Here is a 142,985-nt window from a genome sequence, read left to right as displayed (position 1 = left end):
TCCCTGCCCAGAGGCGCCTGCTTCACAGGAGGGACCGAGACGATGTTTGCCAGCGTGATGCACAAATGCCGCCTTGCAGGGACCACAGATACTTTCGTGGGAGCCTGGAGGTGTGGTTCTGGTCAGGGGTGGATGGACTTCGGGGTCTGAGTAGCATCGGGGGGTGCTGCCAGGGTGTAGCGGCCATTGGCCTGGAAAGCAGGGCCAGGGTGGAGGAGCCACGGCTGAACTCTATCACCAGCAGAGGGTCTGGGCTCATTTTAGGCCTCCAAACGCCCGCTCCTGGTCTCCCTGTCACCGGGAGGCAGGTGTGGATGGTGCAGAGCCCTGGTGTACCTTTGGAGGCCAAACCCCATGGAACAGCTGTTGGTGAAATTCCTGGAGCCCTAACAACCGGCATTTGGTAGGGTAACGAGACTGGTCATTGACTGATGTGCAGTTTCCAACCAGCCTGGTGTGACAGGTGGTGCCGGGAGGGGCCCAGGGTTTTCATTGCTACGCCTTGCACACCTGAGCGTGTGCAGTCTGATTTGCCACTGGCTGGGTGCTCTTCACCCCCCCCCCTTTTTTTTTTTTTTTTGTCTCCCTCTTTCAAACTAGTGTCTTGGCGGCATTGACAGTGATGGCTTCTGCCTTGAGCAGTCTGGCTCTGGCCTATTCATGAGTCCTCGTGGGAGCTTACTTTCCCTGAGAACAGGGGTCAAGGGTCCCCAAGGTGGCCTCCCCAGGGCCACATGGATGGGCCTGCGGGAAGATTCTCTTGCTCCTCCAGAATCCCTCCCCCGATGCTCCCATTCACGCCTCACCAGCTCAGTTCTGGGCAGTGGTTAGTAATTTATCTTGTTCATGCCTCTCTTGGTGACAGTCTTTAATGAAGAGACATTCCAAGCATCTTCGCAACTTGTGAGTTTTGAGACAAGAATCACGGCTTTACAAAGTCACTTGCAGAAACAAATGCTGAAGTGCAATTTACTTTGCTTAATGAAAAGAACCAGAAAGCGTGGCCTCGCTGCTTGGCTGCCCGCTTTCCGCAGACACGTGCCAGCCCGCACACATCGCTAAGCCCAGAGCTTTCTAACCACGCCAGTCGGTGGATGACCGTGTCTGGAGAGGAGTCGACAGGCTGGTGTTGGAATTCCAGAGCCGGGAGTCCCAACTTCGCACCGAGTGGCTCACGGTCCCAGGTCAAATGCCTGTGTCCCTCGAGACCCACCACAGCGGTGCTCCTGGGCCTTCTGACCTGAATTAGAATTTCCCACAGAACCTACGGTGGTGTGGGATGTGAAACCCAGAGCCCAGCGAGTCGTCTGGCTTCTGGGTGACTCATCTAGATAGAGGACGCCTGGGCTGCGCCTGTTTCTGTCTGGTGACGTGACGCTGAGCCGGCCGGGGCATGTAACTGAGGGACACAGTGTCAGTTTAGCAGGGATCAGGGTCTAACCTCTGGGTGAGAAGGGGTGCCGAGTCCTGGATGTCCTGCTGTCCATCTGCTCGGGGGCCTCCCTGAATCCAGTCCCTCCCGAGGACGAAGGCTTTGCCTTGTAACTTGATGGTTCAGTGGTTGCATTTGGTCTCCCGGCCGGCGGCTCTCTTCAGTATCGACTTCATTTTCTCAAGTTTCCGTCCTGATTTTCCACAGACACGGTGTAGTGGGCTGCATCTGGGTGATGAGCTATTAGTTCTGGCTGCATCGGTCCCGTCCTCGTGGGCGGGAGGCCCAGTGCAGGGAAGGCCTCTGATTGGATTTCCATCCGTTGGGCATCCGCGTGAGGCCATTTTGGAAATGGAAACGCAGGACCCTCACGTCGGGCCTGCGGGATCCCGTCACGTTTCCCTTCCAGCTGCCTCGCAGGTACAAGCAGATGACGGCTCGGGTTCCATCTTTAGTTCACGTGGGTGCAGGCAGCATCTTGAGGTGGGTGAGCATGCGGGATTACCTGGGCGGCCCAAGGGTACCGCCATCCCTGGAAGACAGAACACAGCCCTCCGGCTTAAAAGGATGCTTTGCGGTCTGTGTTCCTGCATTCTTTTCACTGCATGTCCCTTATCTGTGGGTGGTGTGTTGCCTTTGTTTCGATTAATTAGATGTGAACAAGTTTTTCAGGACGTGTTCAGAGAGAGTGTGCAGGCCAGTGAGTCAGGGGGCTGAGTGGCGTCCGGCCTGGCCACCGCGCAGCCGTGACCCGTGTCAGTCACTTCCCTGCCTGTGTCCTGCCTCCTCTTCTGTGAAGTGAGGGCTCCGATGAGATCGGCGCCGGGCACACTCCCCTCTGAGTCCTGACGCATCAGGTCTGTCAGGTCAAGAATTCCAACCCCAAAGCCTTGAAGAGCTTTGCTGACCTTCCAGATTTTTTCTCTTGAGAAGAGAAAAAACACATAAAACACCTCCAACAAACCAAACCAAACACACACATTTCTAACGTGTTAATAAGCTCCCAAAGACGGCCATTCGTCACTCTGATGGAAACCTTTTAAACGGCGTAACTGGGCTCCGCTTCTCTCGGCGCCTTAATGAAGTAGCGTGTGGGGCAGCCGTGATTAACGGCAGGCCCGCCGGGCCGGGACGCATCCGTCTTCAGGTGTCTGCCTGCGCTTTTGGCTGTAAATCTGCCTCGACCCTCTCTGCGGAGCGAGTTGGATAGGATGGTGGTGCTGCCACAGGACCGGCAGTGACTGCCTCCCCATTTCATCCCAAATTAGCGGACGGTGAGAAGGCTCCCATCTTGCCTTACATAAAGCTCACTGCAGGGTTCCCTTTGCTGAGCTGGCTTCCGGATGAAGTCTACAACCCTACAAATACATACTTAAACAACCTTAATGTACGGTTTCTTTAAAGACTCATGAGGTTCCGCACCTAGATTCTGTATAAACAAAGCGCAGACTCTAAATGTTATGTTTTAATGAGATGAGAGGCACGGACTCACTCGCTTTTTGGGGCTTTATAGAAAGTCTATAAATACCGTCCCCTGAGTCCCACTTGGGAGACTTGGTGTTTGAGTCTCCCTTCAAGCTGCGGTGTTTATTTCAGGGTAAGAGTTCCTGTTGAAATGATTCAGAATGCATCCCTCCATCACCTGGGCTGAGCGTCCTCGGACTACCCGCCCCCCTTCCCCCCCCCCCCGCCCCGCCCTCTCGGATGTGAACAATACGTAACCCCTGTTTGAATTCCCAGCCCGAGAATATTGTTTCCAACGCCACGGGTCAAAGAGTTGTTTTCAGTCCCTTAACAGGAAGCCGTAAAGGGAAAGATATAGACATAATTGCGTGGCTTTGAGAAGAGTCCATGAAACGGCGCTGGTCCCCATGATATGCGCAGGTTATGAGATGTAAGAATTATCCGCGCCAATAAACACGAAGGGGCCGTCACTCACCACTGAGGTCGCATCCAGCCCCGAGTGCAGAATACAGTGAGCCGACGTGGGTGGCAATAAAAAGAGGGCTTTTTTTTTCTTCCATAAAAGTGACAAGGTGCCCAAAGGCATGACCTCCATGCCAGCCAGTCACCCCTGTTGCTTTTACCTTGCTCAGATGGATGTGTGTTTAGGAAAGGGGGAGGGTGTGGGGTGGGGCAGGAAACAGGGGACACAGAACATCTCTGCTGCTGGCACCACCGGGGACTGGATGTAGGGTCCCGTACACGGTGCCCCGGGGCCCGCAGCAGTCTCCAGCTGCCTTGGAGATGCGGGTGTAGTGCCCACGGTGTCACACCCACTGAGGACCGGGGTGGCCCCTGAGCCTGGAGCCCCGATCGCCTCACAGTGTGGCCAGATGCAGGGTGAGGACTGGACAGACAGTGCCACTGGTGATCTTTTTAAATAAGCCTTCTTTTTAAACGTTTTTCTTTTTTTCACAAAAATCATAGAAGTAGTTCAAGTTCTCTGTGGAATTCAAGATAAGAATATATAGATAGTTAAAAAATGAATAAAGATCACCCTTATATCTAGCACCTCGGGCCAACATTAATGTTTTAATGTATATTCTTCCAGACTTTAAATATATGTGTATACTATACTTTTAAGATAACAGATTGCACTTTATATCATTTTTTCCCTTTTAAATAGAACTATCATATACATAAAGTGCACTGATCTGAGCATACAGCTTGATACATTTTTGCACAGGAATGTACTCATGTACCTCCTCCCCGCCCCCTCCCTCAAGGCTCACGTTACCCAGGGAGGCACCCCTAAAACCCTTCCTGGAGAGTAGCCAGACCTTTGTGCCGACTCATTCATCAGCTTTCCTAGGCCAGAGATCATACCTCTGGGCCTACACGTGATACACCCTTTCGTGAGATATGTTTTTGTGGGTAAACATCGCTCCTTCTTTTCTACGTATCCATTGTATGAATGAGCCACAACTTGTGACAGGTCCTTCTGCTTATGGATGGTGGGTGCTTGCAGCTCTTGGTCACTGTGAACAGAGGCGCTGTGTCCTTCCTTGCATTTTGGACACACAACCTTGGCGTACCGGGCAGATGCTCTAACCAACTGAGCTACCCGGCCAGGGCTGCACATGTATTTTGGGAAATGTGTACACTCATTTCTATTGGCCTCACTCTGATACTTTTAGAAAAACATGGCTTGGTCTTCAAGCGCACGCATGGTTAGCTTTAACAGATGCCACTACATTTTCTCACTCTTCCATATCCTCACAAATCCCTGTCTTTTACATTTTAGTCACCCTGGTGGGTGTGTAAAGGTTTTAAATTACGAATATAATGTGCATTTTTGCTGGTAAAGATCTCCGTTGGGCACCTTTTCACATGCTTATTAGCTACTTAAATATCCTCTTTTGTGATTTGCCTGTTCAAGACTTTGACCATTTTTTTAAAAATCAGGTAGATTTTTTCATTACTGATTTGTGAAGACTTTTTCATATATTCCAGATGTGGGTTCATTTTTGGATGGTTGGTTTGCAAATTTTCACTCAGTGGTGATGTTTTTATGAACAGGAGTTCATAATGTTAATGTGTCCAATTTATCAAACTTTTTCTTTTCCGTTAATGCATTTTGTTACGTTAAGCAATATTTTCCGACTCAAGATGATGAAAATATGTCCCTGTGTTTTCTTTTTTAAATCTTATGGTTTACCTTTTGCATTTAGATTAATGATAAATCTTGAACTAATTTTTGGATATAGTTTGAGGTAGGATAAAAGCTTAGTTTGTGTGTTGTTGTTTTTTTCTCCATTTGGATATTTGGTTGCTTCATTTTCATGTCCTGAAGAGCTTGCCCGATCCCTGCTGAATCTAGGAGACTTTTTACATAAAGCAAGTGACTATGTATATGCACATCTATTTCTGTATTTGCTGTTCTATATCATTGGCCTGTTTACCCATCATTTCAGAAATATCAAATTGCCCTGATTATTATGGCTTTAGAGCAAGCCTTTGTATCTGATCGTTTAAGTCGCCCAACTCTACTGTTCTTCCTAAAGACTGCCTTGCCTATTTTAGGTTCTTTGCATTTCCATGTAAAAATTTTAGACTTGACTCATCAATTTCCACAAAAACACCTGCTGGGCTTTTGATTGGGTTTGCATTCAACCAGGAGATCAATTTGAGAAGAACTGACATTTTCTAGATAAATGATTTTTCTAATTCATTAACTAAGGGATATTTCTCCCTCTTCTTTATTTCAGTCATGTTTTATAGTTGTTCATGTAGAGGTCTTACACTTAAAAAATGCAATTTTGCTTAAAGATATTTGATATTTTTGATGCTATGTTAAACAGCATTTGACTTTTTTTTTCTAATTTTTGTTGCTAGTATGTAGAAACAAACTGGACTCTTTCTATTGATAATGTTTCTAGTGACCTTCTAGATTCTCCTATTAATCCCAAGAGTTTACTTTGGATTTTCTATATATATATGCATTTATGTCATGGCAAGTCATGACATTTTTATTTATTTTGCATCTGTCTACCTACTTTCTTATCCCTTAATCCATCCACTCACCCATCCACCCATCCATCTGGTCTCTTTACCTCAATGCTCTGACAGAAGACATTCAGCACAATATCTAATGATGATATTGAAGTGATGATAATGGGCAGCCAGAACCCCGAGGGAAAATGTTCACTATTTCAATATCAACAACGCTACTAATAGTAGGGTTTTCTTTTCTGTCTTTCTTCTTCTTCCTTTTTTTGTTAATCCTCACCAAGGATATCTTTTTCCATTGATTTTTAGAGAGAGTGGAAAGGAGGCAAGGAGGAAAGGAGAGGGAGAGAGACAGAGAGAGAGAAACACCAAGGTAAGAGAGGCACATTGATTGGTTGCCTCCCACATGCACCCTGACAGGGACCAGGGATCGAACCTGCAACCCAGGTACGTGTCCTTAACTGAGAATCGAACCCACGACCCTTTTGTGCACGGGCCGGCACTCTAACCACTGAGCAACACTGTCCAGGGCTGTAGGGTGTTCTTTTCCCCAATCAATACTCTTTATCATATGTAGGAGATCCTTTTTATTCCCAGTTTTTTGAGCATTTTAATCATGAATGGGTACTGGATGTTATCAAATGTTTTCCTTTATGTATTGAGCTAGTCCTATGGCTTTGTCCTTTCCCCTGTTAATGTAATGAATAACATTTATTGGTACTGAAATATTAACTCACCCCTTGAATTCCTGGAGTAAACCCTCTCTGGTCATGATATCCGTTTACTCTCCCTGGATTTGAATCACTCATGTTTTGATTAGGATTTTTCATGTCTATGTTCAGGAAAGATGTTGGACTATAATGTATCTTTTTTATTGTGTTTTTGTCATTTTTTGGTGTTAGGGTCATCTTGCACTCAGAAAATTAACTGGCAAGTATTCTCCTTTGTTCTCAGCTCTGAGCATTTTTTTTTCAGATGGATGTTATTATTATTACTATTTTAAATATGTTTTTATTGATTTTTAGAGAGAGGGGCAAGGAGAGGGATAGAGAGATAGAAACATCAATGAGAGAGAAACATCATCGATTCACTGCCTCCTGCACACCCCCAGCTGGGGATCGAGCCCGCAGCCTAGGACTGTGCCCTGATTGGGAATTGAACCAGCAACCTCCTGGTGCGTAGGCCAGCACTCAGCCACTGATACACATTGGCCGGGCAATTTAAAAATATATATATATTTTATTGATTTTTTTACAGAGAGGAAGGGAGAAGGAGAGAGAGTTAGAAACATTGATGAGAGAGAAACATTGATCAGCTGCCTCCTGCACAACCCCCACTGGGGATGTGCCCGCAACCAAGGTACATGCCCTTGACCGGAATCAAACCTGGGACCTTTCAGTCACAGGCCGACGCTCTATCCACTGAGCCAAACTGGTTTCGGCTGGCCAGGCAATTTTTAAAGGTCTGGAAAAACTAAGCAGTGAATCTACCTGGGACCTAGTTTTCTTTATGAGAAGGTTTCTCACTGTTGATTCATTTTTTAAACAGATACAGCACTATTTAACTTTTCTATATTTTTCATGCTAGTTTTTTAGGTTGTGTTCTTTAAAGAGTTTGTTCTTTTTATCTAAAGTTACAAATTCTGTGATATCAAATATTCCATGAGAGCCTTTATTCTCTTCTTCAAGTCTATAGGGACTTAGTAACACTTCCCTTTTCATTCATGATATTGCTAACTTTTCTTCTTCTTTTGCCTTACATGACTGGTATGGGATTTTATTTTATTTTTTAATTTTTTCATTTTTTTATTAAGGTATTATTGGTATGGGATTTTAAATTTTATTAACATTTTTAAATAACCTGATTTGACTTTGATTCCCTATATGGTAAATCTGCTTTCTATTTCACTGCTTTCTGCTCTTGTCTTTGTTATTTGTTTTCTTCAACTTCAATTGGCTAGTCTTCTAGATTCTTGAGATGAGAGTTTAGATAATGATGTCAATCATTTCTTTCTGTGTTCTTTCAATATATCATACATTTAGGGCTGTACATTCCCCTCTAAACACTATTTTAATGTCATCCCCTAATTTTTAATATTCACATTTTCATCATCGTCCAGTTCAAAATATTTTCCTTTGTAAATTAATCTTTTTTTAAAAATATATTTTATTGATTTTTTACAGAGAGGAAGAGAGAGGGATAGAGAGTTAGAAACATCGATGAGAGAGAAACATCGATCAGCTGCCTCTTGCACCACCCCTACTGGGGATGTGCCCGCAGCCAAGGTACATGCCCTTGACCGGAATCGAACCTGGGACCCTTGAGTCTGCAGGCCGATGCTCTATCCACTGAGCCAAACCGGTTTTGGCTGTAAATTAATCTTTACCCATGGCTTATTGTTGCTTAATTTCTAAACATTTATGTGCTTTCCTATTAATTTTCCGTTATTTATTTTTACTTTCGTTTCGTTATTAGAGAAGAAGCTCTGTATGCTTTTTATTATTGAAATTTGCTGAGACTTGTTTTATGGCCCCGAAGATTGATTTTTTGGGGCAAAAGTTCCATGTACACCTGTAGAGACTGTGTATTCTGTCACAGTGTGTGCAGTGGTCTGTATATGCCATTAGGCACAATTCATAAATCATCTTACTGAGTTTTGCTTGTTTAATTAGCGTTCTTTCATTTCAGTTGGAAGACCACCTTTCAGCACTTCTTGTAATGCAGGTGATAAGTTCCCTCAGCTTTTGTTAGTCTGGGAAAGCTTATCTTTCCTGTACAGTCAAACCTTGGTTCTCCAATGTCTCCATCCCGAACAATTCGGTTCTTGACCATGTTGTTCACAGAAAAAACATCTTGGTTGTTGAACCAAACTTCGGTTTTTGACCTGACAACCCTCTGGTGCTGATACCTCAGCATGATAAAATCGGCAGCAAACAAGAGAGAATGCTTTTGTTGCTGAAGAAATCCATGATTAGCACAATTTTAAAACATAAAGAGGCCATCAAGGGTGCTAATGTTGCTGAGGATGTGAAAGTGCTCACAAAACAACAATCACAGAAGACTGAATAGGTAAAAAAACTGTTGGAGATTGGATAAGCCAAAAGAAGTTAGCTGGTGATAGCATTTTGGAGGCGATCATTGTGAAAAAGCGAAGATACTGCCCCCCCTGCAATGAGTGCTGAAAGTGATTCATTTAAGGCTAGTAGAGGGTGGTTCCATAAATTTGAGAAAAGAGGTGTTTGTTTATAGATTAAACAGTACATTAAACATGCACTGCAAATAAGAAAGGTTAAAACACAATCATTCATGGGTCTGGAATGGATTAATTCAATTCACATTATTCCTAATGGGGATAAAATGATTCGGGTTTCAAATCTCTTCTTGAACAGCCTCCTGGAACAATTTAGGTTTGAGAATCAAGGTGCTACTGTATCCCTGAATATTAACTTCACTATGCAACGTATTCTTGGCTGGCATTCCCTCCCCAGCAATTTGAATATACCACCCCACCCTGTCTTGGCCTGTAAGATTTCTTCTGAGAAATCTGCTAAGAGCCTTACTGGCATGGGCATGGGAGGTCCCTGTGTGTAATTTTTTTCTCTTGTAGCTTTAAAATTCTCTTTCTGTTTTCATTGCAGTTTTATTAGAATGTGGTTGGAGAAGGTGTTTTTTGAGTTGAAATTTTTGGGGAACCTATGAGATTTATGAACTTGGATGTTTAAATCTCTCTCCAGATTTAGGGAGGTTTCAGCCATTATTTTCGTTTAAATAAGCGTTCTGTCCCTTTCTCCCTCTTTCTCCTCCTGGGACTCCAAATGCACAGATGTTTCTTCTTAACGGTATCCTGAAGTTCACATGGGCTTTCTTTACTCCTTTATTCTTTTTTTTTTTCTTCTTCTCTGACTGGATAGTTTAAAATGATCTGTCTTAGAGGTCACAGATGCTTTCTTCTGTTTGATCCATTCTGAAGCCAATGCTCTCTCCTGAACTTTTCACTTCAGTCATTATATTTCTTCGCTCTGTAATTTGTTTGGTTATTTTTTAATGATTTTTATCTCTTAAATTTCTCATTTCAATCACTTGTTTTTCTGATTTTGTTGAATTGTCTTTCTGCGTTTTCTTGTAGCCTCCCAAGCTTCCTTAAAACAACCATTTTGAATTATTTATTGGGCAAATCACGGGTCTCCATTTCTTGGGGTTGGTGACTGGGAAGTTGTGCTCCTTGGGTGGTGACGTGTTTCCCGAATCTTCATTTCCTTGACGTCTTGTGCGCCCGTCTTTTAATATGAAGAGGCAGCCGCCTCCTCTGTTCTTCAGTGACTGGCTGAGGGAGAGAAATGCCTTCTGCCAGCCCTGCGAGGGCTTCCGAGACCTTTCCCATGGTGTGAATGACGCACACTCACGTTCCCTCTTGGCTGGTAATTCTTAAACGTGCATGACTTCTCTCGATCCTGCAAAGCCAGGCTGACGGCCTCCGGTTGGCTTTTCTGAGGTTGGCGCTAAATGTTCACGTCTGCACTGTGGCCTTGTTGTCACTGGCCTCAGCCTTGACGCTGCTCAGCCCTGAGCCTCCCCAGAACATCCTCTTTGGTCCCTTCCTCTGGCAGCGTGAGTGCCCTCCTCGGCTGGACAAGAGCCCTTGGTGCTCCCCATGTACACGGTTGGCGGCCCCCAGATCCATGGCACGTTGATCCCTGCGCACCTTCCCGGATGTACTGCAGCTGCATGCGCTTTCATCCGTGCACACCTTCCCGGATCGATGGCAGGTGGTCAGGGTGGTGGAGGCCACGTGTCCCGTGCTGTGGACCTGCCACACCCCCTGCAGAGAGCAGTTCCCTCGCTGTGTGTACCAGAGCGGTCTGCTCCTCAGAGGGCCACTGTGATGGGGTGCCCGAGCCCGTCTGCCCATCACAGGCCGGCCAGCACAACCATAGCCTGTAACCCTCTGCTTCAGCAGCCTCTCCAGGCTCTGGGCTCCATCTGCTTGGATTTTATTAGGTGTCTGTGTACTGCAAAGGGGACTCATTCGAATGAGTTATGTTTGCAAGGCTGACTCTAGAATCTGCAGTGCGGGCTGCCTCAGGGCCCGGCGTGGGGGAGAGGGGTGTCCTGTCATTTTGTAGGGGAGCCCCTCTGCTTCCTCTCATACTCTACTGGCCACTCACAGGCTTCCCCCCGCTTCCTGGAGCTCTGCATCCAGGGCCTTCATCATCAGAACCGGTCGACCAGAGGGAGCTCCAGGCCTCAGGGCTGGTCCCCGAACGGGGAGGGCCGTGCCTCCTCTTGGCAGGCAGTTTGCCTCCGCCCGAGGCTGTGGAAGGATTCCCAGAGCCCAGGTCCCCAGGCAGCCAGGGTTGGCTCTCGCTCTGTGACGAGGCGGCAGCCAAACCTACTTGGACTTTTAAATTTAATTTAATTTTTCTCTTGCTTTGAAGCAGCTGCATTGGGTTCACCCCCAGCTGGAAGCTGTGTGTGCCGCGTGGGGCCTCGGGGTGTGCCGGCGAGCGGGGCTGGGACCCGGCAGGCTGCCAGGCCTTTGTTCTGATTCGTGGGGAGCCAGGCTGCGCGGTCTCTAACCACCAGGGGCTGTCACTGGCCCTTGTGATGCCTCCACTTCAAAAGGCAGTGGGGTTTGTGGGAATCCACATGAAATGTGCTCCAAGTCAGGGCCTTGTTCTCTGAGAGCAAGGCTCCCCTTTCCGGGGAGAGCAGGGCATCCCTGCCCCTGGGGAAGCCCTGAGAGCTGCTCTCGGATCCCCTGAGAGTGCCCTGACGCCATTACCGCTGCTCTGGTCCATTAGCGCCGGTGCTCGGCTGGCGCCCTGTCCCGTGGCCGCTAAGGTTGCTTCCCGCAGAGAGTCCGTCGGGCACCGTCGCGTCTTTGAAATCACCTCCCTAGTGGGTTCGCCAGAGCTGAAGGGCCGGGTGGGGGCTCTGGGCTCTGTGCAGGGGGCGTGGAGGGTCCTCAGCTTCAGGGGGCGCTCCCGAGCTGACTCAGCCTGCAGGACGGATGACCTTGGACTAGACCTCCTCCAGGGGACGCAGAGCCAGGCTGTGCAGCTGACTGCTGCTCAGGCTCCGCATTCAAATGGACGGGCGTGGTCTTCCCAGCGCCGGGCCCTGTGCTGCTCTGTAGTATGTTCTCTGTGCCTTGTTTGCCGAGGGTCGGGAACTCAGGTCAATAAAGCCACAGCCAATGGATCAATGGACAGTTGCCGTGGGGACACCCCTGGTGCCTACAACCCCCAACTCCCCTCTGATTTCAGCCCCAGCTGCTGCGGGCGGCCCTGGGACAGCTCGGCCCGCTGTGCTGGCCGCGTTTCACCTGGAGCAGGCGCTGCCCCTGGGGCCCCGCTGCAGCCTAGAGTGTGGGGCAGGCGACTCCCAGCGCGGAGGGCACCTGCTGTCACCTGCCGCACACCGGCCCTCCAGGAGCGCAGCTTCGGGAAGGTGTGGGGACTCTCCCTGCTGGTGGGTCCCCTTCCCTGTCCTCCTCCCCAGCGGAGGATCCGTTTCCCGAGTGCCCGTCTGCGTTTCCGCCTTCGGGGAGCCCAGCCTGAGACACTGGGTCAGGTAAACACCCAAGTGGGGGCTCCTGGGCGGCCTTGGAAACTCGGGCGCTGGAGGGAGCTTTCTGGGGCCACCGGGGGGAGCTCCAGGTTCAGCAGTGGTGGGGTGTCTGCACTGGAGGGGCAGGGCCCAGCTGACATGGTTGGTGTCAAGGTTCTGTTCCTGCAGCAGCACCCACCTCCCTGCAGCCCCACCCTGAGCCGAGACGCGTGGCTCCTACCTCTTTCTGGAGAGAGGCCCTGGCAGGGGGCTGGGGGGAGATCACAGAGGGGGAGCCGGTCCCAGTGCCTGTGGTTTCCTGAGCCGCCCCACCGCGGCCTCCTCTATGCCGTGGCCTGCAGCCCAGAGCACAGTTGCTGGGCTTCCCCTGCCCTGACCGTGGGTGGAAACAGAGGTCTGTTCCCAGGGTCTAAGTAATGAAAACTATCAAAGACGGCGACTCTTAAGAAGTCATCTTTGCACACCTCTGCCCGGGGCCCATCCTGGGCACCTCGTTACGGCCGGGTTTCCAGCCAGGCCATGCGGCGTGACTGCAGCTGCGATTCCCACGGGGCCCTGGCTCCGTGCAGCTTTCAGTTTTCGCTGCCTCGCGAAGCCCTGGTTTCCCCCTGAGCAGCTAATCCCGGAGCCCTGTGAGCTCCACACTCCCCTCTGCACGGGCCGCGCATGTGCCACGCGGCATTTTTGTGCAGTGGCAGGAGACAGAGCCGTGGTAAATGCCAAAATGTGTGCAGAAATGCCATCGGGTTTGTTATGTTGCTGTTGCCTTAAATTTTGCAGTTTGAGTGTGCCCGCGTACAGTACTGTGAGCCCACGTGGCGGGAAAAGACAAAAACAGTTCGTATCTCGGATCGAATGAAAGCAAAGCAAAGCAAAGCAAACGACGCCTCTCGGTCGCGGTCGCTGCTCTGTCCCCACCCCCTGGGCTGGGCGGCCCCGTTGTTTTCCCGGAGAGCATGTGTGGTGGCTTCGCACACTCGACCGAAGACCGACTTTCTCGCTGTCGCCTCTGGGACCGCTCCTGGTGCCCGACGCTGAATCGGCCGGGAGTAATGCCTACGGGGAGCAGGGGAGCTCATGTGAGCATCGATGATGTTCGAGACCCTCGCCCCGGGAAATACACGTACTCTGTACACAGCCTGTTGGGAATGATGGCAGGGGGTCGGGTGCCAACCGAAACCCACCGTGTTATCCCAGCTGAAAAGCAAATTCCCGGCCCGCGAGAAAGAAGCCTGCTGGGTGAGATCCACGGATTGTTCTGGGAAAAGCAGGGCAGTGGACTCCAGGCCACGCGCCAACCTGCAGGGACACGAAGTCAAGGCTGTTCGCAGGGCTCTGTGTGAGACAATGGGAGAAAGAGCGACGTGTCCACCACGGCAGCGCCGAGAAATAAATGGGCGCACTACGGGATTAGTAGGTGCTTTCCCGTCAAGTTGCTTTCCAGGATTTTCTATGCAAAGTCAGGGTGTTCTATACCGTTCAGAGCTGCAAGTTAAAAAAAAAAAAAAAAGATGAGAGAAGAAGACCCAGCCACAACTCTAAAGGAGGGAGGCAGGCTTGCTGAGCCTTGAGAAGCACGATGGTATTTGACATCCGAAGAATTTCCCGTGACGGGGAAGCTGCTTTGCATAAGCGCCGCACGGTCCTTGATGCGAGCCCCCCGCGGGAGAGCGCCGCGTGCAGGAAGCGCGCTCCTCTGGGCTGTTGAGACCCTGGTTTGCGAGTGGGTGGAGCTGGTGTCACCCCAGCCGCCTCTCCCTCCAGCCCTGATCAGGGACGGCGGCGCTCTGGGAAGGGAACGCATCCTCATGCTCTATGCGGCCCTATTCTCTGTCGGGAACTTGATCTAACTTGGTGTGTGTGTGTGAGAGAGAGTGTGTGAGTGTGTGTGTGAGAATGTGAGCATGTGTGTGTGTGAGACCATGTATATGAGCACATGTATGAGCATGAGAGCATGTGTTCATGCATGCGAGAACACGTAAAATTATGTGAACACATGTGGGTGCAAACACGTACATGTGTGAGCATGTGCATGGGTATGTGAGCACATGCATGAGTGTGTGAGCATGCATGTGAGAACATGTACAATTATGTGGACACGTGGGTGCGAACACATGTACATGTGTGATCATGTATATGGGTATGTGAACGCATGCACGAGTGTGTGAGCATGCATGTGAGCACACATATAATTGTGTGAACACATGTGTGGGTGTGTGAGCACATGCATGAGTGTGGGAGTCCTGGTCCCGTAGGAATGACGGGTGGAGGATGAAGATGATGTGCAGGAACGGGGAAGAAGTGGGTGATCTGTAGATAAGCTGGGTTTGCGGCACCTGCGGGACATCCAGTCCGAGGTTGGGAGCACGGGTCTGGACTGTGGAGAGCCCAGGAATAAACGTGACTCTAAGCATCGGCCGAGGGGAGGGGAGATGAGGTCGTTTGGGCACAGCTGGTAGAGGGCGCAGGTCAGGGCTCCTGCAATGCCAGCGGCGTGGAGAGGAGCCTCAGAGGCTGAGCCACACACTCAGGTCCTCCCCTCCGTGGGGGTGGGGGGGAGCTGGGAGTAGTGCCAGGGTCCCCCAACTCCCCTGGGGATGGCTCCATACTAGCGACTCAAGATTTAGGAGGGACCTCGGACGTCACCTTCTCAGAGCTCTGGCTCCGATGGGTTCCTGTCTCAGCGTCCTTATCTATGAAGATGACAAAGGTGCTCTCCTCCCAGCGGGGCGAGGTGTCCACGAGATGACAGGTGGCAAGTGCCAAGAGCAGTGAGCGCTGTAGGCAGCACCGAGAGCCGTGTCGGCTCTGCTGCATCAGGATGGTCCCAGCGGCGTCCGGAGCTTCGGGACAGATGGACGTGGCTTAGGGAACCTCTCTGCCCGGCTCCTCGCCCCGCAGTGGGCTCCCCACAGCGGCTGAGCCCCGGGAGTGGCTAAGACCTCCTTGCCGCCTGCCTGCTCCCGGAGCCCCGCTGTCCCCTGAGTCCGGGCTGCCCTGGAAAGCGATGCCACCCGCTCACCTTTCCTCTGCAGGATGGAAGGGCAGGGAGAGAGAAAAGGCGGAAGGATTTGCATTCCTGGGAGGGGAACGTTCCATCTGCCGTCCACCTGTGTGGGTCACCCACACCACGTGGGCCTGGGCACTGACACCCCGAGTTCACAGGGCCACCTGCCCAGCCATTAACGACCTTCTTTCTGGATGTGGAGTTCTCAGAAGAAAACAGGTGGAGGGCAGAGTTGAACTCTCAGGAAAACCTGGAGGAGTTACTGTTAGGTCCTGACATATGAAGGATACTGACACACTCCCGTGCAGGGAACCATTCATCTCATATGCGCATCAGCACCAGGACAAGACCGTTCAGGGGACATGTCCGGGACACCTGCTGCTACCCAGTACTATCCAGTGTGTGTCCAGGTCATCAGGACCCTTTGGAACCTCAGACCCATGCGTCTCTGTTTGGTTTTGCTGTTAATCTTCCCCTGAGGGTATTTTTTCCATTGATTTTTTAGAGAGAGCAGAAGGGAGGGGAGGGTGGGGGAGAGAGTCACTGGTGGCATCACGTAGGAGGCTGTGACAGTGTCGGGAGATAGACCACGAGGGCTTGGCCCAGAGCAGGACTCGAGTATAGAGAGCGGGGGACAGATTCAGGCAGTTTGGGGGCATCTTTAGCTGAATATGGGGGGTCAAGGAGATGGAAAGGTCCACCGGGGATTTGCATTTTGGGGCGTGGACAGATGGATGGATGGATGGATGGATGGATGGTGGGGGGCGGGGGGCACATAGGACGAGCCAGTGAGGAGGGGGTGCTGAGTGCACGCCACAGCTTGGGTTTGGGGCCTGGGTGAGCTATGGGCTCAGTGCAGCGAGCCGGTGGGGCTGCAGGCATGGTTTTGGGTCTCGAAGGCTTTGGGTCTGGAGGTGCAGGGAGCGTGGAGGGATGGAGCGGCCATCTCCCTCCCAGCGCTTCCCTGTTTGCAGCGCCTGTTATTTTGTAATTTTCATTCTTTTCTTGCGTTCAGCTCTCTGTCTCCAGGTGGTAGGAGTTTTGTCTGGTGTATTTTGAAGCTGGGATGTTTGGATTGTGACTTGTTTCGCATTCCTGGTGAATTATGCATCGCTCCCTCTGTCCCTGAGAGCACTCCTTGTTCTGCCGTCTACTTTGTCTGATATGAATGCAGCCAGCCAGCTGGCTTTCTTCCCATTAGTGTTTACACATTGTATCTTTTCCATCCTTTTGCTTTTCTTTCAAATCTAACCCATATTAGACATGTACAAGTATAGATATGTCTTTATACTTACAATGTGTTTCTTGTGGGCATGCTTCTTTATTCAATCTGGTCATCACTGTCTTTTCATCGTGTGTGTGTGTGTGTGTGTGTGTGTGTGTGTGTTTTCCAAAGACCACTGGCATTGAATGTAATTATCCATAATGTTCCATTTAAAACCATATTGTTGTTTCTTTTTTCTCCTCCAATTACCTCAGTGTCCTATTTTCTTAACGGCTCTCCGGCCCTTCCCGCTCAAGTTCCTTCGTTTCTGCCCTGCTGCATGCTTTTCTCTCGGAATAACTGATTCTGAGCGTGCCCCCGAATATGCGCCAAGCTCCGGGTATGAGTGTGCTTCATGTGAGCGAGTCTCATCTCCAGTTATCTTCTGTGTTCCGCACAGCACCTGGCACCCCGAAGACCAGGGTCGTCTTGCCTGTTTAATGCTCACTTTCCAGGGTGCTGACTCCTCCTCGGAGCCAAGTGCCTTGCATGTGCCTAGCAGCTGATTTGAGGGCCAGAAAAGAGCCCGGTCGTGTGGCATTAGCAGCCAGGGACATTTCAGCCGGGCCGCTCCGCGCTGCTGCGGTGCTGACCCTCGGGCCGAAGCTGGCCCTCGGGCCGAGTGCTCTGGTGTCCCCGTTCTGCCACTCCTCACGCTTCCGTCATCGGTGCCCTGACGTCTGTGTCTGGGGATGAGCAGCCCTGGAAGGCACAGACTGTGGGTCCGTGGCTGCACTGGAGGCAGCATTTGTGATCCTAGCTGCTGACAATCCCCAGGGGCCAAGCTGTATCAGAAAATCCATTAAGTACTTAACAGATTAATTTTCCTTATGGCTGCTAGTTAGTAACTATTATCTTTTCTATCAGCCTGAACCGTGATATGACTAATGGGAACTATTTAACTTATTTGGCTTAACTTAACAACTTTAATTGTGGCAATCCTTTGCATTGTTATTAGCATTATAAGAGGATTGAGGCAAAATATTTTTGGTGGTTGATTTGTGCAAAGAGTTTTAAGTGGATCAGGGGAAGCGCACCTCCTGGGCACAGGCGTGGAGATGGGGACATTGCGTCTCACGGGAGAGAGTTGCTGGGATCCTGACCTGGTTCAGGCAGCATCTCCCAGGGTTAGAACTGTCCCGAAGGACTCAGTGTTCCGTCTGTCCGTTCATTCAATGAGGCTGATGCGCTCTCTTCTTTTGGTGATATTAATTTTTAAAACATTTTATTTCTGTAAGCACTGTGTGTATATATATCTAAGGTGTACAATGAGTTGATATACGCATACATACGTATACATAGTGAAGTGATGACTACAGTCAAGCTGATTAACAGATCTTCTCACAATTACCATTTTTGTTGTGTGATGAAATTACCCGCTTAGCACATTTCCAGGACTGAGTAGAGCATTGCTAACAGTCATCATCCTGTGCATTAGATCTCTAGACTATGTGTCCTACATAACTGCAGCTCTGTACCCTGTGGCCAACATCCCCCCAGGCCCCCGCCTCCCTTGGTAACCACCCGTCTGCTCTCGGGCCTAAGGAAATCGACGCGTTTAGAATCCACATGTGAGTGAGATCATGCAGTATTTTTCTTTCTGTGTCTGGCTTATCTCACTTGGCATAAGCTCCAGGTCCATCCATGTTATCGTAAACGGCAGGGTGTCCGCCTGCAAGGCTGAATAATAGCCCCACTGTGTGCGCGTGCTTGTGCGCGTGCATACACGTGTGTGCACCACAACTGTATCCACGCATCTGTCCGTGGACACTCGGTGCTGCCATACCCTGGCTATTGTGAGTGACGCTGCGGTGAAGAGGGGGTGCGGCTGTCCCTCTGGGGAGCTGATGCCATTCCTTTGGGTAAATACCCAGGAGACAGATGGCTGGGTCCTGTGGGAATTCTACTTTCAGTCTTTGGAGGAACCTCCGTGCTGTTTTCCAAGTGATGCTCCTTTAAGTGCTGGCCGGTGTCGGACAGGGAGTGGTCTCGGTCCCCTGGACCCACCTGCAGGCTCTCGTTGCCCGAGGACACTTCCAGCCCCAGAGCCTGGACGTGGAGAGAACGCGTGCTGGTCTGGTTCAAACAAACTGAGTCCTCCATCCGGGAGGGAGCAAATGTGAGGGTGCTCTGGGCGAGGGGCACCCACACTCTCAGGCTTGGTGGGCGGTTAATTAAGACACTTTCACCCTGATCCCCTCCAAGTCTCGTTCGGAAGCCTCTACCGGATGGAAGCACGCCCCGTGGGGAGATCCAGGAGGAACAGCAGGCGGTGGTAGCGCTGTCCACAGTGTTTCTCTCTCCCTGACGCCGAATTTTGGTGAAACTTTGTGTTGGCCGATTTCCTGTAACTCTGTACACGCTCACTGTCTGTCCATTGCACGTCCTCTGAGCAGGATCCCAGCCATACTTGTAGTCAATCAAAGTGATAATCGTAAGAGTAACTCCACGTGCACTTAACGTGATGAGAAGTGCGAGGGCTTGGCCTGGACTTCAGTCCTGGTGCTGGTGCTTCCTGGCTGGGTGCTCTGAGCCACTCAGACCCTCGGAATCCTCATCTACACAGCGGCAGGGAGCAGGCGGTCCCCCTCAGGGGAAGGCGTTGAGGAGGGGATGATGGGGGCTGCCCGTGGGTAGTCAGTGCTGGCCCTCAGCCAGTGCTCCGTGCGGGGTTGGCCGTCAAGAGCTCAGGTTCTGGGGAGATAGTCCTCTCTGGGTGGCAGCTGTGAGGCAGCACCCGGGACCGCCGGCTGCACATCTCCGCCGAAGGCGAGGCCGACACCTGTCCGTTTTCCTAGCGCCGTGGCCTGAATTCCCCTCGGGCTGAGCGCCCTGAACCGCCCAGTCCTTGGGCCTCACGCTGCCTTTGTGCTGTTGGAGGCCAGGCAGGACGAGTGACTCGCCCAGTGTGACCTTGGCCTCCTCCCGCCTGGCTCCCCAGCCTGGCACCGGAAATGCTTTCTGGCCTTTGCCCCGGGTCACCGCAGAGCTTTGCTGCCCTGTCCCACTGCGTCCCTGTGGGTGTGACCCCGACAGTGAGGAAGGCAGACACGTCACCGGTGACATTATTTCTGCTTCAAGAACAACTGCACATGCCCGCCAGAACGCGGCGTTGGTCTTTCAGAAATAGGACTGAAGTGGGAAACAAACCCTGTCTTGGGAGAAGAGAGAATAGGCTTGGAAGCACCCTGCCAGCCCAGGCCCCGTGGTGACGGCAGATGTGTCCTCGAGAAGGGGGTTTATTGGCACCATGGGCCGCACTCCGGGCGGGTGCCAGGCTGGCGGCCAAGGCTCCTCCCGTGCCGGGTTCTGGGAGAATCGCCTCTCCAACGCGCCAGATGTGCCGCCTCCAGACTCACTCCGTCTGCTCCTCCCCGTCAGGGCTGCTGGAGGGAGCACGGCTGTTTGAAATGCTGCCCCGATCACACGGGGCCCCTCTGGTTTCCGAGGGCTGCCGAGTCAGCGGGCCGAACCACCTCACAGCCTCTCCCCAGGCCCTCGGGCTGTGCCGAGCTCGGAGAACCTGCCAGCTGGCGCGGGGAGAGGCTGTGAGGTGATGCACGGTGTCTTGGACAAAATGAACGTCACTTTCCATTTCCGGCCAGGCCGGGACAGGTGACTGCTGGCCCCCCTCCGCTGGAAGACTGGGTCCCGTCCGCTGGAGGCTGCTCGCGCCCCCGAGCGTGTGTGCGCTCTGAACAGGCTGCTTTGCTCGGGGCGTCCTGTCTGTGGGTGAGTCATCCGTAGTGGCTGTGGGAGTTCACCCTGAAAACAGCAAACGGGGGTCCAGCCCCGGATGGAGCTCGGTCCGCATGGAGGCCCCAGCACCTGCCGGTGAAGGCCGTCCCCGCCTGGGTCCTGCTCCTCTGCGTGCCTGCACACCCCCCGCCTCTGGTTGCGTGTGCGGCCTGTAAAGGCAGCGAGCATGGTGCGCTGCCGCCCGCCGCCTGCTACTCAGCAGGGAACGGAGCTCAGCTCGTGTGCAGGGAGGCAGGATGGCTCCTCAGGAGGAAAGATGAGGAGGCGTGCACGGCCGGACTCCCCGCTTCCCGCACCTGCAGCTCTTCTCAGTGCGATTCTACCATCATCCACGCTGCCGGCACACACGTGCTTTCTGGAGCTCTGGGTCCCACACGTGTTTAGTCCCAGGTCTGTGTTTAGTGGGCTTGCCACTCACCGCCAGCCTGGTTACCGGGGCCTGGCCTGGATCTCGCTGAGGCAGCCCCTGCCCCCCAGGCCTGGCACCTGGCGCAGGAGGCCCTTGCTCTGCGCCACGTCTCCTGAGCCTCCAAGCAGCGATTCATCTGGAGAAAGGCATCTTCTCCCACGTTAGCGCGCTGCATTTCCTGGCGTTTGCAAAGCCACCGGAGCCCTTGCTGTGAGACCACGCTGCGAGTTGCTCATTCCTCACTAATTCCCACATGGAAATGGCGTTTCTTGTTTACTTTCCTAAAAATTTCACGTTTGGCCCGAGGCTCTGCTGAAGGAATTTTAAACAGCCTCTGAAAGCTGGAAAGATGGGTTGGGAATAAAATGACCACCCGGCGTTAGCTAGCGCCGTCGCTTTATAAAGCGTGTCATTGAGTGGAGGGGCAGGGTCCCGACCCAGAGGTGATCCCGGGCCCGGGGAGAAGGCCGATTTCATCGGACACGCCGCTCCAGATGAGCTTGTGCTGAAGGGGCAAGCTGAGGGCCAGGCAGGGCCCCATTATGAGGTCAGCATGTGATTCCAAGCCCCCGGTGTTGGCTGGGAGTTTCAGTTGCCGGGGATCGTGCCACCTGCCGGGCACTGTTTCACCCGGAAGGCATGGTGGGAGCAGATAGTTGGAGAGGCAGGGCGGGGTGGACCCCTTGGGAAGCCACTTTCTAAGAGTAACAAATCCAGGACAACAGTGTCCTCCCACCCAGAGAACACGCCACGTGGTGACAGGTGTGAGCTCGGAGGAGGAGGGCAGGAGAGGCGTGGAGCGAACCACTGCCTGCTGAGCTTAGATGTCACCTGTGAGACAGGGCCCGTGTCTGGGGTGTGGGACATGAGGGCGTGGGACACGGGAGGCATGGGACATGAGGGCATGGGACACGGGAGGCATGGGACATGAGGGCGTGGGACACGGGAGGGATGGGACATGAGGGCGTGGGATACGGGAGGGATGGGACATGAGGATGTGGGACACGGGAGGGATGGGACATGAGGGTGTGGGACACGGGAGGGATGGGACATGAGGGTGTGGGACACGGGAGGGATGGGACTTGAGGGTGTGGGACACGGGAGGGATGGGACATGAGGGCGTGGGACACGGGAGGGATGGGACATGAGGGCGTGGGATACGGGAGGGATGGGACATGAGGGCGTGGGACACGGGAGGGATGGGACATGAGGGCGTGGGACACGGGAGGGATGGGACATGAGGGCGTGGGACACGGGAGGCGTGGGACATGAGGGCGTGGGACACGGGAGGGGTGGGACATGAGGGCGTGGGAGACGGGAGGGATGGGACATGAGGGCGTGGGACACGGGAGGGATGGGACATGAGGGCGTGGGACACGGGAGGGATGAGACATGAGGGCGTGGGATACGGGAGGGATGGGACATGAGGGCGTGGGACACGGGAGGGATGGGACATGAGGGCGTGGGACACGGGAGGGATGGGACATGAGGGCGTGGGACACGGGAGGGGTGGGACATGAGGGCGTGGGACACGGGAGGGATGGGACATGAGGGTGTGGGACTCAGGAGGGGTGGGACACGGGAGAGGTGGGGCATGCAAGGGGTGGGACATCAGGGTTCTGACTTGCCTGCTGTTGGTGATGGTCAGTGCGCTCTCTAGAGCACAAGTTCTGATGGTCAAAGGGGAGGCCACTGTCTGCTCCACCACCAGCCTCCTGGGGGCTGGGAGGGCTCCAGGGTGCGGTACCCTGTGCAGTGCCCGTGCGGGTCTCTGAGGACCTCCCTCCTCCATTGCTGACTCGGCTGGTCTGCGAGGGCAGCTCCGAGGGCCTGAGCACAGGAGGACGTCTCAGATCTGTTAGAATGGGACGGGAGCTGGACAGAGCGGACGCCAGGTGACACTTAGGAGCGTCCTAGCGTGTGGCCTTTTGTGACTCCCGTGTTTGAAGCCCGGCCGCCTTTGCTCTGCGCTGCGTCCAGAGGCCCTGAGTCAGGTGCAGGAATGCACGGGAGGCGAGCGCACACGCCCGCAAGCCAGGCGAGGGGCCGCCTGGGCCGCAGGGGCGCGCTCCGGGGCCCTGAGACCCGAAGTGCTTCCCTGGGAGTTAAAAGCAGAATTAAAAACAGTCCGACGACCAGGACTCCCTGTGTTCAGGGAAGGGCTTCTCAGACATGTGCTTGCTGAACCCAAGACATGGGGCCTCAAGAATGTGTCTCTTGGAGTTGAAACACAGACGACTGTGTTTCTCAGCTTCCACTGAAGCCCAGGGGCATGAGTCCCCAGGGCAGAAGACGGCGGCATCGCCCGGTGTGCAGGGCCGGGGCCAGCGGGGCGAGGGGCAGAGGCTGGGCCACCACCTTGGGCCAGCTCCTTCCCCTGGAATGTGCAGATAAAATACAGTTATTAATTATAATGACCGGTAACTGTTTATGAGGTGCCAGGGTCAGGAACTCTGCATGTCCCTCCCTCCACCCCTGGCCTGATAATGGAGAAGATAAGAGTGTGTGGCGGTGGGTGGGGAGGCCTGGGCGTGGCCAGATGCTGAGGGCTGGGTCCTCAGGGATCAATAGATGGGTTCCTCTCCTTTCGGTCCTGTTTGACCATTTCTGTAAGAAGCAGAGTTGAGGCCTATTCCTTTACCATGTAGCTGAAGGAGTAAAAACCAGCCCAGAGATAAACAAGAAACATTTTCCAGTTTGATTCCAACCTGGGGAGCCAGTCCTCTCTGGGGAGTAGAGGGACGGGCTCAGGGTGGGCACACGCATTCACACTGGTCCTCCTTAGAGATTTATATTCTTAGACTTGGGGTACCAGACCCCACCTGGCCCAGTGCAGCTGTGTGACACCCACAGTCCTGGGTGGGGGTGAGGGGTCTGTTTTTCAGAGTCTTCCCTTCCCTCCCCCACGGGTCAGACGAGAGGCCCGTGGAGGGAGTTCTGGGTTCTGAGTGTGGCCAGCACTCTGACCAGAAAATGCTGGAACGTTGTCAACGAAACCGTGGCCCCTTCCCTTAGCACGCTGTGTGCGGCAGCGGGTGGGTCTGCTGCGGCCTGGAGCAATCAGTGGGCATTCCGAACCTGACAGCTTTGTGGTAAATGTGGAACTATCACTGACTGCTTGTCTCCTCCAATAGCAACCATTTCCGAGACACTCGGCGGTGGCCGTGCGGGTCAGACGCGCCGGGAGCGGCTCCCCGGTGTGCGGCCCGCCAGGTGTGGGGCAGTGGGCCCCTTCTCCCGCACTTGGAGGGGGCCTCGGGCTTTGGCTCACGATGGGCCTCAGGGCCTTGCTAACGACCTTGTTGCTGGCAGGGCACACGCTTGCCACCTGCACACACTCGGGCCTGGAGCCCCCCCCCCCCCTCCAAGTGGCTCAATAGTGCCAGGCCAGCCTGTGGACAGCCCCCCTCCACAATCAATCTGTGGTCGAAGGAGGGAAAGATGGAGGGAAGTGTCTCCTGCAGATTCATTTAGAAAATGACTTTTTGAATTAGGGCTTCGTTAGTACCCAGAGGAGAGAAGGGTTTTCAAAATCGATTGGCAACGTTTTAGCCCCTGAGCCCTTTCCGCGGGAATCTAGACTCCATCCGAGTTTCCGTGGCCGCGGGTGTCGGGATGAAGGCAGACCCGCCGTGTTACACAATACCTTTCATGTGTTATGGATGTGTCTGGTAAAAGTAAATTGCACGGCTCACAGTCACGCCATGCAAGGGTGTCAGTCCATTAACATCCCATTGCTGGCGGGGACGGCTTGCTGGCTGTGGGAACCACGTGCCGGATCCCCAAGGCCAGAGGAGTGTGCTGAAAATGCAGAAAACGCAGCTTCCAATAAACATATTACATCGTTACAGTTTGTTTATGATCGCGGCTCACTCGAACTATAAAGTTATTTTGTTTTTCATTTTGCAGAGCACTTCCACGTCTCCCAAGGATTTCGCAGCAGCTGCACAGACACCCGACACAGTGAGTGGAGAAACCCATTTAAAGCGCCTGCTTTCCTGGGTCAGCAGTATGGAATGTTCTCTCGGAGTGTGTGTGACTCTTGGGAGGCAAGTGCAGCTGGGGTGGGGCCGTGGGTGTGCAGCCGGAGCTCTGCTCCCCCGCGGCCTGAGCCTGCCCGGCTGCTCGGCGAGGCGAGGAGCAGGTGCTGGACACGCAGGCGGCTGGTGGGCTGTGTGAGGCCGAGCTGCCAGCCCCTGCCTGGGGCTTCCCTGGCCGTCCTGAGCTGGGGTGGGTGTGGGCAGGGGCTCAGGATGTGTGGAAGGGAGCTGGGCTCACGGGTGGACCCGCAGCTGGTGAGAACTCTCGTGGATCTAGTCTTGGGGTGATTTCCTGGTGTCTGGGTTTTCTCAGTAGAAACAATCAGAACACCCAGGGGTATAGCAGAGGTGTGGCCTCTGATTGGTCAGAGGATGACGTGTGACAGACATACCTGGAGGAGGTGGGAGTCTTTGTCTTCAGGACCTTGGTCAAGGTAGAGCTATAGAGATTCCGGGAGGGTCACTGATGTCCCGGCATTGGCCATGTGAGGCCCCATCCTGGTGGGCGGTGTGTGCCCTAGCCACGTGGGGTCTTTTGGCCCAATCTGTCTCACGAACAGCGAGGCCTGTTCAAAGCTCTGGAGACTCCTAACCGAGAGGGATGAGTCGCTCTCTTGAGAAGGACCAGTGTCATAAGGCGTTGAAGCGACAGGTAGGTAGAACACGTCGAGATGGTCCAGGGACTGGCTGTGTGTCCAGCTCTCAGGGGATTGCGTGTCTTGGAGGAGTTACCAATGTGTGCGTGAGCCATGATGGGGTACTTCCCACGGGGGGTGATCCAGGGAAGGACCCAGAACGAGGTGCTAGCCTTGGGCTGGATCCAGGAAGATGCTGCGATGTCTCCGGTCATGACACAGATCCAGGAGGGGAGACACCGCGCCCGCTTGGTGTTGGGGTTTCAGGGGCACGGGTGCCCGGCTGGCTCTGGGTGCAACCTCCCTCCAGTCGCTGTGGGCGCTTGGAGGCCAAGGACCCCAGGCGTGGCAGGAGGTCAGGCTGGAATATTTTAGGGTGTCAGCAACCCGGGCCTGCGAGTGATCAGGACACATGGCCCCAGTCTCAGCTGTGGCTCTGCCGCCTCGAGCAGCTGCTCCACCTGGCCCTGCCTCAGTTTCCCCTACTGTAAAGCGGGAACGCCAGTGCCTATGGGCTTTTCATGAGGATGAATTGAGGTGGGTTTTGCAAAGCACGGTGAGCGCGCGCCTGCCGCAGGGTGAGCGCTGGGTGAATGGCTGCTATTGCTCTGATGCTCTCTCTAAACTCTTTTACCGAGAAAATCATCATCTTTGCTACAGACATACTCTCTGGGGACGTAATCTTCATATTTATAAGCAGCGTGTCTCTCTCCCGCTATTCTTTTCCCTAAGTAGGTCAGGATCAGAAGATGCAGCGAGTTTAACCACCCAACTTAACCAAACGGGGCCGCGCTCACCTCGCCCCGGATAACGAGGCTCCGGGACCCCCTCACCCGGCTCAGCCGTGGGCATTGATCGTCGCTGAAACTCCGGTATTAGTGAGAGTTTGTTGTCAAATACCAGCAACACCTAGAACTCAGACACGAGGTCCGTGCCGATTCAATGACAGGCCCCCGAGGGGCCGGCGGGTCTTGTTTACTCCGGAAAGAGGAGGAGCGGGTCCGACTGCCCCTGCTTCCTGGGAAGCGTTTCCTTTCATGGAATGAAGTCGTGGCCACGGGAGCTCTTTCCTCTGAGATCGGACGCACCGTCCGCCCTCTGTGACCCGGCAGTGACTCCGGAGCCAGGAAATGTGCCTCCGACCTCGGCAGAAAAGGTCGATTCCGGGCCTGGCCGTGTTCCCAATGGGAACCCGTTCATGCCAGTTTCAGGGAGAAGTCTGCTCTGTGGGGGCAGATGGACGCCCGGCGGGGCAGCGGTGAGACCTGGGATTGGCCTCTGGTCTTTCCTAAGACAGTGGACAAGGAGGCTGCTGGTGTGTGTGTGTGTGTGTGTGTGTGTGTGGTCAATGTCAATGACACAAGGCAGAAAGACAATCCTTTACTGTCATTCCCTCCCCAAACACCCAGACCCCAAAGCCGAAGGTCCTCATTTTCAGTGTCTGCTGGGCCACCTGCGTGGGGGCCAAGGTGATCCCCACGGACCCTGCACCCGCTTTGTGAGGCAGAGGGTAGAGGGCGGAGCCCGCGGGCAGCTGGAGGGCCCGGGACAGAAGCCCTCTGTGCTGACCCAGAGGCAGTGCTGTCCGCGGCGCCCTGAACTGGCTGCAGATTCTTTGGCCACGGGGCACACAGCCTGTGGGCAGCAGGTTGGAAGTGTGACCGTCTCCCCGCTAGTCCTGGTACCTGTGCGTGGGCTGCCCAAGTGGCAGGCACAGGGGTGAGCAGATGGGACATTCCCAGCGGGGACCTGGAGGCGGGCACAGGAGCCTGCAGGGTGGCGTTAGGAGCGCTGGGGAGAGGGGGCGGGGGGCACCTGTGATTCACGGTGCATTTACCCTGGGCCTCATACACCCTGGGGACCGGCCATGAAAATAGCAGGCTTGCTCTTAGAAGGTTCCAGAAGCTCTGTAAGGGCCACTGGTTGGCAAGATTTGTGAGTAAGCAGCTGCCAGACAAGGTGGAGACCTGGCTCCAGCAGCCGTTGTTGCCCAGGCAGCATCTGGTTAGGACAGGGCAGCCAGGCTGTGAGGCCACGCGAACCGGGATGGCAGCCAAGCCCAGGCAGGTGTCGGGATGGGGACCGCCACGGCTGGCGGGTGAACCCGGCATCCTGGGAGAGGAGCCAGATGCAGGAGCAGGCGGGCAAGCACGTCGCAGGCTGAGCGCACGCGTTGGCAATTGAAGGCAGTCTGGCGGGCAGGGCAGCCCAGTGGTCCGGCTGCCTTTGAGGCAGTGTTGCCCTCGTGGGGTTTTTCATTCATTCATTCATTCACCCCAGAGATTGGGGGTTTATGGATATGCGGGGAGGGGGGGGGGGTCGCCCAGTGCTCGGGTAAAGCTTCCCCTGCGGCTGGTGATGAGAACGGCACATCTGGGCGTTAAATGTTGAGGGCTCATCCCTGCGCAAAGACGAGGCATTGCAGTGCTCACAACATCACAAGACACACTGCTGGGGAGGGGTGGCCAGGAGGACCATGTTTCCAGTCCCTCCAAGTAGGCTGGGCCATGTGACCAGGTCTGACCAATGGTATGGCATAAGTGCCACCACCTCCCAGTGGGGTCACGCAGGTGTGGGCGACCCTGCTGCTCGGCGACCCCACTGGCCGGCAGCAGCAGCAGCGAGAGAGGCGTCTGGCCCGCAGTTGCCGAGGCGCTGAGCTGGTCTGTGTCCGGGTCAGACCCTGGCCCGTCCTGACAGACGCACCTGCTCGTACGAAGCAGCCCTGACACTAACCACTGCTCTGCATCTGGGGGCTCCCCGTTACCTTCATGGAGCCCGTCAGCTGTGCTTTCTCTCTGGAGCCTCTCCCCTGTTTGGTTTCTAACGTGTCGCCGGTGACAGAGGAAGCAGCCTTTCGATGCCAACACGTCTCCCGCTGCCTCGCCAAGGCCGGGCGCTGGGAAGTGTGCACGGGCCAGGGCCCGGTTCTTTCGTTTGTCCCTAGGAAATGAGCGTTACGTCGGGCAAAACGTCCAGAAAGGTTCGAGCAAACGGGGTCCTTTCTCACGGAGAGAAATGCCTCTCAGAAACGGGTTGATCCTCACGTGGTTTCTCGCTGCAGCTCTCTCCTCTGGACGTGCACCAGGGAGACCTCGCGTTCGGGGGAAGGAGGGAAACACCTCTTCCTATCAAAGGCGTGCTTTGCCCAGGGAAGATTTAGCAGCGGTGACAGGCCCGCTGCTTTTTGTCAGAGTTCCTTTCAGTGTGTAACACATTGGGCTTCCTGTGAGCTCCCTGCCGGGCGAGAGCGCCCATTAAGCGGGTGATGGTTCTGACTTTATTTAATTCTCGACGAGACTGCGGCCTAAGCTCAGGGAAGGCAGCGGAGACGGTTAGGATAATAGAAGGAATTTATTGAGTTCAGGTGTCCTGACATTTGCATTTTGTGAAATTTCTGTTCATGCTTCAGGGAGAAATCATTTTAAAAATCTAGTCGGAGGAAGCGGCCCTCACAGATACTCGATACATATTTTATATATACTTTTCCTGGCTCAGAACGGCTAGGCAGAGGTGAATTACTGTATGGCTCTTTTCCGAAAGCCACAATTCACCTGATAAGGGGCATTAGATGTTCTCTGAATGCTCTGTGTGAAGGCAAGAAGCATGTAGTCACCCAAACCTCTGCGAGTGCGGGAGGAGAATGCCGAGAGCGCCTCGCTCCTTAGCGGCAGTGCGGGGAGCGCCCGGGGTAGGCCGCCACATATCCTGGAGGTGCCGTCCCCCCCACCTCTCCCACCCCCCCTGCCTGCCCCTTGGCCTTGCCTGTTACCTGCCCCGCCCAGCAGGGGCCTCACCCCTGGGGGAAGCTCAGAAAGCAGAGAGCCCATTTCTGGTCAGATCCTGGGGTGATGTTCACAAGGGCACCCCATGGGCAGGGGAGGGGGTATGATTTGTGGGGTCAGCGCTGCTGTGAGGACGCGCTCCCACGTTCATGGGACTGTCCTCCCTGGCGCAGGCTAGAGCGGTGCAGACTAGACCCACCAGGGCCCCTGGGAGCTGTGCCCGGCTGCTTCCCTCTCTTCCTCCCGGGTTCTGGGTCTTTCCTGAAGGTGGCTCGTTTGTATGGTCAGCAGTTGGCCGTGCGAGGGGCGGGGGGGGGGGGGGGTCCAGGACTTGGTGGGGCTCCTTTCCGAGTTCTCCAGACCCGGAGCCTCCACGCACACCGCTGACCCGGGAGCTGGGGTAGCCCAGTGCGGTCAAGGCAATCGGCTGCCTGGGCTTTGTGTACGTGAAAACTTTATACAACTCATCGCCCAATTGTTCATTTTGGCAAAAACGTTGGACTTGACTTAATCTCAGTGGATACCATTTTGGGGGGATGTGAAAGGGTATTTTCGAGGTGACGGGGATGGTTTCCTAGCTGATGTCCTGTTCTCCAGTCTCTGCTCTTCCTTCTTCTCGGCACCTGCGTGGTTTCCGTCGTGTCCTGGACGGGAGGCGGGGGAGCAGGCGTCGAGGGCGCTGTCACGGTTCCTGCTGGCACGGCTCACGCTCCTCGGCGCTGAGGTTTGTGTTCCGGGGGGGAGGAGGGGACGGTCCAGACCTGCCACCAGGAGGCCAGCTGCTGCAGGGGAGTTGGAGGAAGGAGGTGGCAGACACCTGTCAGGTGGCAGAGGTGACCCCTCGCTGGCCGAGGAGGGGCAGCCGCACCAGCTGTCCTGCGGGCTGTGTCCGCCCCCTCCTCCTGCGGGTTCTCCTCTCTCCTTGGTTAATGGATGAAAGGAGCAGTCTGCTCACCCTGGCCCCCAAAGGCATGCCGCTTTGCAACCAGAAGGGCTTGTGTCTCCCCCTGGGAGAATATTGGATTTAAACCAGACAAATGCGGTTTTATTACTCCTAGCAGGATAGCTATTGAACTCTTCAGTGGTGTTTCTGAAATTCAGAGTTTCAGTATGTTTAGCAAAGGATCCTTCTTCTTAATGTGAGTTTTTACTGTTCTGGTTAGAGGCTGCTCAGCAAACACTTTCTCTCCCCGGTTCTGGTTCTTTTTCTCTGTCAAGTTCATAGTTCAAGTTCGTTAACCACGTGCTACCATCTACCTTATTGCTCTAGGGTCCATGGTTTTCCAAAAACGTGTGCATTTCCCAGTCAACCAATACAGCGTCCCTGTGGGGTCCTTGTGGGATCGGGCCTAAACCTTCAGTCGGACATCCCCTGAGGGGTCCCAGATTGGAGAGGGTGCAGGCCGGGCTGAGAAACCCCCCCCCTCCATGCACAAATTTCGTGCACCGGGCCTCTAGTATAATAAAAGGGTAATATGCAAATTGTCCCCTCGACTGGGAGTTCTACCAGGGGCGGGCCGGCCCATGAACTGCCTGGGGCCCCTCCCCCTGGTCGGCCCCACCCCCAATTGGCCTCCCCCACCCTGATCAGGGGCAAGGCCGGCTGGCTGGACCCCACCCGTGCACGAATTTGTGCACCAGGCCTCTAGTCCTAAATAAAATACTAGCAAACAGAGTCTAGGAATGCATAAAAGTAGGTGTATGTTTTGAAATACAAGATTGAGTTAATATGTGAAAGTTAAGCAATGTACTTCAGCATATTATCAGAGCAAAAGAGAAAACTTGTGATATTTTAATAGATGGGTCAAAACCATTTGATTAAAAGTCTTAGAAAAAAGGAAGTAACAGTACACAATTTAATCTATAAAAGGGGTTTAAAAAAAAACCTCACATACACCATCATATCAAAGGTGAAATATTTAAATGTTCCCATATGACTGGACAAGTTTTAGAAATTAGGTTGTTAAAATGAAGAACCTCTGCTCATCGGAGAAGACGGTCAAGAGAGTAAAAGGCAAGCCGGCTGGGAGAAGATTTTTGTAACACAATAATGCAGAGCTGGCTTCTCTACTGAGTATCTTTCATCTGTCGGAGGGGAGGGGAGAGGGGACTGGCTGAAAGAAGGTGAAGGGATTAGCCAAAGGCCATATGTGCATAACCCATGGACACAGACAGCAGTGAGGTAACAGCCAGAGGGAAGGGGGTAGGGCCTGGGTGGAGCAGGGCAAAGGGTGGAGGAAATGGGGGACATCTGTAATAGTGTCAGCAATGAAAGTAAAGTTAAAAACAATCAAGAGCATAAATGGACACCTCCCCCCCCCCCACAAAAAAAAGAAAAGAAGATAAATTAGAGTTGAACTCAGGGAAGGAAAGAGACAAAATCCTATCAGCAATGAAGCTCAAATGACAAGACATCCAAGAGGAACAGATTAGAATGAACATATAATAAGATGCATTGAAAACATAGGAACACAAAGCACTGACAAAGAAAAAGAAGTAAAAGACATCAAAGAGAAAGCAGTTGAAACGGAACACAGGCAAAGACAATTCAATTTACATATAATTTACATATAAACAAAATAATGAGACAGAGCCAATAGTTAAAACCATAATCTAAGAAAACACTTCCAGTAATTAAAGAATACTTGACTGTACATATTGAAAAGGCCCCTGGGTACCAGAGGAGTCTGACTTACAAGAATTAACTCCAATCCATGCCCTAGTAGAACTGCTAGATAAACAGCTTACAAGGACAAACAATTACTCAACTTCTCAAAATCGTGCAAAGCAGAGGAACAATGGAGCAGAGTTTTCAAAGGGCTCAGAAAGAAAATGTGAGCCAGAGGTTTCACACCTGGTCAGGCTGTGTTTCAGGCATCATAGTTCTTTTATAAACAGCTTTAAATATGCAGGAGCCTTTGTTGAGGAATCTATTAGAACATAGACTTTATCCCCCTGAGAGAGATGACTGGAAGGGTTCAGAACAGACTGTTGGTAAATATTTAATATGGTTAATATCTGTATTTAATAGTTGTGGATCTAAGAGTGAAACAATGTCCCCCTCTCTCCCTCTCTGTGCACGTGTGTGTGTGTGTGTGTGTGTGTGTGTGTGTGTGTGTGTGTAAAGTAAATAAGTTGGAAGGATAAAGGAGAAAAAAAAGTAAAATAAGCTCATTGATTGTTGTATGGGCAATAAGTGGAAAGTAAGATACCTTAAAAACAAACAAATTGTGAAAATGTGTATGTACAAATATTAGAATAAGATCACTTAAACAGGTATGAGTAGAAACGTAATCTTTGGCACAAGAATATAAACTGTCATAAATACCAAAATAAATTAAAAAAAACAATGAAAACACATCAGTTAAACAACAAAACAACAAATATAATATACACAATAATTATGATTTCAAATAATGAGCTACTTCAACAGGTGGTGCTGGGACAATTAATTGGATCTTCACAGGCACGAAGACACATTTGACCCCTTCGTCACCCCCTTCACCAAAATCAGCTCAGAATGGATCACAGATCTGAATGTCAGAACTGAAACTATAGAATTCTAAAAGAAAACTTTAAGCAAAAGGTCTTTACGAACTTGGATTAAGTAAAGATTTCTTAGATAAAACACCACACGCATGACCCATGGAAGAAACAAAAAGATACATTGGACTTTATTAAAATTAAAACCTTTAGTACTTCAAAACATACCATTAAGAAAATTAAAAGATAATCCACAAAATAGAAGAAATGATTGGCAAGTTATACGTTTGAGAAAAGTTTTGCCTCTGGAGGAGATAAAGAATTCTTACAACTCAAAAATAACAAAAATCTCATCAATTAAAATGGGCAAAAGGCTTGAATAATTTCTCCAAATTAGATATACGAATGGTCAACAAGAACATACAAAGGTGATGAATGCCACTGGCCATCAGTGAAAGGCAAACTCAAACCACTCACACACCGCCGAGGGTGCGGGGGCCCGGGAAACCCCATGCGGGGGATGCCAGAGCTTTGGAAAATGGTTCAAGCAAAGCCCTAACCAGTTTGGCTCGGTGGATAGAACGTCAGCCTGTGGACTGAAGGGTCCCAGGTTCGATTCTGGTCAAGGGCATGTACCTTGGTTGCGGGCACACATGCAATGCATTTGAAATAGTAACAAAAATTGACCACTTATGAGGTCACGAAGATAACAATATTAAGTTCCACAGAGTCTGAATGTTATAAAGAACACTCTTTGATCACAATGTAATAAAAGTTGAAAGTATTAATAAAATAAAAAAGGCCTGTCCTGGCCGGGTGGCTCAGTTGGCTGGAGCATCATCCTGGACACCAAAAGGCCACAGGTTCAATTCCTGGTCAGGGCACATGTCCACGTTGTGCGTTTGATCCCCAGTCGGGGTGAGTACAGGAGGCAAATGATTGATGTTTCTCTCACATTGATAGTTCCCCCTCTCCCCTTTCCTCTCTAAAATCAATAAAAAGCATACTCTCGGTTGAGGACTTTAAAAAAAGGCTCTAAAAATAAATAAATAAAGGCCTTCCCATTAAAACTTTAAAACCCTCCTAACTCTTGAAGGAGGGGAGACTATAAGCCAGAATTACGGAATTCATAAAAAGTACTGACAATGAAAACACAGCATATCAGAATCGGTGGTGTGTACTTAAAACCACAATCACAGGAAAACCTAAACCTTAAATATCTCTATAAGTAAAAATCTATAATAATAAAAGCACACTGTGCTAATTAGACCAGGCGTCCTTCCAGACGACCTTCCGGATGAAGCCTGGGTCCTGGGTGCCAGAGGGAAGCCGGTGCCGGTAGCTGGGGGAAGGAAGGCCTACTCTTGCACGAATTGAGTGCATTGGGCCTGTAGTAAAATAATGGAAAGAAATGAATTAATTTTCTTTCTCAAAAAGAACGGAACCACAAACCCACCCCAAAGAAGCCACAAGTGAGGAGATAACAAAGGCAGAAATAAGCGGAGTCTCGGGCCATCTTCAGGAAATGATACTCCACATTAAGTGGGAGTTTTCTCTGTGCTCGTAAATGCTTTTTTGCTTTACTCTTAGAGAAGCCATGAATACAGTACAACGTATGTTAATAGGTCTGAGGGGAACACACGGCGTTCTCCTTAGGTAATGAAGAAGTCTCTTACAAAACCTAACATCCGTCCAACATCCGTCCTGTTACAAACACTGAAGAAAACAGCTCTTGGCAGACACTCCATTAACATGACAAAGGACATATGTTTTAGTGCTACCAGCTGTGACCTGCCTGAGCGGGAGAGATTTTGCAGTCAAAGACCCAATCGCCGCAACTAGTCAACGCTAAGCCACAGGTGGAGGACTCATTGTCGCCTCAGAACATGAAAAGATTTCATCCTTTCGATAAAACAAATTCAAATTAAAATGACACCGAGACTGAAACATTAAGCTACACTTAACTGATCGACAAACATGGTAACAAAAATGAACTCCTCACTCTGTTGTCCAGGTGGTGGGGGCACAGGCACCCCAGTCCATTGCTGGTGGGAAGGCGACGATGCAGACGTTCTGCATTGCCCCAGCCCCTCCGGGCCTCTGGGCAGCGTGGGAAGGTGGAAAGGTAGCTCCAGAGGGGAGCACCGAAGCAAAAGTGGTGCCGGCAGCCAGGGGAAGGAAGGCCCATTCTGCAGGAATCTTCGTGCATCAGGCCTCTAGTTTATATATAAAAGATTGCGTTAACCTTTTTTTTTTTTTTTTTTTAAATCAGTGCTTTACTTATTCAAGTGTGTGAGTTACTGGGTGCAAAGCCAGCTTTGGGACGGTGGAAATGGTTTGGTTTCCTTTATAAACGGGTACCCGTGGGAACCTAACGGGGCCCTTCCCAGGACTCTCGGGAAACTCAGCCGAGATGTGTGCAGAAGTCTGAAATCATGCCTCACCGTGATGGTGTGTTTGGGCATCGATCTCTCAAAATGCTCAGTGAGAAGGCGACTGAGACCACGGGCCTGGGGACAGCCCAGCCCCAGACGTGTCCTTCACGCAGCCGGCAGGATCCCACATCCTGCAGGGCAGGCCTGGGGCCCTCTGTGTGGCTGCTGTGTTTTGGGGTTCACTCCCATCCCATTCCCCTGCCTGGTGGGCACGCCGAGGGCACGGCTCCTAACACGGGGCTTTCTTCTGCTGCTGGAGACCTGACGGGTGGTCTCGGGGACAGAGGGACACCCTCTCAGGTGTGAGCCACCCACATCTCAGACAGGCACACTGCCCGCACCTGTCTCGGGGGGAGAGGTGGCCACTAAAGTCGCTTGTCTTTCTAATGTTTGAACGCGGAAGGTGGCATGTCTGGTCGACACTCATGTCACTTCTTAATGTGCCATTGACATTCTCCTTTTGAGAAATGCTTGCCTCATAAGTAACATGAATGATAAAAATGATGCCCACGTGTTGGCAGCCTCCCGTGAACTGGGCTTGGCAGCCAGAATCTCTCAATTGTTCTCTCCGCCGCCCTCTGGGGTGGGACCCAGGGCTCCTGCCGGATGCTCCGGGGCCCCCGAAGCCTGTGGTCTTTTCACTAAATGCCTCCTTGGTTCTATGGTAGAAGTAGGTGTGGGCTGTTCTTTTTTTCCATTTTTGGGTTCCCATGGTTACTTAAAGGGAATGAAGAAATTTTGTTTTCCATATTGGCTCAGATAATCTTCCCATGGATTTTTATTTTATTTTTTAAATATATTTTTATTGATTTCAGGGAGGAAGGGAGGAGAGAGAGATAGAAACATCAATGATGAGAGAGAATCATTGATCGGCTGCCTCCTGCACGCCCCACACTGGGGATGGAGCCCGTAACCCAGGTATGTGCCCTGACCAGGAATCAAACCATGACCTCCTGGTTCATAGGTCGACACTCAGCCACTGAGCCATGCCGGCCGGGCTTCACATGGGTTTTTAAAACATCAGAATGAACTTAATGCTGTTCAAGGGTGTTTTCTTAGCATCTGGAGATGGAGACCCTCTTGCATGTGTCTGTGTCGGGCCGGGGGGGTGGGGGCAGCTGCTGTCAAAGTCAATGGGCTTTTGCTGAAATTAATGACAGCCGCAGGATAGAGGCTGGCGGTGATAACGTTGTCATTCTCTCACCTTTACGGCTCTGAATGGGTGTGGAGAGATGCCAGTTAGCGCTTCGGGAGCGGAGGGGCATGTGTCTGTTAAAATTAAGGCTGCCGGGGACCGGACAAGCATCTGTTAACTTGTGATTAGCCAAATTCCCCCAATTTCATGTGACTGGTGCTAAATTGGCACATTTGCCAAATAATGAGCAAGACAGATGCTCCAATTACAGGATCGTATTTGCAAAAACAGTTTACTGAAGTCAGCATGTCATTAGGTAACATGACAGCTAAGTGACACGTGGCCCATTAGTCACCTCAGCAGGCCGTGGAGAACACACGGTACTTCCTGCAGAATGCAGGGCTCTCTCATTTCTAATCACATTTTTTCACCAGAAACTCCCAATAACCGCGGAGCTGATCTGTAATGTGAAATAAATGCATGGAAGCAGCTTGTCTCCACAGCATTTAAACTAGGAGGGGGCGCCTAGGTCCCCCGAAATGGGCACAGAGGCCGGCAGCTGGTGTCGCCAGCATTTCCGCTCAAAACTGTAAGCGTGGTGTGGTCGGCGTGCGTACCAACACTGGGACTTCCTCCATAGCGACACTCGCCGTGGGATCGGAAAGGAACGGTTACACGGGGGTGGGTGGACTTGAAGCCATTTGTTTCTCGTCCCACTCTCTGGGGGTCCTCAGTGAGGTCACGAGTGGGTTCCTGGCCTGGCTCTGGCACCTGGGCCACTGGGGGGCGGGGGGTCTGGGGGTCTCGGGAGCCTTCTGTCCCTGAAGGCAGTGAGCCCCGAGCTGGGGCTTTATTTGGGGGGGAGGGTGTGAGAGTGGGGACGGCCTACCTGCAGGCCTTTGCTGTCATCGCTCGCCTCGCCCACTCGCTGGAACCTTCCTCCAACAGGAAGAGGAGGTAGCCTGTGGGGACGCATGGATGCTGCTGAGTCACAGGCTGATGCAGAAATAGAAGCTGGTGGGCTTTCCTTTCCACGAATCCCAGCTGCCCACTGCCCCTCCTTGGGTACCAGTGCCCTCCGGATTCACTGCGGACTCCAGCCACGGGTGGAGTGTGGCACCCAGGGGGTGGGGGAGAGGGGAGATGGGGGGGCCGCCGTGGGAGTCTGAAAAGCTTCTTTACGGCGGAGGCTGCGCCTTCCGTGTGCACACAGAGCAGCTACCGCATATTCATGTAGTTTTGTTGGTAAATTGTGGCTAATAGAGCTACTAATTAAGTTTAAGAGAAGTCACTAGTCTTGTGCCTAATGAATGAATTTTAAAAATTATGTTGTTTCATGATTATAAAAGTAATGTATGCTTTCTGCGGGAAAGAGCATAAAATTTAATTTTAAAAATAGCATGAAGAGCAGTAAATATTCATAAGCACCCCCTTGCACCTGGCACTGTGCCCCGGCGTACAGCACCAGGGGCGTCTGTCTTATTCTTCACTGTAAATGGAGCCCATGTGATGGTGACAGATGCCTCCTGTGGGCACTGCTCACAGCCGTGGCTGCCCAGAGCAGGAAGGACCCCAGGGGTGGTCTCCCCCCGACACACACACACGCACACGGGGTGGGGACAGTGACTTGCCCAGGGTGACTTGCTGGTGCAGGTGGGGACCAGTGTCCAGGCCTCCCCACTGCCACGCTGGCTTCTCTCCTCTGTCCTGACCCACGAGGCTCCTTTGAAGGCAGCGGGGCCCCACCCCAGGCCCCGTTCTCTGTCTTTAAGCCGAAGAGGTGAGTCTGTGCTTCCAGAAGAGGTGGCTTAGGGAAGGGCATGTGGCTCGCTTTCTGGCCTCGGGCAGGACCCTAAAGACAGGGCCCAGCCTGACCTCACGGTGGCGCTCTCTCCCCACCCGCTGCGGCCTTCTGCCTCGCCAGCCTTGCCCCGACTGTGGGACAGTCCCTGCAGAGGAGGGACCAGCCCACTTCCCACCGTGCCAGCCAGCCGTGACTGAGCACTACGGTTCTACTTGGCAGGTTTCTTCTTCTTGACCAATGCCTCTTATTCCCCCGCCACATGGCCAGGTGCTAACAGGCTGAGAAGACGGAGGGTCGTGGGTCACAGCACGGATCGCCAGGGAGCGTGGCAGTGACTGGGGAGGCACTGGAAGGCTTCCTGGAAGCAGGGCCCTCTGACATTGGTCTGAACGGCGTGTCCGGCCTTCTCCAGGGGGCTCGGGGGTCATGCTTTTTGCGTCTCTCTGAGATATCAGATTTAGATTCTGACCCGTTTTTGTTTTTTGTTTTTTAAAAATATCAGTTATTTTTGCAAACAATTCCAGGGGATGTGTTTAATTAGACACTTGACAAGTTTTCAGAAAATGAGAATTCGTTTCCACTCTGAGCTCACTTGGCTGAGCTAACCAATTCTGCTTTCATGCACTATTTGCACAAATGCTTCAATTACGCGTCCGCTCCACTCCGCGGGCCCAGAGCTCCTGTTAATGGGAATGGAGTCCCCGGCCGTGCGGGAGGTAATTGAGAGAGAAACTACCCAGGTAGTGTGGTGTTGGCCAGATATGTTGAACGTGTTAACGTGATAATCGACTTTATCATCAGCTTCCGCCGTAAGTTAGCGGGCGGTTCGCATAAATGTTGCTGCGTGGAGGACTGTGCGGGGAGGAGTCACCGCGGGGCTGGAGGCCCGTGTTGGTCACTGTTACCTCGCGGCTCTCTGCCCTGAGCTGCGTCTCCTGGGAGTCCTGCCCTTCCCTCACCCCCACCCCAGCCGAAGCTGGTACCTCGCCTCTCCCCGCCCCCTCTGCAGCCATGTTCCTGGAACCCCCCAAAAGCCATTCCTTTGGGGGCTCCTAGAAAAATGCAGCCGATTCTCTGCACAGTCAGGTGGATCCCCTGGCCCACCTGCCCAGAAAACCTGTCCATTTCACCGTCGGCAGGGCGACCTGGGCCGCCCAAGCCCGTTCAGGGTGAGGACCCAGTGCAGTTAGGGAGGTGCCCGTGGACACGCACGCTCACGGAACCACGCCACCCACATGGGCTTCTGGAACCTGCCACTCCTGATGGAGAAGGCTTAGGGCACATCTCTGCCCCCAGCGGGCCCTCTTTCCCTTAGGCCCCCATTTAGGGCCTCCCCTGTCCTGCGGAGGATGGAGCTCCTTCAACAGGAAGTCACAGGAGGGACCCAGGATGCCCGTCTTCCCTGTCTACGGTGCTCGCGGGTGTGTGGAGTCCGTGGCTGCGGCTGGACCGACCCACCAGGCTAGACTTTCTCCTGTGCAAACCCTCCTGGCCGATCCCCGTTGTGCCCAGAACCTCAGAGACACAACCTGGCCACCAGCACGTTCACGGTGTGTGTCGGCCTCCCTCGCTACACGTGACCTTGTGACCCAGGGTTTGGTCTGCTCGGCTCACTCGCAGCGCTGGGGACTCCAGGCCCTTTCCTGACACGCAGAGATGAGCCGATGGAAATGGTAAGACATTATTTTATAAGATGGAGCCCATGGTTTCCTTTCTGCCACCGGTGGTCCGCGGACTCTGTCCGGCCTCACGCGAGCATAACCAGCTCAGGCGGCTGGGAGGGCGGATTTTCACTGGCCAGGGGGTGGGGGCCAAGGGGTGGGGGACGGGGGGTGGCGGTGGGGAGTCCTTTCTCCCTGTGGACCGCCCCGCTGGGCCTTACTTGGTGCGGATCCCCGGCCTCCTCCGCCCCAGCTGGCCCAGGGACGTGCCCCGTGAACTGCTGGGCGCCTGTGAGCGCGTACCTGCCCGGCTGTCCTCGCCCTCCTCTCCCCAGGGCCCCGCACGTCCAGAGGCTGCTGCTCAGGAACTCATTCCCACGCGACACGCCACGAGGGCCGTGCAGAGGACGGTGAGAGCTGGAACAAGGACACTGAGGCCTCCAGATCTCCTGCCGTCTGCACAGGAGCCCGCTGCAGTCCCCTGCCCCCCACTTAGTGATGAGATAAAAATCCTCCTGCATCGGGTGACCAAGCTCCTGTGCTCCCACTTCCACGAAAACAAGGACACATTTGTAACATCCCAGCCTTTCTCTCCCCAGCGCCTGCCTGACCTGCCCGCTTTCTCCGCCCCCGCCCCCTCCCTTCCGGGTGGGACCCTTCCCGCGGACCCTTTGTGAATCGCGCCCCCTGGGGTTGTGCGAGGAAGTGGTGTTGGCTCCAGTCTGCGCTCCAGAGGAAAGGAGGGTGGGCACGAGGTTCATTTGTCACTGGCCGCTTGACCCGAACGGACCCCTGCTAGAGGCCACCGCTGTGTCCTGCAGCTGCAGGGACAGGGCGAGCGTCTCCAGGTGACCAGGAGCAGTTGCCCCGCGTGGGGGGCCCCAGGAGAGGGAAGAGTGGGTTAGAGGAAGCATGTCCCTCAGGGTCCTCGAGACACACACGCAGGCGCTCCCCTACTTTAAGTCCCTTCAGTCTCCTGGGCTGTGTTCCCATGAGCCCGTCCCTCTCTGAAGGGCGCCTGAGCCTGTCCCTCTCTGAAGGGCGCCTGAGCCTGTCCCTGTCTGCATGCTCAAAGCTCTTCCAGGTGTGACCAGGGTGACCATGGACATCTCCCGGACACAGCAAAGCTGACCCACGTCAGGTGTCCTCCTCCTGTTGTCATGGAGACACAGTGGACCGCCTGGCCGCTTCCCCCGCCTTCCGCCCGCCTGGGGCTCTCTGGCGGGGTGGGGGGCTCACAATTACGGGCCATTCTGGGTAGAAAGTCTTGATGGGCCAATGCCTGCCCCCTCCTCCCTCACCCCCAATTACGGACTGACTCAGAGCAGGGTGTGCTGCCGATTAATTCATAATGGAATATATTTGGTATGCAAATCCAATTTCTTAACTGTCAGCTTTTATTTGCCAACATGGCAAGCCTTTATTTATTTCTATTATAAAACCAAATCCCTAAAACTCTAGGTTCTTCATATTTTGAAATTTCAATTATGCGCCGTGATTGTATCTGCGTTCGCAGACACATTTGCATGCCGTGGGCGCTGGCCGTGAGCGGGAGCCTTCGCAGGGAGGAGCTGTTTGCACCGCCAGCGAGGGCTGGGGACGGGCTTTGCTGGAGAAAAATTGGTTTCCGGAGCAGCCGGAGCAGCGCCCATGCACACAGAGAGGCGCTGGGAGCCTGAGGGTGGTTGTGGGGCCTGTGACCGGGCCCTGTGGGCAGGCCACCTCGGTGAGCCTTGCCGTGTGTTGGCATGGTGCCTCAGCCGGGGCCAATCAATGTCTCCCTAGACTCTCAGAACGTGCAGTTTGCTGTGGTCCAGATGCACATAGGTGTCTTGAAATGCTAGGAAGTGTCCAAGGAGGTGGACGCTGCTGTGAGGACAGTGTGAGGCCCCTTGGTTACGGCCAGTGGAACAGACATCACACCTGCCTGTTCTGTGGGCACCGGGCTGCGGGTGGAGGACAGGGCAGCGGGGGCTCAACTGCTCTGTCCCCTTCACTCAACCAACATTTACTGAGCACTGTCTGGGGGTCCATGAGGAGCCCACAGAGCCTGGCGGACGTGGACACATGCCCCAGCTGTCAGCATGTCCTTGCAGAGGGTGCTGAGGGTCCGAGGTAGAAGGGCAGGCATGGAGGTGCCGGGGTCTTTTCCCATCTACAAGGGTTCAAGGAATCTGGAGAAGAGGCTGTGCGTAAATGAATGAGAGACTGGAGAAGAAATATGAATGTGGAAGGCCTATTGGGGTGCCAGATGGAAACTTAGTTCTAGTGACTAAGCTCCTCGAATCTCCAAATCTCCGCACCCAGGGCTTTTTATTCACACATTTTTCCCTCTAGCAAAGCAGATATACATATCAAAGGTAAGGTTTGGTAAGCAGCAGAGGCCCATCAGGTCGGGGGAATTGCCTTCGGCTGTTCCAGCAGCAAGTAATAACATGCAGACTTGCAGCCCTGCTGAAAGAGTCCATTCAACCTTTCGAGGACTTCTCGCATCTGTTATGACCCGCTGGACTTCGCCTCCAGCACGGAGGCCTCCTGGTCCGTGACCCTGGAGCACACATTTGAACTGATGTTGACAAATTTTAATGGCTGCGTGTTGGCCACATATATGCACTGTCCACCCGCCGGGGCTCAAGCTGCGAGCACACCTAGCTCTTGTTTCCAGGAGGACTGAGCGCCTCCTTGCAGCCGTGGCTTTCCTTCCTCCAGCTCCGTCCAGGGAGGGGCACAGGGTCAGAACCCCCTCGTTGGGGAGAGGCTGGTGCGGGCTGCATGTGGGCGCAGCTCAGGCCCCGCCGGGCGGGGCACTGCCCCTGAGGGTGGTTTTGTGTGGAAAAGGGGAGCCCCAGCCCGGGTCAGCACCCTCTGGGGACCCAAAGCTGTGCAGCCACCTGTGCCCTCCCACCTCCATGCCACAGACACCGGTGCTGCCCGAGCAGGTCCAGCAGGTGTGGCAGCCAGGCTGACGGGTCCGAGAACAAGGTGCCCTGCGGGAGGAGCCTGGGAGCCCAGGACCGTCCGTCTCCGGGCCGCCTCCCAGTGGATGCAGGGCCGGGACCGCTGCAGGCCGGCGACCTGGAGAGTCAGGCGGTGACCGGCTGCTGCCAGAGGCGGGGAGAACGGGAGACGCCAGGTCCCCCTCTTTTCTTCCAGGGTCTAGACTGATGGTTGGCAAAGGGCAGGACTCTCCTCTGCTGGGCCCTTTCCCGCCAGCCCGAGCGGAGGGGCGGGGGCCAGCATCCTCCCCGGAGACGGTCTTTTTATTCTATTGACGGAGCGAGCCAGTACCACGGTCCCTTTTCCGTGTTTGTTTGCTTCATTGTTTGAAATTCTCTTAAACAATTTTCCAGGCCTGGTATAATTCTTTGTTTTGCTGGTTTTCCTCAGTGCATAGATTACATGTTTTTAGCAGCAGCTGCTGTGAATTTTAATTACGATGCTCGACTCTGGGGGGAACCTCGGGAAGCAGCCAGCGTCGTTAGCAGTCAGACCCACGTTTAGGGCACAGGCAGAGGCTGCAAAGTGTCAGGAGACGCGGGCGCAGGACATCGGAGGTATCGCCCAACAATCCCCCTTGGGTGTCCCTCCAGCCTGATGTTGTTAAGAGACCCCCATAGCAAGGGACCATCTGCATACATTGCTTTTTGTTTTTGGTCAGTAATTGTCCTTCGGCTCTTGAAGGCAATATTACAAAGCCGCAGTAGCTTTCAAAGTAGCCGTTACGGCATTTGTAGCTCAACTAAAACGGGAAGTGCAATTCTGTGCTCGGTTTCCTCAAACGGATGGAAGGAAAATGGGCGCGTGCCCCTGGTCAGCCTGGAGAGACCTCCCAGGCTCCTGGGGATGTAGGAGCGCGAGGCCCGGAGGCTGGGTCCGTCCTGACGCGTGCTGGTCTGCGGCCTGCAATCCGTGGCCCCGAGGTTCCTGCTCCCTGGAGCAGGGCCAGCTGCGTGGGTGCCCCGGGCCTGTGACGGGCGGCCTCTGGCTGGATGTGGGCTGGGCGCTCCGCCCTCAGGGGACCCACTCCTAGAAGTGAGATTGTGTCCTTCCTCCTGCATAGGAACCAGCCCACGGCTACATTTTATTTCAGAAACAAAGCTACTCATGGTAAACGATAATTACGTGGTCATTATCCTTATCCCGCTGTCGTCCTAAGTACAGGGGAGCTGAGGGCTCGGGGGTGGAGCACCTCCCCGCAGCCCTCCGTCCCGGGCCAGCTGGATTTCTGGGCGTCCACGCAGGCAGCCTCGGCTCTGCCAGCAAGTCTCCTTTGCTGTGCCCTGGGGGAGCAGGAACGGGCGGTGGCACCTCGGGGGCCTGGGCACCACATCCTCTCAGGGTGCGGCCACCTGCTGCCCTGCCTCCAGGGTCTGCAGAAGGTGTTGGGTCTTCCCTGGGGACAGGGCTGTGGCTGAGTCCTTGATGTGACCTGGCCCAGAGCGGGCGTCAGGCTGTCGGTCAGATACGTTTGACATTCTGCGGCGCCCTTGGCCAGGTCACCTGGATGACCCGCTGCCCCTCTCGTTGAGACAGGGATCTGTGGAGGGGCTGTGTCCACGTCCACGGGATTTCATACTTAAGGAGAGTCCCAGGGCCCTACCGCGATCCTCGCTCTCGGACTGTGACACTGCGCTAGGAGAGGTTAAATTATTTGCCTCCAGCGAGTGTCATCGGCCCCAGAGCCCAGGTTGGTCACAACTCTGCTGCTCTGCCCAGGACCCCGGGAGCCAGCCTCACCCCGTCCACGAGGCCCCTCCGTGTTCCCTCGCCTGTGCATTTGGTGAGATGCTGTGCCCTTCTCCCTCCCCGCAAGGCAAAGGCGGGCCATAGCAGGACGCCTGCCCTCCTGGGTCGGACCCGGCCGCACACCTGGGGATGAAGACCAGCAGCCAGTCGGGAGCCAGAGAGGTGGCGGACGTGTTGGGAAAACAAATGTGCTAAGGGGTGAGCTGCATTTTTTTTGCAAGTGAAATGGTTCCAATGACTGGGTTTCCAGGCAAAACAGAATGAAGACCTAGTCTAGTTGTTCATTTGAGATTTCAACTCATTTAAATGAGAGCTTGCTATGTGTATGTGCTTTTTCCTCTCTTTAACAAGCAAAAGCTTATTTAGCTTTCGCAGAGGGAGAAGAAGTGAGCCAGAGAAGAAAACAAGTTACAGATGCACAGGAAGGGCCCTGAGAGCTTAGGAGCAAGAGGGAAGGAAAAGGCACTTGGGAGAAGGGGATGGGGAAATGCATGGGGGTGCGCCAGAGAGAGAGAGAGAGAAAGAGAGAGCCAAAGGAGGGAGGGAGAGAGAGAGAGAGAGAGCCGAAGGATGCGGGGGGGGGGGAGAGAGAGAGAGAGAGAGAGAGAGAGAGAGAGAGAGAGAGAGGGAGAGAGAGAGAGAGAGAGAGAGAGAGAGAGAGAGAGAGAGAGAGCGCTTGCTATGTAATTTTTATCCTGTATCTTGGAAGAAGTCCAAAGCTTTGAGTAATACAGCTATACCAAAACTCCATTCTCATCTACACATTTTAGGTGAGCGAGTTTTCTCAGTTCATACATCTATAAAAGTAAATGGAAATAGAATCAGTCTTTGACCCCAAACCCAATCTAGCAATCAGTACTAGAGTCATCCGAAAACTCATGGACTATTTGGAAAAATCAGCCCCATTTCATTCAATAGTGCACTTTAATAAAGTATCATTTTTTTGTTTGATATGTATCTATCAAAACATAGATTACATTTATGCTGTTTTGATTGTGCACTTGTAATAATGTGGAAAAATTCAATCCAGACAGAAATTATTTTTATCACTTAGCATCTTATGGTCACTAGAAGTCAAAGTACACACACACACACACACATACACACACACACACATATCCAATATTCTTGAGCAGAGAAGGATGATAGGATGATGAATGGCACAATTTTCTGCATAAACATTGATTCCATTGGGATGAAGTTCGTGGGAGGAGAATGGAAATACAAGTTTAAGAGGGAAAAAACCAGAAATAGGTAAGATTTCCAGCTGGCCTGTCCTCGAATTTTTTAAATGGGTGATGGTGGGTCCAGAATGCCTTGCTCTTTAGGTTGTACATGCTGCACTGGGTCACGATGCGACAATTTCACTTTAAATGATCCTATTTATAACAGGCATGCATGTCCTTCCTCTTCCGCTGTTGGAACCTGCAATGACCCCTTTAGGGGTCAGCTTGCAAATTCCAAGGGAACAAACGGAGAATGGGTCCCCGTGCTCCGGCCAGACTGAGGAGGGGGAGGACGTGGGTCCAAACACACCCACAGCAAACGAATATCTTCAGTTTTTATTAACTTTTAATGTTAAAGCAGTTTTAGATTTACTGGAAAGTTGCAGCAGTAGACAGAGTGCCCCGTCATATTCCACACCCCCGTTTCCCGTTATTAACACCTCACTCTTCTACGGTGCCTGCGCTGTAACTAACGCACGGTACAGACACGTGGTTATAGATGCCCATGCTTTATTCTTTCCTTCTTGGTTTTTACCTGACGCCCTGTTTCTGTCCCTGGACGCGACCTCGGGCATCACATTTCATTTCGTCTCCTGTCTCCGTAGGCTCTTTGTGGCTGTGGCAGTCTCTCAGTCGTCTTTCTTTTTGGTGACCTTGACAGTTGGAGGCGTATGGAGCAGCTATTTGTGGATGCACCCCGTTGGGAATTGCCTGATGTTTTCTCAGGACTAGATCGGGGTTATGTGGTTTTAGAAGGAAAACCACAGAGGAAGTGCCATTTTTATCACATCATATCAAGGATACGGGCCGTCAACATGACTTCCTGCTGTGGATGCTGACCTTGACCACCTGGCCAAGGTCATGTTTGTCAGGTGTGTCCACTGTCAAGTTACGCTTACCCGCCCCCGTCCACCTTGTCCTCCCCGGGGAGGAAGTCACCATGCACAGCCCACGTGTACACTCCTGGGATGGGGAGCTTGATGCAACTTCAACATTGTGCTTTTAGATTTGAGTTTGCTCGGGCTCCCCAAACAGGGTCCAGTGTGTGTGTGTAGGAGTTGTGAGTCTTTATATGTTGTATGCATGTGTCATGTGTACTGCATGCAAGTCATGCACACATATGTGTTTATATGTGTGTCGTGTGTCTATGCTGTGTTGTGTATATTGTGTTGTACGTGTATAGGTGTATGTTATGTCATGTGTGTTGTGCATGCTGTGTTGTGTTTGGGTGTTGTGTGTTGCGTGCATGCTGTGTTGTGTGTACATTGTGTTGTATATGCTGTGTTGTGTGTGTTTTTTTTTGTGTTGCGTGTATATGTGTGTGTTGTGGGTATATCTTGTGTATGTTGTGTTGCATGTGTGTTGGGTTGTGTATTTGTGTGTTGTGCATGTTGTGTGTGTGGTGGGTGGTGCGTGTGTGTAAGCTGTGTGTGGTGTGCATGTGCAAAGAAAGCACACACCTGACCATTTCCTCTGGACCCTGTACACAGCAGGACTGTTCCCTCAAATGCACCGCGCCCTTGCGGCTGAGAGCATTTTGAATTTGGAACGAGGCCCTTCTTCTGCGAATGTCTTTCTGGACGCGCTGTGGAGGGATTTGCGTGCCACATGCCCTGTGGGGAGGGGCGGCCCGGGCTCCAGTGCAGTTAGGAGACTGCCGTTGGGTACGGGCCCAGATGGGTCATCATGTCCCCCCTCTGCCGCCCCCCGCGAGGATGACTGAGGACGGGGTCTGTCCAGGCTGTGGACTCTGCTCTGGGATGAGTCTGGCGCTCACCGTCACGGGGTCTGTTGGGGTCAGTTAGCTCTGGGATCCAAACACATCGAGGTTGTAAGAGGAATCCATGTAACCTTATTCCAACACGGATTACTACATCAGAGAGAAAGTGCCCCACCTCCGTTCTCTCTGATGATGCCACCGACTTCCCCAAAGAGAAAATAGAACATTGATTGATTGATTAATTGATTGATTCATTCATTCATCAGCTGATTGATCGATTCCTTCACCACTGCTCACTGCATGTCCTCCATGTCTGGCACGGCATTCCTGCTGGGATAATGGGATTAAGGAGACAGGTTCCTGCCATAACAACCTTCACCTGGCGGGGAAGATGGGCACTCAACACGAATAGAAACAAACAAGAGAAAATGGGCATTCCTCAGGTAATCACGTGTCACAGTTTAGTTACAATTGGGAGAAGTGTGATGGAGGAAATACCACAGAGGTGTGATGGGAACCGGGCGTCACTCTGACTTACCTGCAAATGGAGAGCCTGTTCTTGGTTCCCACGTCCAGCAAGAGGCGCTGGTCCAGGTACCGGCCCCCTGACAGCAGGCCCGCCCAGGGTGCTGGGTGCTGGGTGCTGGGTGCTGCTTCTACCTGGTCGCTGTGCACCGCAGCGAAGATGCGGGGGCTGCAGGGGCTGCTGCGGGGCGGGGTGGAGCGGGGCGGCGGCTCCCTGGATGTTGGCACCTGCAACTGTGTGGTTTGCACGCTTGCAGACATTGCGCTTGGGGACTCCCTCTTGAGGGGCACATTGAGTTCAGTTGAATTTCCAATCAGACTGATTAGGAGAGGGGGCTCTTAGTTACCGCACGTCATCACCACATCGGAGTGGAGTGTGTCTCCTCAGAGGGTACGGAGTTCCTCAGAAATAACATCGGGTCCAAGCTGAGCTCCCAGAATAAATACAAACTGATTGCCACCTGCTTCCAAATCAAGGTTGATAACATTCCAGCAGAGAGAGCATCTATTTCCATACTGATTCCTGTCAGAAAGGAATCCAGGAAGGTCCTGATCCTGCGAATCCTTATAAAAACGGAGACCCTGAATTTGTCAGACAGACAGATAAATGGGACCCCGCTGCTGGTCCCCAGAGCCCCGGGGCCTGGGACCTGCTGGTTTGCCCCCACGGGAGGTGAACATCAGCCGGGCGCTCGGGGCGGAGGCCGCTCACCCCTCGCCTGATGGGGGAGCAAAGCTTTGTGTGAAGAGAGGGTGGGTGGCCCTTGAGTTCCACACCCCTCCCCCCAAGACACCAAGAGTTACTGTTTCTGGATAGAAACGCAGTGCCTTTCAAACCGCACTTTCAGTCACAAATGAATCGTGTTTTCATTTTCGAGAGTAACATGGTTCACTGGGAATCTTTAAAAGCTGGAGGGTCCCGGACACCTCCCCTCTCACGCGTCTCGGCTGAGCGACGGGGAGGAAAAGCTGTGAGTGGCCGAGGCGGCAATTCAGGCCCCGCCGCTTTCCTCTCCTCCCGCTGTGCTCCCGTGTCCTTGGCCGCGTCCTTCTAAAACGCTTTTCTGTTTTTTTAGGTAGAGTTTAATCTGAAATTCCCACAGGGCCAAGCAGAGCATCTCCTGTATGGACCTGGTGGCTCTATAAGGAAGCCCTGCACCCCTCTCCCCCGCCGTCCGTCCCCCCCTGCCCCTTCCCCCCCCCCCCGCCCCCCGTGTGGCACTCACCTGCTACCCCCTGGCTCTGCACCAGGATGCAGGCCCCTGGCCCTTGGTGGCCACCGTGTCGGCTGACCAGAGAGAGGTTTCTCCGCTGAGCTGTGCGGGCGGATAGCAAGATTTCTGTCTGTCAGTGTCACCCGGGTGCGGTGCCTCGGGCCCATGGTAAGGACCCCAGGCTGCTCCCTGCTTCTGTGAGGGGCGCATCCCGGGCAGGAGGAGTCCTTGTCCCGAGTCCCCACTTCCGCCGCTGGGCCTGTTGGAGTGGGTTTGGATGGGCTGGGTCGCCACGTGGATGCAGCAGGACCATCCCTTGAAACTCTGTATGTGAAAAAAGCTTTGGAAAGAGCGACTCTCCTGAGTCCCCATCCTCCGACTCCACCGGTGACCCTGACCTCAGAATCTTGGTAGGGGTCCCCCCTTCTCTAAGACCGTCCACAGCGAACAGACAGGGGCCGCCTGTGGACACCCATTTGTAGCCAGGCTCTGCCAAGCACCTCCTCCTCAGGGCTCTATGCCCCGTGGGCGCTGGGGCCGGGTGTCCGCCGCAGCTCACCCGTGGGATCCACGAGCACTAAGCTGCCTGCAGAATCAGATGGTCGCATCAGAGTCGTCCGCTCTTTGTCGTTAAACACGTGTTAGCAGATGAGGTGGGTGGGAAACCTGGGCAGGTGCGCGAGCCTTTCCAGTTCAGGGGGGCCTTGTGAGCGCGTTGCCCGGGACCCACGTGGGACCTGTGAGCAGAGGGAGTCCCGCCAAGGGCCAGAGGGTCGGAAGCGGTCCTCGGCCAGGAGAGGGCTCTGAAGTCGCTGGCCAGTGGGCTCCAGCAACCGGACTCCTCAGGAGTCAGGTACCGGATGGCCTGGAGGCTGGGCCTTCTCATAAGAGCCTGTGAGCTATGGGACGGCGGGCATTGAGGTGACGCATCCATCCGTCCAGCCAACAGAGTTTAACAATCTACTCATCTGTTTATCCATCCAACTTGCATCAAGTGTTTCTATGCCCCACTCCTTCCTCTCGTGTGAATGGCGGAGCCCTGTGCGCGGGGGCTCTGGGTTCACCACGCCCCTTGGCGTCTGCGGGGGGTGGGGTTGCAGCTGAAGTGTCACTGTCTAAGGCTGTGTTCGGTGTCCCTGGCGTCGTTTACACAGAATTGGCTTGGTGTCGAAGCGGCTTTCTAGCACCATGAGAGGGAGCAGTCTGGTGTGTGTGTGTATGTGTCCCCGCCCTCCCTCACCCGCTGGTTGGAAACTTGCATGACGTCGTGGGAGCTCGTGTTGTCCTGTGTCCGACCCCAAGTCCCGGGCTGTGCTGGGCGTGGAGCCAGGCAACGGGAGGTGGGACGAGCCGAAGGACATCAGCCCCCCTGCACCGCCTCCCCCACCCCCCCCGCCGCAGCACCCTGCCCACGCCGTCGCATACCGGCTGTGCGGGGACCAGGACCATGTCCTGCTTCCGGGGGGCTGTCCACCCCTCACCGCTCCCCAGCTGGCCAGGATCCCCGTGTCCATGGGAGAGTCACGGCGAGGTGTGTGGTGCCTCCGATGTGCCCATGACCTCCACGCAGCCTCCAGGGTTCGGGGGGGCCCGCGCCCTGCGATCACACGTCCTCACATTCGCACAGACGCCCCTTTCCTCCCGTGAGCCTCAGAGGGCGGTTGCTCTTTCTATAAAGTGCGCGGCCTCAGCGCCTCCCGCACGGTGCCTGGGCCCAGCAGCTGTCCCTCCTCGCGGCGGTGGATCGGAAATGAAGCTGAGCCCGGGCTTAATGAAAATTGTCCCTTGAAAGGTTTGAATTTGGAACATTTATTCCCCATTAATTTCAAGTAGACTCTCAATTGAGCAAAACGTGCCGTCTTTCCTCTCGGCTGCAGGTTCTCGCTGACGAACGGGCGCCAGGGCTGCCTGGCTCGGGCGCGGGCGTTGTCACAGGCAGGTTTCCTGGACCCCGCGTCACTCCCGGGGCTCTGGGCCCTGCTGAGCGCGGTCAGTGCGGGGCTGTGGAGCGTGTTAGGGTGCCCTGTCCAGATGAGGGCCCGGCACACTTTCATGGCTTCCGCAGAGACGGACGTGGGGGAGAGGGCAAAGGATTCTGCCCTGACTGGGGAGGGAGGTGGCCGAGCCCCCCTCCCCTACCTCACCCCTTTCCTCGCAGGGGAAACTCCTGCCTGTCAGCTGACTTTGGGGCCGGGGGACCCCGGGATCTCTCCACCGCACCATCTGGGTGGTAGGGCTCCAGGTAGCACGCAGTCGGGGCTGAGGCTGTGTGGGCGTGACGCTTCATAGGAGGCCGAGAACGCGCCAGCGCGTGGTTCCGGGGTCGGAGTGCTCAGTGTGCAGAGGATGCGGCGTTTGTTTCCCGCTGCGGTCCTTCCTTCCGCCCTCTGGCCCGCCCTCCTTCCTGGGCGCTGTTGGGTGCCCCGTCTGGACTGGGACCTTGTCCTCCGGGCACCCTTGTTGCCCACGAGCTGCCCGACTACTCATCCCTCCGTCTTTCCTCTCGGCTGCTTTTACGATCCCGGACTTCAGCGCCCCACCGCTTCTCCTCTGATAGGATTCTAACGGGTACTTGTTGTTGTTCATTCTTTGGGACTCATTGTTTTCGTGATTTGGATGACACATCTTTCCTGTGTATGGAAGCATCGTGGACAGTATATCTTCAAATAGTGCCTCTCCCCATCTCTTCATTCCCTCCTGAAACTTCCGTTAGACGTATGCTAGCCTCCCTCACCTCACTCGTCATTTCTCTCGTATTTTCCATTCCTCTCTCTCTCCACTCTGTACTCTCGGTCTTCCTCCAGGCCTATGCCCCGCCCACCAGGTCTCTCCGCATCGGCTGTAACCCCATGCGTTTTAATGTCACTGTATCTTTTTTATTTTGTTAAGGGTTTTTCTGTGTTGTTGTTTTTTTAAAATCTGTGTAATCATTCATCTCTCGTGCTTTGTCAATATTTTGTGTCTCTCTTTTGTTTGCTCATAACACAATGAAATACGATTATTTTGCATTTTGAATCTGCTATTTTTACTGAGTCCGATGCTGTTTATTTTTTCTAGTTGTTGCTCATGCGCCTTGTTAATGTTTTGGTTTGTTCGTTCCTTATGTTGGGGACTCTTTTGGGGAGTATTTGGATTTGCCTCTGGCAGGAAGCCAAGGGACTTACCCCCCGAGGCCACTTTAATCTTCCCGCTCAGCTTGTGTGGTTGGGGTCCTGCAGACAGTGAGGTGTGGTTCCCCAACCTGGTGAGGCGGGGCCCCCCTGTCAGAACCTGAGTCGGGGCCATGAAGCCAAGTTCTTCGTTTGCAGGTTAGAACTTACGTCCACTTTCCGTGCAGGTCCCTTGGGGCTCCTGCCTGTCTGTGCCGTCACTCTGCAGGGACGGACCGTGGGAGCCCTGGGTCACGGAGGTCACCCTGTGACCTGGCAGCCACCAGATGTGCGCCCCCCTAATGTCCTACACTGGCGTTATTTGTAGCCTCCGAGTACTTTCGTAATTTCTTTTAGGTTCATTCATGTCCTTGAAATAGTGTCTTGTCTTTTGTGTTTTCCCAGCACTTTTAGACTCGGGGCAGTAGAACTATGGCATGGGAGGTTTGCTGGGTGTTAAATTGGCCATGTGGAGTCGGGAGTATTCCCAGAATCCCCTTCTTTGTATGGCTCCTGAGTAGAATCAGCTGAAGGATGTCAGAAGGTGGAGGCAGAGTGTCAGCCCTGCTCCTTGGAGGCCGCCGTGGTCAGGGGCAGTGACAGATGTGGGGTTCTGGGGGCTGTGAGCGTTCTCGGCCCCTGACCCTAACTCTGTGTCTGACTCACTCCTCATTGCAGGCCCTGCAGCCTCCCCACCCCACACCCCACCCCCCCTCCCCCTGGCAGAGGCACAGCCTTCCCGGCACTTTGCCATCTGCTCCTCGTGTCCTACTTGGACAGAGGCTGTGTGTGGGCTCCGATTTCCCTGCGAGCCTCGGTGCTGTCGTGGGGCAGGCATTGCGGCTGCGTGAGGCACACACTGTGGGGCCGGCTCCTGGAGGGCACCCGTTGTCCGCAGCGCTCACAGGTGAGCAGGCTTCTGAGCTCTGTGCTGTGCTGTCGCCCCATCAGCCGTCCCATTGCAGGGGTGGGCACAGCTGCACACCTGGGGAGTCATGGACTTCTTTGCAAATTGGGTGAAACTTAGGGGTCTCCACCTTAGAAAAGGAAGCAAAAATATATAAAAACATTTTTTCTTAAATATTAGGGAGTTTCCAATCTTAGGTAAAGAATCTATGATCTGTTAATAGAGGCAAATACTTTTTTGACTATTGTTGTATAAAATCATAGGAAACAAGTTAATTGTTTGGCATGAAACATCCTATATAATAAAAGGGTAATATGCAAATTGACCCTAATTGCTGAACTACCAGGGAATGACTGGTCGCTATGACGTGCACTGACCACCAGAGGGCAGACGCTCAATGCAGGAGCTGCCCCCTGGTGGTCAATGAGCTTCCACAGGGGGAGCACGGCTCAGGCCAGAAGCCAGCTCATGGCTGGCCAGTGCAGTGACAGGCAGTAGCGCTAAGGATGTTCGACTAAAGGTTTAGGCCTGCTCCCCCGGGGGCTCCCAAGCTGCCAGAGGGATGTCTGACTGCCAACTTGGGCCCAATCCCCTGGGGAGCAGGCCTAAGCCGGCAGGTGGACTCCCCAGAGGGCTCCCGGGCTGCCAGAGGGATGTCTGACTGCCAGCTTAGGCCTGATCCCTCGGGGAGTGGGCCTAAGCCAGCAGGTGGACATCCCAAGAGGTCCTGGACTGCGAGAGGGCACAGGCCAGGCTGAGGGACCCCCTGAGTGCATGAATTTTCATGCACCGGGCCTCTAGTTAAATATATTTGAGTTTTTCTAATAACATGTTTGCCTCTTTGAAAATGTAAACTCTCACATGAATGATTTTATACATCTTCCTAATGTAGATTCGATATTTTTATTCCTCCGTTGACCCATACTCGGCATAATCTTTACTTAATGTTCTGGGATTTTGATAAGCATGAAATGACAGGACGTACGTGGGAGAAGAAACAGCGGCCACGCTTGATCACAGTCTCAGCGCTGGTCACCTGACACCACTCTTTCCAGCTGCCTGATCTCCGGTTCCTTCGGTGACTTCACGTCTGACCGGGCGTCTGTCTGTGGAGCTCACGCTGTTCGGACGTTAGAAAGTGTCTCCCTGTGACTTCCTGGGTCAGCCTGAGCACTTACACTGTGGAATGGAGCTTCTCTTTCAGAGGAGGGAGCCCTGGGCCCCGAGTGAGTTCCAGCACACACTGGTCCTTCCCGTCAGGGTCCCTCCCAGCCTGCCCGCCCCGCACAGCTCCATCGTCCAGGCCGGCTTCCCACCGTGCGAGCCGCATCCAAGCTCCACTACCTCCTACTTAACCTTCACCAAAACCTGAGAGGGTGCCATGGACGGTGGTTGGATTTCCGACATATGAAAGGGATGGTCCCTCCCGGGTGACGGAATGAGAGGCGATGTCAGCGTGAGTGACAACCGAGCAGACGTGTCTGCTGCCTGGTCCAGCACATCGTGTACAACTGGCCGTGGTTCAAAGGCAGCCAAGACCAAAGTCCAAATAGTGATGGTTTCAGGAAGGTTTTGGAGGAAGGATCACATTAGGGCGTGATTAAGGGAAGATTTTAAGAGGAAGCAGTGATTCTCCTAGAAATCTAAGCAAGGAATTGTTGGGGAGGCAGTCCCCGTCATTTAAGCTCGGGCAACCCTTGATGTTGCAAAACATCCTGTCTTTGACCCACGCACTGTATGTGCACTGGAGCGAGACACTTTTTCCCAACCAGAATGGCATGGACATCACCTGCTCTTAAACTCCGTGTTGGAGGTCACTCGCCTCCAGCTGGCAGATGGCTCTAGTTTTCAGGCAGCGAAGGGACTTCAGTCACCTGCTGAATGCAGTTTGGCACAGAACATCAGCCCTGTCATATTTCCGACTTGTCACAGCGACAGGATGTGCTGGGACAGGAGACAGACTTCTGCTGCATCAGGGAAGTGTGACTCAGACGCTGTGCCAACATTGTCAAGTGTCAGAGCCAAGAAGGCGGCTGCGAGTCGGAGGCACTGCCCTCACTGGGCTCTGATTCTGCCTGCCCCGGGGGTTTGTTATTTGGGGCGAGATGTTGAGGAAGCGAGGAGAGTCTTTTGTCTACTCTGGGGCCTGAGCTTTTGAAATGGGCCTCGATTAACCTCAGATTTTTACACCCGGTACGTGTTCCACCGAAAGGTATCATATTTAGTAGCCCTGTTACTTCAGGCCTGTCGTGCTCACGTATCTGATCCGTCCTTCAAACAACTATAGGAGTTATCTCCCTAAAATACAGTTTTGATCAGAAATCCTCGAAAAACTTTGGGGACACACTTAGTACATTTTTGAACCACTCCTTTGGCTTGTTTTAACCTATCTTGATCGTCATATTTTGCATAGCAGATATGTCACCCTTTTAAGTATGCTTCTTAAATGTAAATTTGTTTTTTAAATTTAAAGCGAATTGACCAAGTTGTGCAACCATCACCATTAATCAGCTTTAGAATCTCTTCTTCACCTCAGGGTGATGGCTGGGCAACCACACATCTGCTTTTCTGTGTAGCTTTGCCTTTTCTGGGTATTTCTCGTAAATCAAACCATACACTGTGTGGGTTCTTGGGTCCGGTTTCTTCCACTCACATAATGTTTGTGAGGTTCACCCATGTTGTAGAGCGTACCTCCACTCTTTCCCTTTTACTACAGAATGGTTTTCCATTGTCTATCTAGCAATTGATGGGTACTTAAGCTGTTGCCAATATGGGGATATTATCAGTAAATGTTCATAATATACATCAAAGAAATAACCAAATGCTTTTGAGTGAATGCGTATTTTCACTCTGTTGGGTGTATACCTAAGAGTGGAATCGCTAGATCATATGGCCAATTTATGTTTAACTTTCTGAGACACACATTTTTCTCAAGCAGATGCACCATTGTACATTCCAACCAGCGATGCGTGAGGGTGCCAGTTTTTCTACATTCTCCCCAGCATTTGTCATGGTCTTTTAAAAATTACTAAAGCCAACCTAATAAATGTGAAATGGTACCTCATTGCTGCTTTAACTGCTAGTTTCTTAATGTATTAAGCAACTTTTCATGTGTTTATTAGTTAGTTGCATACCTTCTACGGGGAAATGTTTATTTAAATTTTGTGATAATGTTTTGATTGGGTTGCTTGTTTTTTATTACTGAGTTGCAAGAGTGCTTTTGTATACTCTGGACTCAAGTCCTTTATTAGGTGTATGATTTGCAAATGTTTTTTCTCCAGTATTTTTTCATTCTCTTAAAGTGCCCTTCGAAGAGGAGAAATCTATAGTTTTTTAATGAGCACCAATTTAAAAATTTTTTCTTTTGTGGATCCAAGAACTTTTTACCTAAATTAAAGTCACAGATATGTTCCTCCGTCTCTATTTTCTTCTGGAAGTTTTATAGCTTAGGTTTCCCTTTAAGGTCTATGAAACACTTTGCGTTAAATTCTGCATGTGGAATGGATATATACCATGGGTATGGTATATAGGGTGTCCCAAAAATGTGTACACACACTTTGAATAATTATAAAGACAGTGTTTATTAAAATACATTTCATTTTCAAAAGCGAGCTATCAGCTGTTACAGTGTGTATACATTTTTGGGGGGACTCCCTGTATTTGTGTGAGGCAACTTGCAAAGTTGTTTTTTTCCCCCATGTAGAAAGTTGGTTTTCCCAGCACCATTTGCTCTAAACCCTATCCCTTCCCACTAACCTGCCTTCTTACCTCAGTGCTTGTGTTTGTGCGTCTATTGGCTGGAATCTCTATGTTGTTCTTTCAACCTAGGTATCTGTTTTGAAGACGATAAGGCACTATTTTGATTGCTAACTTACTGGCAAGCCTTCCAGGGAGGTGGTGTTATTCTCCCAATGTTCTTTTCCCCACCCCTTTTCGCCATTGTAGGTCCTTGTGCAATTCCATGTGAATTTTAGAGTCGGTTTGTAAAGTTTAACAAAAACTTTGATGGGATTCTGTTTGGGATAGCTGTGCATTTCTAAATAAATTTTGGGAAGATTGATATCGTAACACTATTGTGTCTTCTGACCTCTGAACAAAGTGTATTTCTCCATTTACTTGTCTGTAATTTCTCCTAGCAATATTGTGTACATTTTATTTCACACACATATTTTGTTGGACTTGTTTATTTTCCATATTTTAAATGTAAATGAGATAGTTTAAATATTTAAATTTCTGATTGATTTCTGGTATAGCAGGAAAATTGATTTGCGGGCGCTGGTGTTATTTCTACCCTGCAGTCTTGTTAAGCTCACTTATTTGTCCAAGTAGCATTGATAGATTTCATTGAATTATTGTCATTGACGACTCATCTCAGAATGGACACTGCGTCACTTCTCCCTGGTGGATCGGCATGCTTTTCATTTCTCTTTCTGGCCTGAGCGCACTGGACAGAACCTTCAATACAATATTGATGGAGGGGTGAGGTTAGACACCCCTGTCTTGTTCCTGATCTTACAGGAAAACATTCACCACAAGGTACCACGGCAGCTTCGCACAGGTGGTCCTTATCAGCTTGAGGAAGTTCACTTTCATTTCTCATTTCCCAAGAGCTTTTAAGGGGGATCAGAAGTTGGATTTTGCAAAATGCCTTTTCTATTCATTTGAGATGATCATGTAGCTTTTATTTTTGTAGTTTGGTAATATGGTGAATTACAATGATTAATTTTCAAATGTTAGACAACCTTTGCATTTCTGGAATAAAGCTTGCTTTGCTGTGATATATTATTATTCATTTAATATATTGGTGCATAATTTGCTGAAATGACATTCTATTTAGATTTTTTTTAAAAATCTGTGTTTATGAGGGATATTGGTCTCTAGTCTTCCTTTCTGACAACGTCTTGTTCTGATTGTGGAGTCTGAATCAGGAAGCATTCCTTTCTCTTCAATTAAAAAACAACAACATTTTTGTTGATACCAGAGAGGAAGGGAGAGGAAGAGAGAAATAGAAACATCAATGATGAGAGGGAATCTTCGATCAACTGCCTCCTTCACGCCCCCTACTGGGGATTGAGCCTCAACCTGGGCATGTGCCCTGACCGGGAATCGAACCAGTGACCTCTTGGTCCATAGGTCAATGCTCAAACACTGAGCCACACTGGCCGGGGTATGCTTTCCTTTGTTCATGGTTTGAGGTGGGCCAGCAACTCCCACCCGGGGTGGTGGTGGTGGAAGTTTTATCTCCCGCTTCAGCCTGACCTTCAAGGCCTCAACCTGCCTTCCCGAGGGGATTTCTCATCTCCGCCTCTCTTTTGAAAGGGCCGAGGGAGGACCTGTGCTTTCTGCTTCCCAGCCTTAGTGCCTTGCTGTGGTCTGAATGTTGGCATCCCCTCCCAAGTTCATATGTTGAAATCTAGGTCTCATGTGATGGTTTTAGTAGGCGGTGCTTTTAGGAGATGCTTAAGTCATGAGTGTGAGGCCCTCAAGAATGGGTTAGTCCCTTATCAGGAGGCTCCCGAGAGCTCCCCGCCCCTTCCAGCATGCGAGGACACAGCGAGAAGGGGTGGCTGCAACCCAGGAGGCAGAACGCTGCCACCAGAGGTGACCGTGCTGGCCCCTCGATCCTGGATTTGCCAGCCTCCAGAGCTGTGCACCATATAGTTCTGCTGTTATGGCAGCCTGAATGGACTGAGGCACGTGCTGCTGAGTGCGCATTCCCAGTGTCTTCCGGTTGTCAGTTATCAATGCTTCACAACTCGGGTGAATGTAAAGACTTTCCCTTCTTCATTTACCTCCTCTCTCTCTCCCCCCCACTTCCGTCATCTATCAAATCTACCTATCATCTATATTTATCTATCTATCTATCTATCTATCTATCTATCTATCTATCTATCTATCTCTACCACCTACTAAGCACCTACTAGGGGTCAGGCACTATGCCAGGTGGCTGATGATGGGACAGGAAGCCACGCGACGAGATCTGAGGTCACTGAGGAAGTGATCTCCATGGTGATACATGAAGTGCATGCTGTGGGATGGAATGGAATCGGGTTGGGTAAGGCAGAGGCTCCTAGCTTAGAGTCTAGCAGGACACATGCAGGGAGCTGACATAGTAAAGATTTGGACGTGAGCAGCGAGAGAAGGGACCTTAAGAGCCTCTTTTTTTTTTTTTTTAATATATTGATTTTTTACGGAGATGAAGGGAGAGGGATAGAGAGTCAGAAACATCGATGGGAGAGAAACATCGATCAGCTGCCTCCTGCACACCTCCTTCTGGGGATGTGCCTGCAACCAAGGTACATGCCCTTGACCGGAATCGAACCTGGGACCCTTCAGTCCGCAGGCCGATGCTCTATCCACTGAGCCACACCAGTTAGGGCTTAAGAGCCTCTTAAGCATGGCTTTGGACTTCATCTTGAGGGCAGCGTGGAGCCCCTGAATGGCTTTAGTCCAGATACTGACATTTCCTCAAAGGTTGGTGTGGTTGGGGAGGAAGGCTGGAGGCGGGGCCAGTCCAGGTGGGAGACGTGGAAGCCAGAGTTCATGAGTGGCGATTGGACAGGCAGGTGGTACCTGGTGACCTGCACATGAGGCCGGGAGAGGGTGTCCAGGAAGCTGACGGGGCTCCGGCCGGGCCGTGGTGGACACCACACCTGTGTTCGGGCAGTATTAGAAGAAGAGCTTTCGAAGATGCTCTCCCTCTGCCCAGGTCTTCCTTTATGGTTCCTAGTTAATGGCTGCGTCTCCTTGGCGTCCGTAATGTTGACTTACTCCTTCAGTTAGTTACTTGCACTGGGTTTCAGTGGAGCGGAATGGTCCAGCTTCTCCTGCAGGCCTGTGGTTGCCATGGGAGACGGAGCGTGCCTTCCCTCCCTTTGTATTCCAGCTGCAATTATGGTCCCCAGAACAATGCCTCGCGCACAATGAGTGATTAATAAATTTTGATGACTCAAATTAACAAAGCAGCTCACTTTTATGTGGCATAATGTATGCATGATTGAGTGTTTTTCTGCCACGGAATGCGGCACTGTGGCGTCCTTCGCTGTGTTCTGGAGGACTTTGTAAGCTGTAATTTTAATTTTGAGATCTAAACAGATGTGTCAACAACGTGGGGTCACACAGGAAGTTCTCAGTCTATTTTTTTTTTACTGTCACAACATTTACAGTCCGTTGGAACCACAGTGGTGTCCTCGGTAGAGAAGGGAAGAGGTGGGCAGTAGCACAGGGTGCGGCGATGCGTTGCCCGAGGCCCGGGGGCCAGGAGGTCCTCGTCAGTTCCCATGCTCGTAGGCAGCAGGCGGCCCTGCAACCTGCCGTGGAGACGTCTTCCACAGACGCGCCGCCGAAAGGATTCTGGGGTCGTGATCTGGGCAGACCCACGCGGCTGCTGGACCAGTGCCGGTGCCCTCCTGCTCTGGCTGTGCCTCGGGACCCGGCCACGGTGGGGCGAGCCGCCCCTCTCCCTCCCACCAGACGGCCCCGCCTACAGTCTCTAGGGGGCTGGTCCCCGATGGAGCCTTGCTCTTTCTTAGGGAGCAGGTTCCCTGTGTGCCAGACGATGGCAGGGGCGGGGCGGGGCAGCCATTCCGGTGGGGAGTTACCAATGCCCCCTCCCTCCCGCGACTTGGTCACATTTCCTAATAGCGCTCGACACGCGTCCCTGGGAGGTAGCTGGGACCTTCCTTCCGCAGCCGGCATCCTGTGGTTAACGGGAGCTTGGAGACAGCTCAGTCGGAGCTGATGATCTCCAGGAAGGGAAATGTGGAGAAGTGGTCACATCGGACCTGCCCAGGGGCTGTCACCCAGCACAGGATGAGAAAAGAGCACTTTATTGCCAGCGACACTGACCTGAGAGGCAGATCGGATGGCGTTTCCCGGGCTCTGCCCCACGGACAGACCCGAGTCACATCTCCTTTCGCTCCTGGAGGGACGCGGCCAGCTGCTTGTCTCCATGCTCTCCAGAGAGGCAGCCAGTTGTTGTCGTCGTTGTTTTGGGGAGCACAGCTTTGCCAGGGCCTTAGCAGTAGGGGTGACAGTGTGGCCTGGCAAGGATGAGGGACCCCACCACAATCCCCTCTCCCCACCATGAGGTCAGAAGGGCCGTGTGGCTCTTGCCTTGAGGCTGGAATAAAATCGTGTCGTGGCTGTTCTTTGAGGGACCCTCTGAGGGTCAGGGAGCCCCAGCACGAAGCCATGCTCTGCGGTGGCGGGGAGGGGGGATTGGCTGGGGGCAGGCTCTTTCGGGGAGTGATGGTTCCTCAGAAGCTGCTCTGTCCCCTGGGGGCCTGTGCCTAGGCATTCATTGTGGGTTCATTCATTCATTCATTCAGCACCGGCCAAGTGCCAGCGCTGCGGTTCCAAAGAGGAGCGACCCTTCAGCCCCACTCCCAGGAGCCACCGCGATCTCTGTGTAAATGTGAAGAACTGGAGATGCAGTCACAGCCGCAAGTGGGGGCCACGCTGAGCAGCGGCTCCTTAAAATGCTGCCCCTCTGTTTCATTCCTGCGCACCACGCCCGGAGATCCAAGCTGAGTACAGGCAATTACCTTGTCCTCTCACCACCTGTGTCCTTCCGTTGTGAGGCAGTCCTGCTCGCTGTCACCGGGCACCAATTTCCACCCGTCACCCAGGTGTCAGCCGACGGTGGGCTGCGGCTTGGGGCGCGCTCCGACCTGGCTCATTTGCTGTGATTGCTGTCACCCAGGCGGGCTCGGGCCTCATTGGTAACTTCTGTTTTCCGTCTGGGCTCGACTTTCTGATGGCAGTGCGGAAACTGGAGATGCCTAAATAAGATCTCTCTTTTCCAGGTTTCAACTTACACATTTATTCACAATGCATTTGGGGGGCTGACCTGTGGCTCTGAACCCACGTCAACCCTGCCTTTTGGCCCATGTCGTCATGGATGTTTGTATTATTTTAGGGAAAAAATCATTGTTTAGGGCAGCGGTTGCCAACCTTTTGGACCTCACAGACTGCCAGTTGGTGACCGCTGATTTAGTGGGTATGTTCTTCCTAATTTCTTTCCTGGTGAAATCATGAAGCTATAAAAGCATGTTGCCCACCTCCGCTCATCCTCATGCACGCATGCACGTACACACACACACACACACACACACACACACACACAGTGTTGAGTAGAGTGTAGAGTCTACACTGTAGACAGACCATCAAGATCTGTTGGCAAACTCAATGCAGCATGATGATAAACCAAATCCTTCAATTACAAGTTTTGCTCTTACTCCCTCTGACTGAGACTCAGCACTCTTGCTGGAGTGGCAGAGGTGACGTCTCTGCATTCATCGGCAAATGGGGACCTATGTGGGAACCACCCTTTGTCCAGCGGGTCCCCAGGCTCTGCAGTCCTCTTCCTGACCCCCTCCCCAGCTCCCTCAGCCTGGGCCCCACTGGGCATCCATGGTAGTGTTTGCATCCACACAGCCAGCATGGAGTTCCACGCATGTCACCTGGATGTGATCTTGTGCAGGAGCTCAGCCTCTCTGCATCTCCAGTTCTTCACATTTACACAGGGATATAAAGTACCTACAGGTGTGTCATGACATGACGTATGGTGACCTTGCTAAGAAATCTTGGACCACAGCTGATGCAAAGATTTCTCCTGTGTTTCCTTCAGAAATTGTGTAATGTTCGCTTTCGGTCTGAGAACTGTCCTGCTAGCTCAGGTGTCCCGTGTGGGTTCCTCCACATTGATGTCGTTGTTCCAGTGCTGTTTGTTACAAATGCGGTCCCTTCTCCACTGGGTTACCTTGGCACTTTGTCAGAAGTCATTAGAAGCTGCAGCATGGGTCATCACTGGGCTCCCTGTGCTGTTCCTGGGTCTATGTACCTGTCCTTCCGCCAACACTGCTGTCCTGATCACTGTAGCCTTACAGGAATCGAGTAAGTGTTTCGGTCACAGGGATGGCTCAGAGGCCTCCAGCTGCAGGGAGAGGGATGGACCGAAGCCCAGCTGTGTTTACGGGAGGCCACTACCCACCAGCGCTGACTGCAGCAGGCCCTGTCTCAGGATTTTGAGATTTGGCTCAAGGACGCCTCTGGTCTGGTACAGTTTCCTTAGACTTCCTGGCAGCCAGGGTATTTCTCCTCCCGCCGGCTCACTCCTGCTTCCCTGTCCACCTGCCACAGGCCTCTCCAGCTTTCCCGCTCCCTCCCTATCTCCTGTCGCTCAGGCATTTCCTTCATCACATCCTTGCATTTGCTTCTCAGGGGACTTGGACACACACAGTAAACTGTCCAATTAGTTTTCCTTTTTATAAAAGGTATTTGGCTCTTTGCATTTTTATGCACATTTTAAAAATTCATCTTAAAGTTTTTTATAGTAAAAACTTGCTGGAATTTTTATTGGGCTTGTGTTGAAGGAAAAAAAAACCACAACCAATTGAGGACAATTGGCATCTTGCCTAGAGGTTGCTTTCCAGTCATCTAATATGTGCTATACCTTGGTTTCTTCGGTTCTTCATTTCTTTATGCGATGTTTCGCAGTTTTCTGTGCGTAGGTCTTGTATTATATTTTGTTTAATTCATCCCTAAGTATTTCATAATTGTGCATGCTATTATAAATTAAATTTTTTACTTCGTTTCCAATTGTTGCCAATGTGTAGACATGCAACTGATTTTCTATATTGACCTTGCTTTTAGGGACATAAAGATTCAATTATTAGATCCAGTAGCTTTTAGGGACCTTCCTTAGTATTTTCCACTTATATAGCCAAATATCTGCAGGGAAAAAAGACAATTAACCTGTGCACGCTTTTATTCTTCGTTTCCAATCTGTACACCTTTTACTTTGTTTCCTGGACTCATTGCATCAGTTCTGACCTTCAGTCAAGTCGAGGAGAAGGGGTGAGAGCGGCCTTCTTGCCTTACTTCATAGCATCCGGCCTTCCAAGTGTGACGTCGGCTGTGGGTTTGGCATCCATGTCCTTGTTGTGTTTAGCTTGCTGAGTTCGTGGCCATTCTTGGGTCTGCAAGTTAGTGTTTTCCACCACCTTTGGAACGTGTTTGTGAATTTCCTCAAGAGGTGTGCTTTTCCCGTCCTGTTTTCTCTCTCTCTACCATGTAGGACTCTAATAGTGTGTAATGAGGATGGCTTAAGATTGAGGCCCTCAGTATTGGTTCTCGCTATTCTTTAGGATCGTTCATTTCTATTTATCTACATACAACGTAACTGTTGTTGTTTTTTTCTGTGTCATTGGACCTGTCTGCCCTTAGAGTGAATTTAAAAAGTTTTGGTTACTGCGTTTTTCAGCCGTAGAATTTCCATGTTTATCATTTCCATTTCTCAGTGGAGAGTTCCCGTCTCTCCAGTTATTAGGACCATCTTTCCTTTTATCTTTGAATTCCATTTGTGAGAGCTTCTGGGAAAGCTCTGCTTGCTGAACCCCGCGTCTAGGTCACCACTTTCTACCGACTGCCTTCTGCCCGGAGACCGGTTACCCTTTTCTGTCGATCTGCACGTCTGGTGACTGGGGTTCAATCTCGAAGATGGTGTGGTGTGTGGTTCTGGAGTCCGTGGCGTTCTGAGTGGTTTTTTTTTCTGTCCAAACCACAGTCGCCTTGCCAGGCTCCCAGTTACAAACTGCTTGTTGTTTTGTTTTGTGCAGCTGCAGGAATCTCTACTCTGTATCTGTGTGTTTTGGCTGCTACTAGGCAGCCTGCTTTTGTCAATTTCATTGTAATCTTTTAAAATCAATTTTCACAGCTCCTTATGTGTTTGGACAATTAACCCGTGCACGCACGATTTAGCAGTCCATCAGAGATTTCGGTTGATCATCTTACGTTTGGGGGCCCAGCCTCCCTGTGGCATCCTTGTTCTGAGACACGCCCCCCCGCCACCCCCCCCCCCCCCCCGCCGCCGCCCCCCGGTTTCCAGCAGCTCTGCTAGTCTGCGGCTCTGTCCCCTGAAATGCCGAGCCCAGGGGGTGTTTGCTTTCTGCCTCCTGAGCCTCGTGTTTGGGGACCGTGCTCAGTGAGCAAAGCAGCAAAGGGACAGGTCTCCCTCTGCAGCTCTCATTTCAGGAAGTGTGCCCCCCCCCCCCCCCCCAGCTCTGCGGCTTTATCATTAATCTACTCTGGTGCCGCCACCTGTGCATGGTTTGCCGTCGGCCAGTGATGTGGGTGGGTTTACGTTTAATTCTTAAAAATCTCACTCTTGCAGCACTCTTACTCCCAGCGCCCCCCCCCGCGCCCCCCCCCCGCCACACACCACCACCGCCCGGACATTTCCAGCTTCTATTCCAGCCCTGCCCGACAACTTCTGCCCCTCGAAGTGGCCAGGCTGCTGCCATCTCTGCTGCCGTCGCTGGGCTGGAGCAAAGCTCCCTCAGGCCCCAAATGCCACACGTTCAGATTCTTACTCCTCTCCGTTTTTTGTTTCTAAAAAACATGAACGCTTCCTCTGGCTTTTGTTCATTGCTTCCTGTTTTCTAAGTGTCTCTACGTAGCTATTTTTATTTTTTTATTGATTTCAGAAAGAGGAAGGGAGAGGGAGAGAGAGATAGAAACATCAACGGTGAGAATCATTGATCAGTTGCCTCCTGCACGCCCCCTACTGGGGATTGAGTCAAAAACTGGAGCATGTGCCCTGACTGGGAATGGAACTGTGACCCCCTGGTTCATGGGTCAATGCTCAACCACGGAGCCACGCCAGCCGGGCTCTAAGAAGCCGTTTTTAACATTTCGCCTAGGCTTTATAATTCTCTCTGTGGGAGAGTTTGCACTGCAATTTGCTGCGACATTTGCCTCCCTCTGTGATTTTAGGGCACCTCCCTTTAAAGTTAATGTACGCCCCCTGCACCCCAAGAGTTAGCACGTTGGCCACACTACTGTCAGACTGTGAGTGATTATGGTGAGAGTGATGTGCTGGTGGTTTTTATTTTTCTAGAATTTTTATAGTCTTTCATCAAATGATGATTCCACCTGTGGTAGAAGTGTGTGAGTATGCCTACTTTTCAAAAGGTTTTCTTTTTGTAAGTCAGGAACGGGTTTGCTGGTATCAAATGCAGTATAAGCATTGATTTTTATTTCCATCTGGTTTCCCATGGTCCTAACATCATTTATTGAATAAGTCATCTTTCTGCCATTCTTGGAAATTCCATTTATAGCTGCGATTTCATTAAAATTGCATTAAATCTGCGGAGTGAGCTGGGGAAACGTGACATCCTTCAAGGATTGAAATGTCTGCTCTGCCTACAGGGCACAGACACATTTGCTCAGGTCATTGCCAACGGGCCTTTGTATTGCCACATTATGCCTGGTTGGCATTGGCTACACTGCAGTCACTACTGGAGTTAGGAGCATTAAAACAGTTTGTTCTAATACATTTCAATCTGATTCTCCTGGATAAAAAGTCATAGCACATAAAAATTATAATATAGTTTCTTTATATTACGCTCTATCATGTTTTCAAAATTTGCATTGACTTCAGAAATAGTAGTACTAATGAGGATTTTTGCTTTAATAGGAAGGGCTAATAGTTTGACATAAATCTTTTTTTAAGTATCATTTAAACATATTCTGAGTAATATTTTTCTATGCTTATTTTACAAATAATTTATAAAAATCAGGAATGAATGTTGAATTTGGCCAAATGCTTTTTGACATTTATAAAAAGAACCATATACATTTTTGTTTTTGTTTTTTACTTAGAACTACTATGGTAAGTTATGTTAATAAATTACTGTTTTTTTTCTAGAATTAAACATTTTTGATCATTTTAGATATATTGACAGATTATATTTGCAAACACTCATTTCGAATTTTCAAGTATTTATTCATAACTAAGATTATTGTATAGTTTTATTTTTATACTTTAAAAATTATTTTAGTGTCAGGGTTATATACAGCGAACTGGGAAGTTTTCCAAAGTTCTCTGTGCTGAAATAATTTAAATAGCATAAGAAATGATCTCTTTTTGAGTTTTGAAATAACTTGCTCATAAAAATGCTTGGACCTGGCATATTTTATGAGGTTATTTCTTGGGCAACTTTAAACATTTCAATTTTTTAAATTAATTTTTAACTATCAGCCAAGTAGGAATAAACTTGTGCTATGTAAATGTGGATAACATAAAATAGCAGATAAGCAGAAGTCTCGCTTGCCAATCTCCACACTCTCTCTCCCGTTCCCTCAGCAGGAGCAAACACATTGTCTGGGCACAGACTCTTCCAGACTTTCTTCTATGTATCTCAAAGACTGATAAGTATGTATAGAAATATAACGTTTTCCTCTCCGCTTGGTTTTTACAGGAATTCAAGAACTCTGAATGCATATTCAGAGACAAGGTGAAACTCACCTTTTTCTTTTAATAACAAATCTTAGAAATCTTGCCATGCGAATATGTGTGGCTCTATCTTAATTCTGTATTTTACTATTGAATAAGGTGTTATATGATGGAAGTAACTTTATTAATTAGCTTAATTAGCCATTGGTATTATTTCTTTTATGGTTATTGGTTTGTTTATAGTTTGTAGTTCTTCCTTAAACACACTTGGAAACATTTGTATTCCTAAAATATCTTCAATTTCATCTAGATTTTGTTCCTTCTTTTCTCCATTCACTCAACTCATTCATCCATTCAACAAGTATTTTTTGAACACTCGCTGCATACCAGGCACTGTTATCTAGAACTTAACACGCGTCTCGAAAAACATACACCAAAATCCCTGTCCTCCATCTGCTAACAGCACGATATATTTTAAAGTAATAGGTTTGGATTTACTAAAATTATGAACATTAAGAGAATTCGTCTGCATTTTATAGGGCGTTTTCTTGTGACTGCCCACCTTTGTGAAATTTACTCCCTGTCTGCGGTTATCTGTTTCCATTGCTACTGTTCTGTATTTCTATTTCCCGTTTCCCAGCTTGATTAGGATGCATGTGTTTTCCTAATCCATTTATTTACTTTTATCCCCACTTTTTGCCATAATGAAAAACCCTCAAAGAAAATGTATGGGTTCTGCTTTAAAGGGATTTATTTCTTCACTTCTCCTTTTTAGCTGTATTGCTTTCTCTTCCTCTTTAACTTCGTTTTACTGTTCTTTCCCTAAACTCTTAGAGGAGAGCCTTGGCTAGTTAACCTGGTTCCTTTATCGTTGCTTTGGCTTCTGCCATTTGTTCGCTTGCTCGGTGAGCATGGTGAGCAGAAATTCTCTCCTTCCCTCCAGGAAGCTCAGACGAGGCGTTTGACAAAATGCAACACCTGTGTATGGTCCAAGGTCCCAGCAAACTCAGGGTAGGAAGAAACGTCCTCAGCCTGATGCCAGGCATCGATAGAAGCCACTGCAGCCAGCATCACACCTAACTGACGACGGCTAAGTAAGCGCTTCCCCTGCGGTCAGGGGCAGGGCAGGCGTCTGTGCCCCACGTGCCAGGCCTGCCCAGGCCACGAGGCAGGTAAAGAGTAATACGGGTACAGAGGTGAAGGCAAGCTCGATTCCTCTGCAGGAGACATGATGTCTACACAGGAAATCCTGAGGAATCCTCACAATTAACTAGAAGTATCAGACACAAAGTAAAAAATTACTGTATGTGTTTGTTCAGGGAGACAAAAGGCAAAAAATGGAGCAGAGAGCTGGAAAGGATAAAAAGTAAGTCCATTTACCCTCGCTGGTTTGGCTCAGAGGATAGAGCATCGGCCGGTGGACTAAAGGGTCCTGGGTTAGATTCTGGTCAAGAGCACATAACTGGGTTTGGGGCTTGATCCCCAGTGGGGGTCAGGGATGTGTGTGTGGGCAGGAGGCAGCCGATCACTCCTTCTCCAGTCCTCTCTGAAATAAATAAAAAATCATAAGTCAATTTGAAAAAGAAATGATGAGAAATTCTAGAAATGAAAACATTTAACAACTCAACTTACAAATGCAATGGCCTCGCTTGGCAACGGACTGAAGACAGGATGTGTAACCTGACTATGTCACTAAGAACTCGCGACGGCGAGTCACGGTGAGCCCCAGGAATCTAACACACAGGAGAGAAGGTGAGAGAAACAGAGGACGGGGCAAGTTGACCGAATACATAGTCCGTTACAGACCGGAAGGAGAGACAGTGGCTGAGAAAACCAGTGAATGATGTCCGTCTACACACCTCAGCCCGCCAGGCGAAAGGGGGCTGCACCATGGAGCTGGGAACTGAGACAGAGACTCCTCTGGGCAGCAGGAGGAAGCGCCCATGAGTGACAGCCGGCATCTCCGGCAGCTGACAAACCAACAGAGAAGAGTGGGAGGCAATAGAGTGAAAGTAATCACTAACCTAGCAAAGCCGTCCTTCCGGGATGAAGATTAAATGGATTCAGGCAAACACGAACAGACAGCTTGTCCCAGGCATCTGCCCGCGGAGAAATACTGACCGTGTTTTCCAGGCAGAAGGCGAAAGTGGGCCCCGTGTAAGGTACTCAGGAAAGATGGGAGAACAGGAAGTGGTAAGGATGTGGGAGGATGGACTGAAGACTGTCTGCAGAGGAACCTGCGATGTATGTGGAGCTGGTTAGCCCAAGAGAATAGCTTACGGGTCAGACTAAGGGGGGAGAGCGGGCTCATCTGCAACTGTCTGCTCTCAGATCGTCCCCTGCCGCCTCCTCTGCTCCGTCTCTAACTCAAGGAAGCCACACCTTCCTGGAGACAAAACAGCAATGAGAACCCTTGCTCTTCCGGAGATCACGGCTGCAGAGCTGAATCCAGGTTGTACTGGCACAAGGTGGACTTTAAACTAATGTTGCAGGAGGGAGAGTGCAGAGGGAAAGATTGGCGGGTCGTCACGTGACTTACAGTAAAGTCAGCTGTGCAGTGGGCACTCGCTACAAAATGAGGCAGGAACGGTGTAGTCAAAAAATGGTGCTATTGTGCCCATACTAATGAAAACCGCAATGGGTATCAGTGCCCAATGGCTAGATCTTAAAAGCACTAGTGTCGGCAAGGGTGTGAAGCAATGGGAACCGGACACATTCCTGGATATGGCTTCACAACACTTTGGAAAATGGTTCAGCACATCTCTGCCCCAAGAGCCAGGCCAATGCCCCATGCGATTCGTGCCCACGTGCACTTGAAGATGTATTTAAGAATGCCAATGCTTCACTCATTCGCAATAGCTAAGACTCCAAACAACTCAAACACAGACTTGATAATTAAGAAACCACACTCTGCACATCAACATAGACAACTCTCAGAAATGTAACGTGTCATGTGAGAGAAGCCAGACACTAATGATTGCATTGTGGACAGTTCCATTTACACAAACTGAAAAAACCCTCAAAAAAAAAAACAAAAAACAACAATAACAAAAAAACCAAAACAAAACAAACACACAAAAAAACCCCACAAAAAAAGAAAGCCAAACTATTCTGTGGTGATGAGCGATGACTAGCTGTGTGGTGCTAGCACAGAAAAGGCACTGATTGATTCCCAGGAAAACAAAATTGTGTTTCCTGTTAAAGTGAGAAAGGGCACTTAGGAAGTTCCTGGGGTCTGACAATGGCCCTGAGGTGGTGCTTACACATGGTCCACTCTATAATCATTCACTAAGTAGGCATTGATATTTGTTGCATGTCGGAGTAATTTTTTTAAAAACAATAAAATGGTTACAAATAAAACATAGGCAGAGTGAATGGCCAATCAGACAATGGCACCCTTACTTCCTGCAGACTGGCCATTCAGGACCCACAGAAGCTACTGAGAGGAGGCTGGGGCTGCAGGGAATGGGCCAGCTCACACCCGTTGCCTGGAAACCTGGAGTGTGCAATGGAAATTCCAAAGAGCAGCCCCCCCGTCACATCCCCGTGTTAGAGTTTACGTAAGTCCTGTGCTGAACAAGACCGACGTGCTGGTCTTCCCACTTCCAGCTTGTGAAAGCCCCCTCACATCCAGCCCCTTGACTTTGGAGACCCTACAGCAAGCATGTCAAACTCAAAGGCTAACACGGGCCAAATAAACGACGCATGCGGCCCTCGGGCAGCGAATTTGACTTGCCCTACAGCTTCCCTCGTCCTCGTTTCTATCTTCAAGCCTCTCTGTTCCCTACCATCCCTTCCTGTCTAGCGCCCCCTCCTCCCTGGTTGTAGGTGAGAAAGGGGAAATAGTGGTCTGGACACAAGGTTGTTGTTAAGGATTGAATTATGCCTCAGAGAGCAAGCGAGCAGACGCTGAGTGTGATAAGGGGGCTGCCACCCTCCGGGATGTGGAGTTCTCCGCTCGAGGTCAAGTGCATCTGCCCTACGTCGTCCTCCTCCAGAAGACCATTTCGAAGACCTGGGAGGGGCACGTTGCCACTCCTAGAGCCAGGGCAGTTTTCGTGGGTGATTCTGTTTCAAGGAGGACACGTTTTTGTGGCAGGGGGTGGGCCTAATGACAGCCATGCGAACGCAGTGTTTAAATGTTTAATTTGGGCTCAGAGAAGCCAGATGCAAATTTCTTATTTCCTCAGGCAGTGCCAATGCTGATCACTTAAATGATTACTTTGAATAAGGGTCAACTTTTGGTTTAAGAAAACACAGCTAGAGTATTAAATATGTATGAGCCTGAGTTACTGTGGCAGGAGGCGAGGTCCACGCCACAGGTTGACACTGAATCACATCCTGCAACCTCTCTCTCTCTCTCTCTCTCTCTCTCTCTCTCTCTCTCTCTCTCTCTCTCGCTGTTGGTGGGGTCGGGGACAGGACACATTCATTTATTATTGATGGAAAAACAAACCCAAATGTGGCTTTTGCTGAGTCCATTGAGGCTGCAGCAGAAGAATGGAGAGAGCCACGCATTGACCTACAGTGCCGCTCGCTTCCGTTTGTTTGTGTGAACTGATGTGTGGCTGCTCGGCCTTGGCTGCGAGAGGAGACGGAAGTGAGGTTCTCTGCGGCTGGCTCACTCGTTAAAGCCCCTGGAATCTGGCCGAGAAGGAAGCTGTCAACCGCGTACGACAGGACCGCTGCACGGAGCCTCCTCTGCCCCTTCCCGCAGGCCGGGCCTGGAGGGCCGCCCGGCAGGGCTCTGACTGGGCAAAGGGATGTTTCTGAGTCTGATGAACACGGAGAGCAGAGCCAGTGCCGTTCATCTGTCATGTGCACACGGCCACCATATGTATGTACACCTATCCACACACACACTTCTAAAATATATGTTTTTATTGGTTTCAGAGAGGAAGGGAGAGGGAGAGAGACAGAAGCATCAATGATGAGAGAGAATCACTGATCAACCGCCTTCTGCACGCCCCACACTGGTGATCAAGCCCACAACCTGGGCCTGTGCCCTGACCGGGAATCACACCGTGACCTCCTGGTTCATGGGTCGACGTTCAACCACTCAGCCACGCTAGGCGGCCACACATATACTTTTATGTATATTTATGTAGGTGTACACTGTATCACTGTATGCATATTTATATACGTGTATTATATATACACTCAAACTTATATGTGTGTAATGTATACACATGTGTATAGGTATACAGTACATTTATACACCTGCAAATGTGTATAGATAGATAGATAGACAGACAGAGGTGTGTGTAGACCCGCCCCACACTCACTCACACCTTTGACTCAGGACAGGTGGTCGGATGGTGAGACACCCCGACAGCGGTGCTAACAGGATGTCTGCTGTGGAGTGTCCCCCGATTCTCCTGAGAGCTGCGGGGTGCGCGCTGCGCTCCTGGCTCAGCACGCCGGCTTCTGGCCTGCGGCACTCTATGAGGCTGATGGGACGTCCACCCTGACGTTTTGGTGGCCATTAGTTCCCACTCAAGATTTCCAGGAGATCTCCTGAGGCTTCCTTTTCCTAAAGCCAGGCTGTGTCCTTGCTGCTGGCGGTGGCAAAGTCTCCAATTTCGGGTCATGCTAGTTAAACGACAAAGCAGTGGGTCCGTCGTAGGGCATGAGCGACGATGTGTGTGGGCACCCACAGGAAATCCCTGGATGGCGGCTGCTGCTCTGGCCTCCCCAGGGGCGGTCAGTGGCCTGCGGGTGCCTCGGAGCTCAGCCCAGCACAGCCAGGGTCGAATGGACCGTCACCTCCCTCGATGCCACTTTCTCACTCTGTGGAGCTTCCTGCTCCTTCTCCGGGCTGAGATTAGAGGTGGGAGCTGACCCCACTCCTGTTCGGAAGCGTTCCTGCTGTCCTCAGCATGGCCTGAGTCTCCCCACGGCCCGTCTTCCTTGGGGAAACTCAGCGGCCTCTTTAACTCTGCATCGCCTCCCAGAAACGTCCCTGAGGCAGGAGGCAGAGGCCCATGAGCCTTCTCGGCCCAAGTGAGTCCCTGTGAGGCAGCTCAGAGGATCCTCCATCACTCAGCTGACGCGAGCCTGCTGGGCCCCAATTCCCTGTGGCCACCCGGGGGATTCGGGACGCTTGGTTCTCAGAGCGAATGGGGCCAAGGTCACAGGTTGTTTTTGATCTGAGAAAGGGGGGGGGGTCTGGGTCATGGCGAAGGACCAGATGGGTCACCCTCACTGTGGACCCAGGTGTAGTCTCAGTCCACGTAGCGCTAGGGTAACTCTGGGAAGATGTGGGAGACGAGGCACGCGTCCGGAGGCGAGCTCGCCTCCCCTCCTGCCAGACAAGCAAGCAGCTCGTTGGATGAGACGCTGGAGTGACCAGTGTCCAGTCAGCGTCCAGTGGAGGGGCCAGTCGGCTTCTGGTGGTGACCAGTCCCCTCACTGCTCTTCCCAAATGGCTCACAGTGGGGTGCCGGCTGTGTTTGGTTGTCACAGGACTGGGGACCGAGCCCAGAGGCTAGCACGTTACCTGTTGTCCAGGGCAGCAGGACCATCCACGGGACAGGAAAGTCCGTCCCAAAGAGCCCGCCCCCCGAAGCCCCGTGAGGTCCAGTCTGACCTCAGGCCTCTTCCACGTGGCGGCTTCCCCACAATTCAGTTGCCAGCAGGTTCTCGGAGCTTCCACCAGGTGTCATCACGTGGCTGGACTCGGTCTGGTCTCGCCCGCACAGTCCACGGGCATTCTAGAAGGGCCAGGTCTCCTCCGGACAGCCATGAAGATGGCCGGTCTCCCAAGGTGAGGTCGCTGTCCCCTGACCCGCCACTTGCTGCTCTGCTCCGGCCAGGTCGCGTCGTCCTGGCCACAGACGGACGGAACCCGTGTGCCTGCCCCCTGCTTGCAGGTGGGGGCGCTGCAATGCCAACATGCCTGGTCCTTCTATAAAGGCAATGCTCAGGGGGGCTTCCCGGAGCGCCCACCATCAAAGCAGATACCCCTGTTTCCGCTGGCTCTGCTCTCATCACGGACACCACGTTCAGCCGGAGTTTGGGCATCTCACAGAGCTGTGTTTACAAGAAGTCCTTCGGCAATTGGTAACGATAGTCCCGCATTTAAATACGATTTAGCACGAGGGCAAATGCAGTAGACGTGTTGTGAATAAAACATAGGTTTGATGATAACACCTCAAGCAGTCTTACCAGCATTTCAAAAGGCGAGACTAGAAATTGAATAGGAAGATGTATTACAAAGAACATGGCATTTGAAAATTTTCAAATTAATTTGTCACAGAAACACGCTCCACACCTTAACATCAACATTTTCAAAAATCACGGTGAAGGGCTGGGGATGGATCAATCCTCCTCGATTTGCACATTTCAGTTCTGCCCCTCAGATCCTCATCCTGTGACATCCTGGGCAAAGCCGCCTCCTCCGATAGGTCACGTCAGGCAGGCCCCGCCCCTGGCACTGTGAGGGTGGGACTGCCCTTCAGGGGGAGCTGGCGTGGGCGTGTCCACGGTGAAGGAGAGAGAAGGGGAGTTTTCCGTGTAACAGCGCCTTGACGTTGAGAATGCTGCTTAGTTACTAGAACTTCATCTTAATGATCTAAATGTTTTTAACTTTTAATTCTTAAATAATTTCCGTTTTTAAAAAAAATATGTTTTTTTATTGATTTTAGAGAGGGGGGAGGGAAAGGGGTAGAGAGATAGAAACATCAATAAGAGAGAATCTTTGATCAGCTGCCTCCTGCAGGTCCCCCACTGGGCATCGAGCCCACAACCCGGCCACGTGCCCTGACTGGGAATAGAACCCGCACCTCTTGGTTCATGGGCTGGTGTTCAACCACGGAGCCACCCTGGCTGGGCTTAAATAATTTCAATTTTACAAAGGCTGCTGCTTTTAATTTTTCTTCAGATGGAATGCTTTCCATTTCACCCTCCAGCTTCTTCAGATTTTCTCTTAGTATTTGATTTTTTAAAAATTTGAATATGATAAACCAAGGTGACGATATTTAGGTATTTATCATGGTTGGTGTTCTCTGAGATTCCTTGATCTGTGGTTTAGCTTCTGTTATTAATTTTGGGAAATTCTCAACCATTACCACTTCAAATAGGTTCTATTCTTTTCTCATTACCTACCGCCCGGGACATTCTGTTTCATCTTTTTGTTCTTTCTCTCTCTCTCTCTCTCTCTCTCTCTCTCTCTCTCTCTCTCTCTCTCTCTCTCTCTCTGCATTTTAGTTTTGGAAATTTCCATGGACATGTCTTCAAGTGCAGCCTCATTCCTCGGCCATGTCCAGTCCCCAGAGGAGCCGTCGAAGGCTCTCTTCATTTCCGTGACATTGTTTTAGGTTTCTAGCATTTCCCTCTGAGTCTTCCTTAGAGTGTATGCCGCTCTGCTCACGCCACCATCTGCTGTTGATGCCATCGCTTTTTCCATTAGTGCTCGTAGCATATTAGCCATCGTTTTAAAACATTCCCGGTCTGATAATTCCAGAGTCTCTGCCATACCCAAGTATGGCAACGGCCTTTAGTTGTTGTGTTGGCAAAGCCGGGCAGGACAGGCTGGGCGAAGGAGCTGACCTGGCCGTGTGAGGGGTTAGGATTATCGGTGGGGTCGCTGCGCTCACCGTGCGGCAGCTGGGGTGTCAGAGCCCAGGTGTCCTCTGCAGACCCTGTCCTTGTCTCCCCTGCTATGTTCGGGTTTCCCGAAAGACTCTGTAGTGGGGTCTGCGGCCCACGGCTCTTCGGCTGTGACCCCCAGTTATTGCACAGCAGCCCGTTGTTGGGGTGGGGAGGCTCTGTCCGGAGCCTGATTGGGTTTCCTCCTTCCGCAGGTGGTCAGGCCCCGGGGAAGTGATTTCTGTGTGAGCAGCCTTGTTAAGGAGAAGAGAACGCTCTGGTCCTATTTCCAAACGAATACCCTCCCTCCGCCTGTGGGAGGCGGTGGGGATTTTTCTCTGATCTTCAGCGAGAACCGGGTGGGGGAAACTCACAGAAGGATGCTCCTCCGAACCCTGGGCCCTCTCTAATCACGTTTAATTAAAGAAAACCTCTGCAGAGAACTAGAAAGTCTCTGGTTAGAAGCACCATTCCTGTGATACGTGTTCCCGCCAGGGGGGTCCGACAAAGGAGGGCGTCCGTGGAGGGGATGCTATGCGAATTACGCAGGAGAACAGAGAAGCAGTGTGTGCCTTTCAGAGAAGAAAGCCTCAGGGGTTGGTTACGTTGTGTCGAAAGACTCGGCATGCATGTAATTGGACTGTCAGGAGAGAAAGACAGAATGAGACAGGGAAAGAGCGGAAGACATAATGTCCTAAATAGTCTACATCCGTCCGATGTAAAACACGAGGCGCTGAGTGAGCTCCAAGAAACAAATGCACAGAAGCCCTGTGAGCCTCACCAAACATCGAAATGAAGACAGAGCAAATCTCAAAAGCGAGAGAGAGAGAGAGAGAGAGAGAGAGAGAGAGAGAGAGAGAGAGAGATTGCATATTACTTACCGGGAAACTGTGATGCCGTTAACGGCTGGCTTCCCACCACAACAATGCAGGACGGAAGGGGCTAGAACAACACCTACAGAGGGCGGGAACCAAACCAAAACCCGGCCAGTGCAGCCAGTGGTTGAGCATCGACCCAGGCACCATGGTCGCCGTTCGAGTCTTGGTCAGGGCCCAGGACCAGGTTGCGGGCTCAATCCTCAATGTTTCCCTCTCACCGATCTCTTTCTCTCTCTCTCTTCCTCTCCCTTCTGCTTTCTTTAAAAATCAATAAAGAAATCTTTAAAAAAAGACAAAAATCTTTATTCAGAATTCTATATTTAGCTCGGCCAGAGTGGCTCCTTTGGCTGCGTGTTGTCCTGTGCACAGAAGGGTTGCTGGTTCGATTCCCTGTCAGGGCACATACTTGGGTTGTGGGTTCGAGCCCCAGCTTTGGCGTGTGTGGAAGGCAACAGATGGATGTTTCTCTCTCACATTGGTCTCTCTCTCTCTCTCTCTCTCTCTCTCTCTCTCTCCCTCTCCCCTCCCCCCTTCCTCTCTCTAAACATGTCCTTGAGTGAGGATAAAAAAAAAGAATTCTATATTTGGTGACAAGACTCCTCAAAATTAAGGTAAAATAAAGACATTTTCAGATGAAAGACAACTGGGAGGAGGCCTTTGGTACAAGAAATGCTGACCTGAGTTAGTCTGAAGGGAAACGCACGAGGTAGAAAACTGGATTTCCCCAAACCAGGAACGAACGGCAGAAGGGGCAAATACCCCGGGTGCATTTTGAAACCCAAGGAACCACGCGCCACAGACGGTGAGTCTCACTGTGTGCACATTGAGAAAAATCACCCCGAACGCTGGGGATGCCGGGGCGGAATGCCGACGCTGACAAATGCATCTACGTGAGCTGCGCTCGGTGACACTTGCCCACGGCGGGCGGGGAAGGAGCTCGCCTGGGTAACGCTGGTGTTAATTGGACCCTGTAAGTCTACGCAGGAGCAGGACTTAATGCGAGCACTGCGCTCCGGCGGGTAGATTTGTTCCTCACCGGGGTACCGTTTAGCAAGTCGGAGCTAGTTCGCACGGATGCTGGGGTTGGGTAAACAAGTAAATAAATTCCAGGCAATGGGAGCACGTTTGTCACCATGAGAAGAGGGGTTACAGATGAGCCAGACGAGAGACCCGCCTGAGCTGTGTGGTGCGGAAGGCGGGCCAGGGATGTCCCGGGGACTCACGTGTACTTCACAGTCAGGACAGACAGACACAGAGCTAATCCAGGGATGCGGGCCGTGGGGGAGGGTGAGGCGTGGTGTGCAGCCGAAGCCGGCGGCAGGGACGTCCCACATCCGGCTACAGCACGCGTCTCCGGTGCGTCTTTGCCATGAAGCTTCATTCTTACAGTAAATAATAGCAGCTCCCGTCTCATGTGTAACATGGAGGGCTTCAGTACCGCCCGCCGTGCAGCGGCCACAGGTGTCCTCCTTCCTCCGTCCAGCACCTGCTCCCTGTGCGGCCGCTCGGGCCCCGCAGCATCCCGGCGCCTGACCGTGCGGGCGCCAAGCGGGGCCTGGGAGCCGCCTGGGAGCCGCCTGGGAGTGGGGGCTGAAGGGATGCCTTCATTTTCGGGACGTCTGATGGGTCAGGTGGGAGGGGTCTGCCTGCAAACCGCAGGTGGGCGAGTCCTGCTGAGCAGGTGGGACGTTCTTCCCCACAGGAAGTGCTGATGACGGTGAAGGCCCGTTCCTACACCTCAGCAGGACTTCAGTGACATTCTCCAAGTGCGGAACGGTTGACCGGTCACATTGCAGATTCTGAATTTAAACCAAGAAAGAAAGACATTCGAGGTCATTTTAAGGCGAAGGCCTCGCCTGTGGCAGATTCTCCCAGCACAGCCAGGCACCCAGCAGCCCAAACCCACACTTTCACGCACCTTCCCCCTCCCCGCTCTGGCTCTGCCCGCATCTCTGTGTCCGGCGGGCATGGCTGTGCCCCTGCCCATAATCCCGTGTGCCAGCCCTGCTCCCTGTGTCCTTGAGATGTTGTGTCTTATGCCACGTGGCCTCGTCCTGCTCGTAGAGCATTGTGGGGGCAACCAGTCGAGGTCGTTTTGGTCAAGTGATTAACGAAACTCTAACAGAACCCACAGTGGCGGGGGGCCCCGCTCGGGCCCACAGAGCGTGCCGGCTGTTGGTCCGAGAGCCCTCGGGCTGGCTGCTGAGCGAAGATCGGAGCCTGCTTTAATCCTCGCATCTTGGAACCATGTGGCGCAGGGTGGTTAAATCGTCCACGTGCCAAGCGAAGACGTGGGAAGCGTGAAACCAGGAACCAAGGTGCAGGGGTCTGCGGAGGTTCCCACGTTTCAATGAACGTGAGTTAGCCTTTAGAGCAGCGGTTCTCAACCTTTCTAATGCCGCGACCCTTTAATACAGTCCCTCATGTTGTGGTGACCCCCAACCATAAAATTATTTTCGTTGCTACTTCATAACTGTAATTTTGCTACTGTTATGAATCGTAATGTAAATATCTGTGTTTTCCGATGGTCTTTGGCAACCCTGCTAGCGGTTCTCAACCTGTGGGTCGCGACCCGCTGCTGTAGAACCTAAGACCATCGGAAAACACAGATATTTACATGACGATTCATAACAGTAGCAAAATTATAGTTATGAAGTAGCGACGAAAATAACGTTATGGTTGGGGGTCACCACAACATGAGGGACTGTATTAAAGGGTCACGGCATTAGGAAGGTTGAGAACCACTGCTGTAGATGGACTCTCTGTGAACTGGAATGGGACGAAGCACCTGAAACACGGCGGCCCGGGAAGCACCGCGCGCAGAGAGGCGCCCTTGGAGCCAAGAGAAACTTCAGTCCACGCAGAGCCCGGTCTCTGCGCTGACCACTTGCAGCCGCACCATGGATGGGAACGCTGCACACTGTGAGAAGGGCTAGACAGAGGGCAATGGATTGCTGGTAATGGGATGCCCTCCGCGATCGATAGGGTAATTGCAATCCAATGGAGAGGAACCGGGAAACTTCCCTGCCCTGAGCCGCCCCAGCACGCCCTGGTCTGCATTTCCTTCAGAGGGTGCATAAGCCCCGGTTCCCTGCCCCCGGGGTCACGGGCAGGGGAGACGTCCCTGCCGTGGTTGGAGGGTCTGGTGGGGTCTGCCTGGATGGTACACCACAGCAGAGAATGGCACGTGGTCCCAGGAGCCACCCTCTAAAGCACTGCGTCCATTTCGTCACTTTCCAGTCTGCGTCCCTTCTGTAACTCGTTACTGGTCATGGAGAAAATATCTGTCAGGATGCCCTAACAGGATGGCGTTTGAAGAGTCTCCTGTCCCCGCGGCGACGCTTCACGCCCTCCTTTCCTGGAGCCTCGCCAGGGGCCGCTTCTGGACCTTGGGCTGTTTCCTTGTCATCAGTGGCCAACGCCCTTCATGGGCTCGGGATGGCCTCGGCGGGTGCTCACACGGCCGGGGCCACCACGGAGGCGGCACAAGCAGCCGCCTGCGCTCTTCCGAGCAAATGAAGTGTCCCGACGCGAGGCAGAGTCCCATTTCCCACGCACGGAAAGTGCCGGGTCCTCCGTACGCGGTCGGAGTGACAGGGTGGCGGGCAGCGCCGGCGGCATCAAGCGGCGAGTCGGAGCCCGGCATGTGCTGCTGCCGTTGGGCGCTCGTCTCACGTTTTCTTCTCCCGAAAGCACGGGAGGCGCAGGTGAGCGTGCGGTCCGAGCCGACCTCACGCCCCCGGCTGGCTTCGCTCTACCCGTGGCTCCTGGTCCAGAGCCAGGAACCTGCCCCCGGGTCCTCCTCCTGCCCACCCGGCTCCGTCTGCCGCCCAGCTCCCACCCTCCCTGCCCCCCGGCTCCCAAGCCCTCTGCCCCCAGAGGAGCCTTGGCTGCGGGGGCGACCTCAGCCATCCACGAACGCGAATAGAAGAAGCTCGATGCTGGGGTCCGTGGCTGATCACACCCTGTGTCCACGGCTCACAGCATGGGGGGCTGCTGGGGTGTGGACGCCACCCCTCTAAGGTGACCGAGTTCCTGTCCCTCCCCTCGCTGCCCCGTCTCCTCCCGGCCCAGGCTCCGTGAATGCACCTCCTGGGTCCCTCGTGCCCACCCTCACCCCTCGACCCCATGCCGCCTTCCAGAACACGGCAGCGAGGTGCTGTCTGAGTCAGCCGTTCCAGGAAAGCAGTTGGGGACTTGATGTGACACGTAGGCTGAGCCACGAATTTGTAGCCAAACGGTTCTCTGGGCTTCTCACGGACACGTTTCCATGGCAAAGCTCCATTTCAGACGCGAGCTGCGGCCCCCCCCCCCCCCCCCCCCCAGCTGAACCGAAGCGGAAACAGGAACGGAGCCCGGGAACACACGGCTACGACGAGGCAGCCCGCCCGCGTGGGCTCTGTGGGGAAGGGCCCTCAGGTGACAGCAGTGACAACGTCCAGGTGCTGTGTGTGGAGCTGCAGCTCGAGGTCAGACTGGCCCTGGAGACGCCTTGGGACTGAACGTGAGGCTGAGACATCGCGTGGGCCCAGAGCCGGCTCCCGCTGCCCCTGCGGGCCCATGCAGACCCTCTCTCTCCGCCTCCTCGGGGGGCAGGCAGAATGCATCGGGGTGCCGATCAGGAAATACCGCATGCAGGTGTGAAATGGCGCCACTTTCAACGCGGGCCACTGGGGGCAGCTCCCGCGAGCCTGTGTAGAAGCCGACACCGCAGGGCAGTGACGTGCGGAGAGCGTTATGTGGCTGTCACAGAGGAAGCCGTGCAGGTGCAACGAGGGCGCCCCCCCCCCCGCGCCCCCCCCCCCCCCCGTCACAGTCCATCCACGTCAGTGATTAAGCAGAGACCGTACCCAGGTTTCTCAGGCGCATTTCCCCACTCCTGTCCCTGTTTCCTCCTAATCACGGCACCGTGACAGTCCGTGTTTCAGAAGGGCAGAGAAGGCGGCTCCGGAGAGAAGGAACTCGTTGCAAACCCGGGTGCCGGCAAAGTGATTGTCAGACGTGTTAACTCTTGGAGGACAAATGGGCAACTTTCAGCGCCTTCCCGTGGCAGGCGGCGGCGGGCTGGGGAGTTAGAGCTGTGCCGGCTGCGGCTGCGGGGTGCAGGCTGCAGGGGCACAGGAGGCGGGAAGGGCGAGGCCAGCGGGGCGGGTGCAGGGAGCAGGAGGGCAGTCTTCACACCCCCTCCCCTCACCGTCTCCCCTCACCATCTCTGTTGCCCGTCCTTGCTCCAAGCCTTTGGAGCCTCTTACTTCACGTAGGTCAGTGGTCAGCAAACTGCGGCTCGTGAGCCACATGTGGCTCTTTGGCCCCTTGAGTGTGGCTCTTCCACAAAATACCACGGCCTGGGCGAGTCTATTTTGAAGAAGTGGCGTTAGAAGAAGTTTAAGTTTAAAAATTTTGGCTCTCAAAAGAAATTTCAATCGTCGTACTGTTGATATTTGGCTCTGTTGACTAATGAGTTTGCCGACCACTGATGTAGACCATAACGGAAAGCACACCCATGTAAAACCCCTCTCCACAGAGGGTCCTGTGTTAGAACAGAATTAACCGGGCCCATGGCTTTACCCTGGAGCGGGTGCCGCTTCCCAGGCACGGGCGTGGGCCTGGCCTTGGCCGCCCCAGTCCATCAGCTGCGGGTTTGCCGGTGCCCTGAGCTCTGTCCCCACCCTCAGCAGAGAGTCCCAGAGGCCACGTGCGGAGGAAATCCCGGTGGAGTCCCCTCTGCCTCCTCTTCAGACCAGGAAGTCACATGTGCGGCCAGGCGCTCCAGGTGGGGAGAGGGAAGCTGCCTCGCTGAAGGAAGTCATTCCCACGGCAGAGGGTGGATGCGGGGACAGGCAAGAGCCCAGGCCTCCACGCTGCTCCCCTCCGCCCTGCAGCGTTGGGGGTCACACTGGCTGGGTCCCCGTCAGCTCACTCTGGGCTGGCTTAGCCTCATGGAAGCGCTGGTAGGAAGTTGGCGGGCGGCAAAGGGGAGAACCTGGGACATTTCTGGAGACGACTGCATCCCCGTCTGCTCCAGCTCCGCCCGGACAGCCCTCTTGCCCTGTCTCAGCTGCCCCCACTGCCCCACGGGGCCTTTTTCCCGCCCAGAGGCCCTGGGTTCCCGGCTCTGCCATGGCCAGTCTGACCCCGGGATGTGAGCGTCCCCTGCAGGCCCTCCTGTGCTGGGCGTCACTCCGTGTAGAAGGAATTGTTCCAGCACTCGGTACAGGCGTCCTCAAACTACGGCCCGCGGGCCACATGCGGGTGTTTTTGCCGTTTTGTTTTTTTACTTCAAAGTAAGATATGTGCAGTGTGCATAGGAATTTGTTCATAGTTTTTTTTTTAAACTATAGTCCGGCCCTCCAACGGTCTGAGGGACAGTGAACTGGCCCCCTGTTTAAAAAGTTTGAGGACCCCTGGTAGAAGGCCTAGTGTTTCCCACTGGATCCCAGCCAGGACCATGTCCGCAGATCCCCGCCCGCCCTGGTCAGCGGGACCCAGTCCGTGTCAGGTCAGGGGAGGGTTGCGCAGGCGGAGGGACAGCGAGGAGGTTCACTGTACAGATCACTTCACAAGGAGATGGTCCTGCCGCCGTTTTCTTCCCCAGTCACGTGGCTTCTTGAAGACAGAGAATAGATACGGGTGAGTCAGTAACCTTTAGTGACTCCCATAACTTTAACGTCATAACCAGTGCCTCGCAGTGAGGTCACGTCACCAGCCAGTCCTGGTGTGGCCCTGAGCGAGGGCAGTGCCTTCACCTGGCTGCCTGCGGCCTTTTCCAGGTGGGATGGACGGGAGTGTGTCCCCACCCACCGTGCTGCCTGGGCGGAGCCACGGGCTGGGGTACCAGGAGCTGGCTTGGAGATGTGATGCCAAAGCCTGTTTGTTAGCAGAGCTCATGGGAATTCCCTGCACTAATGAAGTGTAACGTAAGGTAGTAAACCCACTGCCTTCTTGTGCCGTATCTACGGCTGTGACATTGGAACAAATGCCTTTCTGGGAGGTCATGAGAGGCCGTGATTTCCCAGTCCTCATGACAACCCGCGATGACACAAATCAGCCCCTGCCAGCGGGCAGCCACCGCGCCCCCAACACCAGGACAGGCTGGGCCTCATCTGTCTGGCCGATCAGAGATGCTGCCGGACAGACGGGAGCCGCAGTGCAGCGGCAGGGGGCACAGTCCTGAGTCCTTGTAAGCGCAGCGCCTGGGAAGCCAAGGCCTGTGTCTCCCAAGAGGCACGTGGAGTGTGCACCCTCCCCGGAGCCTCCCAGCACTCTTCACTGACCGTCAAGCGGTGTTTTACATCCCTTCCAGATGTCGTCCCTCTCCGTCCCATTTTCCTTTCTGTGCTATTTCCTCTGTCCCACTCTTTGTCAGAAAAATATATTATTTTTCTACACTGCAAACGTGCTGGCTTTCCCTGTGTGCGGTCGCGTTCGATCGCTCCGAGGGTGTGAACCCAACAGGCCTGCTGCCTCTTAGCAGGGAATCTTCTTTGCGCCTCCCCAGGAAAAGGAGAGCACCCCAAACCCGTTCTTCGGGGGCCAAGCCTTCCCCGGGGCCACCTCTGGCATCTGCCCCTCCCTAGGTCCATGTTCACAGTTCCTGCGGGTGCGCTGGCATAAACGGCCTTTGCTACCAGCTGGGCACAGATTTCCGTCTCGGCGTTTAGTATAATGAGTCGCCGGTCTTTACGTTCCTTGCTGAGTCACCTCAGCTGCGTTTGAACATTTATTTTCGCATAAGTTATGTTTGTTAAAGTTTTATAGAACTAATGACAAAAATCCCTGGAGTAATCGCCTGGAATGCAGATCAGCACTGTCTTTTCTGTGGTGATTTTTCATGTGATTTATTTTTTATTTGTTTGTGTCAAGCGGTAATGTCAGAGTCACAGCCACGACTTGTATCTAGTCGAGAGGCCGATGCACGAAATTCATGCAAGAGTAGGCCTTCCTTCCCCTGACTGCCGGCACCAGCTTCCCTCTAGCACCCGGAACCCGGGCTTCCCTCACAGCCCCGGCTTTGTCCAGAAGGTCGTCTGGAAGGACGTCCGGTCTAATTAGCATATTCTGCTTTTATTATTATAGATGTGCTTCCCTAACCCCGGCAGGAGGGAAAGCCCCTCTCCCTAATGCCCCTACGGGGTGTCCCGCAGTTGCAGGAGGTGTTTCACGCATGTGCTGTGTTCCCGGCTGTACCACGAGCTCCTCCGTGCATCCCTCGCGGCGGCATCACATCCCCTCGTGTCCGCAGAACAGGTGTTTGAGTGCCGTGCTGAAGCAGCGCAGGCTCGTGCCGCCGATTCCGTGATCTTTCCCCGACTCGTGTTATTGACGTGTTGCCAGGTTGAAATCGAACACGTTGGGGGGTAGTCACACACCACAGAGTGACAAACACCACAAACACTTCTCCTTTTCCCCGGGAGGCAGTTTGCGGCGCTCCGTTGGCGCGCTTCTTACTCATTTGCTAAGTGACCGAAGACACGCAGCCGTTCCCTCGAGGTGGCAGCGGGCTTTTCTGTCGGGGCTGTTTGAGGGAATCACTGCCCCGCAGGAAGGAAGGAGGGCGCCCTGCCTGACTGTGCATGTGGGGACCCACGGGGACAGAGCTGCAGCCAGCGTCAGGCCTTAGCCCTGCGGAACGGCCTCTCACCTGGCACAGAGCTGGCTTGGAAGGGAGAGGAGACGACGAGGTGCGTCTGTGGGTGCAGGGCCGAGGGCACCGGACAGGAGTCCCTGGTGGGCGGGCGCGTGTGGGTTTGTGACCTGGGCCTTAATGGAGCTGGGAAATGCAAGATCCCTTTTCTTCATGCTCTCGTAGTAACTGGTAATGACTCACGGACAGGCCTTTCTCCAAACAAGAGGAGGCTTGACTGAGTCTAAATGAAGGTATTAACTGCTGCCCACACGAGGACCAAGAAATTCTTCCACGGCTCAAAGAAGCGTTGATTAAGGGTCTATTAAGGTCGCATTAAGAGGAAGATGAGGCAGTTCCTGGGCCTCCGGTGGTGAAGGTCAGCTCCTCTCTCTATGCAGTTTGCTCCTGCCATTCGTTTTCTGGCAGGACGAGGTGTGCCCTCCCGGGACACTGCCCGATGGGTGTGAGGTCGCTCAGGAAGGAGAATGTTAAGGAGCCCCCCATGCCCTCGCATCTCTGCTGGGATGGCCGTGACCACAGAAAGATGCCAGGTCAGCGTGCTGAAGGTAAAAGTACGCTTTGTTGATGCCTCACGTTTGAGAGAGAGCCTTCTTTTTCAGGAGCTCTTCGAAAACAAGGACGCCCGGTAAGGACTTGCCTCTGGCGTGTGAAATCAGAGTGTTTCCTCTATCATTGGACCACTGGAGCGTCACCCCACACAGCTGTCTTGGCAAAGGGAAGGGAAAGACCTAAAAGGTGACATTGACGGCCTTGTTCATATTTCATATTTTCAAAATGTAAAAAAAGTATATAAAATCCCAACAGCGGGAGCCAAACGCAAAGGAAAAACAAATGCTTCTCAGATCAACCTGACGGAGAACATTCGCGACGAGGTCGATTTAATGAGTCGGAAGCCCCAGGCTTCGTCCCCACAGGGCCATGGATCAACCCCGAGTGACCAACATACTGTGCTCAGTGCCCCACGGCGCCTGGTCTGTCTGCCGATGAGTTAATAGATGAACTGATCAGCGATCTCGCGGTTTCTCCCGATTGTTTTATCAAGAAACCAATTTTTCTCTGGCTGCTGCCGTGGGGTTCCTGCTGTGAGTGCCGAGCTCTGACAGGGGACGCCAGGCACGCATTTCAGACCGAAGCTCCTCCCATCTTTGTCAGTGCAGAGCCCTCAGCTATGGTTGGGAATGCCACTTGCGTGGGCATGCTGGGGATGGGGTGATGAATGACACAGTCTAGACACTTGTGTAGGCGTCAGGTGAGGGGTGCCCCCTCTTCCTGCCATCTCCCCTCCATGGCAAAGCAAACCACCAGCTGCTTTTAGGTTCTTACCAGGTGGGGCTCCCACTGGGGCTCTGGGACGCATGCTGGGGGCGGCGCCAGCCCCCGGGCAGGTTTGATGCTACGGAAGGAAAGCGACAGGACCTCATTGCAGAGAGCCGCCCTCGGTCTACGGAGTTCACACGAAGCAGCTGGACCGCCCCCTCTCCATCCACCTCCTCGTGTAGTCTCACCCCCACATGCTCTTTAAACGGCCAAGGGAGAGGGGGAGCCCAGGTCTTGGGGAGCCTGCCCCGCATCCTCCTGGGATTCTCGTCGCGTTCCTTCAACCCCCCCATTCTCTTACTTGGTTTTTCACAGCAACATCAAGAATAACAGGCCTTTGCAAAAGCAAGCAGAGGCCTCATCAGCACTCGCGAGAGGCAGGGAAAGGGGGTTCCTGTTGAAAGCAGACCTGCACGCACCTTTGCAGAGAGGCCCGGGAAACTAGACCAGTCAGCTCCCACTTGTTTGCTAGAGAATCCGGGACTCCGGTGAGCGAAGGGGCCGTCCTCTCTGCAGAGCGCCTCGGCTGCCCGGGGCTGTCGCCTGCACACCGGGGCTCAGTTGACCCACCAAAACCATGGCCTCAGCCACCCCAGCCCACCCAGTATGGTTGCCGCATGTAAGGAAAGGGATGTTGTGAATTATTCAGGAGCAGCCGGTCATTTGCCTGCATCCGTCCTGTGCACAGATGTGGAACCGAGGGCTGTCTCAGGATGCTTTCTCATATTGACCAAAACCATTCATAACATTAAATCCCATTAGCTCGAGATCAGCACTTGACATTCGTCAGCCTGATGGCTCTTGCTGCCAGAGGGGATACTAAGTTTCAATGATACTTAGCTTCCGGGGACGGTGACCGCTGATAGAACGATCCCTCATTTTCTTTACAGGGATGACTCTGATCCATTAGCGGTGTCTTTTTTTTTCTGGCCTTTAAGTCAAACCTTCCCTTTCTGGTGGCTGCGGATTCTTCATTCAGTTTCTTATTTAAAAACCATCCTGTTAGATAGAGCTGCCTGGAGACATCGACAGAGAGAGGCAATCACGGCCATTGATCAACGATCGGATCTTTCTGCTCCTGGGATCGCCAGGCCCTCGAATGTGAATGGGATATTGTCAGGATATTGTGGCCGATGCCACTCTGATCGCCCGGCGCGGGGAGGAGGAGCTGGGCTTGGACACGTGTGTCAGTGGGTCATCAGGCGTGCTGTGGCCTGCTGTCACCTCGCCCAGGTGAACCCTGAGGTGCCCTTTTGTGCTCATGCTGTAATTCCTTCTGCTCTACCCTCCATCAGACACATGACCCGCATTGTGGAGGGTGCCTCTGACGGCTGCGACTTGATCACCATGGGAGACGCAGAGCTCAGAGTGTGGACTGTACATTTATTTATTTATCATTACATTTATTGGGGTGATATTGGTTAATAACATTATTTGTTTTGAGTGTACAATTCTATATAACACTCTATTGTGTGTGTGCTCACCACCCGGATACTAGTCTCCTTCCGTCACCTGTATTTAACCCCTTTACCTTCCTGGCCCTCCTCCCACTCTCTTCCCCTCTGGTAACCACCACACTGTGTCTGTGTCTATGGTTTGTTTGTCGCTTCCTGTCTTATATCCCACCTAGGAGTGAAATCATATGGTTCTTGTCCTTCTCCGTCTGACTTCTTTCACTTAGCGTGATGCTCTAAATTCCAGGGTACCTTCAACACTATGAGTAGGTGGCCTTTGAGGTCATTATGTCCGGGGCTTTGTTTTCATGGCAAACAAACGGATAGGGTAGGCCTAGGTGATGCTAGAGGGTAGTCCCCATCCACGAATCTCTTCATCTCCGAAGTGTCGTGGTGTCGGAAGTGGTGTGTGCGCGGCCATTCGAGCCCTCTCCTGTGAAGATGGGAAGGGCTTCCTGTGTGTTCTGCTGCCCTCCAAGTGCCCTAGGGGCACAGAGAAGAGACTTGGACATCACGTCCCTCTCTGTCCCCCTCAGATAGACGTTTGGGTTTTTAAAACATTGAAGTTGACTTGCATGTGCAAACTGAAGGAGAGCAGGGCCCTGGATGGTGACAGTGGGGTACAGGGCAGTTTGCACATGATGCTGCTGTGCACTGTTCCTCTTGTGCACGGTTCATGCTGTGCACAGTTCATGCTGTGCGCAGTTCCTGTTGTGTATAGTTCATGCTGTGCATAATTAATGCTGTGCACGGTTCATGCTGTGCACGGTTCATGCTGTGCACGGTCCTTGTCCTTGATATTGACAGATGAGAGAAAGTCTCTGAACAAGGGGAAAGTCACTCAAGGGCCATCTTTAAACTTTTCTGATCCTGTATAAATATAATGGGGATCAAAGTGATGACATTTCTACAAAGTTAAATTTGTGTGAATAATGTATACATTAACAGGCAAGATGTTTTATTTTTCTATTACCTTTTTATTGTTTTACTTCTGGATCTGCCACTTATAAGTTAGATGTGATGTGTTCTTGTTAATTTATTAGTTCACTTATGGAGTCATTTATATGCTCATCCATTCATTCGTTCACTCAGCATGTGTTCCTACAAGTGACATGAATTGCTTTAGATCAATTAACAAAACGCTTATTAATTAATCTATCAATTAACCAACCCATCAATTAACTAATCTTATCAACACGTTTTTCTCCTCTCCCTCTCCTCCTTCCTTCCTTCCTTCCTTCCTTCCTTCCTTCCTTCCTTCCTTCCTTCCTTCCTTCCTTCTTCCTCCTTTGACAAAGACTCTCCCCTTGTCCAATCCTTAGTCAGCTCTTCTGAGCCTCTTCTTCACGAGGCTCGACCTTGGCCTCTGTGCTCTCTGGCCCTGAGGAACTGAACCCCAGGCAGGGCGCAGGGCCAATTGGCAGCTCCCCAAAGTGTGGAGAGAAAATCCTCCCTGGCGGTGCAGACAATTACTTAAGCAGGGGTACAAAGAGAGGGCATTACTACCTGCGGCTCCTCGGGCTGGATGCCATCCAGCGCTGACTCTGCCACACCCGCTGCGTGGCCTCTAAAGCCCAGCGAGCGGCCTGCTGGCTCAGGAGCAGCCCCTGAAAGGCCTGCGCATTTTCTCCCAAGGAAATAACCTCTGACGCTAAACGTGTGGCTTTATGCAGACGCTCAGAAACTTGATTCTCTGGGGCAACTAGCTTCACAATGCTGTTCTCTCCTTCCACTGAGCATCTTCTTAAAAAACACACCAGCCAAACAGTGCTTGCTTTTCAGCGATACCTCTCGAAACACAAAGGTTTGAGCCACATAATCCAGCTGCATTCTGGTCCCAGCTGCTGGGAAAGCCAGACGCCCACGCAGGGACACCCACACGCTCCGCTTGCAGGCAGCGGATGGAAGGCAGGGATTTTTAAGAGGCAATCGATACCTTGATGTAGAATTGTAAATGCCCACGGCGTGCTCTGAGGTCCTCCCTCCTCAGCCTGGCTTGCTGCTCACCTAGAGGAGGTCGAGCGTGTGAGCACCTGGGACACCAGACCTGTGTGTGCAGGGACCCGAGTCATTCTCTTAGAGGGGGGAGGGGTTCAGGACATGCCACCCCAGAGGCACTGTGGGCATATGTTGAGCTGAAGGCAATCAAAAACCAGCAGACACAGGGCAAGCTCTCTGCGCCCGTCATTACCCGAAACAGAACACAAATGCCCTTACAAAGGAGCCTCCATTCTAGGAGGGGAGGCCAGAGGCTCAGCGTCCGCCCGCCCTCACCTGCCACTCATTTCACCTGTGTCGTCACCTTCCCACAGCTGTCCGCAGTGTCGCTGTCAGAGCTGCTGAGGGCAGGGGCTGCCAGAGCATCGGCCATTCTGTCGCCCAATTTCAAAGTAATCCCCAAGTCATGCTTCTGCCTGAAAGCCATGTAATTTATGCTCTAAACTTGATTTTATTCAAATGTACAAACTCAGAGCCCTGTCCCCATCCCCAAGGCAGCTTCAGACATAAGATGGACGTTCTTACCTTAAAAACGCCTCTGCAAATACTTCCCGATGACTCGATCCACAGGAACGCAGTTCCCGAGCCTGCGCAGGTTAAACGCCCTCCTTAACGCTAAGGTGAATTATAGCGAGCGGCCCAGTTCACCAAAACAAATAGACTGCCGGGTTGGACTTGGTCGATTGCTTCTAAATGAATGTATTGGCGAGAACCCATCCATCTCCAGCCTCCCCGAGACCCGCTGATGAGCTATAAATCCATTAGCGAGGCCTCTCTCCTCTGCCACTTAGAACCGAGGAGGAAAATATTCGTACAGGAACCCTGGTGTTTGGGGACAGGGGTTCCTGGGATGTGACTCACGTGTAGCACATCAACAGAGGGCAGCCGTCTTCACGCTCCATCCTAATTTCATTATGATCTTTGCGATATTCATTGTGCAAACGAACAGAAGCTTGTGCATGTTTATGGGAAACCACAGCGCTTTTCATATGAGCAGGTGCGTACATCCAGGCCCGTGAGAGGACGGAGGAGACAGAGGCCAGGCAGGTGGGGACCACAGACATCCTGTATAATAAAACCCGAATGTGCAAATCGACCGAACAGCGGAACAACCAGCGGAATGACCCGTCACTATGACGCGCACTGACCACCAGGGACCAGACACTCAATGCAGGAGTTGCCCCAAGAAGGAGGCGATGGGCAGCGGTGATTGGGGGGCGGGGCCGGCGAGCAGGCGGTGCCAGGCTACCAGCCAAGGTGGGTCCCAGTGGGGGCCCCCCAATTGCCCCGCCCACCAGTCACCCCACAGATGGCCCTGATCGCCGGCCAGGCCTAGGGACCCTACCCTATATATTGGGAACAGTCTCTTTGATTTAAAAGTTAAAACCTGGCAAGGCTACTTACTCTAACGCTGAAAAAACAGGATAATGCAGCGATGAGATGCATGGACTCTGGCTTGCACATTTTGTGGTCAGCCCTGATTCTGACACTTATAACTGTGTGACAAAGCCAATTACTTAACTTCTCTCTGCTTCAGTTTTTCCACCCATAAGATGGGGAAAATGGTACTACTGCCTCAGAAGGATTATGTTATGCACCATTTTTTATAATCAGGGCAAAAAATGTAGCTGCCCATACAACAGCAAGATGCCTTTCACCTGTATGAGAAGTATGGTCACTGGTGCATGCAGCATCCCGGATTGTGAGAGGGATGTCCGACTGCCGGTCTAGGCTCAACATCCCCTGAGGGAGGGTCCCAGATTGTGAGAGGACGCAGATGGGCTGAGGGAACCCTCCCCCTCACCGTGCATGAATTTCGTGCAACGGGCCTCTAGTAATCCTATATAATAAAAGCCTAATACAAAAATTGTCCCCTCGGGCAGTCGTTCGACCAGGAGACTGGGAGTTCAGCCGCTCGCTGTGGTGCACTGACCACCAGGGGGTGGTGCAGAACATGGTGGGCGTTGGCGATGCAGCGCTGGCAGCTGATGGCAGTGGAGGTGCTGCTGGCCCCGATAGGCCCCGATGAGAGTGGGGTGGGATGGTGGAGCAGGTGAGCAGGCAGCGCCAGGTTAAGGCAGGTGAGAGTGGGGGCCTGAATGCCCTGCCGAACACCCCCACCCCACAGACAGGGACCAGTGGTGGTGGCAGGGGGCAGGGCCACTGCCTGGCTCCCAAGTGCTGAGGGAACCGGGCAGGGGGCCTGGCCCCGATCAATCACCCTGCAGGTGGGATGGTAGAGCAGGTGAGGGGGCGGCGCCTGGCTACAGCAGGGTTCCAGGTGGGGCTGCGGGGCTGCGAGGCTGGGCGCGCGAGTTGGGGCCTTATTGCCACAGGCCACCTCGAGGGACCCACCTGTGCACGAATTCATGCACCAGGCCTCTAGTTTTCAATAAACATGGAGTCTCACGCAGCACGGTTCTAAGTGTTGCTCATTTTTACACCAGCCCCTGACGGGGGCAGGAGTTAGGCTCCAATTCACAGTCCATCAGGCTGTTTTCTGAAAGACGCACAGGCAAACCTTTCGGGGTGTAACTGATGCGAGTGTCTCCAGGCCCCTTTGTTTCCGGGGACTGTCTAACTCGGGAGGGGGCGACCTCTTGAGGCTGCTGGGAAGATGCTAGTGCGGTAGATCGTGGCCTTGTGCAGCCGTGAGCGTGTTCTTCTGAGAGAGCAGGTGGGAGGCCGGCTGCTCCCCGCGTGGACACTTCCCCGGACACGAGGCAGGGGAGGGAGATGCTGCACCCTCCGTAGAGGGAGTGACATCTGGTCAAAAGTATTCCATCTTTTCCAAAATTTTCAAGGTGAAGGTCATGTCCCACAGGCTGTGGTTCGGGTCCCAGCTCAGCCCCTTGGTGTCGGGGTCACGGTGAAGGGAGACTTCCTGCTCTGAGACCCCATTTCCTCCATTGCAGCGTGGAAAGAACGCCCCCTCCCTTCCGGGGATTCTACAGGATAATGGCCATCGATGGAGTCGCTCGCAAAGGGCCTAAGTGGCCCATTCTCCTTCACGTGTCCTCCCTGCCGTCTCCCCGCCTCGGTGCTCAAGGACCACTCTACTCGCGCAGGTGCAGTGGCTCCGGGTGTGAAAAGAAACCACGACTGAGCGGGCTGGCAGCTGTTCCACAGCACGCGACGGCAGCGCTGAGGAAAAGGGTGATAGTCACTCAGCTCTTTAAACACTGCCGCGAGAGGGGGCAGACCCACTCATGTCAGGGAAACAGAGTGAAAAATATCAAATCCTTGCTGTAGGAAAAAAGTATCATTGAAATAATGAAATAAATAGGCACCTTTGCCCGGCTGGTGCAGCTCAGTTGGTTGAGCATCGACCTATGAACCAGGAGGTCACGGTTCGATTCCCGTCAGGGCACGTGCCCAGGTTGTGGGCTCGATTCCCAGTGGGGGATGTGCAGGAGGCAGCGGGTCCATGGTTCTCTCTCATCATCGATGTTTCTCTCTCTCTCTCTCTCTCTCCCTCTCTCTCCCTCTCCTTCCTCTCTGAAATCAATAAAAATATTTTAAGAAAATAACGGGGCACCTTTAATAAATAACGCCCTCAATTTGGTGAGTCCTGAGGGTCTGACGGGAGGGACAGTCTTGCACTTGCCAGGTTGTGCGCACGCCGCCGCAGCCTTGTTTACAGCAAGAGCACTTATCTGTGGCGGAGACAAGTGCTATATTCAGAGGTAATTAATTTGGTAATTAGAAACAGAAATCGCAAGCTCCTCGCCATCACAGTGCCTGTGCTTGAAGAGAAAGCTGTGTTCTCACAGAAATGTGTCGAGGAAAAATGGAGAGATGAGGCCATCTACTTCAGTTATAACCAGCAAATTCCTCCAGACTTGGGCAATCACTTGTCCCCTGCGTGCCGGGCTCTGTCTGAGCGACTGGCTTATCTGACTTCCTCTGAGAGGGAAAAGAAAAATGGGGTGCCGGGGAATTTGTGTTCATCTGTCTTTTTGAAACGACCGACTGTCATCTTTACTGCACTTAACCTCGGGGTACCTGTGGGGGTGGAAAGAGACTCCTAGAGGAGGGGACCGGCGTGGGGGTGACTCAAGAGAGGGCGCCCATCCATTGAGGATGGAGGAGCCTGCCCGCGCTCCCATTAGCACACCCCTCTCTCCTTGCCTGGAAGGAGCCAGTTGTCTGTGCAGTACGCAAAGACACCGCCTCAGAGTGAGGGTCTAGAGCAGCGGTTCTCAACCTTTCTAATGCCGCGACCCTTTAATACAGTTCCTCATGTTGTGGTGACCTCCAACCATAAAATTATTTTCGATGCTACTTCATAACTGTAATTTTGCTACTGTTATGAATCGTAATGTAAATATCTGTGTTTTCCAATGGTCTTAGGTGACCCTGCTAGCGGTTCTCAACCTGTGGGTTGCCACATGTTGGGGGTCACCACAACATGAGGAACTGTATTAAAGGGTCACGGCATTAGAAAGGTTGAGAAACACCGGTCTAAACGGATGCACCCAGCGGGTTCCTGGGTGACATCAGTGAAGTGAGCCCGTCTCCGGCTCTCCCGGCTTTGTCACAGCCCATCGGGGCTGTTAGGAGAGGGTCCCCATATTCAGGTCCCGGGGCGTCTTGCACAGTCAACACGCATAAAGCAGCCTTGAACATGCAATCGAGACACAGAGAAGCGTGAGGAAGCACCTTCAATCAGCCCTTGCCTGTGCTCCCTGGGCCAGAGCCGTGTTGCATCCGTGTCAAAGAGGTGGAGACACCTGCAAACCCCAGAGCAGGAAGGGCGGGCCGCTTGCCTTCCACACGCGGGCCAGGGCCTCGGTGCCCTCGTGCCCTCAGATGGGCTTTAAGGAAACAAGGTACACTCTACTTTGCAAGCTGGATTCAGACATTGAGCCCTAACGCTATCTGCGAGGCGTCGTTTGATTAGCACCGTAAAATCCAGGGCCGCGTTCCCGGCTGCCAGGGCGCATTTTCCCGGGAAAAGAATTACACGGCACCCCCGGCTGAGGTCAGTGCTTCACGTGGCTGTTTTTCTGGGTCATGATGCAGAGCGTGACACCGATTTACTGCTCGCCGCCTTCCCCATGCCAAGCAGCATTTCAAAGAAGTTTAAAAGTGTTCTTCAACGTGAATCTTGAAGGAGGAAGTACCACATTTTGGATTAAAATAGACTTGTTTGTGTTTGACCAGAATAGCATAGGCCCCAGCTGGTGGTGGCCAGGCTTGAAACCATTTGTCCGTCGTGTGTTTGGTTCCATCCCGTGGTTGGTGTTCAGACCATTGCACTGGCCTCTATTTATCATGCTCCAGGGACAAAAAGAAACTCCAAGTTGTGCCCAACAGTTGGACGCTGCCATTTTTTATTCTCAAGTGATGTTCGTTTAAAACAGCCAGGGTTTGGGCACCCTGAAGCGGGAGACCCAACACAGCTCGGGGTTGCTGTTTGACTAGCACATGCCTGCACGTCTCTTTCGAACTTGCCGCCAAGCCTCTGTGTGCACCCAGCACCGTCTTGCTGTGAGTGACGTCTCTTTCGTGCCCTGAGCTCCTGGGGAGTTTAGGACGTCAGATCTGAGGGGTGCCCTCTGCTAACTGCCCTGGAATCAGCGCCTGCTCACCTGTGGCTGCCCCTCCCAGCCCCTTGCTTCTGCTGGGCCGATAGCCCTCCAGGGCCCTTCGTCCCCATGACACAGCCCAGCACCCGAGAGCTGAGCTCAGCACCTAATGACAGCGTGTCACGAGGGGGAGGGACAGGGGGGGTACTGTCCACGAACCCTAGGCAGCAGATGCCAGTTACCCCTGGGACACAGACCACTGCCCATAATCCCATCACCCCTTTCCCTCCCTAACACCCCATTTCAGAGGTGAGGAGGCTGCAGCTCAGTAAGGTCTCTGGGGACTTAACCGGGAGCACATGGTGAGTTGGTTTCAGACTAGAAATGGATGCTCCAAAACTTGAACCCTAAATCCCATATCATCCTGGACAGGCGGAAAAGCCAACACCCAGTTTCTTCAGGGCAATGATCCGTGTGCGCCTGACGCCTGCCTGTTTCCGGAGACCTGGCCGATGACTCGGGTGTCTGCGCTCAGCAGCACGACTCTCAGCATTTCACACTTAGAGTGAAAAATACGAGGGTGTAATTTTTGCTAATGGGTTATTATCGTCCACTTACATATTTGTTTCTAATTATTTTATTCACAAAAAAACACTGCTCCAACTAAATGGCATGAGATTCCTTTCTGTGGCGGCGATTTGCTGAGCAATCTGGGCGGCGGATCTAATTAGTGTCACAACTGTGCTGTTGAGGCCGGGGAGAGGGGAGCTCCCCCATGGTGCTCATTGAGCTGTCCCTGGTCCCACTGTGTCTGCAGGGGTGGGGGGGACAGAGCAGTGTCTGCAGGGGGGGGGGGGAGGGACAGGAGCTGTGTCTGCAGGGGGGGGGACAGGAGCTGTGTCTACAGGGGGGGAGGGACAGGAGCTGTGTCTGCAGGGGGAGGGACAGGAGCTGTGTCTGCAGGGGGAGGGGGGACAGGAGCTGTGTCTGCAGGGGGGGGAGGGACAGGAGCTGTGTCTGCAGGGGGAGGGACAGGAGCTGTGTCTGCAGGGGGAGGGACAGGAGCTGTGTCTGCAGGGGGAGGGGGAGGGACAGGAGCTGTGTCTGCAGGGGGAGGGACAGGAGCTGTGTCTGCAGGGGGAGGGGGAGGGACAGGAGCTGTGTCTACAGGAGGAGGGACAGGAGCTGTGTCTGCAGGGGGAGGGACAGGAGCTGTGTCTGCAGGGGGAGGGGGAGGGACAGGAGCTGTGTCTGCAGGGGGAGGGACAGGAGCTGTGTCTGCAGGGGGGGGAGGGACAGGAGCTGTGTCTGCAGGGGGGGAGGGACAGGAGCTGTGTCTGCAGGGGGGGAGGGACAGGAGCTGTGTCTGCAGGGGGGGAGGGACAGGAGCTGTGTCTGCAGGGGGAGGGACAGGAGCTGTGTCTGCAGGGGGAGGGGGAGGGACAGGAGCTGTGTCTACAGGAGGAGGGACAGGAGCTGTGTCTGCAGGGGGAGGGACAGGAGCTGTGTCTGCAGGGGGAGGGGGAGGGACAGGAGCTGTGTCTGCAGGGGGAGGGACAGGAGCTGTGTCTGCAGGGGGGGGGGACAGGAGCTGTGTCTGCAGGGGGGGACAGGAGCTGTGTCTGCAGGGGGGGACAGGAGCTGTGTCTGCAGGGGGGGGAGGGACAGGAGCTGTGTCTGCAGGGGGGGGGGACAGGAGCTGTGTCTGCAGGGGGGGACAGGAGCTGTGTCTGCAGGGGGGGACAGGAGCTGTGTCTGCAGGGGGAAGGACAGGTGGGGAACTGCCCAGAAGCCCTCTCTCTGGGGGCGTGTCATGACAATGATGAGGAGGAAAGACCACTTGAACCTGCAAAAGAAACATTGCAAACTTTCTCACTCCTCATTTGTTCTCCTAAAAATCCATTCCTGTTTCCTAAAGAAATCTATTTATTCTTCCCATAAAATTATGCTTTTTCTTCCCATCCCTTTACCCTACTGTGTTAGGCTTCAAATTGTAATTGTCTCACCCTAGCCTGTTTGGCTCAATGGATAGAGCATCGATCTGCAGACTGAAGGGTCCCAGGTTCAATTCCGGTCAAGGGCACCTGCCCAGGTTTCGGGCTCAATCCCCAGTGGGGAGCGTGCAGGAGGCAGCCCATCAATGATTCTCTCTCATCATGGATGTTTCTATGTCTCTCTCCCTCTCCCTTCCTCTGAAATTAATAAAAATATAATTTAAAAAATTGTATCCATCTCTTGGAGTTCCTCATCACGGAGTACTCCCACATAGCATGCACACACTTTCTCTCCTGTTAATTTACTGTGTGTGTGTAGTTGTTTTTTTTTTTAATCAGTTTAATTCACAGGCCTCAGGTGCAGAACTTTAGAGGGTAGAAAACTTTTTTCCTCTCCAACACAGGCTTCTCTCTCTGCCCCAGGGCCTGAGCTTGGCCCAACACTTGAACATGGGAATGTGGACTGACCTCTTCCCAACAGCTGTTCCCAAGAACACCCCTGATCAGCTGTACCCTCACAGCACCCGCTCCTCCCCTACACCCATTCTTTCGAGCCTTGCTCACTCCTCCCTTAAAGAAAATGCCCGTCGCCCTGAACTTCGAGGCTTCTGCAGACCTCCTGGGGTGGGGGTCTCCCCACCTGTGGTAACGATGCTTTAGAACAAAGTCCCTCCTCCCCTGGGGCTGGACTTGTTGCGCATCGGCAGCGACGAGAGGCACCGGGCACAGGCTGGCCTGGCAGCCACATGGGGACCGGAGTGGCCCTGTGGAAACCCCGCCTCCTGCACCTCATCTGGACGTTACTATGGTCACTGCAAGCAGCTCGTGAATTGAATTGTGCTTAAAAGAACAAGGAAGCCTCAAAACAACCCCGAATTTAGTAAAACAAGGTGAGCATAATGTTCAATTACGTCCTGCCATATCACGCTGCAGAAATCGGGCCCGTTCTGACTCAAATCTACAAGAGGTCCACGTTCATGCTTCATTAATGTGACAGCACCAGCCGCCGCCAACCGCAGGAAGGCAGGAGGCGCGCTGCCTGCTGACCGCCGGGAACAAACACGACAGGGCCTGCGTGTGCCCCTCCGCGCCCCACACGCGGGCAAGGCCCCTCTCAGCCACTCTGATCTCCATCACCTTCTGCTCAGCACGCTCTGGCTCCCTCCAGGGAAGGGCGGTTCGGGTTTTCTGTTTCTTCTCACTTTATGTTCGGGAACCCTCTCTGGGTTTGAAGAGAGAGAGAGAGAGAGAGAGAGAGAGAGAGAGAGAGAGAGAGAGGTTTGTGAACCTACCTTCCTGATTTACATCTTCAGGTTGAAGAGGCCATGTGATCCCAGCCTCGCACAGAATTAGGAAAACGATGGACAGTGGCAGCCACGAGGACGGGCCCTTTTTCTGGCCTCTGGGCCGCAGCCGGGCACCCCGCGGCCTCCCCGGTATGGCCGGCAGCACAAACCCCTGCTCGGGTCTCCCCGGCCACCCACACACAGAGCTGCGGCGGAGCGTTCGATTTTCTGTGGGGTTGGAGGAAACAGAAGCTGTAGACAGGCGCACGAGGCAGGCACAAACCTTCACTCTCCGACCCAGGACGACCCGAGGGTACCGCCGGCCCCATCGCTGCCCTCGGGAAACATGGCAGAAGGACCTCTGGGCACCCCAGGCCTGGCCTCACGCCCATCAGTCCTCGGCAGCAGCCTCCTGTGCCCTCCGCGGCCCCTGACGTATAGGCAGGGTGGCTTTGAAGACAGATCCAATTAACCAAAGCGATAGAATCTGACCTTTGTGAGATTGTTGTTCTGGCCTTGATTTGCTTGGGGGATAAATATTTCCTCCTCATTTAAACGTTAAATAGGAAATAAATAACATCTGATGTATTGGGAGTTTCAAAATAAAAACGTTTTAACATATGGGCCGTGTCAAGCTCTCCGTTGACAAACAGTGTTTGTATACACATCACAGGCGGACACGGACACACAGTCCCTCCACGCGAGCAGATCAGTCCCTTAATCTCCTCCTGTGTCACAGCCTAGATAGGACTCTCTGGAGCTGATTTGCATATTTGCTAATGAAGCCGATAGCCCCACTGGCTGTCTGAGGGATTTCTCACTGGCCGGCTCCAAGGCAGGGTCACCGTCAAGACCCCTCCTAGCCGAGCCGCTCGCTGGACAGCCCGCACAGGCTACTGACTCACAGTCAGACGGAGCGTCGCTCTCCGCCCAGGTGGGCTGTGACGAGGCTGCCTGCTGCCTGTGGGGGTCAGGTGTTTGTTTTTCAAACACATGGTTCTCCCTCCAAATCATTGAAACGCTGGGCAAACCTTCCCCTATGGAGGAAGGCAGGGAGGTGGATGTCTGGGTACCTGTATCCTCCATAGCCAGGCCTGGCAGGGCTGCCTGACCCAGCCTCTCACCTGGCAGCAGGCCCTTTCCCTCATTCTCCCGGGGGGCGGGGTCTCCTCTGGCCCCGCTGGGTGGAGCTGGCCCTGCCGGTTGGAGCTGGTCCTATCAGGAGCACTTGGGAGAAACTCGGTCACAGAAACGCCTGTAAGGCCAGGACTGCGGAACCTTCCAGGTCACGGAGAAAGCATAGCATCCCCGGAAGACGCAGGGGTTAGGAGAGGTCACCCTGTTGGCATAGACTAGGGGTGCTCTCGGGGAAAGGTCCCTGCTGAGTGGAGCAGGGTGGGCTCATGTCTGTTCTCAGAACCTTCCCCCAGCACAGCAGGCCCAGCGGAGCCCCCTGGGCAGCGCCAAGCCCAGCCGGGCTCAGCCAGGCCCGCCCCTCTCTGGCTGGTGCCCCTGGCCTGGGTGGGTGGGATGAGTTGATGTAGCCAGCAGATGGTTCATGCGCCTGTCCTTGGTGCCCAGTGGGGATGCTCCCAGCGGCCCCCTAGGACGTCGGGCAGAATCAGGGGAGGGGCCGTGCAGGAGAGAAATGCCCCGTGCTCCCGCGGCGTGAGAACCAGAGTCTGCTTTACGGCCCTTTCCCGCCACGTGGCCGGCTCCGGCCCAGGACCGCTGGCACCCTCCCATCCTCCTTTAAGCGCCTACGGAATGGCCCCATGATCTTCCTGGAAGAGCCTCAAAAATTCCCTCTACTCCTGCCCCTGGCCATGCCTGTTCCTTTCGGAATTCAGCACCCCGCCCCCCCCCCCCCCCGACATACACACCCAGGGACAAGCAAAGCCACAGCCCACAGCCGGGGCAGGGGGACGTCAGGACGCCTGCTGCTGTGTGTTCCCCACAGGGCTGGTTCCCGGACAGTGTTACCCAGTAAACTCCTCTGATGAGGCGTCTCGCAGTGCGGCCGGCTCACTCTGAGTGAGCGGACGGTGCTGGCCTCGTGCTCGGCCCCACTGTCTGTCACAGCCCTGGGCAGCCGTCCGCCAAGGGCAGAGGGCCTGCCAGGCATGCCCAGCTCCCGCTTTCAGGGGGCAAGACCGGCCCCCCAGCTCTCTCTTCTCTCTGTCGCCAGGCGGCGGCCGCACGCAGCGCCAGGCCCTCACACAAATTAAAACTCTCCTCGGCCAGCGGCTCTGGGTCTCAAGTGTTCAAAGTGGATTTTCCCAGCAGGAAGGAGAGACATAAATAGCCCGATGCGTTTAAGATCCACAGGGGACTCAAGCTTCGATTTGCTTGGAATTGGCACATTTCAAACTCCCACCTCCTGTGGCATGAGAAGCCCCACAGCATGGACGGGGCCGGCTGGCCAGCGGGGGTGTGGGGGCATGGGGGTGTCTGTGTAGGAGCGTCCTGGGGGTGGGGTCCCAGTCTTCTCATATCCGCTGCCAACCCCCAAACTGTCAGACCTGGGCTTCTGAGATCTCTGTGAACCCGGCACCCAGGGAGGGGTGTCACTTGTAAGCCCTCAGCAGGGTCTCCACACAACTGGGGTCACCTTTACAGAAAGAGGGTGTCTCCAGCCCCCAGCCGGGTCTGGTGTCCTCTCATTGCTCAGGGGAAGAACGTGGGTGTCTGTGGGATGCGATCACCCTCTTTGGGGGTCCCTGTGGCCCTTCCCCAGAGCTCACCTCTGCCCACATTTGCAGTGAGGGTGGTGAGCCAGTCCTCCGGGCTGCTGTACTGGAAACGGGGGGAGTTAAAGCAACAGAAACGTATTCTCTCACGGTCCTGGAGGCCGGAAATCCAAGATTCGTTCCTTCTGAGGCTCTGAGGGACAACGTTCCCTGCCTCCCTCCCAGCTTCTGGCGGTTTCCCACAATCCTCGGTGTCCCCTGGGATGCCTCCCTCCAGTTCCACCTCCGCCATCACGTGGCCTCTTCCCTGTGGGTCTGGGGCACCCGTCATCCTATGGGGCCTGCCATTGTGACCTCATCGTGGCTTGATGACATCTGCGGAGACCCTATGTGCCCCGCCCGGCCAGGATCTCCCGCCCTCAGATGCTCGTGGGTTTTAGCAGAACGGCCAGTGGCATTCCAGCGACTGTCCCTGACCCAAGAAGGCCCCTCTCTGCCTGGGGGGCCAGACCGCTGCCCCAAAGCCTGCCTCTGGGAGGAAGTGGGTAGAGAAGGGGACACATGCCACTCAGCAGGGACCCCCTGGACAGCCCCGGGGGCCACCGTCAGAGTGACGGCACGCCGAAAGCGGGGAGGGAGGGTGACCGGCTGTGGCTCCGTGGGGACAAGCGCGTGTCCCCTGGGCCCTGCTTCAAAGGGCTCCTGGTCCCTCGGCTTTGCTCCGTCCCCAGGAAACTCGGGGTCCGTCTCAGTCCCTAAAACCCAGCCGGCCAATGTGACAAGGAGTTCTCACCCAACTTCAAAGCCGCCTCTGTCTGTGGCGGAAGAGGGAATCTTTTCTTATTCACGGTTAGGGGACTGAAGGAAAGGGAAGTAAAGCAAAAGCCTGGGGTTCCTTAGAAAGCAAAAAGCTGAATTGGAACTAGAGGCTCCTCTCGGCCCAGCCTTCGCCCAGTCTGCAGAACGAGAAATAACAAAATGATCTCGGTGAGGAGCCGGGGCCGTGCCGGCAGCCTCCCCATTCAAGCTGGCCCCAAGGCGAGCGGTTTCTGAGCGGCTCTTGCTCTCGGACCCGGTCTTACTGGTCTGACTCTGACAGAGAGCATGGCGACTTTCCCAGGACCTCAGCCCACCACGTACCCGCTCACGTTGCACTCCCCTCCGAGCACAATGACGCAGAGAAATATAACCACCGAGTAGATTGCTACATTCACCTTTTATGGCTCAAGCATCCGCCTCATGCTGCTCCGAGACTGCGGGGAACAGAGCTCTGTTGGGGTGTCCAGATCAGCAGGTCTGCTCTCCTCCCCTCGGTTCCCTTCCGGCCTCAGCTCCCGGGCCTCGCGGGGAATAGAGGTTGGCAAAGCCCCGCTGCGCTCCTTCAGGGAGGGCGCCAGGCTGTTTCCCTGGCGTGAGTGCAGGAGGCAGGAGCTGAGGCTGCTGGAAATGCCCTCCTGTCTCTCTGCTCCTCCTCCTCTGACCCTTTTCCTTCTCCGGGGCTCACCGTCCCCTCTGAGACCCACTCCGGGATCGTCAAGTTCCCCAGGCAGAAGCAGGCTGGAGGGCACGTCTGTCGCTCCAGGCGAAGTCCCTTAAACACACCATTCCCTACCCTGGTGCCCTGCGTCTTTGAGGCCACGCATTGTAGACTTGGAGACAAGTCCCTCTGCGAGGGGGCGGCCCTGCTGACTGGAGTGTGGGGCCTTAGTGCGCCCCCTCGGCCCCCCAGGGAAGCTGGGGCAGAGCCCGGGCCTTCACCCCACAGGGCCTCACACCCAGAAGAGGCTGGACGGGACAGAGACGCCGTCCCCCTTGTATGAGCCCCCTTTTATGAACACCAGGCAGTGGGTGCACTGGATATAGGGTAGAAGACCAGGCACAGGACGTACAAGGTCATCCAAAGCTTGGCTGCCCGCTGCTGTTCGAGAGGAACGTTGCCTGCAGGGAGGCTCGGTGCCTCGGGCTTTCTCTCCCGTCCTCCTTCCCCGTCTTTAATATTTAATCGAAAGAGTGCCTGCCTCGGGGGGTTTGCAGAGGCTCCGCCAGGGCTCGGTGGATGGTTTCCCAGAAGGGAGCGCCAGACCGCGGTTCCCGAGCATCAGCCCCGGAGAGCCAGGCCCCAGCGGCCAGCGCCAAGCAGCTCCCGGGCCTCGCTGCGCAGTGCACTCCATCACCCTCTCCTCTCCACTAAACGCGTTCCTCACAGAGCGCCCGGACGCCAATACGTGCACAGAGTGCCGCTACGCCTTGGCAGACGTGGAAGATGGCCACGAGGACCTAGCCAACCCACGCATTCATAGACATACGAGTTGTATTTCTGTTCTCTGATGAATATGTTTACCCTTGAGTGAGCGAGTGAGTGTGTACGACTTACAGAGAGAGGGCCTCCCGCACGCTCAGTGCTGGGCACCGGGGGCAGGTGGTGCCGGGACTGGCCTGCATGGAGCCCCCCGCGCCTGTGTGGACGGGTAACGATAATCAGGTGAGGTCATGAAGAGGCAACCTGAGATGGTGATGGGTTGCAGGCAATGAAGCAGGGTGCTGAGGATCTCGTAGGAAACCCCTAATTCCTGGATCCCCCACTGTCCCTTTAAAATGCTGGGCGGTTGTCAGAACCCCCCAGAGCGCCCTTCTCCGGGCCTTCGTTTCCCTTCCGTTGTATTTGCAGGATCTCGAGGTTTGTGGCCGGAGGGCAGCGTCCAGCGAGCTGGGGCGGGATGGGCCGGCTTCGTCGTCATTGGGAGACAGTAGGCCTGGCTCTGGTCTCCTCCTCTGAGGTTTCTGGGCTTTGAAACGAGGCCACTCACTACCCAGCGGCGGGAAATGGGCACTCGTCCTGCAGATGCTGTTTAACGACCAGAGCAGAGTTCTCTCCCTCCCACCTTAATGGAACTGGCAGTGTTCTTAATGGAACACATAAACCGAACAGAGCGTGTCCTGAACAGAGCATCCCCTCATTTCCCTTCGGACAGCTCCCCCCGCAGAGGACGACGCAGGGGCTGGCTTGGGGACAGGACAGCTGGCACTCGGCCTTGGGGACAGTCCTGCAGGGCTGGAGAGGGGCGCCCCGGGTCCGGGCACTCGCTGATGGCTTCGGTCGGCTTTAGGTGTGACTGCACATCGATGAGGCCCGCCTTCTCAGACCGTTTTAAATGAGCACTGAACGCTGCCACGGTGATGTGGGCGTCTGCACGAGCCCCGACCGCCACGGGCTGTCTGTGGGTGTCTGCACGGGGCTTGGGGACAAGGGAGGCAGGCACACCCTGTTAACTGGAGAGACCTGGCTACCCAGTTGAGGAAGGACAGACAGACAGAGTCCTGCCACTTTTCCAGTTGACGGGACTGCTCGCTGCTTAGAGCAGAGAGAACCCACCTACAAGGCCGCCTCCATGGGGCCAGGCGGTACCTGATCCGTGAGCTGCACACAGCTCCACTGGGTAACTTGAAAGAGAGGAGAAATGGCATTTGATGCATCAATTTTTTTAAAAAGAGGAGTAAGAGGTAAACACGAACTAAAACAGAGAATGCGGCATTTTCCTCTGGTGTGGAGCCACTCCGTCCACATGTGGCGTGAATAAGAAGTGATCAGCGAATGGATGAAGGAATGAATGGTGACCCTCACCGCGTGTTTCTGGCGGAGCTGGGCCTCCGGACCTCCTACAGACGTGGTGCTGGGCCAGAAGGCACCACACAGCCTGGGGCCCCGCCCACAACCCGGGGCTCCTTCCCAGGCACGGATTCTCCATGGGGTTTCCCAGCCCGGCTGGCTCTCACCCGCAGCTTCCCGGGTGATGGGTGACTGGGAGGATCCCCAGTAGGAAGGCTACTGGGCCAGCGCCCCCCGCAGGTGCCAGCGGCCTCGGGAAGGACAGGAGAAGTGTGGCATCTTAAACACTGAAATGAACGACTCTTTTGCTCTTGAAAAAGCAGAACCTAATTAGCTCCTTGTCAGTGCGAGTGCAGTTGAGGAAGAGGAAAGAGAGGCAGCGGCAGATGGAGCACCAGCCACAGGTGCATTTGTTGAAAGCTCAATTTTCTGGTTCTTCCTGGTGGTCATATTTCTCTCTTCTCCAGAGCATTTCCGCTTACTTCATTTATAATAAATAACCCCTAAGTACATCCTGTATTTGCTCACAAGACAGAGTCAGAAATCATGAGAAAATGCCACAAAGGAAAAATCTGTCTCAGGAAGGGAAAGCATATATTTTCCTCAGGAAGCACAGCATGGTGCCCTCCTAGCCTGTGCTGGGTGTCAGCATGCGTGCCCAGATGACAGGGACCCCGCCGTACACATGCACACACATGCGCACACAGAGACATACACAGGCACACTCACACATACACTCACACATGTACACACATGTATGCCTGCCTGCACAATTATACATGCATGCATGTGTGCACACATGCACACCCACCCCCACACACATACATGCACACTCACACACATGCATACACAAATGTGTGAACATCTGTACACAAAGGCACTCATGTGCACACACATGCACATACACATGTGCATACATGCACACACATCACCAAATGCAGTTACTTTTCACCAAGAAAGATCTTTTTGCTTGGGGTTATTTTAGCAGAAAATGCCCTAAGAACCGAATCACTGCTTCATCAATGTCAAGTTCTGCCGTGGACACCGTGGGTGTCCCATCCCCTTGGGAATGTTTCCCCCATGGGTGTTGACTTGGTGATGGGGTGACCTCCCTGCAGGAGTCCGTGAATCCAGAGTCAGGAACATATATGCCCGGGCCCTTGGTGTTTCAGTACCCTCCCCAGGATTTCTTTCAACTAGTCATGGTTCAGATGTAAAAAATGGGAAAATAGAAGAAGAAAAAGACGTCACAGCCCGCAGTTGGTTTTAACTCCTACGTCAGCGTCAGTGATGGTGATGCCTCTAGTCGTGTGGTGAGGAGGCCTCTGAAGGCCTGAGGTCCGGGGGTGCCATTGCTGGTGTGGGCATGGCTCTGGGCCACATTTTCCCGTCCTGAGGTGCCGTGTTGGGTGACAGGTCGGGGAGAAGCGTGTCTGTAGAGCACGTGAAGGCTGGAGGCCTCTCCCCTCTGAGCAAGGAGCCTCCACTTGGGTGTCAGGGGTCCTCCGCCAGCCGCAGGCCCGGCCAGTGCTCCACCTCCAGTCCCCCCGCAGCCCTCAAGCTGGGCAGGACGAGGGCCTGGTGCTTTGCGGGGTCCCATCCTTAGCGGCTGCAGTCTCCTCTCCTTGGCCCCTGTTCCCCGCCGAACATCCGATGGCACTCGATAGCGCAGGGACTCACTGGGCTCCGACTGGGCAGCCGCGTCTCAGACAAAGGCCCGTCTCTTCTCCCTGGGAGTCTTCATTCGCTAGGTGTCAATAGGATTCCATCCACCAACTGGCCTCTGACTTCAATTTCGCTGCTATTTAGGCTCAATGGTGGATCTCCAAGGGGCTTCTCTACATCCCACACGGATGAGAATTTTCTGAGTGGTTTGTTCAATATAGAAATTTCCAGGCCCCACCCGGCCAGTGGACGAGAGGCCTGCTGAGCTGTGTGGGGACGGGACCTAGGGGACGCTGTCCACAGGCAAGCGGTGAGCAGGGGGTACCCACCCCTTCACCCTCTGCCGTTCCTTGCTGTGAAAATAGGCCACAGCTTAGAACTTACGAAATATGACTCTTGCTTGTTATGCCGTGATGAAGAGTGTCCCCCCAAATTTGTGTCCCCCCAAATTCATATCCCCCCGGAACCTCAGATGGGGCCTTACTTGGGAATAGGGTCTTTGCTGAGGTGGGTAGTTAAGACGAGGTCACAATGGAGAAGGGTGGGCTCTCGCCCCGTCCGGCTGCTGCCCCTGTGAGAAGAGGAGCAGAGACACGGGGTCACAGGGAAGGAGGCCACGTGGAGGTGGAGGCAGAGATTGGAGGGATGCGGCCACAAGCCAAGGAGCCCAGGGGTGGCCGGCAGCCCCACCAACCTGGAGAAGGAGACGGATTCCTCCTCGGAGCCTCCGGTGGGAACCAATCCTGCCGGCAGTGGGCTCTGGCCGCCCCGGGACGCACGGCTGTTGACTGAAGTGCCGGTCCAGGAAGCCAGGAGGGGAGCAGCCACAGGGAAGCAGGAAGACCCTGGACTTAGCTGGTCGGTGTCTGAGAGGACAATCCGGGCCCCAGCTGCCCCGCCCCTCACCTCCCAGAGATGCTTTGGGCTCCAGAGGGGAGCGAGGCCCTTGCCTTCAGGAGGAAGCACCCACCACATTCAGCTGCAAGGCAGTTCACACCCACGTTTTGAAAACAGGAGCATCTTAGTCATCAGGGGAAATGCACGTTTATAAAAAGATTCAAGTAGGAGAACAAGGGTGTCTCAGAGACAAAGAAACATTGTCAGGAAAGGGGGCTGATGCGCAGGTGGGAACGGAGGGTCCTTGTGCCCTGACTTTGCTGACACTGTCCCCTGGGGGTGGATTGCTCCCCTCACTCCCACCCAGCCGTCTGCTCCAGCTCCTCATATGTAAGCGAAATCAAACATGCCCCAACAGACTGTGACTTCCTCCTTGATCGCTGAGCAGAAGAACCGTCGTAACAACTCGGAGAAGCCAGGACCCAGCCTCCCAACAGGACCAGGCCGGGGCGGGCGCAGGCCTGGGACCCTGCCCACCCCACCCCGGCTTCCTGCGCGACGTGCCTGTCATCCGGTCACAGATGCAGCGTGGAGAGCGTCCTCTCCTTGATCTTGGCATCTGGGAGATTTCAAAACCGTTTATGCTAAACATTAACAACAACCTCACGCGGTTTCCCCTGGCGCTCTGGCTGTGATTTCGCTGCTATTTGGACTAATTAATGTACTAAGTTTCAGTTCCTAAACCTAAGTCGTTCTGGCACGATTCTCCTGAGCCGCCCTGGCTGTCGTTCTGGATGGCCAGGCCTCTCTTTTGGGAGCAGAGACAGGAAGTCAAGGGCAACTTGGTTTGCACGTGATAACCCGCCTCTGGCCACAGATGCCACCGCCCTGTGGCCCACATGTGGCGGGGGCGCCCTCGGGCATCCTGGTTTCAGCTGTCCCCATGGCCCTCGCGACCCGCCCCTCCCTCCCGGAGCCCAGCTGGTGAAGGCGCACGGCCCCGGGGACCGCCCCGGCCACGTCAGGCCTCCGAGGGAAGGTCCCTTCCGTGTGCTGCCCGTGAACTCCTTCCGTGGTGAGTGTCCTGGGTTCTCCTCTCACCTGGTGCCCGGCGTTCGGATTCAGTGGGCAGAGATGGCACTCTGAGAGGGCAGGGTCCTGATGCAGGTCCTGGCACCCTCACGCGTGCAGTTTGGCCCACATATGCCCGCTGTGGTGGGGGGAGCAGGTGCGAGTCCCACGGCCCGCGGCCACCCGGAGGGATACAGACGTCCTCCTAATGGCAGAGGTGCCTCCTGGCTCCCGAGGGACCAGGGCAGGTGGCCCTCTCCCTGACGCTGAGCAGAGGGACCAGGGCGGGTGGCCCTCTCCCTGACGCTGAGCAGAGGGACCAGGGCGGGTGGCCCTCTCCCTGACGCTGAGCAGAGGGGCCAGGGCGGGTGGCTCTCTCCCTGACGCTGAGCAGAGGGACCAGGGCGGGTGGCCCTCTCCCTGACACTGAGCAGCGCTCCGCTCTGGCTCCCTGGCCAGCACGCCAGTCTCCAGTCAGGTCTGCGTCAGCCTTTCAGTGGCCCGAGCGCCCAGTCTGTGCGTCTCCCGGAAACATGTATGTTTAGGGTCCTTACGTGGCCAGCTTTATTTTCCATGTTTGGCTGCACAGTGTGTCCCATCGAATACTCTCTCCTGTGTGTGGCTTTGCTGTCCCCCCCTAGAACGGGAGGCTGGTGCCCCTAGTCCCCCCTTGAACCTGGGGGATGGTGACTCGCTTTGCACCAGAGAACATGGAGCCAGTCACCATGTGAGGAATCCGGCACCTCAGGCAACCCTGCGGCAAGTCCAGGCACCACCAGAGGTTCTGGTCTAGCGATGGGCCCTCACATGGGACAGGGGTGGGGACGCACAGGGAGACAGGCAGAGAGACATGGAGACAGGTACAGAGACAAAGAGACAGACAGACAGAGACAAACAGGGAGACAGAGAGAGACACAGGACACAGAGACACAGAGAGACTGAGAGAGACAGAAAAAGACAGAGAGAAAAAGAGAGACAGAGAGAGACATGGAGACAGGTACAGAGAGAAAGAGACAGACAGAGACAGAGACAAACAGGGAGAGACAGAGACAGAGAGACAGATGGAGACAGACACAGAGAGACAGAGAATGAGGATCAGAGAGAGACACACACACCAAGGGCCGCTCACCGCCCCAGACACGCCCCTGGAAGCAGAGAGAACACCCAGCCAGGCCTATTCGCACAGCTGGTAGGAAGTGCAATGGCTGTTTGAATTCACTGCTTTCAGATGGTTCGTACGCAGCCACAAGTAATCACAGGGCATGTGCCGCAATGGCCAGAGAGCCTTAAGGTTTGGAAGTGCCGATCAGCACCTCCCATGCCCGGTGCAGCCAGGGGCATGTTCCCACCTCTCAGTAATCGCCGTTGCTGAGGGGAGACAATGTTCCCCTCCCTGGAACCGTGACAGAGGCCACAAAACGCTGCGTGTCAGAACCACTGCTGCTCGGAGTGCAGAGGTCGGTAGGGGTCAGAGTATCAGAGACTGGCCAGCTAGTGGGTGTTTGTGGCCGCCCCCAACCACGGAGATGCTTCAGAGGCCACGCCCTCCCTGACCCCCATCACCCGCCGTGCACGCCTCTGCGAGCCGCCTCTTTCATCCTGTCTCCGGGTTCCGGGAGACGGTTTATGGTTCCCCTGTGCAGAAGTTTGGAAACCACTGGTCTTGTTGCCTGTCCCATGGGTAAGCCCTGTATTAGTGCAACAAGTAAGAGCACGGACCGTAGTGTGAGCACTTGTCCTGTGTGACCGAATGGCCCTTCCTGGTGACCACCTGACCACGGGTGGCGTGTACCTACCTGGAACCCCAGGCCGCGCTCTCACACAGCCAGTCCCCCTCTCCCCCCCGCCCAGCTTCATGGACACGGCCACCATCCAGCATCCCGGAGGCCATCTTAACGCAGGTGCGCCCGAAGTGAGCAACGGCCTTGATTGAACAGCCAGAGCCCTCCATCCTCAGCTCATCTGAACCCAGCGCTTCCCTCCGATGGCGTCCTAATGGCACGGGCCTGCGCGCATTTTCCTGTAGTGGACGCTCGCAACAGAGCTCCATACCCAGGAAATCAAGAGGTTAAACATCGTATGAGGAGAAAGGCTGTGTGGCCACAACATTTTTATTGAAAAGCCCTTTACCAGTTCTCTCTGTGCTTCGGGCATGCTCAGAAGGCACCCAATGGTACCCTTCCCCGAGTCAGTAACCGATAACACGAACTCTTCTTCCCAAACGCCTCTCCCCTGCACCCAAGCCACCGAGCTGCTCCTTCTTCGCGGCTGGGCAAGCTCCCCACGTGGCGCCTTTCGGATCGGACCCCACAACCCAGACCCTGGCCACGGCGTCAGCAGCCAGACGTCCTCCTGTTGAGACAGGTCTGGAGTTCCTCCTCGTGTCCACTCGGGGACAGGCAGGTTCTGGGGTGGCAGCTAATGGAAGAGCTGACCATGAAGACAAACAAGAAAGTGGAGAGAAATCTACACGTCCAATGAAAATGGGGGGAATACTCTCTAATGTCCGCTTCCTGAGTCTGAGCTCCACGCTGCCTATACCATCTGAAAATGAAATGTGGGAAACACGCGACCCAGAAACACAGCTGACCTGCAGGGTAAGCAGATGCGGGGTCTCGCTCCCTCCTTCCTCGGACCCCAGGTGCACTGCTCGCTGCGCAAAAGCTGCCTCTCACTCCGCCACCTCCGCCAGCCTTCTTCACGCCGCCATCGGAACGCCGCACTATCAGTAAAAAATGTGTTTTTTAGAAATTGCTTAAGTTATGAAATTTAGCCCAAGTCCTTAGGAAAATAAATGGGCTACATCTAGCCAATTAAAAATGTTCAATAGTTAATTTCAAGGGCATAGTTAATCAATTTCAAGTGGGCCGTGATGAAAGGTGCACTGTTATTCAATGTTGCCCAACTTTTGCATGAACCCAATTTATTTTACTGCTTAAGTCTTCAGTGACCTCATTTGTTTTAATTACTTCTGCTTCTACATTAATTAGTTATATTTTAATATTTATCTTTAAATTTTAAAAGTTTCTTCTCAATTTTTTTTTAACAAGGTGAAAAATCGCTTCCCTGTACTTTTCTTCTCAAGCCCGTATTTTTCAAGAAATCAAATGAAATAACTTGAGTCATCCGTCTCAATTTACTTTTAAAAAGTTTAAACGGCAGGAAAATGAAAAGTCATAGATATTGCGTTCATGTGAACTCGCATGTAAATGATCATATCAGTTTCTCGCTTATTGCTTAGGGAAAGGAAATCTTATAAAAACCAAAGGGAAGTTTAAATCAAAGCCAGCCACGACCACGCTGCTGGTCTCGTTTTCGGAAATATTTTATCCTTTATGTCCTCGGGTGTCACGCACGCCTCCCCGCAGCCTGACGCGAGCCTCGGGCCGCTGCAGGTGGGTGAAGGCGAGGTCGGCCTCCTACGGCCGCTTCTGGCTGACCGTCCCTTGCGCCCGGGCCAGCGTTGCCCCCACGCTGGGAGTATGGCTCCTCAGTCCCATGGGTGACTCCGTGCTCATGGTGACAGTTCACCTGTCTCCGTGTGTGACTGCTGGGTCCCCAGACTCGGTCCTGGGGCCGGTGTCAGGGCAGGGACTTCATGTTGGCCATGCGGCCAGCAGCCCCTGGCTCAGAAGGGGCCGGACCCCAGCACGGTGCCCTCTCTGCTTCCTGGTCATGCCAGTCAAAACTCTGCCAGCGCGTCCCAGCGTCGCCATCCCAATAGGGTGCCTGCCCTCCTGAGCACACACGCCGGGCTGGCCTTCACAGGCACAGTCCACAGCCGGCATCCCAGGGGCCCTCGGAACAGCTCAGGGGCCTAGCACCCCCTTGAAGGAAAGGTGGAGGCCTGCGGGGGCACAGGCCGTCTCGTGAGCAAGGCTTCGGCCCAAGCCTGCCGCTCCCAGGAGCAGCCTCTTCATGGCACCAGCTTGGCAGGGGAGATGCTGGGTGGGGCAGCCATGCGCTGGGGCTCAGAGCTCAGGGGGAGAGGGTGTGGCCCCAGGTTTCAGATGCCCGTGGCACTGGACACAGCAGCACCCCTGCCGGCTTCCTCTGGTCCCGTGTCCCCTCACCTGCCACCCTTCTAGCCCCTGACGCCCCGCACGGTGTGTCTGCAGCCCCAAAGCTCACCGTATCTTCCACCAGGTGCGGCTCCGTGCAGAAGGGCTCCCCGTGGGATAATGTGTGACAGGAGCATCCTTCTTCATCGAGACGCCGCTCTGGTAGTTTTTCTCTTAATGAAACATTATGACAGTGGAACCAGAATTCACCTGCCACCAGCCGGCGCCAAGCCGGGCATCGGCATTTCAGAACAACTAATGCGTGAGTTTCCAGTGCGGCGTGCGGGGGAGACGGATGGGCTTCATTGAGGAGCAGGCAGCGGGCGCAGCGACCCAGAAGCCAGCGTCTGCAGACGAGAACGCGAGGCTCACGCTGCGGCCCAGGGAGGATGTGCCAGGTGACGGGGACCGAGCTGGCTGCCTCGAGTCAGCCCCACTTCCGGAGAGCCACAGCCACGCCATGGAGCAAAACCACAACCCCAGCTTCTGTTCCCACCGGAAACGGTGGGTGAGGGGGTCAGACTGTTCTCGTAAATGCTCAGACCCACCTGCGTTGTTGGCACCCAAGACGACATCAACGGGGGGAACATCAGCAGGGCCAGAGCCCTCCCCAAGCCGAATGGGAGTGGAGAGCAGGTGCCAGGACTCACAGATGCTGAGGGTGCTGACCAAACACTTGACCAGGACGTACTGTTTGAAAACGATTATCCAAATGGACACGGGACATGAAAAGTGCCCAGAGTCAGTGGTCACGAGGAGATGCAAGTTAGAAGCACAGGGGACCCGAAGAGAAAAGGCCGGGCGAGGAGTCAGACAGCAGTGAACGGCGGGGAACACCTGGGGCCCTGGGCTCCGGTGAGTGGAGGGTGAATCGGGACAACGCTTTGCAGAACGGTTTACGATTGTCCATGAAAGCTGGTCAGGTGCACGCCACGCCGCCCTGCGTTCTCTTAGGTAGTCAGCACACAGAGAGTGTGTGCGCATGCTACCGCAAGACACGGGCAGGGCCGGCCCCCACAACGGTCTTCAACGTACACACATAGGCATGTGCATACACACGTACACACACAGATATCCCCACACAGCACACACACACATGTACACACACACACACAGATAACCCCACACAGCACACACACATGTACACACACACACACACACACACACACACACACACCCAGGGATCAAATGCCACCTGTCCACCAGCTCAGTCTGAAAGGCATCCCCAGTCTGGAGCAAGAGGCCCCGCACTAGGGCGCTGGCAGAAACTCGATGGAAACCCACTGCACTACCCGGGACACAATGAGGGGGAGGGGTCTGCGCCCTCCTCGGCCACATGGAAAATTAGAAATCTGTGTTTCTGTGACAGGCACTTCCCTCGTGCAAATTAGCTTTCGTTTGGCATGAAAGCAGGGGCTCGGGGGCGACCATAAACTCGGCTGGATTCTGATTGTTTTCCGGGGACTCAGGCTTCCTTTCTGTTTCGGTAATCGCTTCCTAATTATCTTCCAGTTGCTAAATAACACGTCGCTCAGTTTATCAAACAGAACTCTGTGAAGCGCCTCCTGAAGGCATTGTCGGCATTTGGTTCTGATCACGCCACCCAGCAGGACGGGGCCATCAGCCTCGGTCACGTCGGCGCCACGTGCCGGATCTGGCAGAGGCTTCTCGCAGCAGATGCCGGCCGCCTGGCAGGGAGCCGCCGCCCCGCGGCCCCAGCAACGCGCTGTTCTGCGAACCTGGTTCAAAGCATCCGACAGGCCCTGCGGGTTCAGCTCTGACGTGTCACGACTCTGCACGTCATCATGCTGCCCTGACAACTAGGGAAAAGCTGCACAAACGGGAGAGGAGTGGCCTGGCGTGGACCCGGCAGGAAGTGAGGTGGCAGGCAAACCTTGACACCTGGAGGGGCGGTGCGTCCAGAGCGCCAAGCCAGGGTCCCCATCCCGGGACGGAGGCCAAGGGGGCCGCCCCTGGAAGGAAGATTTGCTGGTGATTTTGATGAACTGCTGGAGGCTCACTCGTAGGAGTGAGACACTGCTGGGGCTGCAGTTTTAGGGGGCACACTTCCATGGGTTTTGCCTCCAGGAACCCCCCACATTCTCATACAGAGGAGCCAAGAAAAAAAAAAATCCTTATGGTTCTGAAAGGGCAGGGGAAGTAAGCATATAGACGTATATGTCCGGTCGTTGGCCCATGGATAATGGGACTGTTGGTTACGGTGGGTGTTGAGCTGTATGCGTCCTTTATGAATTTTGGATATTAACCCCTTCTCCCATGTATCATTGGCAGAGATAGCCGCCCACTCAGAGGGTTGCCCTTCCATTTTGCTGATGGCTTCCTTCGCTGAGCAAACACATTTTAGCTTGACGTAGTTCCATTTGTTTATTTTGTCTTTTGTTCCCCTTGCCCGAGGCGATATATCAGAAACAACATTGCTCCGAGAAATGTCCGAGATTTTACTGCCTTTGTTTTTTTTTTTAATATATTTTTTTTTACGGTTTCAAGTCTTACATGTAAGCCTTTAATCCGTTTGAGTTTATTCTCGTCGATGTTGTCAGAAGGTGGTCTAGTTTTACTGTTCTGTGCACCCATCTGTCCAATTTCCCCAGCCCCGTGGAGTGAGCAGACTGCCTGTATCCCCTCTCTTTGAAGTCCCAAGTAATGAGCTCCGCGCCGTGTCCTTAATCAGCCGAGCAGGACTCGGGCCCCTCTGCTTGTATCTGAAGCTGGGACGGTTCGCATCTGTCTCATAATGGGAAACGGGGCACCAGGCACGTGGGCAACTGTAGCCCTTCTGGGGATGCGCCTCCAAAGCATCACAGAGGCTCTTGACGCTTCCGCGTAAGCCGGGAACCAGGAACCGGGGCCTTTTACAAGCTGCTTCCAGACAGCTGGGCCCACAGCCCCGGGTCTTTCAAAGGGCTCGGGGGTAGAAGGGGGGGGGGTAATGGCTCTTCTCCCACACCCATCATCGGGGGTGCGGAGCTGAAGCCACAGAGAAGCCGACCTCAGTGCAGAACGAGCCAGGTGACACCAGGTGATGAAGGTCGCCCATCCCATGTGAAACATGGGATGATAATTAGCTGAGAAAAAAGCCAGAGACACTGGCCTGCAACATGGAATAATCCAGACCTACATTTCCCCCAGAAGTACCTCGAAAAGGACCTTCAAACACCTGGAAAAACAGCAGCGAGCCTTTGAACAGAGCACAGAGACTTCTCCCTCCCGTCCCCTCCCAGCCAGAGGCCGGCAGTGAGGAGGGTCTGCACGTCCAGGAGGGGGCCCCGCGGGAAGGTCAGGGCCTCGCCAACCGGGGCTGCAGACCCCCCGGGGCAGCGGCCCACCCTCTGAACCTGCAGGACCGGGCCTCGCCGAGGCGTTAGCTCAGCTCCGCGAGAATACAGCCGTTCTCAGCACCAGCGGACGGTCAGGCACGCCGGCACACAGGCTTGTTTTATGTTTTGTTTTGTTTTCGTTAAAATGTTGTTTTTATAACTCAAAGTAAATTCTTGTCCTGACTTCTGCTCTTGCGCGGTCTGCCGCCACCCTGCAGGCCAAGCCTCACGGGGGCCTCATGTGCGAAGCTGCTGGCGTCACAACCCCGCCCCCCCCCCCCTCCCCTCCCGGGATGTTTCCAGCACCTGGCAGACGGGAAATTAAAATTTCACCCACGCAAAGGCTACTCTACAAAGATTGCGCCCGCCCCACTAAAGGCTTGCGTTTGCACACAGGAAAATCGATCATTTCATGAAGCTCAGCCTCCCATTTCAAGGCTGTTTAGCTGATTTTCTATGGAACAGGCCCCAGTAATCCCGCGCCCCGCACTCTCTTCCCTCCCGGCAGAGAACAGCAGGAATCCTGGAGCCTTGAGAGTGAGCCTGAGCTTTGGGGCCTCCTGCCCGGCCACCCCACAGGCGGGGCACAGCCCGGGCCCCGGTGCAGGTCAGGACAGCTGCAGAGTGGGCTGGCACCACGGGGCGGGCGTCTGGCTGTGGCCGCTCTGTGGCCATTCCCCACGACTCCAGCCCTGGACAGAGCGAGAACACAGAGTCTGTGCTCTGGACACGTTGAAGCAAATCGGGCCGCAGACCACCCCGAGCAGGTGAGGGAGGGAGCAGATTGGATGCTCACAGGCTGTGAGGACCCTCTGTGTCCTGGTCTTTTTCCTAAAGTAACAGAGGGTGGCCCTAGCCGGTTTGGCTCAGTGGACAGAGTGTTGGCCTGCAGACGGAAGGGTCCTGGGTTCAATTCCGATCAAGGCCATGTATATCGGTTGCAGGCTCCTCCCGGGCCCGAGCCCTGGATAGGGCACGTGCAGGAGGCAACCAATCGATGTGTTTCCCTCACATTGATATTTCTCTCTTTCTCTCTCTCTTCTACTCTCTCTAAGAATCAATGGAAAAAATATCCTTGGATGAAAGATAAATAAACAAAGTAACAGAGGGTGCGTGTGTGAGCCGTTACCTCTAATGTCCCACTGAGAGAGAGAAGGGAGGGTGCAGGGGGCGTGGCCTGCCTGCTGGACTGCAGTACAGGTGGCTGTGCAGGGGCACCCACCACCTGCCAGGGTTCCTGAGCCACACACGCCTGCCATGCCCGGAACACATGCACCCACCTCTCACAAGCCTCATCGCAGCCTGCACCCGGCACCCTGGGCACTGAGCCCTGCATACAGTCGTCCTTGTTCATGGCCATTGCTGCCCTGACCCTGCCCGCTCAGGTGGAAATGGTTTCCATGGACCCAGATGCGTCCCTCGGCCCAAAGAGGATTGGCGTCTTTCCACTTCCGTCTCATTCTTCATTGTTTGATAGCGTGTCCACCCGTCACCCACACAAGGACAGTCACAGCTCTTTGCCGTTGCCTCTTTCTCTACACAGTGTCCTTAAGCTTCTGTGGGCAGGAGGTTGGCGGGACCCATGGCACTAGGAGAACTCCAGTGGCCCATGTGACAGTGGCCGCCGGGCCCAGGCACGCGCCGAGGGAAGACGGGCAGGGCCACGCGGGGAAAGAAGCGGAGCTCCCACGCCCATCTCCGCCGTCAGTGAGCGGCACGGAGCTGTTTCTGAGATGAAGGATGGGGGGTGCACGAGACCACGACCCCTGGGAGCACCACTGACATTGTGGGTTTCCAAATAGACCGGAGGCAACGCCATCTCCCCACAGGGGAGCGCGGACCAGACTGGGCCCTGGACTCCCCTGCCCCCCCCCCCTCGGCCGGACGCCCCGCCTTGTAAGGATGCTCACGGAGCCCCGACAGCTAGCAGCCTTCGTTCCTTGCTCCTCACAGGCGCACAATCCGTTTTTGGATTCCCTGACAGGAACACTAACAAGATCTCATCTTCATTTATTCGCAGTAATTGTCATTTGCTTTGGGAAGTCCCGTCGCTGTGGGGAGCGATGCGTTCGGAGGATCGGTATTTCTGCGCAGGGCCCTGGGGAGCAGGGCTTGCTGCCCCTGGGGCTCACTTCCTTAGGGCGCTTGTCTTTCCCACGTCCGAACTGCTGCCTCCCCAGGCGCTAGGCCTCCAGGCGAGGCCCAGCCATGCCTGTAACCTGTAATAATTACGTGTTTTGTTACACATAAAGAAGGCAGTGCACATGCATTTCACGCAGCAGATGTTTACCGAGCGTCTAAGACTTTGTAAACGCGTTCCACAAATGTTTATTGTCATCTGCGATGTGCCAACCAGTACACCTGCCTCTTCCTTGAATATTCCCAGAACATCCCCACCACAGGGCCTGGGCACTCACCTCCCCAAGGCTGCAGGGCTCAATCTCACCGTCAATGAGGCCTCCCTGCACCTCCCCCCACTTTGGATTAATAATGGTTCATTACTGCATAGTAATTAATCCTGGGAGGCACCATCCTTTTATGCTTCTCCTCCCTTATTGCTGGTCATTTGGGTTGGTTGATGGAGTGTGTGTGTGTGTGTGTGTGTGTGTGTGTGTGTGTGATATAATAACACCATTAGGAGAACCCTGGTCATTTAGTTATTCTGTACCTCTCACATTAGCTTCGTAGGGTTCCCAGACATGGAGTTACTTAGTTAAGGTCTAAGCTTTTGGTGTGTAGAATACATACGAACTACCTCATTAAGTGAAATATCAGGATAAATCCTATAAAATTAGCTATAAGTTTAGGTTTATAAAAGAAAATATATACTCTGCATGGAGACAAAGCCAGGAGTTGTTTTCAGAGGCCACTCCGCGTAGGACATGGCCCCTTTCCCACGGGTTAGGCCAGTGGTCGGCAAACCGCGGCTCGCGAGCCACATGCGGCTCTTTGGCCCCTTGAGTGTGGCTCTTCCACAAAATACCACGGCCTGGGCGAGTCTCTTTTGAAGAAGTGGCGTTAGAAGAAGTTTAAGTTTAAAAAAATTTGGCTCTCCAAAGACATTTCAATCGTCGTACTGTTGATATTTGGCTCTGTTGGCTAAGGAGTTTGCCGACCACTGGGTTAGGGGGTGGGTTCATAGGGGGTAAGTGTATGATTTTTAAAAGTCGCCTGCCCTGGATAATCTCGCATGTCCTTCGCGGCTTAAGGGTTCTGCTACGTTCCGTCGTTTCAAGGGTCCTTAGGTCTTCAAGGGGCATGATGGTCTGAAGAGCTCGTGGCTGTGCGGCCGTAACGTTGGGGACAGTGGGAAGGAAAGGCTGGTGCCCAGCTGGCTGGGAGAAGGAATGTCCGTGTGAAAGACACGCTCACATTGCTTAGATTTGCAGCTGGCAGAAAAAATGAGGTAGCAGCTGTTTGCCTTTTTTTAGGAGTAAAAGTCTCCTGAATAGGGAGTTGCTTTGTGGAGCGACTTTCTAAGGGCAAGTTCTTGGTTTCTTTCTGTGCTCACAGTAACTCTTGAATTGGAATGGTTATCCCTTTAAGACCGTGGTCGGAAAACTGCGGCTCGCGAGCCACATGCGGCTCTTTGGCCCCTTGAGTGTGGCTCTTCCACAAAATACCACGGCCTGGGCGAGTCTCTTTTGAAGAAGTGGCGTTAGAAGAAGTTTAAGTTTAAAAAAATGTGGCTCTCAAAAGAAATTTCAATTATTGTCCTGTTGATATTTGGCTCTGTGGACTAAGGAGTTTGCCGACCACTGCTTTAAGACAACAGAGTCTTTTAGCTTTTCCCTATGCGAGAGTGTTGACAAGTATCTTTTGCAATTTGGTTACTAACAAAGTGTTTCAGTAAATAACAAATGTTTAGGGGGGAAAAATTCATCGATGACTGTGGGGGGAGCCGGGGGGAGGTTCTTAAATTAAGTGGGGCTCAGACGGCACTGTTTTGGGAGGAGAAGAGGGTAAAATGGAGGGACTGGCACCCCTGGAGATTGGGTGGCGGGAGGAACAAGGGAGATGGCAACAGTTGGAACCTTGGAAGGAAAAATAGATCCCCAACATCCAAGGCCACGCAGCCCTCCTCCCATCACCCCCGACACGTGTGTGCGGGGACACAGTCCCAGAGGCCGCTCTTACAATGTAAGTAAGTCCTGTAACATCCCGCAAGCCCCCGCCATCGGAATAGACAAGAGCGGCCCCTGTCTGTGCAAAGCAAGTGCGTTTTTTGTTAGGCAGAGAAGCGTTTCCTTTCTTCTTCTGTTCCTGTGTGCTGTTTTTTATTCGGATTCCGGTGGCCATTGTTACCCCCGCTGCCTGGAAGCGCTGGGATGGCGTCCAGGCAGAGCTGGAAGGAAAACGCGTCCGACCTCCATGTGCACGCCCACTTACATTATTGTTTAAAAACGAAGGCGCCGAAACTGGGAGCCACATGGACGCCCACGGCGAGGGGTTGCATGAGCACGCTCTGGCTTATTCCCACCGGGAAGGGCCGCATGGCCACACCTGCAATGAATCCAAGTCCCACCGGGACCGGCCGGGCCGGGTCAGCCGGGAGCTGAGTGCAGAGGCCGGACGCAGAGAGCAGGCGTGATCCCGTGTGCACACAGTTCTAGAACAGGGAACACAGGGAGTGATGGGGAGAGGGCAGGGGGTTGCCCGGGTGGGGACCCAATGCAAAGGGCATGAGAGAGTTTTGGGGTGGAAATGCTACCTTTCTTGGGGGTGCTCATGTGGATGAGTGCTTTTGTCAGAATCATCCGACTCTTTACTTAATGTAGGTGTATTTTGTTACAGGTAGATTATATCTCAAATCTGATTTCCTTTTTAAAAACATATTTTTACTGATTTCAGAGAGGAAGGGAGAGGGAGAGGGAGAGAGAGAAACATCAATGATGAGAGAATCATTGATCGGCTGCCTCCTGCACACCCCTGACTGGGGATTGAGCCCGCAACCTGGGCATGCGCCTTTGACCAGAACTGAACCTGGGACCCTTCCGTCTGCAGGCCTATGCTCTATCCACTGAGCAAAACCAGCGAGGGCTCAAATCTGTTTTCTTAAAAGGGAGGGTAAAGATGTTTCAGGAAAACTGAAGCCAGGGGAGTGTTCTTCCCTGAGGAGCGCATGAGAAGGTCCCACTGACGTGAAGGAGGTCTGCAGACAGATGCAGGGCGGTGTCTCGGGTGGGAGCCTGGACGTGGGGAGGTGTGAGGAGCCTCAATCTAGGACATTGGTCCCCCCGCCCGCCACTGGGATGAGCCTTCCGAGCCCACCTCCTCCATCCGAGCAGACCATGGGGCGAAGGCTGGGGGGGAGCACGTCCCCTGGGGCAGTCGTGCCCAGCTGGGCACCACCTGTCCCGATGGCCACGCCCAGCCAGGTTCTTGTGACAGAGTGAGGCTGGTGGTCCTACAGCACCTCGCAAGTTGACCCCTTTTTACCTCATTATGGACCATCTTCGCTGTCATTTTAGGAAAACGACGGTGAGTGAAGGGAGTAAGGAGCAGGAAACGTCCATTGTGCTGTGGGGGCGCAGGTCCACCGGCAGCCAATCCGGACGCGGGAAGCGCTCAGGGACTATCGCCGCGGTACATCCTCTGAAGCATCTGCTAGACATGGAGTTTGAAAGCCCAGAGAGGAATAGAAACAGAGCTCTAGGGGCGGGAGGGCCGCGCGCTGGCTGCGCTGAGGCCGGCCCATCGCTTACAGCGAGAAGGTACACACTTGCGGGAACTGCAGTGACACAACAGCAGGTTTCATGAGTCGACGGCAACCATCAAAATAAAACGCCGGCGCTGCTCGCAAAGGCCGAAGCCGCGGAGACACGAGTGGGGCACGGCCTCCTCTCCCCGCAATGGGACCCGGGCGTTCCCGCGCGAATGGAGCCACTCTCTCCACGGAGGACTCACACTGCAGTGTTTTCCAGAATGTTGTTCTTTCTGTAAATCTCAGAGGAACCCTGCATGAAGCAAAGAGGAGATAGTCACCTATAAAGAAGCCGATTCCTCAGTTTTACTTCTTTCATATTTTATTCCGTGCCGGTAAAATAAAAATTAATACAACGTATTAAAAAGTAATGACGACTGTAGTAACATTTTATTTAATACTCATTTGTATTCTAGCTGTATGTAGGTAGAAAATCTGCGGTGATGAAAGTATATTAATAAATGCTATTAAGAGGTTTTAAATTTGGGATTTTTTTTTTCCCTCTGAAGAGTAATACTCGTCCGCATTTGTAGGATAATCGTAATAATAATACTAATAATAACACTAATAACAATAACAGCCGCTGATGCTCGTCTGCAGCTTTCTGTATCCGGCTGCTCTTGGTGCTGGTCACCCTGCACCTGTCTCAACCCTCAGAACAACCCGGAAGCAGAACCCAGCCACGGATTCCATCAGCGGGAAGAGAACGTTGAGGTCGCTTTCCCAAGGTCACGTTCAGGGTCACGCTCCTGCCCTCTGGGCTCCTGGCTGGTGTCCCTTTTGTCTTGTGGGTTCATCTGGCTGCAGTGGTGACTCTATGAGTTTTGGGGGGACCATCTCATGTTATGTATTCTGCCCACACGATGGGGGTGCTGTTTGGGGAGAGCCCCACATACCAAAGTCAAATGAATGGACATTCCCTCATCCACGGGCACCACGGACAGGACTCAGTCAACAGGGCGCTGAGATACTCACAGAGGAGCGCGTGTCGGGGGCACACGGGGTGGGCGGGGGAGGCTTAGTGGTCCTGGGGACACATGGATTGTTGCTGCTCCATTGCTCCTGTTGCATCTGCGAGAACATCCATCGAAGGAGCAGAATGAACCCAGCGCTTCTTCCCGCCTGAACACTGCGGACCCGGTTAGAATCCGTCCCGCTGGCTGGCCCCACCGTGTTCGTGTGCTTTGTGAAGCCAGAGACAAGGGCCAGTGGACGTGCACCAGTCACCTCCGCGAGCAGCATGCCCTCCGACCCTTCCTTCTGTAGAGGGAGAGCCTGGCCGTGCTCCGCAGTGCACCCAGCCTCCCACCGCCCTCTGCAGAGCGCGCCCATGGACAGGGACCCGTCCTCCCAAGTGTAATTCCTCCCGCGCCCTGCGTATGGACATGACATCCAATCAACTCCTAAAAGCAGCGCAGCGTGGCCTTCAGAAGTGGTGGGTTCCAATCCAAGTTCGGCCACTTGGGAGCGTGCCACTGGGTGGGTCAGCTCACACCCCTGGACCTCACAGTCCGTGGGTTTAGAATGGGGGCCACGCTCTGCCCGCCCACGGGGTTAGGGTTGAGAATGGGACAGAGACGGGCTCCTGGGGAGGGTAAACTTTTTAAAAATAAATGTTCCTATTGATTTCACAGATAGAGAATTAGAAACATCAATGATGAGAGAGAAACATCGACCAGCTGCCTCCTGCACGCCCCCTACTGGGGATCAAGCCCGCAACCAAGGTACATGCCCTCAACCGGAACAAACTCGGGACCCTTCAGTCTGCAGGCTGATGCTCTATCCACAGCCAAACCAGCTAGGGCAGTAGAGGTCAACTTTTAATCTTTCATCCCCTTCTGCCCATAGAGTAAAAACCACTGTGCAAGGTGTATTAGCTGCCCTATTTTTTGTTGTTTTAATTTTAAAAGGGACAGTAGAGGTAGTAAAGAATCGGGGCCGTCATTTATGGAGCAAGATTCAGATAAGACTCAGACCCATCTCCCTCCCTAGGGAGAGACGGGGTAGCCAGCTGACCCCCACACCCTCTGTTCTCACCCATAAAACACATGAGCCGTGGGAGCGCCCACGGCTGGAGTGGTTGGACATTGAATTGAATAATTCATGCTAAAACACAATACATACTGAGCGTCCACTAAATAGTTATTACGGCTCCTACCCTCCACCGAGCTGAGGGCCGTGTTACAGGAAGACGAGCCGTTTCCCGGGCAGCGGGCCGTGAGGAGACGCCAAGTCCTGGGCTCGGCGGGCGGGAGGGATGTTCTAATGATGCTGCCCTGATGGACGCCTCTGAGCACTCTCTCCAGACAGGTCGTCAAATCACTCAGTTCGGTCTCGGAACCAAATGTGGTAATAAGCACGTGTCAGCCCCAGCAGCCCTGCGGGCTCCACACTCGGAGATGAGAGGTCAACCCGCTGCTTTAAAATTAGCCGGCGGATGACCTCCCTGTGCCGCTGTGGCAGGGAACGCCGGCACTCCAAAGGTCCCAGGAGCCACAGTGAGGGTCCCCGTTGCCCACGTAAATGCAGGGGTGGGAGCTCTGAGGAGAAACTGCAGGTGTCAGTGAGTCAGGCGGGGGAGGGGTGCGGGCCGCCGGTGGTGTGATCCCCATGCGGGTGCACCTTGCACGTGGGGACTCCGCACCCCGGAGGCGCAGGGACAGGACGATGCAGGGAGATGGGGAGCAGGAAGGGCAGATCTGTGCAAGTCACTCGGGCGGCGGGCGCGACGACCCCGCGGACGTGATCATGAGCTTGTATCTGATGACATGACAGCCGTGGTCACACAGCATTAACCAGGCCATCCTGATGCTGCGTCCGGCCAACGGGAGCTCCCAGAGCACCCGGGAGCCGGGAAAGAAAGGCGGAGCAACTCGCTGTGTCTCCCTCGGCCAGGCCCTCTGTCCGGACCCAGGTTGTCAGTTTCCACGGCCCAGAGTAAGGATTTAGAAAAGAATTTTGGAACTTGCTGTTTCCCTGTGCTGCGGGCAGGGAGACGGGCCTTCTGGGATAGCGGGGTGCTGGGTCCAGATCGCCTTTCTGGCTTCCTCTCTTGGCGCCAGGACAGCCACACACCCGCCTGACTGCCCCAGGGGCAGACCCTCTGTCTTCAAACCCGCACGCACAGACGCGCCGCCCACGGGCTCTGCTGAGCTCAGGCGCCCTCAGAGAGGCTGCGAAGTGTGGCTCGTCCATCAGACTCAGCTCACCTGGCTCTTCGTCCAGGAAGCCTCCGGAAGGCTTCTACCCAGAGGATGTGGCCACCTGGCCTTGACCATGCTCTTTGGGGACAGGCCTGGCCTCCCCCATCCTCCCTCCCCACGCCTGTGGCTGAGCTGGGCTCAGAGTAGCCACCCCGTGGCTTTCCCTAGATCAGGCATCCTCAAACTACGGCCTGCGGGCCACATGCGGGTGTTTTTGCCGTTTTGTTTTTTTACTTCAAAATAAGGTATGTGCAGTGTGCATAGGAATTTGTTCATAGTTTTTTTTTCAACTATAGTCCAGCCCTCCAACGGTCTGAGGGACAGTGAACTGGCCCCCTGTTTAAAAGGTTTGAGGAACCCTGCCCTAGATCAGTGGTCGGCAAACTCATTAGTCAACAGAGCCAAATATCAACAGTACAACGATTGAAATTTCTTTTGAGAGCCGGAAACCGACTTCTGCACATGGGCCACGAAGTTTCAATCGCACTGTACGTGTGCGCCCGCACATGGTATTTTGTGGAAGAGCCACACTCAAGGGGCCAAAGAGCCGCATGTGGCCCGCGAGCCGCAGTTCGCCAACCACTGCCCTAGATGAACACGGACAGACACGGGATGCCATAGCGGACCCTGCTTTCCACCTCATCGTGCATCTTCCCGTCACGCCTGGAAGGACCACAGGCATCAGCATTAACGACACAGTCGCTCCGACAGCCCTCTGGGGAAGGCCCGGCCTCTGAGTTTAGACGGAAATACAACTAAATGAGAGTAAGCACCCACTCAGGATTCAGCCTTCGTCCAAGAATAGAAACCAGGATGCAAATGAAGACGTGTTCCTATTTCTCAGGCAGCGCAGCTCTTGTCACTCAAGGGGTGCGCGTGCCCTGGGAGGTGCCAGGCCGCGCCAGGCAGAGCCGGCCACAGAGCCTCGAAGGGGCGCTGACACGCAGAGATGAAGGGCGGAGCGAGAGCTGCTGTCGCTGCCCCCAGCGGTGCGGGCCCTGCACCCACTGGCCCTGCTGGAGGCCTCGCCAGCGCCATGCGGTACACCTTGGCGCCTCCGGATGCCACGCACACGGCCGGCACGCCCCTGGAAGGGTCGGGGGACACACTGTTGCACCGAGAATAGACAGAACGCTCGCCTTTCGTCCCAGGTTCATGCCCTGGGTCTTGTTCCTGAGCTCAGCCCCGTTTCAAGCGCGCTGGTATCTAACGGAGCACGCGCCATCATCTCCCCGGTGCCTCCCGCGTGGCTCAGTGGTCAGCCATCCGACGTTCGCCGCCCTTTTCAAACGCAGAGGGAAATCCGCTCTGACGCGAGATTTACTCAGGATTCCACGCTCACCATTGAAGGAGGTGGAAGGGTCTCTATGAGGCCAGAGGCTGTTGATCCTTTAGGAAGAGCCTTTCAGCTCCTCTGGGGACCGAAGGCCCATCACACTCCTGGGAGACATCGTGCCTCTGAGAGGGTGTCCTGGGAGCAAGAAGCCACAGTCTGTGCCTTCCCAGGGCCTCAGGGACCTTGCCGACGGCAGGAGAGAGGAGAGTTAGATGAGTTTGCGAGAGATGGATTTTAGAAACTCCCACGTCGTGTCAAGGAAATGATCCCTTTGCCTCCTTCGGTGGGAGGGAGTGAGAGGCATTCTGTAGGTATGTGTTTAGCCTCCAGTCACGACCGGATGATCTGTGCCATCTAAGCACAGCCGGAAATTTAACGCTGCGCACGCATCTCTCTGGAAATGATATTTCTGCTCCTCCGAGCTCGACATGGGGCCCGGCGACATTAGCGGCGCATTCGATCTCTTCTCCGCTCTAAGGCTGCACTGGCATAATCCTCGCTCTGCCCGGGAGAGAAATAGCCCAATATATCTGGCCTGGGAGCCCAGGGAACGGGAGCCCTGCTAGACACTGGGCTCATCAATGGAAGTTTTATGTCCTTTGAAAATAGACCAGCGAGGCTCAACGCGCGCCGATTTCCCTCGACAAACACACATCCACGGCAGAGAAGCCTCTCCGCCCAGGGAGATGATATTTTGCCCGGATCTAAATGGTCTCTGTTTATAAATCTCTTCTATCCGTGTCACACGGCCAGATGGCGTGCCTGCCATGCCCGAAGGCCAAGGAAGAGCCCCAGTAAGAGGAAGAACGAGGTGTCCGCCGAGACGCCACGTGTTAGTGAGACTGCCGGGAACCGCTGGGGGAGACGAACCGTTCTATAGAATCACCAACCCCATTAACAGCACTTACATTAGACAGGGAGGCAATGCATGCTCTTAAGTGAAGAAACCCAGAGGGGTCCTGGACTGCATTCTTGATCTCAGCGAGGAAGGGAGAGGGAGAGAGAGATAGAGAGACATCCGTGATGAGAGAACCATTGATCTGCTGCCTCCTGCACGCCCCACACTGAGGATCGAGCCTGCAACCCGGCATGTGCCCTGACTGGGAATCTAACCATGACCTTCTGGTTCATAGGTCGACCGTCAACCCTGAGCCACGCCGGCCGGCCGGGTCGGGACTGCATTCTGATTTGCTGTCGGGATTCACCAAGGTCCAAGGTCCAACGTTCCCACGGGCTATTCGTTAATTACACACGTCGTTTGCGCCTGAAGGTGTCACACAGCTGATTCTTCACGTTCACCCAGAGCCCAGCCTCCCCACCCCGCCCCCCAACCTCCTCCCCATCCCCAGCACATTGCCTGTGGGGGGGATGAGGGCGGAGAGGTGGGTAGGTAATGGCAGTTAGTTACTTACTCATTCTTATCGCTTATTTAATGAGCGCACTTCCTTGGTAATGCTGTCTTTATGTTTTCCTCGACTGCATTGCAATTGGCCGTCTTAGACACGAGGCGCGCTGAAGCTGATGGATCGCAGGTCCCACCTAAAGCAGCTTCCATCTTGGGGGAGTGGATGCCTATATAACGCTCTTGGCCACAAGCAAACTTTTGTTCTAAGGGATCTGACGATTCTTTTTCTCTTCCCCGTGAAAAAGGACATCTTGGGGCATCTCAATTTATCCTCCACTGAGATGGCCGAGTTCACAATTATTCAAGAAACCTCAACGTGGCATCGTCATCCAGCGGACGCGGTGCCCCACGGCGTGTCTCCCTCTCTGTCTTGTCCCCCGGGGGTCCGCGTGAGCACGTTCTCGGGGTGACAGAGAGCCACGGTCTGACCAAGCAGCATCGGGCCAACAACGTGTGGCCCAGAGAGGGCTTGAGGCTTCATGTCACGTCTAATTCCACCTTTTCTTTCGGGATGGGCCTCCACTCAGAGAGTCCCGCCCACACCAGGATTCCACGGAGAACACATTTGAGCTCTCATTGGCAGCAAGCGTTCTTCCGTGGACAGTCCTGCCCGCTCCCAGGACCCTGCTCTCCTCCACAAACAACCAACAACCACACCTGCTGAGCCGTCCACAAGCTCCGGGCCTTGGGCCTCGGCGCGGTCTCCCCGGGACTGCACACAAGTCCGCCGAGTCTCAGCCCGCTCCATGGCTCGGTCTCTGTGGCTGTGGGGAAGGATAGGCCCGGTCACGCGCACAGTCCCATCGTCCTGGTGCCACTGTGAGGGCGCGGTGAGGTCCCACGGCCCGCTGGCCGTCTGCATGGACTGGGAAGCAGGTGGGCATCTCAATTTATCCTCGCATTCTTGGGAGCAGGTGGCCGGACACGGCGACAGCTGCAGCCCAGGTTCAGGGCGCAGCCAGAGAGCAAGCCGGGGTGCAACCTGGAAACCCGCGTGCTGCCCTGGACAGCCTGGCCACCCAGCGTCCTGCGTGTCCGTGCCGCCGCGCTTCAGACACAGTGATCCTGTCCCAAGTTATCCCAGCCGAGGGGCAGCGGCCGGGGCGGCACAGATGCTATTGTTTTAAAAGCTACGTTTGATCGCCGCGCAGTACTTCGCCGACGCCACTGCGCGGCCCTCATCCATGTGGTGTTTTTCCTCCCAGACCCTCCCTTCCCAGTGATGCCAAGAATGTCATCATGGTTCAGACATTAATATCTATTTCTTCTTCACCGCGTAGCAAAAATGATCTAATTTTTATTGCAAGATGCAGTGGGAGGAATAAACAGGCTTCACATCTCATTCATGCAACTCGGAGAGGATCCTCTGCGACAGATTCTCCGCTCACAAATTGGTATTTCCCCTGGTTTCCTCTAAGCCGATCGTCAGCAGTTTCCCAGCCCCCAGCGGCGGGCGGCAGCAGCATCTCGGACACTGAGGGGAGCCATTGAGAGGATCCAGAGTGGCAGCCCGACAGCGCAGGTGGCGCCCGCCCCGCCCCACCGAGCAGATTTGCAGACACATCAGCTCAGGACGCACGGGCTTCTTCAGGTCACCGCCACGGTAATGACCCGGAGGCCCGCGCCGTGTGCAATAACCGCTCTCTCATCTACTGCCCTATGAAGCCATTTCCAGACTTGTCAGCTCAGAGGAATAGCATTACAACTATGTAATTTTGTTTGAATGAACTGCATATTGAAAAGAAGCGCCGAGAAGAATATAAGAGGAGTCAGGTGCCCTGGCCATACCATGGATCTCAAAGACACAGGGGGCGAGGGCTGGAGGGACCTTGACCTTAGAGCAGGGAGCTGGACAGGTAGCCTGGCCATTAGCAGACGCACAGGCCCAGGGCCCAGAATTCAGGCTCAACTTCCCCTATCCGTGGCCCAACGTAGGGCGGGGTGTTCTCCCCTGCCCCCCACCATCCGAGCAGCTCACCCTGGGCCACTCCACCACCCTCAGGCAATGGTCCAGAGAGGAAGGCCAGGTGAGCTGGCCCTGGCCATGCCCCTACCCAGGTGACCATCTCGTTTGTCTCTGTTCCCCCAGGGTGCTGGGGCGGGGGATCCCTGACCTCACGATTTCCAGTGCACAGTCTCTGCCAACAGGAAGTGCCCATGCAATGGGTGGAAGGAAGAAAAGAAGGAAGGAAGGAAGGAAGGAAGGAAGGAAGGAAGGAAGGAAGGAAGGAAGGAAGAGAGGGAGGGAGGGAGGGAGGGAGGGAGGGAGGGAGGAAGGAAGGAAGGAAGGAAGGAAGGAAGGAAGGAAGGAAGGAAAGAAGGAAGGAAGGAGGGGAGGGAGGGAGGAAGGAGGGGAGGAAGGGAGAAAAGAAGGGAGGGAGGGAGGGAGGGAGGGAGGAAGGGAGGGAGGAAGGAGGGGAGGAAGGGAGGAAAGAAGGAAAGAAGGAAGGAAGGATGATGAGCTTGAGACTGGGGTTCAACAGGGTCCCCTGGCTCATCCCGCTTGTGAGTGGAGAGTGGGGGGGTGGTGCGCGGGGGAGAAGGGGGGTGCAGGAGAGAGGGGAGACAGGCTCTCTCCATCAGGCCACACTGCCCTCATCATGCCCTTGCCTGTGCTGTGCCAAGCTCTTCAAACACGCGACTAGGATTTGAGTTCCGATTCTGCCTTGAGCGTCACTAGAAAAGCTGCCCAACCTCTTAGAGCCTCACTTGTCACATCTGTGAAATGGGAAAATATTAGCCACTCTTAGAGTTCTGACCACATGAGAGGAGGCAGCAGGTGAGGGGTCCTAAGGCACCTAATACCGGGGTGTGTGTTGGTGGCGGGGGGCAGGCGGAGGGGGCGGGGAACGCCCTTCCTGTCGGTTGGGAAGCCCTCTCCCCACCTGCCGGATTTCCAGGCTGTCAGTGACCTGTCCCTTCTGGAATCAGCAAAAATGACGCGCCGCGTTACCCAGCACTCGCATTTCTCTTCTCCTGTTTGTGGCTCGAATTTGGCAGGTCACGAGGGTCGCGATCATGCATTGCGCACGCATGCCTGCCCTGCACGGGGCTGCCACACAGGCTGCACCCGTGCGTGGGGCCCTGGTTTGGCCCCAGTCCCAGGCGTGCCGAGAATATCTACTGACTCAGATAATCAGGGAGGGACCGAGGACTGCGCAGGCAACACACACAGCCGATCGAAACGCGCCCTCTGTCCCCACCCCGGGGGGCTGCCGTCAGCCAGATGCCAGCTGGTCTGGGAAAACGGAGCCGCAGAAACGCCAGCCTCTGCCCAGTGGGCAGTGGGCTCTGGGCTTGGACGCTCCGGACACTCCCTCCAAGACACGCGGCTTCTGTTGATCAACATCAGCTGTTTCCTGTGTTGGAAATAATTTAATAAACACCGAGAGCCGTCAGGGGCCAGTCAGGACGGCGGTCTCAGCTGTCATCGTAGCCGACAGAGATGAATGGAAAGCGATGCTAACGAGAGAGTGAAGTGACCTCGGAGCAGAGGCTGCGGAAGCTGCTCTCACCGGGCATGGGCCCGCGGAGAAGTGGGGACGATGTAAACTTGGAGACTTGGAGGAGAGGCTGTGGACTGAGAGTCCCGTCTGCTCAGCTCGGGGGAGGGGCTCTGAGCTCAGAGGAGGGTCCCGTGGGCTGGGACCCGTCGGAGCTCTGACAGGGAGCCGGCTGGCCGTGGGGACACCTGAAGGACAGGGAGGCTGGCTCACATGCTGGGAACGCGGGCGGGACCAGCGGCTCCGCTGGGAGGCCGCTGAGGAAAACGGGCCCCAGTCCCACCCGTGCCCCTGGAGGTCCTGGCTGTGCAGACGTTGGGCCCTCAGCTGGGACCCCCAGCTGGTCTTACCTCATAAAGGACATGGACTTCTAAATCAGGGGGATCAAGTCAGCATCTCGGGTGTCACCCTTACATTCAATTAAAAAGAAACTTTCCAGGATCCCTGTTACCTGCAGTGTGACAGGGGGGACGGGGTTTAAAGCTGCTTCTGATATACAAATGGCCCTCCCAAACCCAGGAGCCAGAGACCAGAACTTGGTTTGATCCTCTTGGTTTCAAGAGCCCCATCCATCAGCCCTTAAGGGGCAAACAAGAAGCTCCGACGCCTGCTCTTGGACTTGTGGAGAGCCTGTGTGCACACGGCTCATCCATCAGCCGGAAATGCGGGCACGGCCTGCCTTCCTTTCAGCCCCAGGCAGGACTCTTCACAGGCTGGGAGCCTCTCCAGGAAGTCTCTGCCTGTGTGTGTGTTTTAGTGAATGGATGGATGAGTAGACAGATGAATGGACAGGATGGATGAATGGACAGGTGGAGAGATGGATGGATGGATGGGTAGAGGGATGGGTGGATGAGTAGGTAGAGGGATAGAGGGATGGATGAATGGACAGGTAGAAGGGTAGATAGATATATAAATAGGGGATGCATGGATGGGTGGAGGGACAGATGGATGGATGAGCAGGCGGAGGGATGGATGGATGGATGGATGGATGGATGGATGGATGGATAGGTGGAAGGATGGGTGGATGGATGGATAGATAGGTAGAAGGAAGGATGGATGGATGGACAGGTGGAGGTATGGGTGGAGGGATGGATGGATAGGTGGAAGGAAGGAAGGATGGATGGATGGATGGATGGATGGATGGATGGATGGACAGGTGGAGGGGTAGATAGATATATAAATAGGGGATTCATGGATGGGTGGAAGGATGAGTGGAGGGGTGGATGGATGGGTGGAGGGATGGATGGATGGGTAGGTAGAGGGAGGGAGGGATGGATGGATGGATGGATGGATGGATGGATAGAGGGATGGGTGGATAGGTGGGAGGATGGATGGATGGATGGATGGATGGATGGATGGATGGAGATGGTTGGATGGACAGGTAGAGGGGTAGATAGATATATAAATAGGGGATTCATGGATGGGTGGAAGGATGAGTGGAGGGGTGAATGGATGGATGGGTGGAGGTATGGGTGGAGGTATGGGTGGAGGGATGGAACATGGAAGGCAGGGACAAACACTCCTGGGTTGGTGACGCCCCAGGTTGGAGGATCGCCACACTTCACGTGTTCCCACCTGTCACTTGTTCTCTGTGAGACGACTAACTCTTCTGGTGCGAGCTTGGCCAGGGTGCTCATGGTCGGCGTGTGGAGTCTGGGTGTGGTTGGAGGCACCATCCACACTTGCCCAGAGCACCTGCCCTCAGAACCACTGACCTGCAGGTCCTGGTGAGGTGAGGACGATGCACCTGCTGACGGGGGACGAGGGGACGTCCTGCTGTGTGCCGTGGGGCCTCCTGTGGAGAGCAGTCATGTATGGGGCTCCTTTCCACAGCCAGCCTCCCACGGGCAGCTCTGTCCCTGTCTCTGCCCAGCAAGCAGACATGGGAGGAAGGGACTCGGGCAATGGGAGCATGTGCCAGGGGCTTGGGTGGATTCTGAGATTTCATAATGAAAATATAAGCCAGACTCTAACGTAAACATCTGTCTAAATAACAGACTAAAAACCAAGCCAAGGAAGATGTATCTTCCTCTCCCTGAGCCATTAGAACGCAAGTACTATCGCACTCTGTGCTGATGGGAAATGAAGCAGCACCCGCCGGGCGTGGGCAGCTCCATCGCTCAGCGCGTCTGCTCCCTGCCCCGGTAATTCACCACGGGCCACGTGGGCACCCTCCGGACAGTGTGGCTGGGACTCCCGGGGAGCCTGGGCCTGCCACGGTCACCCCTGAGAGCGCTCCCACTGGAATCTCCTTACCAAGCCGGCAAACCTCAGGCTGAAAGGAGCGTGATAAAGGCTCTAGCTGACATGGCTGCTTTTTCATACAGTTCCTCCTGCCCCGGCAGGTGAGGGAACGTAGAAAACATCAGAAGGCTGGGTGACGGTGCAGCTAAAACCAGGGGCAGGAGAGGACGCAAGAGCAGGTAGGGAGGGGCAGGAGAGGGCAGGGCAGGTGGGGAGGGGCAGGGCAGGACAGGTAGGGAGGGGCAGGGGAGAGAAGATGGGGAGGGGCAGGGCAGGGCAGGTGAGGAGGGGCAGGTGGGGAGGGGCAGGGCAGGGCAAATGAGGTAAGGCAGGGCAGATGGGGAGGGGCAGGGGAGGGCAGATGGGAAGGGGTAGGTGGGGAGGGGCAAGGCAGGGCAGGTGGGGAGGGGCAGGGCAAGGCAGATGGGGACTGGCAGGGCAGGGTAGGGCAGGTGGGGAGGGGCAGGGCAGGGCAGGTGGGGAGGGGCAGGGGAGGGAAGATGAGGAGGGGCAGGGCAGGGCAGGGCAGGTGGAGAGGGGCAGGGCAGGGCAGGTGGGGAGGGGCAGGGGAGGGCAGATGGGAAGGGGTAGGTGGGGAGGGGCAAGGCAGGGCAGGTGGGGAGGGGCAGGGGGGGGAAGATGAGGAGGGGCAGGGCAGGGCAGGGCAGGTGGAGAGGGGCAGGGCAGGGCAGGTGGGGAGGGGCAGGGCAGGGCAGGGTAGGTGGGCCAGAGCCAGGAGCCTCAGGCTGCCCCAGGCTGCACACAGAAGGAAAGGCCACTTGCCCCGCAGCCTGCGGGCTCCTGTCCTTGGCCAGGTCTGGGCCAGTTTATCTCTAAAGCAGCAAATGTCCTGCCAAGTGGGGTCCTGCTCAGCCCAATCCCGAGTGGGGTGTCCTGACCGCAGCCCCAGACCCCCTGCACCTGGCACACACCGAATGGGGCAGGATGGGGGCGTGGTCTCCCCCAGCCCCTCTCAGCTGGGCCCCACCCCTGCCGGTGCTCTGTCCCAGCACCGACCACCCTGTCCCGCGACAGCCCTAAACCCACGTCTGTGTCCTCAGGTCAGCTGTGACTCCGCGAAGCCAGGCCCCACATTGCTCTGATGGCCCTCCTTCCCGGGACTCTGCCTGCCAGAGGGAAACAGCTCTGGATGAGCGGATGGGGGACAGGTGAGGGAGTGAACACGTGGTCGTGCCGTCCCACACGGGAGGTTAGAGTCTGGGGACAGCAGCACCCTTACCCCACACTGACCCTGCCCATCGTCCTGGCCGGGCCAGCATGCTCCTCCTTATAACCTAGAGTGTGGGCAGGTGAGCACACGTGTGTGTGTGCACACACATGTACACTTACATGCACACACACATGCACACTCACATGCACACATATGCAGGCACACACACATATGCATGGGCATGTACACACACCTTCCTGTCTTGCTTTTCTCAGTGACTGGCTGGCAGGAATTATCCGCAGGAAGACGCTGTCTGCTGGGTATCTGTGGCCCCAGACACGATACATCTTGTCAACGTCCTACAGGTTCAGGGGCTCAAGGAAACGGCCGCCATGAATACTGTCACCAAGAAAGGTCAGGGACAGCATCTCCCCGACCTGGCCAGCCGTCGGCTGGGAGCCAGAGCACCAGGTTAAAACGTCTCAGCAGCAGCAGCAGCAGCGCCCATGCGGCTTCTGCAGAAACCAGAGGCGCAGAGGCACCTGCTCCAACGTCGTCTCTGCTCATGCGCATCCTCGCCCAGGAATGTCACTTCTCGGATCTGCCGCGGATTAAGTAAATGTATGTTTTTGGTTTTGTTTTTTAGCACTACAGGGTTTTTTTTTTATTAATTTTTTTTCCAATTTTTTTTATTAAGGTATTATATGTGTACATATCTTACCATTGCCCCCCCCTCCCATATATGCCCTCACCCCCCAGAGTTTTGCGTCCATTGGTTATGTTTATAAGAGATCAACCAAAGGACTTGTATGCATGCATATAAACTACAGGGGTTTTTTAAAGCTGTTCTCTACTGAAAGAACGGCTGTGCTTACAGAAAAGGTTCTTAAACTGGACAGATGCCTGGCGGCATTCGAACCAAGGTAATATTTGCACGTCCTGGTTTCTGCAGAAATGGCATCGACGAAAGGAAATGCTGTATCTCCCCGATCCCAGAGATGGGAACAGCGAAGCACTCAGCTCTCTCGGCCCGTCCCAGCCCACGGCCACCGGCCAGTCCTGGCGCCTCCTGGAAAACCCGAGAAGCAGGCTGGGCAGGATCCCTTCTTGGCCAAGAGGAGCTGACGGCTGCGTCTCTTCCCGTGCTGGTCAATGTCGGGCCAGGAGTCCAGGTTTTAGATCTCAGGCTTCCTGCAGACGCTGGAAGAGAATGTTGGCAGGTTGGGGGGTGGGGGAGGCAGAGCAGGGCAGGTGGGCAGGGGAGGTGGGGAGAAGTGCTGGAGACAGACCACCCCCACCACACCCCCGGTGCCCTGTAGGGGCAATTGTTTGCATTGTCACCGAAAAGGAAATGCATTTGTTTTCTGCTCATGGGCCCAGATGGTGGGGAAGGCATGCTACCTCCATCAATCAGGCGGATGCAGGAGGGTCAAGGAGACACATTAGCAAGGAAGGACCCGCCCAGCACCGCCCAGGGGCAGAAGAATCGCCTCGGGGAACCGCTGGCATTTGGTCAGGGTCTGATCTGCAGAGATATTCACAGCCGCAAAAGGAGGACCGTACGATGGAATTGCAGGTCAGAAACCTGCCGGGACCTGGATGCTGCCGGGCCCGGGCCCTGCGGGCCTTCTGCTTCTGCGTGCCCTGGCCGCCCCCTCAGCCTGAGGTCTGGTCTCTGCTCCTCCTCACGTGTCATTCCCGGGCCTCCTGAGGGGTCACTGCCCTCGGCCCTGTGTCTCCCTCTGCAGCCACCGTGGCTGGGCCCAGGCCTCAGACCCTCGGGGACAGCAGCACCCTTACCCCACGCCGACCCTGACCATTGTGCTGGCCGGGCCAGCGTGCTCCTCCTGGCAACCGAGAGTGTGGGCAGGTGAGCACACACACACACACACACACACACACATGCACACACGCACGCACACATGTGCACGCACACATGCGCGTACACATGCATGCACACATACACACATGCACACACACTCCTAGGGTCATGAGTCAGCCTGGTAGGGCTGTGTGGTGCGTCTCCGTCTGTGAACATGGGACAGACAGGGGTCCTGCACCCTGGCCTCTGTGGCGACCGGCTCCGGCAAGGACACGTGGAGGGAGGGCCGGGCCACAGCCTCTGATCCCCAGACCCCAGCCCAACAAGCTAATCCTTTTTCTGTTCCTCATTTCGGCCAAAACCGGGCTTGGCAACAAAACCCGATCCGAGCCGATGCAGAGCGTTTGTAATCGTTACTCGTTCCTCTCCAGCGAGTATTCGTGCATTTCTCTGCAGAGACGGAAAGCAATGACTCCGGGTCGCTGCCCAGGTTCTGGCGGGGTGTCCCCTAACAGAACGCCCCCTTTCTGGGGCCTCGGCCTCGGACCCGCATCCTGGCTCATCCTCTGGGAGGTGAACCCTCTACAAACCTGGCGGCCGACGTGTTCCCTTCGCCGTGTACTATGTGCAGAAGCTGCCTGGTGCTTTTTGGTAACAGAATATTTTTTAAAAAGTAAACCACGGATGAAAGTTATACGATGCACAATGTGGCAGAACTTAACATATGACCATACTTTAGCGAGAAGAAAGATCCTCGCAGGAGGGAGTTGTTGCTGATGGATTTTGAAAACCACAGCGAGCCTGTTGGGCTCCTGGCTCCAGCGTGTGCGCCCCCATCCCACCTGGGAAGGCGCGGGGCCTGGTGATGAGGGTGAACCGCGGGGAGGGACCTGAGGCCAGGGAGGAAGCAGAGGACCAGGCGGCAGGGAGGCAGCGGGAGGGAGCGGGGGCGCTGTGTTTTCGGCAGCTCAGACCAGACAGCAGGGAGGCAGCGGGAGGGAGCCGGGGCACTGTTTTCGGCAGCTCAGACCAGACAGCAGGGAGGCAGCGGGGAGGGAGCCGGGGCACTATGTTTCGGCAGCTCAGCAGCAGGAACCCATGTGCGGCAGAAGCTCACAATCGGATTATGTAGAAGAACCACCCGCAGCTCCCACCAGGACGCGAAGACCAGCCTTCTTCTCGGCAGCACGAGCCAGGGTTTCCAGCGCTGCTCACCCTGAGGCCTGTGGCTCACAGCTTCCCCTTTGACACCAGTTTGTCATCGCGCTCATCATTTCACGTATTTATAGAAAAAGGAAAAGCCCGCAGCCCTGGCGCACGCTGGCCCGGGAGAGGATTGGGGGAGAGCGCCTTACGGGGCGAGCGAGGGGGCCGGGTGCTGCGGGCGGGCTGGAGGTGAAGGCCGGAGCCTCGGGTTAGGACGCCGGCGGAGAAACTCATCGTGTGTGCGATGGAAAGGTGCATTTTGCCAGAAAGCCTGGCTCAGTGCCCGGACAGGCCAGCACTTGGCCCTGCACCCCTGGCTCCGTGGAGTCTGATCCTGAGGGCTGGGAACACGCCGAGGCCCGAGGCCTGAGGCCCGAGGCCGGGGCACGTGCGGACCTTCGTCAGTTTCAGGATTGCCTGGCACGGAGCACGCGTCACTCGGCCATCGGATTCTGTGTGCTTGCCCAGCACAGTGGAGAGTAAAAGCCTGCTCCTGTCTCCCCGACCACAGTGCAGGGGTGATTCCATTGAAATCACGGTGGAAATGGATTAATTGAACAAGGCTACCCAGTCACCCTCTGAGCAGTGACCCTGTGCACAGAGACCCTCCCTGCCCCCACTCAAGGGTCCTGCTGTGTCACTGGGCTGCCTCTTGGACAGCCTGTGAGCACCCCACCCTGCAGCCCTCTCTTGTTTTTCCACTTTTGTGTGTGCTGACAATTGCCCGTGGTATGACTCGTGTTACAAACATGAAGGAGTATTCCATTAATGGTAATTGCTTATCAGAGAAAATCAAATCTTATCGCCGTGAGAAACCTCGCTGCGGTTTGCATGCAAATTAGAGGCTCTGGATTAAGACAGTTTTTCTTCCGCCTTTGCTGTCACCCTCAGGAGCACGGTGACATTCTCATCGTCTCCACCAAGGGCCGGGCCTCCCCAGGCTGCTAAGGGACCGTGGACCGCTCAGGACACAGGCCGGAGGTCCAGCAGGGTCACAGCCGGGGCAGGAGAGCCTCCGGCGGCCCCTGGCCCATCGGTGGGATGGAAGGCCAGACTGACGTCTAAAGGAGGGGTGTGGGTGCGGGGGGCATGAGCAGGGGTGCTGAGGCCTTGCTGCAGCAGCGCTGGGGGTCACGGGTCAGCGAAGGTCAGCCCGCCTGCCCTTCAGGCTGAGAAGGACCCGGAGAAGTCTCAGCTCTCAGCCAGACTCCAGTGGAGCCACCGCTGTGGCGTGACGGTGTGACGGTGTGTCCGAGGCAAACGTGCAAAGGGCTGTTGAGCTCCTGGGATGCTGACCCAGAGCGACGTCCTGGAACAGCAAGGCCAGCACCACCTTTTCTTCTGTTCAGTGGGCAGCTCTGGCGCAAGAATCATGCACCCACCATTCGGCATCGACGCTGGACTGGGCCCCATGAGTGGGTCTGAGAGGGCAGGGAGCCGCTTTGGGCAGGGCAGGCCCAGGAACAGGACCACCCTGAGCTGTGGGTCACTGTGCGGCCAGGCCCACGCTCCTGGAGAGACCCCCCGCCCAGGGGTTCCCACGCTGAATACCTTGAACCAGGTGCCTCAGGAGTTGGCCTCCACCTCCCCGGATGCGACCTGTGAATTACCCCCTGTGACGACTTTCAGAAACTTGCAAAAAGTAAGTAGATCCATCACAAACTTTCTCCATCCTCCTCCAGCCAGGCAACCGGGGGACTCAAGTCGACCTGATTTATGGTCCCGATCACGCACGGACCTGAACGCCCTCCGTGTCGCAAGGACTTTTTGATCAATTACAATGTACCTCCAGTGCCATGGAAATACTGCATCTTTCAACCTTCGAGACATTTCATCAAAACGCCACGATCCACCTCATTTTTCTCGCCCGGGGAAGCTATGTCCCCGCCCTCCTGATTTTTGTCACATTCCGGCCGCAGCTCCTCGGCTCAGGCCCCGGGAGCCCCGTGTTGAATCAGCCCTCAGAATCAGCCCTCCCCAGGCCTGGTGCTTTTCTCGGGGTGCCGCCTGAAAGGACCATGGACAGTGCACCCGTTTGGGTCCCTCACCTGACCCTTTGCTGCCTCTGATCACTCGGGCCCCCACCCCAATAGCCCAGACTGGGCAGCCTCGAGGCGCTCACTGAGCAAATGACTGTGAACGGATGGAAAAGTCGGCTCCCCGGTGTGTGGGGAAAGGAGGTGGCCTGGAGCAGGAGCAGGGGGGTGACCTGCATACAGCGGGGAGCTTCCCGAGGCAGCACAGCTTCACCCTGGATCCCCCCACAGCCTCTGAGGGAGAGAAATGACTCATGGCAGACCTGTCACAAGTTAGGTTACTACCCGAGGCATCGAGAGGTGCCTGGTCTGCCCGTGGCCACACAGCTCACAGATCCTGGAGCGTAGCTCTCCGTCCTCTAAGCCCAGGCAGTGCTAGTCCCGCGGAGAGGCCATGGGAAGGAAAGACCCCTGTCACCGTCCCGGGGTGGAACAGGACTCGTGCCCACAGGGCTCTGGGCCCCGGGGAGCAGGGCAGCAGCTGTGCCTGAGGGACCTCCCAGCTGAGGCCGCAGAGACACCATGGAGGCCGGAAGCAGGCACAGGCACCGCTGATGATGGACAGGCACAGCTGATGATGGACATGCACAGCTGATGATGGACAGGCACAGCTGGTGATGGACAGGCACAGCGGATGATGGACAGGCACAGCAGATGATGGACAGGCACAGCGGATGATGGACAGGCACAGCTGATGATGGACAGGCACAGCTGATGATGGACAGGCACCGCTAATGATGGACAGGCAACAGCTGATGATGGACATGCACAGCAGATGATGGACAGGCACAGCGGATGATGGACAGGCACAGCTGATGATGGACATGCACAGCTGATGATGGACAGGCACAGCTGATGATGGACAGGCACAGCTGGTGATGGACAGGAACAGCTGATGATGGACAGGCACAGCTGATGATGGACATGCACAGCTGATGATGGACAGGCACAGATGATGATGGACAGGCACAGATGATAATGGACAGGCACAGCTGATGATGGCTTTAAAATACAGGAACACAGGCTGTAAAGACATGAGTCATATTTTCTCTAGTTAATTTGTACCAAGTTTCCTAGGCATGAAAAATTCTTCCATGGTCACTACGATGTAACGTTGCACGCGGCACGTTGGTGATTCCCAGGCACCTTCATGGCGTTACGTTTATAAGTCCGCATCCACTCTCCCGGCGCTTTGACGGGGAAGAGCAGCATAAAGATCCCAGTTGAGTGGTTTTTCTCTAGGAAAGAGGCCTCCAGTCTGCTCCCTTGGGGTCTGCACGCAGGAAGCCGGAGGAGCCTCGCAGACAACCACGCCCGCCGAGCCGCTGCCGCCGCCTGCCCGGCGAGGGCCCTGCCAGCCCTCGTCCCCGGAGCCGTCGGCAGGAGGCTGGTGGTGAGCGCTGCGTGGACATGTGTCTATAGGCCTAACACTAAGTAGAAAATGGGGAAGGTGGTAAAATGGTAGTATGCTGCTGTGCTCGCCTGGGGCCACACTCCCGTGACTAAAACAGCCGGACGTGGAGGTACCCTGTGACCCTTTGCCCTTGGAGCTGCGGACACTGGGCATTGCCTCGTGCAACCTGTGCTCAGCGCCCTGCACGCCACGTCACCATGGGCTGCCTTGCACGCAGACACGACACGGCGGCCTGGCACACAGGAGGGGCTGTCCCGGCAGGTGCCACAGCCACGCTCTGTCCTCCAGGATAAATAGTAGATACCGTCTCCGGACTCTGAAAGAGACTGGGAGGGGCCCCCAGCACACACTGCGTTTCATTACCCCCCTTTTTAAAGCTTGCAATATTTTTGAGATGTTTGCCTTTATCCAAATGTATGGAAATGGCATATGCACCAAACCTGGTCATATATGTTGCAAACTGGTAAGTTACCTTTTAATGTCTCATTGAATTGGCATGGAATCATAGAAATAGCACAGCAATTACAGCTAGTTGCCTGGTTACCCCAAAAGCAATGACCCACTTTAGTAAGAACACGAGCTATATGGTTCATGGTGTGTTGCATTCTGTCAGTATTTCTGGTCACAAGAGTTCTTAGAGCACCTGGGTGGAGGGTGGCGGGGGGTTGAGGGTGGCGGGGGGGAGGAGAAGGGCGTGCATGGAGAAGCAGTGATAACTAGAAGTCAGGGGATGTGTGTCTAAACCCCGTTTCACCAGCAATTAGCCGAGCGATGGTCTCGACTCTCCAGGCCTCAGCTCTCCAGTGAAGATATCGGGTCTGTCTAGCTAGATTTTCTGTGACTTTTCCAGCTCTCGTGGTCTATGCTTCTTCAACCCCACAGCTAGGAAGGACTCGAGTAAAAGCTGTTGATTGACGTAAATTAAAATCTTGGGTCCTGGTTCCAAGCTGTGAGCAGGCTGGGTGGGAGGTGACATGCAGAGGGCGCTCAGGACTTCCGGGTCTGTCTGAAATCTTCAGACTCGGGGCTCACGGGGGGTGGGGGGTGGGGAGGAAGGACAGGCAATCCGTAGCCCTGTGCCCAGGCCTTGCCTGGTGTTAGCACTGAGGGTCCCAGGATGACTGTCACCTGGGAGTGCACCTTGAGGAAGTGCTGGTGTGGCTGGGCTCAATTCCGCCCCTGGAGGTGCAGACCTGAGTGGGCACAGCCCTGGCGGGGAGGGGGCTTTTCTCTGGGCAGTCTTCACACCCCGGAACCCCCTCGAAGCTCCTCGGGTGAAAGGTGACAGACCAACAAAATGAAATATGTTTTTTAAAAGAAAAGCTTGTGTTGGGGGAAATAGGTGGTTGGTGACTAATGAGCTGCCGGTTGCTTGAATCCG

This window comes from Cnephaeus nilssonii, assembly GCF_951640355.1.
Source record: "Cnephaeus nilssonii genome assembly, chromosome: 16".
Classification (NCBI taxonomy): domain Eukaryota; kingdom Metazoa; phylum Chordata; class Mammalia; order Chiroptera; family Vespertilionidae; genus Cnephaeus; species Cnephaeus nilssonii.
Note: the sequence above shows the minus strand (reverse complement) of the source record.